The sequence below is a fragment of the Cervus canadensis genome, chromosome 14 (assembly GCF_019320065.1).
Source record: "Cervus canadensis isolate Bull #8, Minnesota chromosome 14, ASM1932006v1, whole genome shotgun sequence".
In the NCBI taxonomy this organism is placed as follows: domain Eukaryota; kingdom Metazoa; phylum Chordata; class Mammalia; order Artiodactyla; family Cervidae; genus Cervus; species Cervus canadensis.
This window is the reverse complement of record NC_057399.1, coordinates 7,457,655-7,601,833: the sequence shown is the minus strand read 5'-3', so window position 1 is coordinate 7,601,833 and position 144,179 is coordinate 7,457,655.

Here is a 144,179-nt window from a genome sequence, read left to right as displayed (position 1 = left end):
GAAGGAGAACTCTAAAAGCACCTTATGGCTTAGGGAGAGGACCCAAATTGGAAAGGGAATTTGAACCTTGTTGAATAAGATGTGGTTACAGATCACCACTGGAGAGGGGTTTACTGAGCCAGGTGGCTTGAAGATGTCCTAAGATGCAATAATCAACCATTATTGCAGGTTAGATACTTTGAAAGTATATGCTGAGGATGGGGTTTTGTGAGTGGAATATTTATTAAAATGTAACACCTAATGAAAGAAAAAAAAAATAAGGATTGCCTCAGGAATAAAAAAGATAAAACATTTAGAAGCTATTAGTGTAAGCCACTGTTAGTACATTAAAAGACAGGATGCTTTTAAGTATCTCAGTATTTACAGAAAATGGTGCATGACACAATTGAACATCCTTTCATAGGAACCAGAATAGCAAGATAAACCTCAGCAGACTAGAAATGAGAAGGTACTTATTTACCTTGATAAAGACAAAAAAAAAAAAAAAGATAAAAAAACAAAACAAAATGAACATCATACAGGAAGGTGAAATGTTTAAACCATTTCTTTTAAAACAGGGAGCATAGAAAGATGCCCATTGTCACTGCTCCAGTCAGCACTGTGCAAGGAAATCTAGCTGAAGTAGTAAGACAAGGGATGAAACTATCACGTTTAAGAAATAAAGAGGAAACAAAATCTTAATGAGCAGTAGACAAAATAGCTGTCAACATAGAAACTAAAAACTTCAAACAAATTTTTGAATTTCAAAGAGAGTTTGGCCAAGTTTGCAAGATACAAGAAAAATATCTTAAAAACAAACTACAGTTAGGTATCCCAGAAACATATTATTAGGAAATGTGAAAACATCATTTATAGAAATATGTACTGCCAAAGAATAAATCTAAATGAATATGTCTTTATGTCCTTTATGGAAAAACATTATCAAATTTTATTGAAAAATGTTGGATGAGTCCTAAGACACATTAATACAAGAATATCAATTTTTCTCAAGTGTGTCTACGAACAATACAATTCTAATAAAAACCCCAATGGTTGCTCTCACTTAACTGGCAAGTGTATTCCAAAATGCATTCGGCAGAAATAGGGCCAAAATAGGCAAGAAAATGTTTTTAAGCTATTAGCTCAAAATAGCTGTGATAAATAAGAACAAAGTTGGGAAAGTTGCCCTAACTGATTTTAAGATCTATTATAATCAAGTCAGTATGAGACACGTAAAGATGGGTTTGTAAATCACTGAAGGAGAACATAGTTCAGGATTGAACTCACACATAAAGCAATGGTCTGCTGATTTTCAACAAATGTGCCACGGTGATTCAAATGGGAAAGACATATTTTCAATAAATGGTGCTAGAGCCATTAGATATGCACATGTAATAAAATAAACTTTGACTCTTACCTCAAAGCATGTAAGAAGATTAACTCAGAATGGCTCACAGATCTAAACAGAAGAGCTAAAACTATAAAACTTGTAGAAAAAAACACAATGAGATATTTGTAGCTCCGAGTTTTTATATAAACATTTATGAAAGCTTTCATATAGGACACAACCTATTAATAAATTAGATTTTGTTAAATTTAAAAGCTTTAGCTCTTCAAAATACACTGTTAAGTAATTAAAAAGTCAAGTCAAAGGCTGAAAGAAGATACTTGTAAAACATACATTAGACATAGGATTTATATTCAGAATATGTAATGATTTGGAGCTTAGCAATAGAAGAAAAAATTTCAGTTAAGGAAATTAGAAAATATTTTAATATATTGACAATATATAGTGGAGTATAGAAACTCCACTATAGAGAAAATATAGATGGTAAAATAAGCCTGGTTTTTGAGCCTGTGAAATACCAATGGTAATTTTTTTAATGTCCTGTTTTTAGTTTTTGAAGTGTGAGTGTCATGGGGAAGGTGTGTCTGGGTGTGAATCTGTACTTATGCCTGGAAGCATTAAATGCGAGGAGAGACATGGAAATGGAGAATGAAACCCAGGGACTAAGGTTCATTAAAAAGACAGCAGCCTGATAGAGGCTGTGCAATTTAAGATAAACAATATGGTAGGGGAACAGTTGATTATGGAAATAAGGAGGGAGTGGGGAAAATATGAGAATTTGTATAACCTGATCACTCAATCAGAAATAGCAGCTACAGAATGTTGGTTATGCAAGAAGAGAAACTCTGAATTACCAACTTCAGACTTGACTGAGGTCTTTTTCCTCCTCCCAGAATTAAAATACAGATTTTCTTTCCTTTAGAGATACCTGAGTAAGGGCGGAGAAGGGATTGTCAATATGTTAAAATATTTCCTAACTTCCCCAAAGTCATTGACAAACTATAGTGACTTCAGTAAAAACTCAGTATATCTAAAATAAAAATAATATAGAAAACAGTATTTTGCTTCAAAAATTATACTGTATTCTTATTTTTATCATGCTTAGTTCTCCTTACAAAATCATTTTATACTTAAAATTTTCTGTTATGCATATATGTATGTATTTTGAATGACATTCTGTGCTTAATTTATTTACATAAATCATGAAAAATTATTTTTAGTGTGCATAACAGTATAACTTAATATCTACTGGGAAGACTAGATACATAGTTGAAGCTCTTTCTTGTGGGTTACATCATGTATGGTCTCTGGATATGAATGTTATTACCAGAACTTTTTCTACATGAGATGAATACACTTAAGGACTTCCTTGGGTACCTTACATACATGAGTAGTGATAGATACTAAATGCTTTTCATTTGAATCAGGATAAATAGAACTGAATTTGTTTTAGGTTGTCTAATTTCTCTACCATTGCAGGGGGCTAAACACATTGAAATCACTTGTGTTACAACTTGGACATACATGCCTAGGCAGAACTATCTATGTATTTCATTGCTTCTAATAACAGGGGTCCCCAACCACCAGGCCATGGACTGGTATTTGTCCATGGCCTGTTAGGAACCTGGCTGCACAGCAGGAGGTGAGTGGTGAGCCACTAAACTTCATCTGTATTTACAGCTGCTCCCCATCACTCAGATTACTGTCTGAGCTCCACTTCCTATCAGATCAGTGGCAGCATTAGATTCCCATATGAGCAGGAACACTACTGCACTTGAATCATCTCGAAATCATCCTCACACTCCTCCCAGCCCATGGAAAAACTGTTCCCTATGAAATCGGTCTCTGGTGCCAAAAATGATGAGGACTGAAGATCAATACTTAATCTTCTCTCTAAACATCTGATTAATTTATATTGAAATAATTATAAAAAGAACAAAGAAAGTAATATTTATGAATAGAAAATCTTAATGGGGGCATGATTTTTTTACCAAAGAGACTAAAACATGTGTTGTCAGTTTAATATAATACTCAGTAGGGATGCTGTACAATAATCCCACCTATTCTTCCTCTGGCTACTTTCGGATAATTTTATTCACTTGTTCTTCGGATGTAGCAAGCTTCTACCTCTTGAAAACTTGCTTCATATTCTTCCAGTCTGGTGATGCACAGTGATGAAGAAACTGGTAAGTACTGCTTTATCTGGCTTTGTCCAGGACTGCACAGATTGTGTAATGAAAGGCATGCATAGCAAATACACTTATTCAGTTCAGTTCAGTTGCTCAGTCGTGTCCAACTCTTTGCAACCCCATGAACTACAGCACGCCAGGCTTCTGTATCCATCACCAACTGCCAGAGCCTGCTCAAACTCATGTCCATCGAATTGGTGATGCCATCCAACCATCTTGTCCTCTGTCATCCCTTCTTCTCCCACCTTCAATCTTTTCCAGCATCAGGGTCTTTTCCAATGAGTCAGCTCTTCGCATCAGGTGGCCAAAGTATTGGAGTTTCAGCTTCAGCATCAGTCCTTCCAATGAACACCCAGGACTGATCTCCTTTAGGACGGACTGGTTGGGTCTCCTTGAGGTCCAAGGGACTCTCAACAGTCTTCTCCAACAGCACAGTTCAAAAGCATCAATTCTTCAGGACTCAGCTTTCTTTATAGTCCAACTCTCACACCCATCCATGACTACTGGAAAAACCATAAACTTGACTAGATGGACCTTTGTTGGCAAAATAATGTCTCTGCTTTTTAATATGCTGTCTAGGTTGGTCATAACTTTTCATCCAAGGAGCAAGCATCTTTTTTTTTTTTTTCATTTATTTTTATTAGTTGGAGGCTAATTACTTTACAATATTGTAGTGGTTTTTGTCATACATTGACATGAATCAGCCATGGATTTACATGTATTCCCCATCCCGATACCCCCTCCCACCTCCCTCTCTACCCGATCCCTCTGGGTCATCCCAGTGCACCAGGCCCAAGCACTTGTCTCATGCATCCAACCTGGGCTGGTGATCTGTTTCACCCTTGATAATATACATGTTTCGATGCTGTTCTCTCGAAACATCCCACCCTCGCCTTCTCCCACAGAGTTCAAAAGTCTGTTCTGTACGTCTGTGTCTCTTTTTCTGCTTTGCATATAGGGTTATCATTACCATCTTTCTAAATTCCATATATATGTGTTAGTATACTGCAGTGGTCTTTATCTTTCTGGCTTACTTCACTCTGTATAAGGGGCTCCAGTTCATCCATCTCATTAGAACTGATTCAAATGAATTCTTTAATGGCTGAGTAATATTCCATGGTGTATATGTACCACAGCTTCCTTATCCATTTGTCTGCTGATGGGCATCTAGGTTGCTTCCATGTCCTGGCTATTATAAACAGTGCTGCGATGAACATTGGGGTGCACGTGTCTCTTTCAGATCTGGTTTCCTCAGTGTGTATGCCCAGAAGTGGGATTGCTGGGTCATATGGCAGTTCTATTTCCAGTTTTTTAAGAAATCTCCACACTGTTCTCCATAGCAGCTGTACTAGTTTGCATTCCCACCAACAGTGTAAGAGGGTTCCCTTTTCTCCACACCCTCTCCAGCATTTATTGCTTGTAAACTTTTGCATAGCAGCCATCCTGACTGGCGTGTAATGGTACATCATTGTGGTTTTGATTTGCATTTCTCTGATAATGAGTGATGTTGAGCATCTTTTCATGTGTTTGTTAGCCATCTGTATGTCTTCTTTGGAAAATGTCTGTTTAGTTCTTTGGCCCATTTTTTGATTGGGTCATTTATTTTTCTGGAATTGAGCTGCAGGAGTTGCTTGTATATTTTTGAGATTAATCCTTTGTCTGTTTCTTCATTTGCTATTTATTTCTCCCAATCTGAGGGCTGTCTTTTCACCTTACTTATAGTTTCCTTTGTAGTGCAAAAGCTTTTAAGTTTCATTAGGTCCCATTTGTTTAGTTTTGCTTTTATTTCCAATATTCTGGGAGGTGGGTCATAGAGGATCTTGCTGTGATTTATGTCGGAGAGTGTTTTGCCTATGTTCTCCTCTAGGAGTTTTATAGTTTCTGGTCTTACATTTAGATCTTTAATCCATTTTGAGTTTATTTTTGTGTATGGTGTTAGAAAGTGTTCTAGTTTCATTCTTTTACAAGTGGTTGACCAGTTTTCCCAGCACCACTTGTTAAAGAGGTTGTCTTTTTTCCATTGTATATCCTTGCCTCCTTTGTCGAAGATAAGGTGTCCATAGGTTCGTGGTTTATCTCTGGGCTTTCTCTTCTGTTCCATTGATCTATATTTCTGTCTTTGTGCCAGAACCATACTGTCTTGATGACTGTGGCTTTGTAGTAGAGTCTGAAGTCAGGCAGGTTGATTCCTCCAGTTCCATTCTTCTTTCTCAAGATTACTTTGGCTATTCAAGGTTTTTTGTATTTCCATACAAATTGTGAAATGATTTGTTCTAGTTGTGTGAAAAATACCATTGGTAGCTTGACAGGGATTGCATTGAATCTATAATTGCTTTGGGTAGTTTGGCCATTTTGACAATATTGATTCTTCCAATCCTTGAACACGGTATATGTGTCCATCTGTTTGTGTCCTCTTTGATTTCTTTCATCAGTGTTTTATAGTTTTCTATGTATAGGTCTTTTGTTTCTTTAGGTAGATATACTCCTAAGTATTTTATTCTTTTTGTTGCAATGGTGAATGGTATTGTTTCCTTAATTTCTCTTTCTGTTTTTTCATTGTTAGTATATAGGAATGCAAGGGATTTCTGTGTGTTTATTTTATATCCTGCAACTTTACTATATTCATTGATTAGCTCTAGTAATTTTCTGGTAGAGTCTTTAGGGTTTTCTATGTAGAGGATCATGTCATCTGCAAACAGTGAGAGTTCCACTTCTTTTCCTATCTGGATTCCTTTTACTTCTTTTTCTGCTCTGATTGCTGTGGCCAAAACTTCCAAAACTATGTTGAATAGTAGTGGTGAGAGTGGGCACCTTTGTGTTGTCCCTGATTTTAGGGGAAATGCTTTCAATTTTTCACCATTGAGGGTAATGCTGGAGCAAGCGTCTTTAATAGCCATTTGTATATCTTCTTTGAGCAATGTCTATTCAAGTCTTTTGCCCATTTTTGAACTGGATTACTTGGTTTGTGGAGTTGTGGGAATTTTTTATATATTCTGGATATTAATCCCCTATCAGATGATACTTGCAAGTATTTTACTCCATTCTATGTTATTAAGTAATTTTGATATTTTGATAGCATCCTTTGGTGCACAAAATTTAATTTTTATCAGATCTAATTTATCATGTTTTCTTCAGTTGCCTGTGCTTTGGTGTCATAGTTCATTAAGTCATCACTAAATCCAATATAATGAAGATTTTAAAAAAAAATTTTCCCCTGTGTTTTGTGTAGCTTGAGTTCTTAAATTTAGATCTAAAATTTAGTTCTTTGATCAATTTTGAATTGACTTTTTCACTGAATATAAAGTAAGGGTCCAACTTCTTTTGTGTACAGATATCCAGTTTTCTTAGCACTGCTGGCTGAAAAGACTTCTTACCATTGAATGGTCTTGGCACTTTTGTCAAAAATCAATTTACGACACGTGAGGGTTTAGTTCTGAGCTCTCTGTCCTGTGCCATTGGTCTACATGTCTGTCTTCAGGCAAATACCACACTGTTTTAGCTACTACAGCTTTGTAGCAAGCTTCAAAGTCAGTAAGTATGAAACTTCCAGTTTTTTCTCCTTTTTGGACTTTTTAAACCCCTCTAAAATCATATTTTTGTGAAAAGGACTATTTGTATTTTGATAGAGATTACACTGAATCTGTATCTTGCTTTGGGTAGTATTAACATCATAACAATTAAGTCTTCCTAGCCATGGATATAAATATCTTTCCATTTATTTGTGTCTTATTTAGTTCTTTCAGCAACATTTTGTTGTTTCCAATGTAAGACTCTTTCATCTGCTTGGTTAGACTTTATTACAAAGTATTAAATACAAAATATTAAAATCTTTTTACAAAGAAAATAGGGCTTCCCAGGTGGCACTAATGGTAAAGAATGCATCTGCCAATGCAGGAGCTGTGAGAGATGTGGATTTGATTCCTGGATTGGGGAGATCCCCTGCAGGAGGACATGGCAAATCACTCCAGCATTCTTGCCTGGAGAATCCCATGGACAGAGGAGCCTGGCAGGCTAAAATCCATAGAGTAGCAAAGAGTTGGGCATGACTGAAGTGACTTAGCATGCACAACAAAAATATAAATCTTTACTTTCAGTTTTTATGTTTCTTTTTTTTTTCACTTTACTAACTTTGCTCTGAGAGAGGAAGTCTAGACTTTTTAACAAATGATACTGCAGAGAACGGTATCCACAGACTAAATAAATTCAATCCATACTTCACCCTTCTCAAACTAATTAACTCTAAAAGAAGCACACAATTAAATATAAAAGATAGTACTAGAAACCTTTTAGAAAAAAAATTCCTGGGAGAAAAGCCTCTTGGATCTAGGGCTAGGCAAATAGCTTTTATTTTAAAGCATATTTTAATGAAATTTTATTTCAGTAATAGATTGATGTGTACCTTCACTGATTCAGAAAGAAAATTAAAAGCTATTCAATTTGCCCTTCAAGTTTGATAGACAAATCACATGAATTGATCATTTATTTCAAACCCATAGTTACAGTAGAGCCACCCAGTATTTTCTTGAGGAGAAAACTTTCTTTATCTTCATGAAAGTTTGGAAGATTATGGCTGGAACTAGAGGGTCAGAGGTGAGCTGGGGATGCTGCCAGAGGAGGTGCAAAGTAGACAGGGAATCCCCGAAACCCAAGGACAGGCAGACCTGTCAGAAACTGCTGGAGAGAGAGGACAGTTACTTGGGCTTCAAATCTGATGATCAACTTTGGTGGGCCATGTTTTGTAGAAAAATAAGAATAGTATTTTCCAATAATAACTGGAATAGGTGATGCAAATTTAAAATCACTGAAACACATATGTATGTGTATGTGTGTGTGTGTGCATGCTCAGTTGTGTCCTACTCTTTCGTGACCCTGTGGTCTGTAGCCCACCAGGCTTGCTGCCCATGGGATTCTCCAGGTAAGAATACTGGAGTGGGTTGCCATTTCCTTCTGCAGGAGATCTTCCTGACCCAGGGATCGAACCCGAGTCTCCTGAGTCTCCTGCATTAGCAGGCGAATTCCCTACAATGAGCCACCTGGGAAGCATACACAAAACAGATACATGTGTGTGTGTGTGTGTGTGTGTGTGTAGACAACTGAGTGACTTAGCGCACACACACTGGCAATGTGATCAGACATGCTTCACGCCTCCCTCTTGCCTGCAAACAGCTTTCAGTGAAATTATAGAAACACTTCAGGATATGCAGAGTTGTCACAGAGGAAAACTGAAAAGGGGTCTAGAAACACAGCATGGGGGACCAGCCCTCGTTGAGGGAGTAGAGGAGGCCTTCTGGGGTGAGCAGTGTTTAGGAAAAGGGCTGAAGAATGGGGGTGCTCTCCATGAGATGCCAGAGTCAACTGGTTAGGGTGAAATCATTCCAATATCCATGTTCTCCAGCAAAAACCATCAGGAACACACCTGTGGACAAGTCTAACCTAGAACAAGTTGGGTTTATTACTCATGGCAGTGAGGGAAGACACACACCATGGGGAACCCTGGGGTGTCTCAGTAAGGGGGTGTTAGAGACTAAAGCCCTATAAGATTTGGGCTTTAGCTGGTAAATTGAGGGAGGGTCTAAAAGTGATGGGTCACTTTAGATTAGATGCTGAAAGCCAAGGCAATTCTATGATTCATCTCTCAATAAATCTTACCTTTGTTAGGAAGATTATAGGCAGAAACTGAAAGTATGAGTCACTCAGTTGTGTCTGACTCCAAGGACTGTAGCCCTCCAGACTCTTCTGTCCATAAAATTTTCCAGGCAAGAGTACTGGTGTGGGTTGCCATTCCCTTCTCCAGGGGATCTTCCCAACCCAGGAATCGAACCCACACCTCCTACATTGCAGGAAGATTCTTTACCGCCCAAGCCACCAGGGAAGCTGGAATAAAGCCATTACTGGGAACAAACTAGATGTCACTCATTTTAACCGAGAATAGAATTCTTGATATTTTGGGAAGTGGCACAATGACATTTTTCTGTACTTTGAGAACAACTGTGAATAATCTTCACTTTATTTCACTTTATCATGATCTCAGAGTTATCTCACTTTGTGTTGGTATTCTGTGATACCTTTTGGTAATATTTATTTCCAGGCTTACTTCTAGACATTAGCAGGGCTGTTGTTATTTTTGCCTTTTTTTTTCCCCCACAAGAAAAATGAAGCATGGGGGAAGTTTTAACTTCAATTAGAAGACATCATTCTAGAATTTTAGAAGTCAATGGATATGTATAAGTCTTCTATCCAAATCCACTCAATGCATGAAGGACAAACATTAACAGAGGAAGTGCACTGCTAGCTTAAATGTATTTTTTAAAATTTGCTTAACTCCCCTATTCCCATGCTTTATATTTGTTATATTTTATATAGTAAAAACTCATAAGTGTTAAAATCATCAGTAAGATTTCAGCCCATCTATCCTCCCGTAAATACTGGGCTTCTCAGGTGGTGTTAGTGGTAAAAAACCCACCTGCCAGTGCAGGAGATGTAAGAGACAGAAGTTCGATCCCTGGGTCAGGAAGATCCCCTGGAGGAGGACATGGAAACTCACTCCAGTATTCTTGTCTGGAGAGTCCAATGGACAGAGAAGCCTGGCAGGTTGCAGTCCATAGGGTTGCAAAGAGTTGGACATGACTGATGTGACTTAGTACACAATCCATCCCTAAATCCTGTCTCATCCTGGTCATGTCAATTCCCTTTGCTTAGGGTTTAAACATCTATCAGTACACCTCTTCAGCTCTATTCAGTAGGAAGCTAGTGCAATGATATCAAGAGTCAGATGACATAAAACAAAGAAGACATCTACAAAAAAGTCTGCTCATAATTTGAATACAAAGTGTTTTAATAAATAAGAATTTAATCACTGCTAAATTATCCACGTGCTGAGTAAAAGCAAAAATGTTACCCTAATTAAAAGAATGTAGACATGACAGTCAATGAAGCCAAGTGGGATGAAACTAAATAGGGCACATTTCCAGAGACTATCAAGTAATACTTTTTTCAAGTTTGTAATGTACGATTTTTTTTTACCGTTCCTTTTTGTGTTGATACATCAATCATGTCACATCATGTCACAGATATTATACATCATTCCCTTGCATATTGATACATCATTATGTCATATCATATATTGCATATCATATATGTATGAATGTTTGGTGAAACTGATATTCTATTATATATCAGTATTTTGCCATCCTTTGTTTGTTGATATAGTAATCATGTCATGTCATATTATATATCATTTATTATATATCATATCATGAAATGTTTCATTTAATGGTCATCTACCTGAGAGCAAATTGCAAGAATTCCATACTTTCACTGAGTCTTTCACTGACATCCAATCTGACCTTGACAAGTATATCTGAGCTCTCCACTGTGATAGAGACCACAGAGGGTGTGAAATAAGGACAATCCTACTGAAGATTACTGGATAAGGTAAACAATGTGCAGTGGATTGACCAGTGTAGACTCTTAATTCAGTCCAATTTCTACATCTAATATGTGTTCAAGTGGTTGATTTTGACATCAAAACTAAAATAGTTCTCTTTTTCAACTTGCCATTCACACGTCACCTTCCAATGACAAGTGCTGACAATTACCAGATGCTACTTTCACCAAAACTTGAATATTGACTAAACTCCCCTCATCTTAGGTTACAACCCCTGCATTGGGAGAAAGTGTTCCAGATCTGTCACTGCTCAAACTGGATCACAGCATTTGCTTGGCCTGAAAGCTGGGGCCCTTTCTCAGTATGCCAGCTTGTGAATGTGATCAATGGTTGTGCACCCTCTGTATATTGATCTGATGTTTAATTTTGTCCAATATTTTTACTCTCTTGCTTCCTAGTCAACTCATTATATCCATAAATTTGACTTAATGAGTTCAATTTTCTTCTCTCTCTCAACTGCTTACCTGAACCAAAACACCTTCCATATATAAAACCTGTTTTGTAAATGAGTAAATAAACTATTGCCTTCAGAATTTTGCCTCGAAAACAACAGGATACTTCCAAACAATCTAATGTAAGTATAAACCACTGCATTCTTAACTGGGAAAGCCATTCTCCTGGGTACAGTGCATACAGCTGTTCATCAATGTCTGCTAGATGCTGCTCAAGGTCCCCCTCGCTTCTACACTCGCACACACACTCCCCCTGCAGATCTGATGGTGCTGTAAGATCCAAGAGTCCATGCACTCTCTTCTAACTTGATCTGTGCTTTCAGTATGGCTTGGAGTCCCTACCTGTTCACATCTGCATGTTGCTTGCAAGCGAACTGAGAAGAGAATGGTTCACTTCCATCTGTGCTACCTGTCCTCAGCCTCCAAGGTGGCACTCAGGGCTGGATGTGTCCCTCTGAGTTTCAGAGTTTGGTGAAACTGATACTCTAGAGTTTATTCACAGTTCTCTTTCTCTTTGGACAGTCCACACACATGATTTGCCTGACATGATTTTCTCTGACATTGCCAGAGCCCATGATGCTTTGGAAAAGACCAGGAATCTGGTTCATGTCAGTGTCCTCCAAGGTTTCTACCCTTCTCCTACTCAGTAAAAAGTTTTTTGAGCATGAAGATCCAGAGTATATATTTATGTATATGTAAATTAAATGTATGTACTAAGATTGAAGGCAAAAGGATGAGGGGGCAGCAGAAGATGAGAAGATTGGTGAGCATCACTGATTCAGTGGACATGAAATTGAGCAGACTCTGGGAGTTAGTGGAGGACAGGGGAGCCTGGTGTGCTGCAGTCCATGGGGTCACAAAGAGTCAGACATGACTTAGTGACTGAACAGCAACGTGATTCTATGACAAAGCTTATATGAATATAGGAATTTTAAAAGAAAGAGATAAAATGAATGCAAATGGAGGTTCTAATATTTTCTTCCTGCATCTTTAACTGGTGGGCTTCCCCATTGGGAAGTCTTATTGCTAGTGAACCTCCATGCCTCTCTTGTCAGGGTGTGTGTGGGGAGGTGGGAGGAAAACAGGGGTGGTATCTCCAGGACCTAGATGTTGTGTACTTTTGCCTTCAGCCTTCAAAATCTGCATGGACAACCTTGAATTCCAGGTAGATTCAAGATTCGGAGAAAGGCACAGTTCTCATGATGGGGTTCCATCTGGAGAGGGAAGTGGCTTATGCTACATTGCCTTGTTTTTTTAAGTCAGTTTCCTTCTCTTGTTGTTCTTTTCCTTCGAGAACATTATAGCAATGAAGAGTAACAGACTGCTATCAAAGAAGTGTTCAGTTCAGTCGCTCAGTCATGTCCGACTCTGTGTGACCCCACAAATCTCACGCAACACTCCAGGCCTCCCTGTCCATCACCAGCTGCCAGAGTCTACCCATGTCCATTGAGTTGGTGATGCCATCCAACCATCTCATCCTCTGTTGTCCCCTTCTCCTCCTGCCCTTAATCTTCCCCAGCATCAGGTTCTTTTCAAATGAGTCAGCTCTTCGCATCACGTGGCCAAAGTATTGGAGTTTCAGCTTCAGCATCAGTCCTTTCAATTAATACCCAGGACTGATCTCCTTTAGAATGGACTGGTTGGATCTCCTTGCTGTCCAAGGGACTCTCAAGAGTCTTCTCCAACACCACAGTTCAAAAGCATCAATTCTTTGGTGCTCACTTCCTTTATAGTCCAACTCTCACATCCATACATGTACCATAGTCTAAATACTTTAAGTGGAAAAAATGACCTTTTTTTTTTTTTTTTCTTTTGCTGAAACAGTAATATGTGCCATAACCTGGTGGTGGTGGAAATAATTTATACTGGGACATCATTTGGATGACCAATGAAAAAGATTCTTTCACACAGGTTATATGATATAACATAACAGAGGAAGCATTTAGCCTGCATTGATTGTGGAGAGCAAGTATCTGTTTGGTTTGAGAAATACTTCTCTGCCCCCAGGTCCTCATTTGCTAATTAGGTGACCAGTCTACAGAAGAGGCCACAGTCAGTTTTTAGTAATGGCTCTTCTTTATTATCCTCCTTCTCCTGTTCCCTCCCCACTCCTACTTCTTTCTCCTTCTCCTCTTTTCTTCCCCCTGTCATCATCTATTTCATGTAAAGTCCCCAGTTAATCCTTAGAAAATGAGGGTGGGCTATTGGGTGTGGGGATGGTGAAGAGCAATTTCGTCTCTGATTAAATGGAGTGAGGGAGCAGCGCCCATTGCTTTGGCCAAGTTGTGGCTCCTCCTTCAACGGTGCACAAATCTTTTAGATGATGTCCTGGCTGTGGGTGACAGACTATAGACCTGCCTGTGCTTCGTGATCTGCTCCCTGAAAATCCTTTCATCCAAACATCTTGGGAGAACCCTTCCAGTTTCAATAGACTAAAACTTAACGGAATTATCTGTGGGATAAGCATATCTCAGCTGCTAACCTGAAGGGTCCACCTTTCTTTTCTCTCTACTTGGAATATTCAAGAAAATGTAAATTATTCTTCCAGGAAATGTGTGTGCTGGTTATTCTGTTTGCCCTCTTGTTCCATTCCAAGAGGGATAAGAATGACTATAGCAACTAACTCCTAAACCACATATCCTATGTATCACTTATGTAAAAATATTCTGACCCACAAATCTTAAAAGAATAATATTTATACAGCCAATCCACAGGATCAGCTAAAGCACACATACAAATATTTAGACCAAAGAGCTGTGTCACCCACATTTCTTGTTATCAGGATGAGACGAAGCGATCATGTTTTCTTAAGAAAGATACCAGTATTTCCTAAATCCTCATCTATTTTCTTGGGAATTACATATTTTATAGTGCCTCTTACTAGAATTTAGTTTTATGTCAAACACAGAGTTTAGAAATACTGGCTTAAACTCCAAAAAAGAAAGTATCATTTTTGTGATTGTGAGATGTTATAGGTGTGGGTATCTATAGGAAAATAAGCAACTCTAGTTAGTAAATACTATTCATTGGCTATTAGAGGACATCTGTGGCCATTTTGCATTGTTCTGTGATTCAGTGACATAACATATCACAAAGGGAGCAAATCTCAAAAAATCAATAGCTATGATTTTGCAAAATATTTTACAACCTGAATTTTTTTCTTGCTTAAAAATATACCCCCGCAGAGGCCTCACATTAACTCATTCCTCTCTTTTGAGAGAAAGGACAATGACATTATCACCACAAAGTATGACCTAAGAGACTTAAGCAGATATATACTTGACATCTGTTCATTATCTAGATTTTACCATGTCAAGGGCAACATAATTTTATGACCAATGAGAAATATGTAGTCTTAACTGAGTGCACAATTTGGAAAGTATTGCATAATACTTACAGTGAGACCTCTATTATTCTCGTTATAATAGAAATGTTTATTAAAGACATGCTTTCTTTAACAGTTGTCAAAATGCCAAATCTTAAGTAATTTGATGTAATATATATTTCAAACACCAATTAAGTGACATATTTCCTAAGATTTCAAGATTCTTTTAAGCAATACATCCTTTTGTTAGCCCTATATCAAATATAAATTTCCTGATTCTTGGAAAATTCACATCTCTTACAATTATGGAAAGTGTGAATCCTTCTAAATGGTTTAGAGGTTTAAGTCATCACAGATAAACACTAGGATTTTTTTCATATTCTAGAGGCATGCATACCATACAACTACCTGACTGTACTCCTATATTTTAAGAGGAGTAAGATAAACAGCATCATTTAATATTAAGCAGTAAGTACAAATATGCCAGAGGATATAACAGAGATATTGCCAAAAATGTCTCATTTGTGAATAACCTTCATGTGTTTGATAAGACGGCTTGTTTCATTGAAAACTACAGCAAACCTCACAAGCCTAACACAGCTATTGCGTGTGAAATCACATGCCATCTGCATAGCTAGCAAACAGGTGTCAGGTTATCTCTTGGCTGGTTCATTTCATCCTGGATCCCACTTGCTGTAGGCCTCTCTACATCGTGCGTCCAAAGGAAAGAAGTCACTTTGAGTGCAGGAAGTTGTCCCCAACACAACAAAGTATGTGACCCCCTGATGCCATTTGACTGAACAGTAACTAAAATTGGACATAGATTCACCCTCATTAGATGCTGGAAGAGTTTTCCTTCTTTTTGAAGTTTGTCATTCTCTCAACTGTGAGTCAGTGCTCAAGTCACTGAAAATCTGTGAAGGAAAGGATTTTGCACATTTTCACAGGGAAACTGTAACTCTTTTTTCCAGTAGTAATTAAAAAATATCCAAGAAGAAAACAAATACAGAAGAATTTTCTCTGGGGGACACTGGTACTGATCTCCTCCTGCACCTTCAGTTTGCTTCGTGGCTTAGGGTCCACTTGGAGGGCCTGTCCCTGGCTAGCTGTTCGGGCTCCTGTGAGTGGGTGTGGGGCCACTGTAGGGGCCCCGTGGTCTCGATGGGACACTGGGCCCCTTTGTGGGGACCTGAGTGAGGGTCTCCATGTGGGGTCAGTGTGGGTCTGTGGGAGGCCCCTGTGTGGGGTCAGTGTGGGAACACTAAGTGGGGGCCCTCGATTTCTGTCTGTTCTGCACTTCAGGGCAGGAGAAGGGCTCAGGGGCCTGCTCCTGCTCATTTCTTGCTGCTCTGCCAGAGTTCTTCCATGTCACTTCTCCCCCCAGGGGCTGGGTTTCAGCTGCCCTCACCCCCAGCGCTCACTTCTCAGTGCCTCTAAGAGAACCGGGCAGCAGCCAGGCTCAGGGTCCATGCTCTGTGTCCTCTCCTGACCTCTGGAGGTCACTCTGTGGCCTGGGTCCCAGCCCCTCCTTCAGGCCCTGGCTGAGCTCCCACTGCTGTGCCCACCCTGGAGGATGGGGCCCAGGCAGACCCTGGCTCCAGAAAGAACCCACAGCACAAGCAGACCTGTGCCCTCTGCCCCACACCACCCCGGTCCTGGTCTCACATTCTGGGGTCCTTACAGGCACGAGGCAGCCCCATTCCTGCTGTCTCCTGGATCAGAGACCCCTCCTGGAGCAGGTCTCTCTACTGCAGTAGTGACTATGCACAGAGCCCTGAATCACTCTAGAGAATCGCTCCTGTCTCTGCTTTCTTGAGTGGATGGGCCCGGGGAGGAAAGCTGACAGCGCCCTTCTCCGCAGGTCACTCTCCACCCGCTGCGTGACACATCCTGTCTACTGGTCTCTTCCCTCTCCGGGCTCTGGGGTGAGCGAGGCTGAGAGCAGGTGAGACTTGCTATGACCCCTGCACAGTCCCTGGACTTGTTAAGTTCCACCTGTCCCCTGGGAGCCTCCTTGGCCCACACATGTAGGTAGAGGTCACAGACCACAAGTCTGCCCCAAGCTCCTGGTCCTGTGAAATCTGATTGTTTACATTGTGGAGAAGTGAAGCTTCCCTTCTCAGAGGCTCCACTGCCTCTGGGAGCCTGGCCCTGGTGAGTGCACACACAGTCACTCCCCTGCTGGTTTACCCGAGGAAGGTGGGTGCTATGATCAGGGCTGTTCTCTCCTCCGGGGAAGGAGCTGAGCGTGTGGTCCTCATCCTCGCTTCTGTCCTAGAGCACGAGAAGGACAGAGGAAGGGTGACGGACCTGGCCCATCTCAACCCCAGCTCCATCAGGGAGATAAGGGGCTTCTAAGACAGGTGTCATCTAACCCCATCAAGATGTGGGGATGAGGTTTCACCCACCCTGGACTCGGGGCCAGCATTGCCCCCAAACTCCCCTCCTTATTGTGACATGTGAGTCTATGTCTGACACTCTCTGAGCTGGAGGGGAATTTCAGCCTCCCCTACAGCCCCACAAGTTTGAGGTAGAGAGAGAGGTGAAGAGGACTGAGTTGGATCCTGAGAAGGGAGAGGTCTTTAGGTTTAGTTCACCTTGACATGTCCTGAATGCTGTTGCTCGTTTCTGTAATGCTGTGCTTGTGGAAACATTCAAGTGCACTGAGGGAATTGGGGTGCACACTGGGGTCACCCTCCCTCCATGGCCCCCTCCCATCTGGAAGTCAGAGCAGGCAGCTGGCAAGAGTGGACCCTGAGTCCTTTCCTTCCCGCCAGGAGGGCACAGATGGAGGCCACCACCTTTCATGAGAAAAACGTTTATTTGGGGGAAATGTTAAAAAAAGTTGTGGTAGGAAGGAGACTTTAGCACATAGACGATGTGCTAACATGAGGAAAAACAGGTTTTCTCTGAAGGTACTGAACTTTCTCTTGTGCAAACATTTTCCTACCAGGGGAGGCATGAGGAGCATGCCCTTGTTGGCCAGAGGGACACACTTTTGAGGCCAGCATGTTAGGCAGTGGTGCAGGTCCCCTGAGTCCCTTGCCACCCTGGGGCCACGCTGGCAGGGTCTGACTGGGGACTCTGGATCCCTGGGTGGGAAGGCCTGCCTGTCGCCCCTGTCTCTGGTATGCCTGCTCTTGCTAAGATGGCTGTGGTCCTTGGGATTGGCTTGGTGACTGTGCGCTGTATCTTTCAACATTTTTCTCTGTTCTGAGGAAGAGAGTGTCCTGTGCTGGTGGGAATGCTCACCCACTAGGGCCTGAAGCTGTTCTCTGTGGTGATTTACTTCTGAGGCTTGGGGTCCTTGGTGAAGCCCCAGTTTCTCTACCAGGACCTGTCCAACAGCTATTCCAATCACCTCAGGATCAATAGTCCTGCCATCTACAATGAATTTGTCTTTGATTTTTTCCTGGCACTGAGCAGCCACTGATGCAGGCCTGCCTTTTTGAAAGGTTTCTTCTATTTGTTTCTCTTTTTTATTGGGGCCAAGACACTGCAGAAAGTGCCTCATCCTTTTTTTCAAGTAGCTTTCTGGTAAAAGTTGTTCCTTTTCTGGTGAGAACTGGAGGTATTTGCCCCCAAGAGACTCTGTTTCTCTCACCTGAGGAGACTGGCTCATCACTCTGATATGAGAAACCCTTAGTCCTGAAATTCTTCATACTTTCCCAATTTGGGCCTCCAATTACCCTTCCTCTCATCAGTTGGGGCCAACATCCTGCTTTGGCTATGCATTTCTTCATCTTCTTCTGGTTCGGGCCTCTCACAGATCTCCCCCTATTGACTGAGGCAAATGGGCCCTTACAATGGTCCCGAACTTTTGGTTTCCTGGGTTTCTGCTGTTGTTGACTACTCCCCGTATCTTGTTCTCCTGCTTGGAGCTTCCTAATACTCCTCAACCCTTCAGTTGAGGTGAGCATCTGGCTCTGACTTTTTGTTTTTTCATGATCTTCTGGTGGGGGCCACTTAAAAGCCTTCTACTCTTCAGCTGGGATGAGCATCTTGTTCTGACTATTGGTTTCTTCATACCCTCTGGGTAGGGGCCTCTTAAAAGCCCTGCTGTCCTCAGGTGAGGTGAGCACCTCACTCCTGCCGTTGGTTTCTTCATGTCCTCTTGGTGGGGGCTTCTTAAAACCCCTCCATTCCTCAGCTGGGGGACACATCTGTTTGGCTGTTTATCTCTTCATCCTCTTCTGATTCGAGTTTCTCACAGATCCCCTCCTCCTCGATTGAGGCAAACGGGCCCTTACAAGGATCCCTAACTTTTGGTTTCCTGGTTTTCTGCTGTCGTCTTGATTGGAGCCTCCTAGCCTTCCTCTACTCATCAACTAGGACAAGCATCTCCCTCTTGCTCTTCATGTCTTCATCCTCTTCTTGTTGGAGTCTCTTAAAACCCCTCCTCTCCTCAATTGAAGCAAACGTCTTGCGTTGGCTGATGGGTTCTCTTTCTTCTTCTGGCTTGAGATTCTCACAAATCTCCCCTTCATCAGCCGAGGCAAACTGGCCCTTACACGTACACGGGTCCCTCACTTTTGGTTTCTTGTGTTTCTGTTATCTCTGGATACTCCTCATTTCTTCATGTTCTCCTGGTTGGAAACTCTGAAAGTCCCTCCACTCTTCAGTTGGGGCAAACATCTATCTCTGGCTCTTAAATGGGTCCTTCAGTTTTGGTTTTTGGAATTTCTGCTGCTCCTGGGTGCTATGTGCACTTGCTTTGAGATCATATGGCACCTGTGAAGCTTGTGTATCCCCACTAGCATATTCCATCTGGGAACTTGACAGTGACCTATGAGAAGCCAAGATGCCTGCAGCAAGGAGCACATCAGTGTGAGGGTCTTGAAGGAACAGGTTGGTGGCAAAGTCCTGGAGGAGCATGCCAGTGGTATAGTCTTGAAGGAGGACATCAGTGTGAGACTGTTGCAGGTCACCAGTGGCACAGCCTTGAAGCTGGTTCTCTGATTCTAACTTGCTTCTGAACTCAATTTTACTAGCCACCTGTGTTTTAAAATGTGGCTCCTCTGAATATTGGCCAACTGAGTTTGTGGGTGGTGGCAGGGTTTTCTTGGCGACTGGAACATCTGATCTCCTCAGATCCATGTTGCTGGTTTGGGAGTTGACTGGCACACTCACCTGAGGACAGCAAGGCTTTTAAGAGGTCCCTGTCCAGAGGGTATGAAGAAACCAATAGTCAGAACAAGATGCTCATCCAGCTGATGAGTGGAAGGCTTTTAAGTGGCCCCCACCAGAAGATCATGAAAAAACAAAAAGCACAGACTTCCCAGGCAGGGTCTTCCTTGGCCTTCTGTTTGGCCTTTGAAGATTGGGACTTTAAGCCCATGTCCAGCATTATGGCAGGGATATTTTGAGAGCCAACCCCAACTCTCTTCCCTTTTGAGACTGGGGTTTAGGCTGCTTTTCCTGGCCCTCAGGACAGTCCCACTCTGCCAGGTTCTACCCTTGAGGTTGGGTGCGGGCATCTGATGAGGTGGCCTGCCCTTCTGTCCAGTCAGAGGGGCCTCTGAGGGCCAACTGTCACCAGGTGAAGTCTTTCCCAAGGCCCTCTGGATATCCCACCTTGCAGGTATGGGAGCTGGGAGGGGACTCCCCAGGGAGGGAACTGATGCTTTTGTTATCATTTGCTTTCCCTGACGGGGCTGAGGTTTTCCTAAGAACTTAGAAACGTTGGTTTTTGGCTGTGGCCCAGGTTGCCAGATGGCTGAGAGGAAAAATGTGGACGTTGGAAGGGGCGAGGGTTGAGCCTCAGATGGTTTGAGATTAACAGGCCCAGAGCCCTGTTTGGATGTGCCCCACCTGTGCCTTACCCGAAACCTTATGATATGTGCTTCCAGCATTTGTTGAATGCTTGGACTGAGGAAAGAAGCTCATGGAAGATGTTTGTACGGGGTTTCCAATGCTTCAGGGATGCTAGATTTCTGATATCCTTGTGAAGGTGGGTCTTAGTTGAAAAGTTAATACAAAACAAAGTAGTTGAACCATATGCAAAAATAGACAAACAAGAACCAACTATATAGCACAGGGAACTATACCTAAAATCTGGTAATAACCCATACTTAAAAATAATCCAAAAGAGAATACATATATATGAAAATATATGAAATATATGAAAATGTATGAAAATATGAAAATATATGAAATATATGAAAACATGTGAATTATATGAAATATTTGGAAAAAATGAAAAATATATGAAATATATGAAAAATATGAAATAGGTGAAATATATGAAATATATGAAAATATATGAACAATGTGAAATATATGAAAATATATGAAATATATGAAAAATATGAAAATATATGAAATATATAAAATGTATGAAAATAATGAAAAATATGAAATATATGAAAATATATGAAAAATATGAAATATGTGAAATATATGAAAACATATGAAATATATGAATAATTGGAAAATATGAAACATATATGAAATATATGAAAATATATGAAAAGATATGAAAAATATGAAAATATGAAATATAAGAAAACAATGAAATATATGAAAAGTATGAATATATGAAAATACATGAAATAAATGAAATATATGAAAACATATGAAATATATGAAAAATATGAAATGTATGAAAATATATGAAAAATATGAAATATATGAAAACATATGAAATATATCAAAACATATGAAATATATGAAATGTATGAAAACTATGAAATATATGAAAAGTATCAAATATATGAAAATATATGAAATATATGAAATATATGAAAACATGAAATATATGAAAACATATGAAATATATGAAAAGTATGAAATATATGAAATATATGAAATATTTGGAAAATATGTGAAATATATGAAATATACGAAAACATGAAAATTATGAAATATATGAAAATATATGAAATATATGAAAAGTATGAAATATATGAAATATATGAAAATATATGAAAAATATGAGATATATGAAAATATATGAAAATATGAAATATATGAAAACATGAAATATATGAAAAGTATGAAATATATGAACATATATGAAATATATGAAAAATATGAAATAGGTGAAATATATGAAATATATGAAAATATATGAAAAATATGAAATATATGAAAATATATGAAATATATGAAAAATTGAAATATATGAAAATATATGAAATATATGAAATATTAAAAAATTATGAAATATATGAAAAGTATGAAAGGCTTCTAGGAACCTATACAGAAAATGACTCTTTGAAAATGAAAATATATCACTCTGTGTTTGTTATAAATATGTTATCAAAATATAAGAAAATGTGTTAGTACAGAAAGACAAGTAGAAGAATGCCAAACAGTTGTGTAGCAAGAGACCATGTCTAGCACTTTGCTGTGTCATCCACTCTGCATTTTAAGAGAAACATTGAATATTTCTAGAATAAAGTGATCTACATGGTAGACTCTATAGAAACAAAGTCAAGTGATTATTAATTTAAGGAACTGCCTTTGTTTAAGATACAGAAGAATATAAAACAAAATTAGGGCCAATTTTGAAAACGACATTATTTTTAGTAGCAAATTTCATCACAATAGACCTTATTTGGTAACACAGCAGCAGCAGCAGATCAGTCCAAAAGGGAGATAGTGTATTTCTTAGTGTATGATTTTAAGTAAAGGATTTTTTCTCCTCTCCAGGAATCACTGATGTCATATTGTGTATCAGCTTCAGATGGAACCTCAAATCAATGCCTTTCAAGTTTCCTTTCAATGTTGGTGTTCTGTATTTTTTAATAGAGATCAATATAGAGCCTCACTTGTGGTAGATCTACAGTATTTGTTTAATTCTGCTGTGAATTGATGTCACTTAAGTTTATTGATGGTCCTCGATTCATGGGATGCTTATTATTTTCATGTAATAGAAAATAGAGTAGAAAATTTATTTTCCATATGGGGAATTCCCGTTGCACTATCACCAATGCAGTTGTCACTTCACTGAGATACCTTCTCCAGATCCCTCATTCAGAGGAACTGGATGACATTTCTGTCGCCTTTAGAACTTTGGAAAATTTGTACATGCACAGAGATCTAATATGCACATATACATATAAACATGCACATACCTGGATATATATCCACCCATGTAAATATTTTACTCATTCATTCTTTCAATAAGTGTTTTTTCCCCACAATTTTGACTTTTCTTATAACTAATCACTCATGTGATTTTTAACAACAATGATAGAACCCTAAGCATACCATAGGCAGACTTTAAAGCAGAATGTATCTTAAAATTAACATATTATAAAGATGGAAAATATATTTACAAAACTTGAACAAAGCAACTTGATAATTCCAGAATTAGTGCTTAGGAATTATGTGACTTCCATAAGACAACTAAATAACCCTTTAATATATGTACAGTAAAGTTTTTATTTCTTTGAAAGAAAACCAGACTTACATGACTTTGGATAAATGTGCCTTTGGCTTTTAATTACGCATGCTCTGAATCACATGACTGGATGATGCACACCACAGCCTTTTTCAAGCTATCTAATCCATATTAGGGCTTTGCTTGGTTCTTTCTGGCTATTTCAGTGTTCTTACCAATTGGTTGTATTGCACTTACATTTCTTTAAGACTTTAGAATAGTATTAGTTTATCATCAACAATAACTGGTGGCTCTAGTCTCTAAAACATGACAGCAAATTTATGGATATTAATGTTTTATTTGATTTTTATTACTTCATAAATCTAACACATATAACAACAAAATACCTTGGGAACAGAGTGGAAAGTAATGCAGTAAGGAAGTTTAGGGAAACTAAAAAGAAATTTTGTGGAAAATGTGATGTCTAACCTGGATATATCTATGTTGTTTTTGTTGTTTAGTCAGTAAGTCACGCCCAACTCTTTTGTAACCCCATGAACTATAGCCCACTAGTTTCCTCTGTCCATGGGATTTCTCAGACAAGAAAACTGGAGTGAGTTGCCATTTCCTTCTCCAGGATATACCTATAGTTAAGATTACAAGGTGGCAGGCGAGGGAGTGTCAGGCAAGAAGTTTGGAAGCCATCAAGACTGGACTATTTAAAGATGTCATAGCCAGGTGGCTTGAAGATGTCCTAAGATGCAATAATCAACCATTATTGCAGGTTAGATTCTCTGAAACATATGAAGAATATGAAAATGTCTGAAAAATATGAAGAATATGAAAATGTGTGAAAATATGAAGAATATGAAAATATTCTAAAAATATGAAGATATGAAAATATGTGAAAAATATGAAGAATATGAAAATGTGTGAAAAATATGCAGAATATGAAAATGTGTGAAAAATATGAAGAATAGAAGAATATGAAAATATATGAAGAATATGAAAAATATGAAGAATATAAAAAATATGAAAATACATGAAAAATATGAAGAATATGAAAAATATGACAAATATGAAGAATATGAAAAATATGAAAGAATATTAAATAATATGAAGAATATGAAAAATATGAAGAATATGAAAAATATGAAACTATGTGAAGAATATGAAAAATATGAAGACATAAAGTTACAAAATGGATGATCCAGTTTGTACATTTAACTGACTATAATCTATTTGTTGACAGTTAAATTAAATATCTTTTTTTTCTTGTTTTTATATCAGCTAAGTTTTCACAAGGGTAATTTTTTATTCTAAAAACATACTAACTTGAACAGTGTTACAGTTATCGAGTTTTGGAAAGTATGATATATCTCCATACCTATGATCATTATTAGCATGAAAGTATGAAAACTATGAAATATATGAAAAGTATGAAATATATGAAAATATATGAAATATATGAAAAGTATGAAAACTATGAAATATATGAAAGGTATGAAATATAGGAAAATATATGAAATATATGAAAACATGAAATATATGAAAAGTATGAAATATATGAAAATATATGAAAACTATGAAATATATGAAAGGTATGAAATATAGGAAAATATATGAAATATATGAAAACATGAAATATATGAAAAGTATGAAATATATGAAAACATATGAAATATTGAAAAGTATGAAATATATGAAAACCTATCAAATATATGAAAAGTATGAAATATATGAAAATATATGAAATATAGAAAATATATGAAATATATGAAAAATATGAAGAATATGAAAATATATGGAGAATATGAAAATATTTGAAATATATGAAATATATGAAAACATGAAAAACATATAAAATATATGAAAAATATGAAATATATAATATATGAAAATATATGAAAAATATGAAATATATGAAAACCTATCAAATATATGAAAAGTATGAAATATATGAAATATATGAAAATATATGAAATATATGAAGAATATGAAAACATATGAAATATATGAAAAGTATGAAATATATGAAAATATATGAAATATATAAAATATATGAAATATATGCAAATATATGAAAAATATGAAGAATGTGAAAATATATGAAATATATGAAAATATGAAAAACATATGAAATATATGAAAAATATAAAATATATGAAATGTATGAAAATATATGAAAAATATTAAATATATGAAAATATATGAAAAATATGAAATATATTAAAACCTATCAAATATATGAAAAGTATGAAATATATGAAATATATGAAAATATATGAAATATATGAAGAATATGAAAACATATGAAATATATGAAAAGTATGAAATATATGAAAATATATGAAATGTATAAAATATATGAAATATATGCAAATATATGAAAAATATGAAGAATATGAAAATATATGGAGAATATGGAAATATATGAAAATATGAAAAACATGAAATGTATGAAAATATATGAAAAATATTAAATATATGAAATATATGACCATATATGAAAAATATGAAATATATTAAAACATATGAAATATATGAAAAGCATGAAATATAAGAAATATATGAAAATATATGAAAAATATGAAGAATATGAAAATATATGAAATATATGAAAAGTATGAAATGTATGAAAATATGTGAAATATATGAAAATATGTGAAATATATGAAATAATTAAAAACATGAAATATATGAAAAGTATGAAATGTATTTCAAATATATGAAATATTTTAAATATATGAAAACATATGAAATATATGAAAAGTATGAAATATATGAACATATATGAAATATATGAAGAATATGAAAATATAAGAAAAATATGAAAAATATATATATTTATCTGAAAAAGAATAATTATATATGTACGTATATATAAATCACTTTTCTCTACATCCACATCTAATGCAACATTGTAGGTCAACTCTAATTCAATAATTCACACAGATACACACACACACCTCCAACAACAACATTGTTGACTAAAGGAGAAAACAGGTCTTATTGACCCTTATGTTAGTATTCTAAAGTAAATGAAAATTTTAATGAGGGAGTCATATTCCAACACCACTGAGATCCCGATTAATGTACATAAATGTGCCTATATATATTTGTGCAGACATATTTCCAGGTTTCCTCTTTGATTATTGGGAGAGCTAATTCCTAGAAAACATTTCCTAGATGTGAGAAGGATTTTCTATGTGAGACCCACCCTGGATTTCGTTCATCACTGTTCCCCTGCTGAAGGAACATGCATGTTCTCAGACCTATTGGAGAATCTTAGCTCCATCAGGTAGGTCTTGGCTTCCTGAAGCCAGGGCCCCACTCTAACCCCTGCTCTAAGGCTCTCAGGTCCTCAGCACTGTCCTCAGATCAGCCCTTGTCTGAATGGTTGTGTTCTGGGGCTTCTCCTGGCTGAGAATGAACTCAGTGTCCAGTTCTTGGCTCCTGGTCACTGTATCAGGGATTTGTCCTGGAGACCCATCCACACCTGAACTACTGATCTGAGATCTTGGGATAGAAATCCTAGTGTTCACTCTAGGATTCACAATTAGTTTTCACTGATCCCCTGTCCAGCCTAGTTTGTCCCTAGAGGGATAATGATCTATTCTTTCTTGAGAATAGATGTCCTGTTCTTTCCCATCTCAGGAGTCTCTTGAGTTGGTTCAGAAAAGTAGACATAATAATAGAAAAGAGAATCATGTGCTTGTGGGTCTGGGCCAAGGGTTCCTTACCTTCCTGCTGTTTCCACGTTTCCGAGGAGGAGGAAAAGACAGATTATTCTGGTGGTAGGGAAGGAACAGGAAAAAGAGACCCAGTCCACACAGAAAGGCAAGGATGATTTCAATTGTCCAGGCAGTGTAACTGGAGTTCAGCCAAGTGTCAAAAGTGCTTTTTGGAGAAAAGAGAAGATTCTCCATTGTCTGAACCCCACTGCTGCCTTCAGGTAGCTGAGCACAGGGCTTGTGCTTCGGGACTAAAGCCCCAGGCCTGGCATCACAGAGCCTGCAGCCTGGTCACAAAGGGCTCCTGCGGGTGGGGGAGGGGACAGGAGAGGAGAGGCCTAGGCCACAGCCCCTCCCCCGCCATCCAGCCCCACAGCTCTACCCCTCCACCCTCAAGGGCCTTCTGGTCATTAGTCAGTTTTCTATTCATTCCACCAGGAGACCAGATATTTCCTGGTTCCTAACATCTCTTGGAGATCTTGACTTGAACCAACCAATTTCATAGCTTTTGAAACTCTGAAAGTCTCCCAGTATTTTGGGGTTTTTTCCAAGGATTTACACTCTTAGAGTCTCCTCTGTCCACAATCTCATCATTTTTTTCCATCTCATATATTTATGTTGAAGTTGTACTTCCTCAGCAAATTTCAGTTACACAATATAGTGCTATCAACTCTAATCACCATTAGATCCTGAGACCTTTGTCTCATAGCAAAAGGTCAAAACCCTGTTACCCGCCTCTCCCTATTTCCCCCAACCCCAGCCCCTGCCAACCACTTCTCTGTTTTTAGAAGTTTGGCTTCTTTTTTTGTAGGTTCTGCACATAATTGATAAGAAGAAATATATGCCTTTCTCTGTCTGGCTTTCACTTAACATGATGTCCACTAGATTCATTCCCATTGTTGCACATTACCACTATTTTCCCCATATGATAGGTCTTTTACTTTCATTAACCCAGATATAGAAATTTATTTTATATTTAATTTTGCATAAATAATTTGTTAATAGTTTCCATCTACCTTTGCCAGCTTCACTCAGAGTAATTGATATGAAAATTCAAATTAGAGATTATTTAAAATTTATAAAACTTAAGTATAATAAAAAGGTAAGTAATTGAACCTCTAAACGATATGTTTTATGCTAGTAGCATTTATAGTAATGAAGTTGAAAAAACTTCACAAAAACTTATGGGCCATGCTGTATATACACACACACACACATTTTCACAGATCAATGCAATATTTCCAAATCCAAACCATGTCCTTATTTTCTTTAAATTTTTTGTATAATATCTTGCCCACATTGCTTCTTACTCTGCCCAAAGTAGACAGTCTCCATTTTTCAGAGTTTAGAAACATGTGTGGAACAACCTAAAGCCAGGAATGAGTTGGGTGAGCTTAAGCCGTAATCTTTAGAGTGAACATTGGGACTGGGGAGCCAAGGCCTGAGTTAAAGTCATCTTAAGTAGCTTATTATCATATTCCTGTGTGTTCTACACATATTATCTTTTTCAGTGTACACTTGTTTGCCCCCTCCTACCCCTTCCAGATCCCTGGAGCTTCGAGTCTTGCCTGTACCTTATAGAGGGGACCCTTTTGAGCATTATAGTAAATTCCCTTGTGACATCATTGGACATCCTTTTTGGTAGATGGAATTGGATATTCACTTAGGGAATTAAATTTTTTAATCACTACCTGGTTACTTCTTCTTAATATGTGAAATATGTATTTGGTTATACTGTCATGAATGTACATGTTCAAGAACATATCTTTGGCAGCTGTTGTTGCTTTCATTACAGCCTCTTCACCCTTTATGATATTGTCACTGGGGTATGACAGTCCACAGTGTGAACAATTAGGGTACCTGAGAAGCATGGATGGTCCTAACTTGGAATCAATGGAAATCATGGTGGGTCCTGGTTTCTGCTTCTTTGCAGCAGGACTTTTGACTGAGACGTAAGTTTCATTGTGTCCTGGAAAATCAGGCTTGGGCACCTTCCAATATGATTCTATGAGATAGTGAAAAATATATATTGGTCTCTGCCACCAGTGCCTGACAATCAGCTCCTGAAACCTTGTAATTTCCTCCTGATAATTTCCTTGTAATTACCACTCTGGGTGTCAGGAGTGTCTTTTGTTCTCATAATATGCCTTTGGGTGGGCCCCTGGGTGAGGGCTGGCTCCCAGAAAGACCAAGCCATGATGAAGGCTTGATGATTTTAGCCCCACTCCTCCATTCTCTTGAGAAGGGAGAAGAGCTGAAAGTGGAGTTAATGACTGATCATGCCTACATGAGGAAGTCTCCATAAAAATCCCCAAAGTATAGATTTCAGAGAGCTTCCAGGTGTCTAAGGGGACAGAATTCCCTGAACTTGAGACCGTATCAGATATCAGCCTATGTATCTCTTCATCAGGATGTTCATATATATATATATATATACCTTTTACCATACTGCTATTGCTAGTGCTAAGTCTCTTTAGTTGTGTCAGACTATATTAAAAGGCTCCTCTGTCCATGGGGATTCTCCAAGCAAGAATACTGGAGGGGGTTGCTGTGCCCACCTTCAGGAGATCTTCCTGACCCAGGGATTGAACCCGTATCTCTTATGTCTCCAGCACTGGAAGGCAGGTCCTTTGAAGCCCATCTTTTATCATATTCTTCAATAAAGTGGTGGAAATAAGTATTTTCCTGAGTTCTGTGAGCCTCTTTAGCAAGTAAATGAAACCTGAAGAGGGGGTCTTAAGCATCATTTCTTGAGTACAAATTATTAATTCTGTGAACCCTTTGGTACACACAAAGAAAGTGAAGTTGCTCGGTTGTGTCCAACTCTTTACAACCCCATGGACTGTAGCCTACCAGCATCCTCTGTCTATGGGATTCTCCAGGCAAGAATACTGGAATGGGTTGCCATCTCCTTCTCCAGGAGATCTTCCGGACCCAGGGACCGAACCCGCGTCTCCCATATTGTAGACGCTTTACCGTCTAAGCCACCAGGGAAGTTATGGTACACATGAGTGCTTAGATATTCAACTTTGTAGTTACTGGGCAATTTTACATACTACACATATAGATTATGGAAAGATAATCTTCTACTTGATTAAAAGATGATCTTAGTTATACCAAAAGAAGTCATTTGTAAGTTGCTCTTATTACCTCAAGCTGGCATAGGAAGCTGGCATGTTGCAGTCCAGGGGGTTGCAAAGACATGCCTGAGTGACTGGACAGCAACAGCATATTTATTTCCAATTTATGCATATTTGATCACAGAATAACTTGCTGCATAGTTAACTCTCTTCATAGTCACCAAAGTCATGTTTAATATCTTCCTCAACAGATAAAACTACTTTATACTTAACAGGTCAAACACAGGTCTTTTTATGGGGCCGGGACTCAAATTCGAATCTACTACTTTATTGCCTAATATCATCAAATGATGTAGGGACAAATTAAGAAATATATGGAAGAATATCAAATAAGGTGGTGGACATACTGTGAAGTTATTTTATTTACTTTCAATTTAAAAACAGTTATGCAACATAAAGTGTCAAGCATGATTTGATTTAAAAGACTGACCATTTAATAGTTTAATAGCTCATATGTGCCATAAATATCTGAGGGCTCTGACACACACACGAAAAGAGCATCATAAGCAGGTCTGAAAATAGAGTTACTCTTAGCAGTGAGTCAAACCATAACTCTGCACTTTGTCAATGTGTTCTTACTAGCAAATTCCCAGCATATCACCTCTCACCTAAACATTTTGCAGGTTCACCACTTCTGATGTTCTGCATTTCAAGAGTGCTTTGCTATTTTGATGAAGGGTTTCCTTCTCTCTGCACTTTTCTAACAGTACTGTAACATCTTAAATATGATTCAAAGTACAGTTCTATGAAAACCTCCTTTAAGAGAATTTTAGATTCCTTCCATCACACATTCACACTGACTCCTTGACCTTCATATCTGCTAAAAAATCAATGGTTCTGGACCTCCTTCCACTACAAGTAAAGAGACTTGTGCTTGTATCTCCACCCTGACCCTGGAATACTGTTTTCAGCTGAATGTGTGTGTTAGTCATTCAGTCATATCCTGCTCTTTGTGACTCTTTGTAGCCCACCAGGCTCCTCTGTCTGAATACTGGAGTGAGTTGCCATTCCTTTCTCCAGGGGGTCTTCCCAACCCAGGAATCAAACCCAGGTCTCCTGCCCTGCAGGCAGATTCTTTCCTGTCTGCATCACTAGGAAAGTCCCTGTCAGCTGAATAGTGGCCCCTCAAATATGTCCTAATCCCCAGCACCTGTGTTACATTATATGGCAGAAGGAACATTATTGACATGATTAAACTAAGGTTCTAGAAATGGGGAGATAATCCTGCATCATCCAGATGGGCTCGATGTAATTGTAAAGGTCCTGATTAGAGAGAGGCAGGAGGGTCATAGTCAAGGGAGAAAGCAGTGAAAGCAGACTGGAGTGATGAGGCCAGGAGCCAAGGAAAGTGAGCAGCCTCTAGAAGCTGAAAACAGCAAGGAAATGGATTATCCACTCAGAGACTCCAGAAAAAAGTCTGCCCTTCTGACACTTTGACTTCATCCCACTGAACTTGATTTCAGACTTCTGATCCCCAGAACTGTAAAGGAATATAGTTTAGAGCCTCTTAAAAAAAGAGACAGAATTTTCAAGAATCCTGCAGATTTTCAATTTCTCCACATGCATCATTCTACTTCTTTCAAACCAGTTAGTATTTGCTTGATAGCAGAATTATCTATGGATGTGTTTGACTTTTCTCCTAGATAGCAAATTTCTAGATAGCAGGAAACATTTTGGGCAGATTCAAGGTCATATGTCTAGGTTGTGGCAGAGATAGGTCTATCACGCAGTCCCTTGACCCAGTCCTTCATCTTTATATCACACAGCTTAAGCCAATTGTGACCTGATTGTCCTTGCATAATGAGGGTGGCCTTCCAATAAACCAATAAGGAGATATTGGGCATTAAAATATGCCTAGCATAACAGCTTGGGACTAAAGAGAAAATAAGAGACAACTAATAAGAACCATCATGTACTTATCATTATGCCACCAAATAGAATTTTTTAGCTTCATCCTTATAATAAAGTACCAGTTTGGGGATACCCCACTACCTTTGCTCATTTATGTGCTACAATGATATGGATGATGTCACTGGATTGGAAGAGAGGGTATATGCTTACATTAGTATCATAAATCTTTTCATCTTCACTGTGCTATATTTTGCTTATGATTTGTTTATCAATTATGCATCTATGATTATGAGGGAGATTATGGTTTTTCCTGAAATGCAAGGTTTTTGGTCTTGTCAACAGCTATGTCATGACATCCACCATAGTCTTCCAGTTTGCCCGTTTCTTTGATCTCAGCATTCTATCAGACAATGCTGATGTCTGGATTGCAACGCATGTGAATTCCAGCAAAGTAGTGGGCATAATGTGAAGTTATTTACTTTGTATTTAAAAACAGCTACATAACACTTTTAAAGGGTCAGATATGATTCCATCTAAAATACTGAAGAATTTGGCATAATCCAATATCTTTTTCAAAAACATTTTATTTTATATTGGAGTATAGATGATTAACAATGTTCTAACAGTTTCAGGTGGATAGCAAAGGGACTCAGCCACACATATACGTGTATCCATTCTCTGCCAAATTCCCCTCCTATCCAGGCTGCTATATAACATTGAGCAGAGTCCCCTGTGCTGTATAGTCAGACTTTGTTGGTTATCTATTTTAAATATAGCGGTGTTTACCTGTCCATCCCATATTCTGTTACTGTTCCTTCCCCTCATCCTTCGGCAATAATAAATTTACTCTCTTAAGTCTGTGAATCTGTTTTTGTTTCATAAATAAATTCATTTGCATAATTTATTTTGAGATTCCACATATAAGCAAGGTCATATGATATTTTTCCTTTTCTGTCTGATATAATCCAGTATCTTAAAGGACTTGTTTTTCTATTGCATCACTTTCTTGACAACCCTAATTTTGTTTCTTGTATTTAACAAACTCTAAAACCTAATCCTGCTCAGTACTTGTTTTAGGCTGATAATGTCCATTTCTTATGAAATCCTTAGGGCACATATTTTAATGTAAATCAATAAGAAAACTCTTTCAGAAAACCTAATCTGACTAGAATAGTGTGCACAAAGGAGAGGAACCCGAGTATTAAATACAGACCCTCCCTATAAAAATTAATCAGTATTACATTGGATTATTTCCTTGACATGTATCATGATCTCTGTCTCTGTAATGAAAGAAGGCGTAAGTATGGGAAGTGCCTGCTGCTGAGTCATTAAGGCAAAGTTCAGAAAGATTCCCTTTCTTTCCTATTGAGTCATTATTTATTTCAGTAGAATCTGGAGAAGTATTAATAATAGGAAGGCCACTAATATACATCACATTTGTAGCTTCCCTTACCAATTCTAGTGATTCTGAACTCATTCTTTAATGTTGTGCTAATATTCAATTGAGAAACTTAAGTTTTGTTTTTTGACAAATAATTTGAGTCCTCAGCAACCAAAAGTTTTAAGTAATTCAAGTGGTCTACAGATTCTCTCATTCATTTAGATAAGACCCTCTGTAGGCATGTATCTCTTTCTAATTAATGTTTTCTAGAGAGGAAGATGAAAACAGCTTTTTACAATTTAAATGTCATTGGTCTCCCATCAGAATACATTTTTATAATGTTTTATCATAGATGGTACATTTATATATGACTTCCTCAGCATCTGTCAGGTATATTAAAGTAGTGGATTTTTCCTCAAGTAATTGCTCAAATCTATAATACAGTATTAGATCTACTCTCTGTGATCTGTTTTGACCTTTAAACCTCTTTGAGTCCTAAATGCATGTTGCATTTCTTTCTTAGATACTGGGAGTTGTGGCCATTTGAAAAGCATTTTTATCACCACTGATATTTGGTGTTGTACCTCTCTGTGAGGGCTGATTGATGGGGGTGTTACATGAACATTCACCCTGCTTGTTTTCTTTGCTTTATGGGAGTAATGTGAGCTTTCTGTTTTAGATAATTTATTGTGTTCTCCACTGTGGACAAAGCAGAGAGTGAGCATATTGCTGTAAGGCAAGAAAGCATGATTGATAAGGTGGGTGTAAAACAAGCCAAGAGTCATGGTCCTCATGGTGTAATAGGTATGTCAAGTGAGGTCCAAAAGGAAGTGATGCAAAGAGAGAGAATGGAAATGAAAACTAAGAAATAATCTCTCTATTTTTATTTTCTTTAATGTCACCAACCTGGATCAAAAGACTTCAAAGCACATAGAACCAAAGAGTCAAAAATTATATTGTAATTATACACCCATTCTTTTCTTTTTAAAAAAATTTTTTTTATTTATTTTTATTAGTTGAAGGCTAACTACTTTACAATATTGTAGTGGTTTTTGTCATACATTGACATGAATCAGCCATGGATTTATATGTGTTCCCCATCCTAATCCCCCCTCCCACCTCCCTCCCCATCTGATCCCTCTGGGTCTTCCCAGTGCACCAGCCCTGAGCATTTGTCTCATACATTCAACCTGGGCTGGTGATCTGTTTCACCCTTGATAGTATACTTGTTTCAATGCTATTCTCTCAGAACATCCCACCCTTGCCTTCACCCACAGATTCTCAAAGTCTGTTCTGTACATCTGTGTCTCTTTTTCTGTTTTGCATATAGGGTTATTGTTACCATCTTTTTAAATTCCATATATATGTGTTAGTATACTGTATTGGTCTTTATCTTTCTGGCTTACTTCACTCTGTATAATGGGTTCCAGTTTCATCCATCTCATTAGAACTGCTTCAAATGAATTCTTTTTAATGGCTGAGTAATATTCCATTGTGTATATGTACCATAGCTTCCTTATTCATTCATCTGCTCATGGGCATCTAGGTTGCTTCCATGTCCTGGCAATAATAAACAGTGCTGCAATGAACATTGGGGTGCACGTGTCTCTTTCAGATCTAGTTTCCCTGTACACCCATTATTTTCATGTGAGTTTTTGGATCACGTTTTACAGGACATTTTCCTAAGACGTTTTTATGAATACACAGAAAGGTGTTTCTGACAGATATGAACATTTTACAATTGACTTCAGTGATACAGAGAGCTGTAAAGTATGTTGCTGCAAATTAATGACTTTTTTCAAACCTTTTTGAACGATGACGTTACAGGACAACCAACCAACGGGAATTCCAGCAAGTGACAGGCACCTGCAGGGAGAACAGCAACTTGACGTTCATTTCCTTAAAATAGACAGACTGAATACATTATAAGCCCAAACAAGGATTAAGCTAGACACTTTTAACAAATTGACAAGACAAACAATCAAAGACAAACAAGACAAACAGTCGAATACCGGATTATAAACCAAAGTATAAAATAAATGTCCATGAGTCCATATGAATATAAAGAACCTATTGACCATAAAAATAAACTTCAGAAAAATTACAAATAATATATGAAGAAATAGATAAATTCCTGCCTGCAAGAGGTGGAGTTTGATTTCCTTGAGCATACACTGGATTTAGTGATTGATTTCTAGCTAACAGATACTTGAGAGAGAAAAGGAGTAACTTTACAGTGGAGAAAACTGGCAGGTACTGCCCATCTTTGTAAGTTATATTGATATCATGTATCCTCTGATATAGTTCATAAAAAAACACTCGCCTCTGTACTATATTTGCCCCAAACCCATAGTAGCGAAGTCGCTCAGTCGTGTCCGAATCTTTGCAAGCCCATGCAAGCCCTACGAGGCTCCTCTGTCCATGGGATTTTCCAGGCAAGAGTACTGGAGTGGGTTGCCATTTCCTTCTCCAGGGGATCTTCCCAACCCAGGGATTGAACCCAGGTCTCCCACATTGCAGGCAGATGCTTTACCATCTGAGCCACCAGGGAAGTATTCCTCTTTGCATCACATTTATTCGGAAGGTAGATATAACCAAGATTTCTGGATGTCAATGCCAAAAAGTCTGGGGTGGGGCCAAGAAATTGCATTTCTAAGCATTCCCAACTGCTGCTGATGCTGCTAGTACAGACACCATACTGAATCCTGGGACCCAAGTCTAATCATGAGAAAACATCCTAGAAAAACTAAGTGAGAGATCTTCAAATCTGAAAAAATCATGAAAAATAAGAAAAGTCTGAGAAGTTATCACAGATTGTGGACGACTAAGCTGATATATGGGCTTTTCTGGTGACTCAGACAGTAAAGAACCTGCCTGAAATGCAGGAGACCTGGATTTGATCCCTGGGTTAGGAGGATCCCCTGGAGGAGGGCATAGCAACCCCACTCCAGTATTCTTGCCTGGAGAATCCCCATGGACAGATGAGTCTGGTGGGCTACGGTCAGTGAGGTCACAAAGAGTCGGACACAGCTGAGTAAGCACAAGGTTGATATATGACTAAATGCGGTATTTTATTCTCTTCTGGATCTGGAACAGACAAAGGACATTAATGGAAAGGCTGGTGAAATTAGAATGAATTCTGAAGTTAACAGTGTATTGGTGCTCAGTCACTCAGTCGTGTCCGGCTCTCTGCAATCCCATGGATTGGATTTCCCAGACAAAAGTACTGGAGTGGGTTGCCATTTTCTCCTCCAGGAGATCTTCCCGACCCAGGAATCAAATTCATGTCTCCTGTGTCTCCTATGTTGGCAGGCAGATTCTTTGCCACTGCTCCACCTAGGAAGCCCTAATAGTGTAGGACCAATATTAATTACTTAGTATTAACAGCTGTACTATGATTATATAAGATGCTAACATTAAGAGAAGCAATTTCCAGAAGTCATCACGTCTATCCTCAAAAAAATAAAAATTTGGAAACACTGGAAATAAACTTTTCTTAGACTCAACAAAGACCTAAAGTTGCAAGACTAGTTGTCACCCCAAAATTTGGAGAGACAGGCATATCCAGAGAGTTACAGTAGCCAAGATACACTTACTTGCAGCAGGAGCCCTAGACTAGCAGGATGATTTAAATGGTAATTTTCACAAATTGCTAGAAGCCAAGCATGACTAGTTGAAAGGGGGAAAAATCCCAGGAGCCACAGTCTTCGGGGCTTCCCCCCCCCAGGTTCTCAGACTAAGGAGGAGAAAGATATCCTGGGGGCTCTTCAAGGGGTGGTGAGAGGAGGTGGCAGTGGGTGGGTGGGTGGGGGGGGGAGATATAAACTGTTTTGAAATGTGTCCAGAGCTTTTTATGTAGCAGAATCTTACCCTTTAGAGAAAGAACTTGGCCAGAGTGTGATTCTGAAATCCCATTCCAACTGGAGGAAATAAATTCCCCCCGATCCAGTTTTCTGCATCCTTCCTTTCTCATGTGATGGGATGAGTAGGTAGGGGGACATATCAACAGGGGATGGACTTCAAGGATACAGACTGGAAATGCTGCAGCCAAGGAAAGAAATGGAGGCAGGGGAAAGAGTTATATCACAGGGATGAGTCAGAAACACCTGTGAAGTTCACACCCTCAAACAGAGGCCCAGTAGGGACTGGGATTTACTGAAAGATCATAGAATGCTTTTCTGCCCGCACAGTTCACCATCACAGTCATGTATGTGAGTGCTAAGTTGCTTCAGTCATGTCTGACTCTTTGAGACCCGATGGACTGTAGCCAACCAAGCTCTTCTGTTCATGGGATTTTCCAGGCAAGAATACTGGAGTGGGCTGCCATGCCCTCCTCCAGAGAATCTTCTCGAGCCAGAGATCCAACCTGCATCTCTTATGTCTCTTGCATTGACAGGTGGGTTCTTTACCACTAGCACCACCTGGGAAGCAGGTTTCCAGTATAGTAAAAGGAGATCACAGGGCAAACAACTGCAAGATACAGGCTCTCTCTGAGGAACAGTATGTAGAGAAGCCCCGAAGTCAAGAGGAGAGGCAGAAACAAGAACATTAGAAGAATTTGAACCGTTTGGTACTTACATCACCATGAACAATAAACACAGAACAACTGACAGAGATCAGAAAGTTTGATCTACATAATGGAGGAGACTCCTAGCAGGAATGAATGAAGATAAAATGAAATCCTTTGGTTTTCTTATTCTTAAGTAATCTAAAAAGAACTCTTTGATGTGATAATAGTAACATGTTAAGGAGTTATGGCACATGGATAAGTGAATTATCGACAGTCGTATCACAAGGGTGGGAGAAAGGAATTGGGGATACTTCTTCTTTTTAAAGGTCCTGCAACCTGTCTTCCCTGGTGGTCCAGTGGCCAAGACTCTGTGCTCCCAATGCAGGAAGACTGGGTTCGATCCTTGGTAGGGGAACTAGACCCCACATGCCACAACTAAGAGTTTGCATGGACATGCTTAGAGACTCAATAACAATAACTAATTTTTAGTATTTTATCTTATTTTAAAATGACACAGGTAGCTAAAGAAAGCTATTATTTAACTTAATTTAGCATACGTCCAAGATTTTAAGTTACCTAAAGAGGGAACTGTATTCATACTAAAAATCATAAGAATTGTTGTGGTAAGATTGACTTGACAATGGTTCATTTTGATTAAACACAAAGTTTATATTTTTCATAATCTGAAACACCTGGTATATACAATGCTACTTTATTCAATTGGAAAACCTATATAAGTTGAGGAAGAGTATATCTGAGTAGAATAGTAGTGTATATTGAAAATATAGTATATCTAGTATATCTAGTAGTATAGTGTTATAAAAAATAGTATATCTAGTAGTATAGTGTTGAAAATATAACTGTCTTTATTAGACCAATACTATTACTGGTTTTCTGACAAACTCTTGTCTTAATTATGTAAACTTGATTTTGAAAACTTTTGAGTTAATTTCTATAAGAACAGGCTTCCCTGGTAGCTCAGCTGGTAAAGAATCTGCCTACAATGTAGGAGACCCCGTTTGATTCCTGGGTGGGGAATATCCTCTGGAGAAAGGATAGGCTACTCACTCTAGTATTCTTGGGCTTCTGTGGTGGCTCAGCTGGTACAAAATCCATCTGCAATGTGAAAGACCTGGGTCTGATCCCTGGATTGGGATGATCTGTAGGAGGGCATTGCAACCCACTCCAGTGTTCTTGCCTGGGGAATGACCATGGACGGAGGAGCCTGCTGGCTACAGTCAATGGGGGTGCAAATACTTTTTTAAAGCATATAAAAACATCATAAATTCAATTTTCTTAATTTCTGGGTATTTTAGAACTATTCAAATTGTATATATTTATATTTTTTTCTCTTTTTTATCTTACTTTTTTTTTCATTTATTTATATTTGTTGGAGGCTAACTACTTTACAATATTGTAGTGGTTTTTTCCATACATTGAAATGAATCAAGCTAATCAAAATAGAGGTCCCTTTAAGAAATTCCATAGTGTAATTTTGTAACACTGTCCCAAGGTAGAAAATTATTACATATTCATAGACAGAAAAAAACATACATACAGACACAAATAGAGAGTTTTAATTTAAACTTTATCCATTTATCTTTATCCACAGAAATACAAATACAGGATCTCTGGGCCATATAATAATAGAGCTAACACTCATTGTCCTGTCTCTCCAATACCTGTAAAAAGAGATTTTCAAGATTTCTTTTGCCCCGGTCTGTAATTTTATGGAGACTGTGGATTAGATTTTGGGCAAGAGACCAAGAGATCAAGTGGCTGTCAGAGTATCTCCAAAATCCATCTGAGTGGCAAAACATCCAGATTGTTTCCAATGAGATCTTTTCACCCTCAGGTGTTAGCAGGCTATGGTGCCTAAGGTTCTGCAAGTAGAGGTTTCCATCTCTTAAGAAGATTAACCAAGGGGAAGTATGTGGGTTGTCAAATTTTCTTGGGAAGCAGTTAACATATTTGTCAGTCAGGGGATTTCCTTGGCTTTGGGTGGTCTGGCTTCCAGTATGAACACTGACTTGCAGAATACGTAATTATTTGGTTTGCAGTAAGTCTTCTAATAAGGAAGGCTTTCCTGGTGGCTCAGTGGTAAAGAATCTGCCTGCCAGTGCCAGAGACATAGGTTTGATCCCTGGTTTGGGAAGATCCTCCAGAGAAGGAAAATGATACCTACTCCAGTATTCTTGTCTGGAGGATCCCAAGGATGGAGGAGACTAGTGGGCTACAGTTCAGTTCAGTCACTCAGTTGTGTCTGACTCTTTGTGACCCCATGAACCATGGCACTCCAGGCCTCCCTGTCCATTGCCAACTTGCAGAATTTACTCAAATTAATGTCCATTGAGTCGGTGATGCCATCTCATCCTCTGTCATTCCCTTCTCCTCCTGCCTTCAATCTTTCCTAACATCAAGGTCTTCTCCAGTGAGTCAGCTCTTTGCATCAGGTGGCCAAAGTATTGGAGTTTCAGCTTCAGCATCAGTCCTTTCAATGAATATTCAGGACTGATTTCCTTTAGGATGGACTGGTTGGATCTCCTTGCAGTCCAAGGGACTCTCAAGAGTCTTCTACAACACCACAGTTCAAAAGCATCAGTTCTTTGGCACTCAGCTTTCTTTATAGTCCAACTCTCACATCCACACATGACTACTGGAAAAACCATAGCCTTGACTAGATGGACATTTGTTGGCAAAGCAGTGTCTCTGCTTTGTAATATGCTGTCTAGGTTGGTCATAACTTTTCTTCCAAGGAGTAGGCGCCTTTTAATTTCATGACTGCAATCACCATCTACAGTGATTTTGGAACCCAAGAAAATAAAGTCGGTCACTGTTTCCACTGTTTCCCCATCTATTTGAAATGAAGTGATGAGGCCAGATGCCATGATCTTAGTCTTCTGAATGTTGAGCTTTAAGCCAACTTTTTCACTCTCCTCTTTCACTTTCATCAAGAGGCTCTTTAGTTTTTCTTCACTTTCTGCCATAAGGGTGGTGTCATCTGCATATCTGAGGTTACTGATATTTCTCCCAGCAATCTTGGTTCCAACTTGTGCTTCATCCAGCCCAGCACTTCTCATAATGTACTCTGCACATAAGTTAAATAAGAAGGGTGACAATATACAACCTTGACATACTCCTTTCCCGATTTGAAGCCAGTCTGTTGTTACATGTCCAGTTCTAACTGTTACTTCCTGACCTGCATATAGATTTCTCAGGAGGCAGGTCAGATGGTCTGGTATTCCCATCTCTTTAAGAATTTTCCAGAGTTTGTTGTGTTTCACAGAGTCAAAGGCTTTGGCGTAGTCAATGAAGCTAAAGTAGATGTTTTTCTGGAACTCTCTTGCTTTTTCAATGGTCCAACGGATGTTGGCAATTTGATCTCTGGTTCCTCTGCCTTTTCTAAATCCAGCTTGAACATCTGGAAGTTCACGGTTATACTGTTGAAGCCTCTCTTGGAGAATTTTGAGCAATACTTTACTAGCCTGTGAGATGAGTGCAATTATATGGTAGTTTGAGCATTCTTTGGCATTACTTTTCTTTGGGATTGGAACGAAAACTAATTTTTTCCAGTCCTGTGGCCACTGCTGAGTTTTCCAAATTTGCTGGCATATTGAGTGCAGCATTTTCACAGCATCATCTTTTAGGATTTGAAATAGCTCAACTGGAATTCCATCACTTCCTCTAGCTTTGTTCATAGTGATGCTTTCTAAGGCCCACTTGACTTCACATTCCAGGATGTCTAGCTCTAGGTTGGTGATCACACCATCATGATTATCTGGGTCATGAAGATCTTTTTTGTATAGTTCTCCTATGTATTCTTGCCACCTCTTCTTAATATCTTCTGCTTCTCTTAGGTCCATATCATTTCTGTCCTTAATGGTGCCCATCTTTGCATGAAATGTTCCCTTGGTGTCTCTAATTTTCTTGAAGAGATCTCTAGACTTTCCCATTCTGTGGTTTTCCTCTATTTCTTTGCGTTGATTGTTAAGGAAGGCTTTCTTATCTCTCCTTGCTATTCTTTGGAATTCTGCATTCAAATGGGTATATATTTTCCTTTCTCCTTTGTTTTTTGCTTATGTTCTTTTCACAGCCATTTGTGAGGCCTCCTCAAACAGCCATTTTGCCTTTTGCTTTCCTCCTCTTTGGGGATGGTCTTGATCCCTGTGTCCTGTCCGGTGTCACGAATCTCCACCCATCACTTCCACTGTATAATCATAAGGGATTTGATTTAGGTCATCCCTGAATGGTCTAGTGGTTTTCCCTATTTTCTTCAATTTAATTCTGAATTTGGCAATAAGGAGTTCATGGTCTGTGCCACAGTCAGCTCCTGGTCTTGTTTTTGATGACTGTATAGAACTTCTTCATCTTTGGCTGCAGAGAATATAAACAATCTGATTTCAGTATTGACCACCTGGTGCTGTCCATGTGTAGAGTCTTCTCTTGTGTTTTTGGAAGAGGAAGTTTGCTATAACCAATGTGTTCTCTTGGCTAAACTCTATTAGCCTTTGTGCTGTTTCATTCTGTACTCCAAGGCCAAATTTGCCTGTTATTTCAGGTATTTCTTGACTCCCTACTTTTGCATTCCAGTCCCCCATAATGAAAAGGACATCTTTTTTGGATGTTAGTTCTAGAAGGTCTTGTAGGTTTTCATGGACTCGTTCAACTTCAGCTTCTTCAGCGCTACTGGTTGGGGCATAGACTTGGATTACTGTGATATTGAATGGCTTGCCTTGGAAATGAATAAGATCATTCTGTTGTTTTTGAGATTGCATCCAAAACGGACTCTTTTGTTGACTCCTGCATTTCAGGCTCTTTTGTTGACTATGATGGGTATTCCATTTCTTCCAAAGGATTCTTGCCCACAAGAATGGGGTAGTAGATGTAATGGTCATCTGATTTAAATTCACCCATTCCAGTACATTTTAGTTCGCTGATTCCTAAAATGTTGATGTTCACTCTTGGCATCTCCTGTTTGAACATTGACATTTACAGGATCTCCAGGCAGCCCAGAGTCACTCCTGAAACTATGAGCCATGCTGTGTAGGGCCACCCAAGATGGATGGGTCATGGTGGAGTGTTCTGACAAAATGTGGCCCACTGGAGAAGGGAATGGCAAACCACTTCAGTATTCTTGCCTTGAGAACCCCATGAACAGTATGAAAAGGTAAAAAGATAGGACACTGAAAGATGAACTCCCTAGGTCAGTAGGTTCCCCGTATGCTACTGGAGATCAGTGAAAAAAACAACTCTAGAAAGAATGAAGAGATGGAGCCAAAGCAAAAACAACACCCAGTTGTGGATGTGGCTGTTGATGGAAGTAAAGTCTGATGATGTAAAGAGCAATATTGCATAGGAAACTGGAATGTTAGGTCCATGAATCAAGGGCTACAGTTCACAGGGTCACAAAAAATTGGACACTTAATGACTAAACAACAACAACAACAACAAAGTCCTCTAATAGTTTAGTGACTTGTGTTCTATTTTTGATGGGTATTCCCACAGCAGCTGTCATTGAACATTTTTTGTTTCCATTAAAGAGAGCTTAGGAGTCTCGATGGAAGCAAGGAAAATTAGGTGATCAGTAAGAGCAATTCAAGGGCAAAAATGCCTAGGTGGAGTCAGGGTCCCAGAAGGTGAGGCCATTGGGAAAGCAAAAAATACTGATTTTCAACTGGAAAGTTACTCTCTTCCCAGATTTACTGCAATTGTGGGGCTAATGCTGCATAAATCGTGCCAGCTAGTAAGAGGTTCTACTGAGACAGAAAGAGCTACAAACACAGGCAGGTCACATGATGGACAGCACAAGTGTATGCCAACTTCCAGAGTTCTCAGCACCTTCCTGGGTCGCGTGGCCTCATTTAGAGAGACCTGCAGAAGTGCAGCTTTCTCGTCTCCCACACAGATGGCCAAGCTGATACTGCATGCTGTACCCTTGCTCTAATTGACTAATTCATTTTATTCTCCACTTCTGCTTTTAGTAAGTGAGCCTATTCACCCCTTCTCCTATTGTAAATTTGATAAGCCGAACATTAGAAACAAAGAGATGGATGAAGAAAAAGTTTCTTCGTTAAGCTTGGCCTCTTTTATGTGTATCTGGTGGTTGTGTTTTTCCGCTTTAATGGGATGTGGTATTAATAGGAATAAAGTCAATGAGGCAAACAAGTCTGAGAGTTCTGAACATCATGTAATAAACACTGAAGGAGAGCTGGTTTCCATAGTCAGATGTCAGAATCTCTAGCCACAGAATATTCTAGAGAGACATGAGTGGTTTGGGAACACTGAGTCAGGGATAGTAATTACTGTGTATGAAATCCCAAATAAATAATTAATATGGGTTTATGCAGTATAAACCATATTCACAGTAAGCCAGTTAAGGGTGCCTGAGGATAGGAACACAAAAGAGAACCCCTGAAAAAGGAAACTACAGAATATGCCTCTGCTGCTGCTGCTAAGTCACTTCAGTTGTGCCTGACTCTGTGTGACCCCATAGAGGCAGTCCACCAGGCTCCCCACCCCTGGGATTCTCCAGGCAAGATCACTGGAGTGGGGTGCCATTGCCTTCTCTGGAATATGCCTCTATGTTGGTCTAATTTGTAAGTTGAAAAAAAAAATATTGTGAGGTTTTAATTTGTTTGTAAACAAAGCAAAGTCCTGTAAAATGATTCCTTGAACCAAACAATTTTTGTTTCTTTTCAATACCATTAGGAAAACATGGAGATTTATTTTTTAAATATTTATATATTTATTTGGCTGTGTCACTTCTCAGTGGTGGTGCCGGGTTTAGTTGTCCTGCTGCATGTGGGATCTTAGTTCCCCAACCAGGGACTAAACCTGTGTCCCCTTCACTGCAAGACTGATTCTTAACCACTGAACCACCAGGGAAGTCCCAAGTGAGATATTCTTACACATTATAACTGATAGGTCAGCATATTGACTAGAAGCCCAGATGTATTTACCATATTTCATTGTTCTGCAGATATCAAAGACTGTAAGCATCTTGATATACCAAAGTTTATAGATTTTATTTCTAAGTGAGGTAGCTAAGGAGGGAAACTTTTCAATTCTCCCTTCAAAAAACCTATTGTGAGGAGTGTGAGAAAGTGACAGCGTCCAGCTGCTGTGCCTCCAGCTCTTTGGTACCACCACACAACCTTTATACTGAGGCCATGCGCTCCCCAGTATGCTCCCAGCCAATGTTTAGATAATGAATCAGGGCCTCTCTGCCCTGTGTGGGATTCCCATAGCTGGCAGCCTTTGCCCCTGGGCTCCCTGTACACCTAGCTGAGACTTCTCAGAGCTGCACTGAAATCTGAGGCTCTTCCTCCCAACACTCCCTATATCCTCGTCTCCCCTTGCAGGCGTCAGATCTGCAAAGCAGTGTGAATGTTTTTCCCTCCTCTTCCTGCTCCATCACTTCTTTATCCTCCATAGGTGTTTCCCTGGCAAATAACTTACATGTCTGATTTCACCTTGGCATCTGCTTTCAAGAGCACCCCAAGTGATCCACTAAGGAAAACAAGAAAAGTTTCTTTTAGAAAGGAAAATGCCTCCAGACTTCATTGATCAATAACAAATTAATCATTTTCCTGTGCTGAATGACAACACTCAACTCAGTTTAACATTCAAGACAGCTTAACATTCATTTATTTTTCAGTCCAGAAAATAAATGATTCAATGGGATGACAGATAATAAAACTTGGGGAATAAGAGGCATCTCCAAAGGACAGGAAATGCTTCATTCAGATTTAACACAACCAAGGCATTGTCCTACAAAACCACATGCCTTAAATTTAATAGATCAAAATTTGTTTCAATTCCATACATCTAGAAAGGTCTTAATTGTTTTTTTAAGCTTAAAATATTTGCATAATTCATGAAAGGTTAATTCTTCTTAAGGATTTTTAAAATTTTTTTTTCACATGTGATTTTATTATAATGCAAAGTACTTCAGACCCTAATTAAGAGAATAAATAGGCACCATGTATGGCTCCTACCATCTTCCTTTTCATACCCAAAGCTCTGTTTCCTCTTCAACACCATCTGTTTAAATCTCACAATCTAGCTGAGATCCTTCTGGCTTGTTCACTAACTCATCAACTAAAAGTATTTAGTTTCAGTATTTGAAAGAATATTTTGCCTCTGCTTAGAGCCAGAAACCCTCAATCTGCCCTGCAGACCCCTGTCCCTACCCTACTTATCTGACTCACCCCATCTTATCACTTATTTCTTTTATTTTTATTTTTTTATTGAAAGATAATAGCTTTACAGAATTTTGTTGTTTTCTGTCAAACCTCAACATGAATCAGCCATAGGTATACATATATCCCCTCCCTATTGACCCTCCCTTCCATCTCCTTCCCCATCCCCCTCTCACTTATTTCTGACACTGACAATCCTCCATGGGGAGACCTCTCCCCCAGCCCTTCTTCTGAAGTAGCCCTTCCCATCTTTTTCTTCTTGGCTTGTTCATTTTTCATGGTATTTATTACTAACCAAAATTATTTCTCTTTCTGTGCTGCCTCAGTAATTAAGACAATGTAGATTAAATACAATGAGAAACCATTTCCCAAACACCAACTTGAACACATTCAAAAAGGGTGACTTTGTCTTTAAACTGCTTGTGGGATGTAAATTGTTATAACCACCTTGGAAAACAGTGTTTCATAATTTAGTAGATATGAATGTGTAAACCTTTTGACACAGCAATTACACTGTATATAACCTAGAGAAATTCCAACTCCCTTATGGAGAGACCTCATCTGATAATATTCATAGCTGTTTCTATTGTAATATTGAAAATGGAGGAAAAACAATCAATTAGAATGGATGCTTTTGCTTAAAATAACTTTATAAGGAATGCTATAAAGCAATGACAATAGACTGTAGCAAAATTTTCATGAGAATGAATATTATAACATTGAGCAAAGAAGCAGGTTGTGGAACATATACAGTTTGATTCCATTTATTTAAAATTCAAAAACATGCAAGTCAAAACAACATCTTATTTAGCAGTATATTGAAATTGTAAAGAAAAGCAGTAGAAATAACAAACAAGTTAGGATTTAAAAAGGACCAACAGAGGCCTTCAAAGACATGGGTAAGTATTTTTTTTAGAAAGAGTAGTTACACTTATTTTTATTCTTTATATCTTCCACAAACTTTTGAAACAGTGATTCTCTGTTCCCTCCCTGCTACTTTGTTTACAAAGTGAACTCAAGTGAAATACTTCTGACAACTTTTAAGTATAAGATGTAACATAAATTCTATTTCTTCTTTGATGCAAAATGGAATTCTGTTTCTTCTTTGACACAGGCCACTTACCTCTTTCTTCCAAGTTGGACTGTAGTTGTTTCATAGATGTGGGTTCTTATGCCATGGTGTGAGCACACCAGGTGTCTCCTGTGTACTGCAATGCCCCTTCAGATTCGGAGACCCTCACAAATGGAAAAACTGAAATCACTTTAGCCAAAAGACAGTGGGATGTCAGATCAAATATGTAAGCCATCATGCTAGTGACTTTCTGGTTTAGCAGACCCAGGGGTTGGTATATACACAGTATCTATAAAAGGTACTTTTAAGGAGATGAAATATACACTACTGAAAACGATAAAAATTAAAAAATATGACTGTCTTCATAGAAATTTGGATACAATTTTTACACATGAATTGCTTTGTATAGTTGTAGAAGAATTGATGCTTTTGAACTGTGGTGTTGGAGAAGACTGTTGAGGGTCCCTTGGACTGCAAGGAGATCCAACCAGCTAAAGGAAATCAGTCCTAAATATTCATTGGAAGGATTGATGCTGAAGTTGAAACTCCAATACTTCGACCACCCGATGTGAAAAACTGGCTCATTTGAAAAGACTGATGCTGGGAAAGTGAAGGAAGGAGGAGAAGGGCATGACAGAGGGTGACATGGTTGGATGGTATCACTGACTCAATGGACATGAGTTTGAGTAAGCTCTGGGAGTTGGTGATGGACAGGGAGGCCTGGCTTGTTGCAGTCTATTGGATCACAAAGAGTCAGATATGACTGAGCGACTGAACTGACTGAACTGAACTGAACAAAATAATCTTGAATATTCATATAAATAACATGTTCTGTTTTGTAAGACACCTGTGAAGCTTGTAAGTATTTATATTGAGTAGTCAGAATGATAGCATTTTACAACTTGCTTTGAAACCCCTCACCTTACACACTGGTTGAAAAAACTGATGATCAGAGAGAGTAAGTAATTTTTTTTCAGTCAGGCCCTGAGCTTGCAACAGAAACTGAATTCTTCTGTCTTGGGGATGGTTCCTCCTTTTTACCAGAGAGCCTTGTCTGAAAAGTCTTAGGGTCCATGGCAATATCATGTAGTGTATCTCTCACTATCTTGTTCTCTGTGATTAACATTATTATTTATGGAGTTTATTCAAAGGCCCAGGATTTTTAAATGGGAGAGATACAGCTTCCCATAATCTATAAGTGCTTCTATATCATGTACCCATCATCCACAAGGTGAGAAACTAAGGACCTTCCCCAAGCTCTGGACCATAGTAGTAGATATCCCAGGCAGTAAAACATGTTTTGGAATAAAGAAATGATAATTTATACCAGACTTCTGTAGCCCTTTGGATTCCCTATAACTTTATGTTTCATATTCTTTTTTGGCCTATATTCTCAAGTATTTTGTTTCATTATTGTTATGTTCCCATTTTAAAAAAGCTTAACAATGCATTTTTAACATTTATTTTATATTAGAGTGTAGTTGGTTTACAATGTTGTGTTAGTTTCAGGTGTACAACAAAGTAACTCAGTTATAGGAGTTTGGGATGAACATAAACACACTGCTGTATACAAAGCCAATAATCAATAAATTTCATATTCTTAATGCAAGACTCTGCAAAACAGTTTAGAAACCAATGCAAAGATTTTGTAAATTAAGAGAGCACTTTTGTTTTCTCCCATTTCCTACTTATTGAATATTCCTTCTGCAAATACATCAGACCTCTTTATCTCCCTATGATATATCAGTGCTATGTAAGAATGTTGGAATCAGATGGTTCGAACGTGGCTGACATCTTGTTGTTGGTGTCCATTGAATGTCTTTTCTCATATATGCTGTGATTGTCTTGGTTCATAGTGATGAGTGATTTTCAGTAAAAACCTAGTTGTTTTGAGTATTATATTTTGAGATTCTGGAGCTTTTATAAATCTTCTGTTCGACCTGAAACCACTCTCACAGAGAAAGACAAGTCACGTCATTACTGGCTGGTAAAAGTGGGGATCCAGGTTGTGGTCTCCAGGTCTTGGATTTGTCTTTGTTCACACCCAGGGGGTAAGAGTCTCCTTGTTATTGCTCAGTGCATTGAGAGTTCTGGATCCCACTGGACCTTCACTGATACCTCCTGCTGGGAGGGGCATGGGTGCCTTGTTCCTGCTTCTCCTTTTCCTAACCTGACGCCATGGGGGAGACCCATTACTTTTGAATGGTGGTGAGCATCCTGACTCTGAAACCACCTCAGCAGGGAGGAGTCAGAGTGCCTTGCTCTTGTGGGGTGGCGGTGGAAGTACAGGGTCTCTGTGGTCTTCAGGGACACTGCTGAGACTGACACTCAATATCACCAGCACTCATAACACCTGCTGAGGATGAATATTCTGGCTCCTTATATTATTGAATTAATTCATATGGATCTTGTTCAGGCCGAGCTCAGTGGAGGCTCTCTGCTTCAGCAGGGGAGGGTTCTTTTTTGAGTAGGCAAATAATGAAAACCGACACTGAGATCAACACAGCACAAGCTTTGGTTGGCTGGCTAAGGAATGGAGAAGCTGGAACTAACTTCACAGATCAATTTCTTGCCCACCTGGTGAGACGGATTTAATTGTAAAGAATAAAGGCAAAGAGGAAGAGTGAGGTGGATGATGTGGAGTCACATGCGCTAATCCACAAGCGAAGGGAAGGGCTTTTTCCAAGGCAGTGTGCCACCACATTTTTATCCTTTTTTGGTCCTTAATTTCTGGCCCTGACCACCTGTAGTTGTGTCATTTAATAGCTAATGTGGTGAAATCAACATATAATGAGACTCAAGGTCTATTGGAAGCTAGATTTGCCATCGTGGTCTCAGCTTGCTGCATCTGTGTGTGTGTGTGTGTCTGTATGTGTATGTGTGCATGTATGTGTGTGTGCATGTGTATGTGTGTGTGTGTATGTGTGTGTGTGTATAGCCTCCTTTCTTAACTCTGAACCCTTTACCTTAAGATTTATTTTCTCTCCCACTAAAGGGCTTCCCTTGTAGCTCAGTCAGTAAACAATCTGCCTGAAATGCAGAAGACCTGGGTTTGATCCCTGGGTCAGGGAGATCCCCTGGAGAAGGGAATGGCAACCCACTTCAGTATTCTTGCTTGGAGAATCCCATGGACAGAGAAGCCTGGCGGGCTACAGTGTATGGGGTTGCAGAGTTGGACATGACTCAGTGACTAAACTGCCACCACCACTAAAGGTGGCAGAGGTGGAGGGATGTTAGAAGTTGTAAGCAAAAACTTGGAGCAGCTCCAGCAATACTTTCTCAAGCCTTCTCTGACCCCCAGAGATTGGAGGAGTTGGCTGCATGCCTCGTTACATCTGGCAAGTATGAAAATCTGCACTCCCAACTTTTCCTTTGCTGGTGGGGTTGGGGAAGAGGCTGAGATTTCTCTGTGGTGTTTGGCTAGAGTAGGGCAGTTATTAATGGTATGCAGCAGAGCCCAGTGGGGTTCTCAGCCACAAAGCCTTTCTGTGTCCCTCATTTCTTTGACTATAAGCAGTAAGCTTCATTCAGCCTCCCTGACCTTTCCTGAGTTCCAGCTGACAGATTCCAGTAGTTATTAATTAGGGAAGGGAGGGGATGTGAGACCAGGGAGAAACAAACAGTCAACACGAACAGTAATGCATCCTTGGGTCAAGGTCCTGGTTCCCTTTACACAAATATATCTTTGAGCTTTTTTATAGACATTTAAACTCCCTCCAAGTGAAAGAAATTTACATGGTACGCTGCCCACAAGAATGTAGAATAAAGGGAACAAGTATGAAGAAAGAGCCAGATGTCTTATCCTAGAAATCCATGAGAAAGGGATCATCTCTGACCGTAACACAAGAAGGATCGAAATTTGGGGAGAAGAGAGGGGTTGGATTAAAGGTGTCTTGAGTTGAAGGGGAGAGAAAAATTCCCACGTCAGGGTATATGGAACATCCACTTCAGAGGCCATGGAAACCTTTTCCATGACTGAACTGAAAGATATTAAACAGTGCAGGTATTAATAGACATGATGATGTCCGGCCGATTCTGGGAAGAGCACTCTGTGCATATTCCCTTCCCATTTACTCTCTTCTACTTTGATTTTCATGTTTCCATTTCACAGTTGCTAGAAAAAGTTACTCTTGCTGCATAGATTTAAAAAAAGACAAAACCAAAATGCTTTCAGAAATGCAAAGAACTTTTCAGAGAGATTCACAGCCTCATAAGAGAAGAAGGGAAAATTTGTTTCAGTCCTTCTTTTCCTTCCAGAAACTCCTCACATAGTCTTCTCTGAGTCCTGAACCATCAGACTTGCTCCTCCTCTGAATTCCCTGCTCCATCCCCACACAAGGCACTGCCCTCCACATCCTGAAACTCAAGGTGGTGATGTATGAATACCCATCCTTATTCCCTCTGACCTCAAATCCTCCAAAACCTGGGGACCAGGAAAGGTCCCAAACAGTATCACTTCTTTCAATGGAGCACAGAAATGTTAACAGAAAGAAAGGGAGGAAGGAAAGAAGGAAGGAAGAAACCAAAAAAAAGAAAAAAGAAAAAAGAAAGAAAGAAGTCTGTTCTGTACATCTGTGTCTCTTTTTCTGTTTTGCATATAGGGTTATCGTTACCATATTTCTAAATTCCATATATATGTGTTAGTATACTGTATTGGTCTTTATCTTTCTGGGTTACTTCACTCTGTATAATGGGTTCCAGTTTCATCCATCTCATTAGAACTGGATGGGGAATACATGTAAATCCATGGCTGATTCATGTCAATGTATGACAAAAACCACTACAATATTGTAAAGTAATTAGCCTCCAACTAATAAAAATAAATGGAAAAAAAATAAATAAAATAAAATCTCCATAAATTTTCCTCAAAAAAAGAAAGAAAAATACATGAGTTTTGAGTCTCCCATCCAAACTACTACAGTCTCTTCTTTCAGAAAATCTTTTTGTAAAAAGAAAATATTTTAAAAGCCTGACATTGCCTTTTCTATTAGATGCATTATATCACTGTTTAATTATGTCTAATAAGGCCAGTACTACTTTCCAAATCTGGTTTCTCAGTCAGCAACACATTTCACTAGTCTAATGGTATATCCTGATGATGCATTGATAACCAAATGTCATTCTTGAAAAAACGTGGAATTTTTTACTATTTTCTAATGCAAGAGTTTTGCAATCAGATATCTAAAATACATAGTGAAATTGATTTCATCATTAAACTTGAGCAACTGATCTTAAGTTATGAACATAAATTATGAATAGTCATTAATTAGTCCAGCTTAGTTTATTAATATGCAATCCTCAACACAATGTAAAAAAAAAAAAATGTAGAATTGCATATTACATTAGCTAGTCTTGGAGACTCTCTGGTTTCAGGACAAAGCCACACTTGGAAAACAATTTCTTTATTATTTCTCAAACTTTATTTCAGCTTAGTAACTCAGTCATGTCTGACTCTTTGTGACCCCATGGACAGCAGGATTCCAGGCCTCCCTATCCATCACCAGCTCCCGGAGTTTACCAAAACTCATGTCCTTTGAGTCAGTGATGCCATCCAACCATCTCATCCTCTGCCGTCCCCTTCTTCTCCCACCTTCAATCTTTCTCAGCATCAGGGTCTTTTCAAATGAGTCAGTTCTTTGCATCAGGTGGCCAAAGTATTGGAGTTTCAGCTTCAGCATCAGTCCTTCCAATGAATATTCAGGACTGATTTCCTTCAGGATGGACTGGTTGGATCTCCTTGCAGTCCGAGGGACTCTCAAGAGCCTGCTCCAACACCACAGTTCAAAAGCATCGATTCTTTGGCACTCAGCTTTCTTTATAGTCCAACTCTCACATCCATACATGACCACTGGAAAAACCATAGCTTTGACTAGACAGACCTTTGTTGGCAAAGTAATGTCTCTGCTTTTTAATATGCTGTCTCAGTTGATCATAACTTTTCTTCCAAGAAGCAAGCGTCTTTTAATTTCATGGCTGAAGTCACCATCTGCTGTGATTTTGGAGCCCTCCAAAATAAAGTCTTTCACTGTTTCCCCATCTATTTGCCGTGAAGTGATGAGACCAGATGCCATGATCTTAGTTTTCTGAATGTTGAGTTTTAAGTCAGAGGACATAGTAGTTACTGGGAGGACCCCCAGCCTCAGAGAATCTGATCCAGTAGTTTGAGGCCAGCATAGCGAATCTGCTTTTCTAATGAAAGATGCTACTGATACCGCAGGTCATCTGTACACTTTGAGTAGCACTGTCTTAAAGTGTGTCCTGTTTATTTTCATTTTCATTGTTGCTATGTTCTCCATATCTAGTTATTAGAATGATTCACTATATTAGAATCATTCACTATAACTAAAGAGAAGTAAGAAATTTTGCTCCCTTTAATTGCTTGATCTTGAATTATGTCCTTTGCTAAGCTACCACTGAACACAGGAATGTAAAATAAATCCCTTGCTTTTAATAGTTAGAATATCAAGCAGTAAGAATGTGCAGTTTCACTTAGTAGTGCTTTTTACTTAAAATAATGTTTTTCTCATGTTTATCTTTCCTGGTGGACACAGACAGGGCCTGTGACATAGCAGTTTCTGGCACATGATGGACACATCACAAATATCTGCCAGAGGGACACACTCTTGTCTTCCCAGACCTTCTGAGAATGAGCAGGCTTTGCCAGTTAAGTAAGGATTACACTTATTATGATAAACAGACTCCAAGCTCCACTGAGGGGAGTGACAATATCTAATTTTTTTTATTGCTATATTCTCAGTTTAAAGCATGCTGTAGTCATTTAATAAATGTTTGTTGAATAAATGAAAAAAAAAATAATGTACAGTTTGAATGAGCAAGATATCCTTGGTTCTTCAATGCAGCCCTCAAGGGAAAAAAAAAAAAAAAAAATGCCAGGAACCGTTTCGATTATGATATCATCATGTCAGTCAAGCTTACTCTTCCTACAAATATTAGTATGGTTATATTGGCTGCTGGTAGCATTTTTCTCATTAGTCCTTACTTGGAGCATTTTCCTCATTAGCTTGGAGCTCTTCCTTGGAGCATTTTTCTCATTAGCCCTTGCTTGGAGAATAGAAGGGTATTTAAATTGAACTCACCTTGTCTTGATTTGACCAGTGTCCATTTAATTGGAATAATTAGCTTTTCTAAAAGTTGTATTTATTTTAAGGATATTCTTACTTTTCTGAAGATTTGGAAACCTCATTGATGAGGGTCCCTTGAGAGACATGACCACTCCCCAGGGCCAGTGACTGATACTTCCCAGCAGCAAGGCTTTTCTGGCTGTTGGCCAGAGGCATGAGTGTCTGCCACGTGGACCTGTCCATAGTGCAGCTCACACCATGAACATGGCTTATTCCAGAGCAAGTGAGGTGTGAGGGGCAGAGCACGTGAGTGTGAGGGGCAGAGTGAGTGTGAGGGGCAGAGTGAGTGTGAGGGGCAGAGCACGTGAGTGTGAGGGGCAGAGTGAGTGTGAGGGGCAGAGCACGTGAGTGTGAGGGGCAGAGTGAGTGTGAGGGGCAGAGCGAGTGTGAGGGGCAGAGCACGTGAGTGTGAGAGGCAGAGCAAGTGAGTGTGAGGTCAGAGTAAGTGAGTGTGGGGGCAGAACAAGCCGTTTTGTCACTTCATCATGGAAGTGCATGTTTCCGTGTGCTTCTGCTATGTTCTATTTATTTAGAAGCAAGTCATAAGTCTAGTCCATATTTATGGGAAGGGAGATCATACAACAGTTGGAATGCAAGTGTATAGCAGTCTTTGGGGGTTATCTTAGAGGTTGCCTTCCATAAGAACATTTTTGAAATGTTTTCTAAATATATAAAATGAGCCAGGCTCCACAATTTATTTGTCATAAAATTTCTCTGGTCAGTTTTAACATCAAAACAGTATACACAGTGATTAGTCTTAATTATTGGCAAATCACAACAGGCAATTTTTCTAATTTGGTAATACAGTTGAAATTCCTGATCACTCCCAATTTAATAATTTGTCTCCTGTTTTTCAAATAAAATTTGTTCTTTAAAGTTTATTTTTCTCTTGAAGTATAACTGATTTACAAAGTTATATTATAAAATTTGTTTTAGATAGAAAATTTTTTTAAAAGTTCAGAGGCCAATTTCGAGCTTAAATAAATACTTTTACAGCTCTTAAAATCAAAGAAAATAATTTTCAATTTTAGCGTGATTAAATGATACTTAGAAAATTATACTATGTATTTGTTTACAGAACATTTCAAGTTTGAATACAACTTTCAAATAACAACAAATTCACATAAAATATCATCTCGTCAGTATCCAGCATGGACCTCACAGTTCACACACCAGAAGGCCCACCTGAGACCGGGAAGTTATGATACAACTGAAATCCTTGATCACTCCAAATTTAATAATGTGTCCCCCAGTTTTCATATAACATTTGCTTTTTTTCTGTTCCTCCCTCTTCAGTGAAGACCACAGCTCAGCCAGCTGCAGACAGAGAGGGCTGACTAATCAGTTCACACTCTAAAAGTAGAGTTGTATTACTTCATTCAAACTCCCTGGTAAAAAAAAAAATTATATTCTAGACATTTTTCTTACCTTCATCTCAAAGGTACACTGAAGAAACTAGAAGAGAATTTTCTCAGAAGACATCTGGTTCTTTCGTGGGAGCTTCAGTCACTCTAAATGTCTATGCTTTCTGTAAAACCTTTTCAGCTTGTAGAAGTCCTGGCCCAGTATCAGACTTCACTTGGATTCTACTCTGGTAGCAGTGGGTGGAGAGGGAGAGTCTTGTAAGGACAATATCCTACGCAGGAACACAGTCTTGCACTTAAGTGTCTCCTTGATCTCATCAAGCCTCAGTTTCCTCTTTGGTAACAATAATGTGAAAGAGGTGACCTTGGGTTAGGCAAAGTCTTAGATATAACATCAAAAGCACAAGTGATTAAATAAAGATAGGTTGGTCTTCAAACATTTTGAACTTCAAAAGATACCATTAATAAATGAAAAAAAAAGCCACAGATTGATGAAAAAAAATTCAAAGCGTATATGTGATAAAGGACTTCTGTGTAAAATATACTTTAAAATCATATTCAATTATCAGAAGATAAAAATGTAATTTTTGAATAGAAATTTCATCAGAGACAACATAAATAGGACTGGCCAATAAGTACTTCCTTGCATGATTCTCAATATTATTAACCATCAGAGAAACACAAATAAAAAGCACAGTGAGATGCTAAGTCACAGTCACTAGGATGACTACAATAAAAACTCTGGACAATAATAAGTGCTGGAGATGATATGAAGAAACTTGAACCCTCATTCATTCCTCATGGAAATAGAAAAAGATGCTATTTTCATGAATTTAAAAATTAACACATAAATTTGTTATATGATCCAGCAATTACTTTGTTGAGTATCTATTCAAGAGAGATGAAAATATGTGTCTATACAAAGATTTATATATAAATATACAAGCAGTATCATAACTAAAAGTGTAAAAAGTACAAATGCCTGTCCATGCTACAACATAGACAAATCTCAAATATGTTATAAGTACATATTAAAAAGCATAGATTATAAAATTCCACTTAAATGAAATGTCCACAAAAGACTAACCTATAGAGACAGAAAGTGAGTTAGTGATCATTCACAGTTTGAATGGGAATGACGAGTGACTACAGATAAACACAAGAGATCTTTTTGTGGCGATGGAAACTACAAATTTACTAGAAAGTGTTGAATTTTACACCTAAATATAGCTATATATATATATATATGGAGTATGTATGTGATACAGTGGAGAAGGAAATGGCAAACCACTCCAGTATTCTTACCTGAGAAATCCCATGGACAGAGGAACCTGGGGGGCTACAATCCATGGGGTCACAGAAGAGTCAGACACAACTTAGAGACTAAAACAAGCAACTAACAAAGCAAATGATATATATGATACACACACACACACACACACATACATATATATACACCAAAGAAATTCGTAAAAATAAAGTAAAGTAATAACTTTCAGAGTTGCAGAAAAAAGTGGGTGATACAGGGGATAGTTGATGAATGACAGCTATTAATATCACAAGAAGATTCTGACTCTTCTTTATAAACATTTCAACTGCTATGTAAGAGTACTATCCAAGGAGATCAAATTTGTATGTATGCTTTAAAAGTAGAGTGATAACTCCACATTCTTGTGCCATTTAGCTAAAAACAGAAAATGAAGAATATGTGAATATCACCTACAGATGGAATTATGCCCAGAATTTAATTAGGCTTGATCAGCATTTGAAATTGTTTTCCTTAAATTCTAATCCTTGAAATAAAAACACAATCATTTCTTTTAGAAATCTTCACTTCAAAGTGAAACCAAATTATTTAATTGTATTTGCATCAGTTGAATCTTAGGAAGCTGTTTTTATTTTTAAACATTTTGTTATTTTCTTTTATAGCTCTTAAAAAGTAGGAAAAATCCTTTTAGCTTATAGTCTATAATTAGAGATACAGAGAAGAAAAGAGAATGAAAACGAAATCCTGGTAATAGAATGAATTTTATAGGACACTAGAAACTGTGAGAGCCACAAATTTTAATTAACACTTTATGTTTGCAAGCTGTAAGAGCCATTGCATTTTGCTGCTCTTCTATCTGAGAGAAGCATATTTTAAATAGTGAATGTATGAGGTGAACATTTTTATAAATGACAAATCAGGAGAAACAGGCAGAAAGGGTGGTGGTGGTGGTAGTTTCTCAGTGGCTAAGTTGTGTTTGACTCTTTGCCACCCCATGGACTGCACCTGCCAGGATTCTCTGTCCTCCACCATCTCCTGGAGTTTGCACAAATTCATGAAGGGTGGGGAATCCATTTTAGTGAGGGATCCAGTCATACCAGCACCACATAACTAAGAAAAATAGTGCACAACCATCCTATAATTCACCAATAGAGACCAATAGAGGGAGAAACTCATTTCACATGCTAGCAAGGTCATGCTCAAAATCCTCCAAGCTAGGTTTCAATAGTACGTGAACTGAGATCTTCCAGATGTACAAGCTGGATTTAGAAAAGGCAGAGGAACCAGAGATCAATTGCCAACATCCATTGGATCATACAAAAAGCAAGAGAATTCCAGAAAAACGACTACTTCTGCTTCATTGACAACACTAAAGCCTTTGACTATGTGGAACACAACAGACTGTGGAAAATTCTTAAAGAGATGGGATTTGTGTTTATACAACCTTTTTGTGTTTCCTGTCTAGAGAAGATCCTTTAGCATTTGTTGAAGAGCTGGTTTGGTGGTGCTGAATTCTCTCAGCTTTTGCTTGTCTGTAAAACTTTTGAATTCTCCTTCATATCTGAATGAGATCCTTGCTGGGTACAGTAATCTAGGTTGTAGGTTATTCTCTTTCATTACTTTAAGTATGTACCAGACCACATTAATAGCTCAGTTGGTAAATAATCCACCTGCAGTGTAGGAGACTGCTTGCTATTCAATTCCTGGGTCAGGAAGATCTGCTGGAGAAGAGATAGTCTACCCACTTCATTATTCTTGGGCTTCCTTTGTGGCTCAGCTGGTAAAGAATCCACCTGCAATGGGGGAGACCTGGGTTTGATCCCTGGGTTGGGAAGATCCCCTGGAGAAAGGAAAAGTTACCCACTCCAGTATTTTGGCCTGGAGAATTCCATGGACTCTATAGACCATGGGGTCCCAAAAAGTCAGACACAACTGAGCAACTTTCACTTTAACTTTTACCTGCCTCTTGAGAAGCCTGTATGCAGGTCAAGAAGCAACAGTTAGAACTGAACATGGAACAACAGACTGGTTCCAAATTGGGAAAGAAGTACATCAGACTGTATATTGCCATCCTGCTTATTTAACTTCTATGCAGAGTACATAATGTGAAATGCTGAGCTAGATGAAACACAAGCTAGAATCAAGATTGCCAAGAGAAATATCAATAACCTCAGATATGCAGATGACACTACCCTTATGGCAGAAAGCAAAGAAGAACTAAAAAGCCTCTTGATGAAAGTGAAAGAGAAGAGTGAAAAAGCTGGTTTAAAATTCAGTATTCAAAAAACTAAAATCACAGCATCCAGTCCCATCACTTCATGGCATACAGATGGGGAAATAGTGGAAACAATGACAGACTTTTTATTTTCTTGGGCTCCAAAATCACTGTGGATCGTGACTGCAGTCATGAAATGAAAGACGCTTGCTCCTTAGAAGAAAAACTATGACCAACCTAGACAGCGTATTAAAAAGCAGAAGCATTACTTTGCTGACAAAGGCCCATCTAGTCAAAGCTATGGTTTTTCCAGTAGTCATGTATGGATGTGAAAGTTGGACTATAAAGTAAGCTGAGAACCAAAGAATTGACGCTTTTGAACTGTGGTGTTGGAGAAGACTCTTGAGAGTTCCTTGGACTGCAAGGGGATCCAACCGGTCCATCCTAAAGGAAATCATTCCTTAATATTCATTGGAAGGACTGATGCTAAAGCTGAAATACCAAAACATTGGTCACCTGATGCAAAGAGCCAATTCATTAGAAAAAATCCTGATTCTGGGAAAGATAGAAGGCAAGAGAAAAAGGGGATGCCAGAGGACCAGATGGTTGGATGGCATCACTGACTCAATGGACATGAGTTTGAGCAAACTCCAGGAGATGGTGAAGGACAGGGAAGCTGGTCATGCTGCGCTCCATGGAGTCACAAAGAGTCAGATGCGACTGAACAACTGCAAGAAGAAACAGAGTTTACCCATCAATGGAAATGCAACAAATTGGTAGAATAAACCAGAGTCCGCAAAATAATAGTTAATATGGTGTGAAAATATGAATGAAACTTACTGCTAAGATTCCTTGGAAAATCACAGAAACCCCTTAGGGAGCCTTAAGCACTGATGTATTAAACAGCATCTATCTGCTCAAATTACCAAAACAAATTGTGAACTTATCACTTCAGAAGTCAGTCAGATCAAAAAGAAAATTCAATCCCGGGAGCATAATGAGACAGAAAGTCTAATTTACTCGACAGAAAAGGAAGATCAGTTTAAAACATCATGTGGGTAGCAGGACTTTAAAATGAGCCAAACAGGCTCTAGTATCTCCCAGAGCTTGCTCAAATTCATGTCCATTGAGTCGGTAATGCTTATCTAACCGTCTCAGAAGCGATCTAACCTGCTGCACTTCTTTTGCCTTCAATCTTTTTCAGCAACAGGGTCTTTTCCAATGAGTCAGCTCTTCACATCAGGTGGCCACACTATTGGAGCTTCAGCATCAGCTACAGTCCTTCCCGTGAATATTCAGGACTGATTTCCTTCAGGATTGACTGGTTGGATCTCCTCTTTCCTAGTTTCTGATGGTTACTGGCAGTCCTTGGCATTTGCTGGGTTGATCCTGCCAATCTCCGACTCCATTCCTTTGTGTCTCTGTGTGTGTTCTTTTCTGTATCTTATAAGGGCAACCTCTTTTGATTTGAGCCCACACTAATTTAATAGAATCTCATCATAATCCTTATCTTCATTACATTTGCAAATTCCCTATTGCCAAGTAAGGTCACATTCTGAAGTTCTGAAAACACATGAATTTTGAGGGGACACTATTCAGCACACTAAAGTTAGTTATACTTCAAGAAAAAGTATTATTTTTAAAAAGTGTTCAGAACTTGCCCATAAAAGGTGGATAAGATAGTGTATTAGCACATTTTTCTTCTGTTGAAATGTTCTTGTCCAGATACTAGAAGACAGAGGAACCTAATGGGCTATAGTCCATGGGGTCACAAAGATCAGACATGATTTAGTAACTAAATAATAACAATAAATGGAACAGATAGTCCCTCAGAACTTCCAGAAGGAACTAACCGTGCCCATACCTTGATCTTTGGACATCCGACTTCCAAAACTGTAGGGAGAAAATATTTCTGTTGTTTTAAGCTACCAGGTTTCTGAAAATCTGTTTTAGCAGCCCTAGGAAACTAACACAGATTCTGGTACTAGAATCAGAGTGCAGTAGGAATAAATACCTGAAGATGCGGACATCACTTTGAACTTGGGTAATGAGTAAAGGCTAGAAGAATTTGAGGGTGATGATAGAACATCTCAGATTGTCTTGATGCTAAGATAGAAATAGGACGTTAAAGATGATTCTGGTGAAACTCAGAGAGGAGTCAAAAGTATTGTAAATAGTGCCTAATCATTGATATCCTGCAGTTTATGGACAGAATCGAGAGAAATATTAATTGTTAAGGTCTCTCTGTGCATGCTTGCTCAGCTGTATCCGACCCCATGGACTGTAGCCTGCCAGGCTCCACTGTCCATGGGATTCTCCAGGCAAGAATACTGGATTGGGTTGCCATTTCCTCTTTCAGAGGATCTTCCAAACCCAGGGATTGAACCCCCATCTCTTGCATTTCCTGCATTGGCAGGTGGATTCTTTACCACTGTGCTCAGAAAGGTCTTTGGTGAAAGCTTAAAAGAAAATGAGGAACATACTGGAAATTAGAGAAAAGGTAATTTTTTTGTTATAAAGGAGCAGAAAACTTGGCTGAATTGTGTTCTTTCACTCTGGTGGAAAACAGAACATACAGGCAATAAACTTGGATGTGGAACTGATATTTCCAAGCAAAACTTCTTGCCCCAACAGTAATATGTCTGAGGAAAAAGATAAATTGAAGAAGGAACTACTAGACAAAAGGAACCAGCACTTCCTATTTGGAAGGTTCCAAGCCAATCCATGGGGTCACAAAGAGTCGAACACAATTTAGTGGCTGAAGAGCTACATCCTACACCTGTGCAACAACTCTGTCCTGGAGGGGTAATAGTTATTGAGTCTAAGCTCATACTGCTTACTGAGCTGACAGGCCAATAATCAAGAAGTGAGCTGTTGGGACAAGGAATAATGACTTTATTTGGAAAGCCAGCAAACTGAGAAGATGGTGGGTTGTGCCCCTAAGAACCAGGCTTCTTTTATACTAAAAGAGGAAAAAGTGAAATCAAACTCTTCCTGGTTTCCATCAACCTCTGGAGGAGATGTGTTGATTTCTTCCTCTCACGGTCATTCACAGATAGCTGGTCAGGATGTGAACTAAAGAAAGGCATTTTAGCTTGCTCATTACCTATGAAGCAGGGTTCCCAGAGATGGGCCATTATTTACAATCTAAGCTTAGAGGCAACATCCCTTTAGTGATTAACTTGTGTAATAGAATACAAAAGATTCTTCCTTATTTCAAAAGGTTGTTTTCTAGTTTCATAGGTCCACAGATGGGGAGACAGTTTTCCCATGCATAGATCATACACAGAGTCTCATTGCTGCCTGATTTAGATGATGAGATTTGGGAATTTTTGTGTTGATGATATTTAGGTGAGTTTGGACTTAGAATTGATGCTGGAAAGGGTTAAAGTTTTGAGATTTTGATGGGACGAATGTATTGGGCACTGAGAGGAACAAGCTCCAGCAGGAGCTGTTACTCTTCATTGCTCTTTTATTCAGAGTTTTACAAATAAATTTCTTTTATTTTTCGTGTGAATTTTAGAATTGGCTTGACTAAAGCACCTCACCACTCACCAAAACTAAATGAAAACCAAAACTGTTGTTATAATTAGGATCACACTAAATGTATAAATTAACTTAGGTAAGCTAATGTCCTAAGGATACTATCTGTCTAGTTAAAACCCATTGTTTGAGACATAGTTACCTGGCTAATTTATTACTGATTCCCTCTTCCCTTCCACCCATATTTCTTGAAATCCTTCTCTATTTATATGTCAAGTCTGTTCACTTATTATCTCAGTCCTAGATATTCTAAAAGATACAAAGTAGAGTCATATTCTGCTTTCAAGCTGTCTGTAATTTCATAATGAAGATATGATATTTGTATTTATTGAGAGTTAAAAATAGTAAGTATCTCACAAAACAGAAAACCTCTTTTAGTAGAAAGCGTATATCTCAACTTCACTTTCTTATTTACTGAGCACTGTACCAAAGGCTAGTAGAAAATGGATATGATGAACGTTGAAACAGGCACACCTGAATTAATTGCCTAGGGGAACAGCCTAGGTAAGGAAACCTGAATCAAACTTTGAGACCAGTTTTCTTGCTTTGATATTGACATATATCTTCTTTTTAGAGCTGTTATGAAAATGAAAAGAAATATTTTGTAAAATATCTAGTAAATAATGTATGCCCATTAAATCATATTGTTCCTTCTGATACATTTCTTGTCTAAAGTTCAATGAGCCCATTCAATGGATACAATCTATCAAGAAAACACATTTAATTGAGAACTGTATATCTTATGTGTCACTTGTATATCCTTCTTTAAAGTTATTTTGAAAAATCGGTTGAATTTTAAAGCACTGAATATCATGATTAAAAAGAAATCAAATAAATAGAACAAAAAAGACTATCTTCTATCAAATGTATATTTTCTTCATGTAGGTTTTGTACAGTAAACATTCATCATACTTTTGATATTTGTTATTGTTTCTTTTTTTCCCAATTATTTTTATTAGTTGGAGGCTAATTACTTTACAATATTGTAGTTGTTTTTGCCATACATTGACATGAATCAGCCATGGAGTTACATGTGTTCCCCATCCTGGACCCCCCCTCCCACCTCCCCCCCCCCATCCCATCCCTCTGGGTCATCCCAGTGCAACAGCCCCGAACACTTGTCTCATGCATCCAACCTGGACTGGTGATCTGTTTCACACTTGATAATATACATGTTTCAATGCTGTTCTCTCAGATCATCCCACCCTCGCCTTCTCCCATAGAGTCCAAAAGTCTGTTCTATACATCTGTGTCTTTTTCTGTCTTGCATACAGGGTTATTGTTACCATCTGTCTAAATTCCATATATATGCATTAGTATACTATATTGGTGTTTATTTTTCTGGCTTACTTCACTTTGTATAATGGGCTCCAGTTTTATCCATCTTTTTAGAATTGATTCAAATGTATTCTGTTTAATGGCTGAATAATATTCCATTGTGTATATGTACCACAGCTTTCTTATCCACTTGCCTGCTGATGGACATCTAGGTTGTTTCCATGTCCTGACTATTATAAACAGTGCTGTGATGAACGTTGGGGTACACGTGTCACTTTCAGTTCTGGTTTCCTCAGTGTGTATGCCCAGAAGTGGGATTGCTGGGTCATATGGCAGTTCTATTTCCAGTTTTTTAAGAAATCTCCACACTGTTCTCCATAGTGGCTGTACTAGTTTGCATTCCCACCGACAGTGTAACAGGGTTCCCTTTTTTCCACACCCTCAGCATTTATTGCTTGTAGACTTTTGGATAGCAGCCATCCTGACTGGTGTGTAATGGTACCTCATTGAGGTTTTGATTTGCATTTCTCTGATAATGAGTGATGACGAGCCTCTTTTCATGTGTTTGTTAGCCATCTGTATGTCTTCTTTGGAGAGATGTCTGTTTAGATCTTTGGCCCATTTTTTGATTGGGTCATTTATTTTTCTGGAATTGAGCTTCAAGAGTTGCTTGTATATTTTTGAGATTAATCCTTTGTCTGTTTCTTCATTTGCTATTATTTTCTGCCATTCTAAGAACTGTATTTTCACCTTGCTTATAGTTTCCTTTGTTGTGCAAAAGCTTTTAAGTTTAATTAGGTCCCATTTGTTTATTTTTGCTTTTATTTCCAATATTCTGGCAGGTTTGTCTTACAGGATCTTGCTGTGATTTATGTCGGTTTTCTTTTTGTTTTTGTCTTTATTTGTTTTGTCTTTATTCTTTTTGTTGCCATGGTGAATGATGTTGTTTCCTTAATTTCTCTTTCTGTTTTCTCATTCTTAGTGTATAGGAATGCAAGGGATTTCTCTGTGTTAATTTTATATCCTGCAACTTTATTATATTCGTTGATTAGCTCTAGTAATTTTCTGTTGGAGTCTTTAGGGTTTTCTATGCAGAGGATCATGTCATCTGGAAACAATGAGAGTTTCACTTCTTCTTTTCCTATCTGGATTCCTTTCATTTCTTTTTTGGCTCTGATTGCTGTGGCCAAAACTTCCAAAACTATGTTGCATAGCAGTGGTGAGAGTGGGCACCCTTGTCTTTTTCCTGATTTTAGGGGAAATACTTTCAATTTTTCACCATTGGGGATCATGTTTGCTGTGGGTTTGTCATATATAACTTTTATTATGTTGAGGTATGTTCCTTTTATGCCTGCTTTCTGGAGAGTTTTTATCATAAATGGATGTGTAATTTTGTCAAAGTCTTTTTCTGCATCTATTGAGATAATCATATGGTTTTTATCTTTCAATTTGTTAATGTGGTGTATTACATTGATTGATTTGTGGATATTAAAGAATCCTTGCATTCCTGGGATAAAGCCCACTTGGTCATGGTGTATGATTTTTTTAATATGTTGTTGGATTCTGTTTGCTAGAATTTTGTTAAGGATTTTTTGCATCTATGTTCATTAGTGATATTGGCCTGTAGTTTTCTTTTTTTGTGGCATCTTTGTCTGGTTTTGGAAGTAGGGTGATGGTGGACTCATAGAATGAGTTTGGAAGTTTACCTTCTTCTGCAAATTTCTGGAAGAGTTAGCTCTTCTGTAAATTTTTGGTAGAATTCAGCTGTGAAGCCATCTGGTCCTGGGCTTTTGTTGGCTGGAAGATTTCTGATTACAGTTTTGATTTCCGTGCTTGTGATGGGTTTGTTAAGATCTTCTATTTCTTCCTGGTTCAGTTTTGGAAAGTTATACTTTTCTAAGAATTTGTCCATTTCTTCCAAGTTGTCCATTTTATTGGCATAAAGCTGCTGGTAATAGTCTCTTATGATCCTTTGTATTTCAGTGTTGCCTGTTGTGATCTCTCCATTTTCATTTCTAATTTTGTTGATTTGATTCTTCTCCCTTTGTTTCTTAATGAGTCTTGCTAATGGTTTTTCAATTTTGTTTATCTTTTCAAAAAGCCAGCTTTTAGCTTTGTTGATTTTTGCTATGGTCTCATTTGTTTCTTTTGCATTTATGTCTGCCCTGTTTTTGTTTTTTTTTTTTTTTTCCCATTTATTTTTTTATTAGTTGGAGGCTAATTACTTTACAATATTGTAGTGGTTTTTATCATACATTGAAATGAATCAGCCATGGATTTACATGTATTCCCCATCCCAATCCCCCCTCCTACCGCCCTCTCTACCCAATCCCTCTGGGTCTTCCCAGTGCACCAGGCCCGAGCACTTGTCTCATACATCCAACCTGAGCTGGTGACCTGTTTCACCCTAGATAATATACATGTTTCGATGCTGTTCTCTCAGAAATCCCTTGCATTCCTATACACTAACAATGAGAAAACAGAAAGAGAAATTAAGGAAACAATACCATTCACCACTGCAACAAAAAGAATAAAATACTTAGGAGTATATCTACCTAAAGAAACAAAAGACCTGTACATAGAAAACTATAAAACACTGATGAAAGAAATCAAAGAGGACACAAACAGATATACCATGTTCATGGATTGGAAGAATCAATATTGTCAAAATGGCTACTACCCAAAGCAATCTATAGATGGAATGCAATCCCTATCAACCTACCAATGGTATTTTTCACAGAACTAGAACAAAAAATTTCACAATTTCTATGGAAATACAAAAAACCTCAAATAGCCAAAGTAATCTTGAGAAAGAAGAATGGAACTGGAGGAATCAACCTGCCTGACTTCAGGCTATACTACAAAGCCACAGTCATCAAGACAGTATGGTACTGGCACAAAGACAGAAATACATATCAATGGAAGAGAATAGAAAGCCCAGAGATAAATCCACGAACCTATGGACACCTTATCTTTGACAAAGGAGGCAAGGATATACAATGGAAAAAAGACAACCTCTTTAACAAGTAGTGCTGGGAAAACTGGTTACCCACTTGTAAAAGAATGAAACTATTTTTTTAAATTAAAATTGTTTTTCCTTTTTTTTTTTAATTTTTCTCTTTTATTTTCTTTTAAAATTCCCTATTACTCCTCTGTTACTCCCTAATCTTCATTTTCTTTTAAAGTCCTCTATTACTCCTTAATTTTCATTTTCATTTTCATTTATTTTTACTATTATTTTAAATTTTTAATTTTTTTAAAAATTTTTAAATTTTATTTTCTTTTAATGTCCTCTATTACTCCTCTACTCGTCCTTAATTTTCATTTTCATATATTTTTATTATTTCTTTTAATTAATTTTTTTTCATTTTTTCTCTTATTTTCTTTTAAAGTCCTCTATTACTCCTTTATTTCTCCTTAAATTTCATTTTCATTTCACTATAACCTTGCAAAAAGAAAAAAAAGACCCTATTTTTAAAGCAACCTTCATATATATTTCTTAAATTTTTTGTGTTTTTGTTTTTATTATTGTATTTTTAAGATTCTAACCTCTATTCTAGATTTTCAATCTTTGTTTTTCAGTATTTGATATCAATTTTGGACATTTAAGAATCCAATATTCAGTACCCATTTTTATTCAGGAGTGTGATGATTACTCTCTCCCCCTTTTGACTCTCCTTTTTCTCCCCCAGATCACCTCTATTTCCTCCCTCCCCCTTTTCTTCTCAATCCAATTCTGTGAATCTCTGTGGGTGTTCTGGGCTAAGGAGAACTCTTAGGGAACAGAGTACTGTGTAGATCTGTCTCTCTCCTCTTGAGTCCTCCTTTTTCTCCTCCTGCTCATCTCTATCTCCCTCCTCCCTCTCTTCATCTTCATGTAACTCTGTGAACGTCTCTGGGTGTCCCTCACTGTGGAGAATCTTTTCACCATTAACCTAGAACTTTTATTATCAGTGTTGTATAGTTGGAGAAGTCTTGAGGTTACTGGAAGAATAAGACTGAAATCTAGAGGCAACAGACTTAAGCCCAAAAACCTGAGAACACCAGAAAACTCCTGACTACAGGGAACATTAAGTAATAAGAGATCATCCAAAAGCCTCCATACCTACACTGAAACCAACCACCACCCAAGAGCCAATAAGTTCCAGAGCAAGACATACCACGCAAATTCTCCAGCAATGCAGGAACATAGCCCAGAGCGTCAACATACAGGCTGCCCAAAGTCACACCACACAGATCCATCTCAAAACCCACTACTGGACACTGCATTGCACTCCAGAGAGAAGAAATCCAGTTCCACGCTCCAGAACACCAATGCAAGCTTCCCTAACCAGGAAACCTTGACAAGCCAATCGTCCAACCCCACCCACTGGGAGAAACCCCCACAATAAAAAGGAACCACAGACCACCAGAATACAGAAAGGCCACTCCAAACACAGCAATCTAAACAAGATGAAAAGGCAGAGAAATACCCAACAGGTAAAGGAACATGAAAAATTCCCACCAAGCCAAACAAAAGAGGAGGAGATAGGGAATCTACCTGAAAAAGAATTTAGAATAATGATAATAAAAATGATCCAAAATCTTGAAAACAAAATGGAGTTACAGATAAATAGCCTGGAGACAAGGATTGAGAAGATGCAACACATGTTTAACAAGGACCTAGAAGAAATAAAACATAGTCAATTAAAAATGAATAATGCTATAAATGAGATCAAAAACACTCTGGAGGGAACCAACAGTAGAATAACAGAGGCAGAAGATAGGATAAGTGAGGCAGAAGATAAAATGGTGGAAATAAATGAAGCAGAGAGGAAAAAAGAATCAAAAGAAATGAGGACAACCTCAGGGACCTCTGGGACAATGTGAAACGCCCCATCATTCGAATCATAGGAGTCCCAGAAGAAGAAGACAAAAAGAAAGGCCATGAGAAAATACTCGAGGAGATAATAGCTGAAAACTTCCCTAAAATGGGGAAGGAAATAGTTACATAAGTCCAAGAAACCCAGAGAGTCCCAAACAGGATAAACCCAAGGCAAAACACCCCAAGACACATTTTAATCAAATTAACAAAGATCAAACACAAAGAACAAATATTAAAAGCGGCAAGGGAGAAACAACAAATAACACACAAGGGGATTCCCATAAGGATAACAGCTGATCTTTCAATAGAAACTCTTCAGGCCAGAAGGGAATGGCAGGACATACTTAAAGTAATGAAAGAGAATAACTTACAACCCAGATTACTGTACCCAGCAAGGATCTCATTCAGATATGAAGGAGAATTCAAAAGCTTTACACGCAAGCAAAAGCTGAGAGAACTCAGCACCACCAAACCAGCTCTTCAACAAATGCTAAAGGATCTTCTCTAGACAGGAAACACAGAAAAAGTGATTAAACGCGAACCCAAAACAACAAAGTAAATGGCAACAGGATCATACCTATCAATAATCACCTTAAATGTAAATGGATTGAATGCCCCAACCAAAAGACAAAGACTGGATGAATGGATACAAAAACAAGACCCCTATATATGCTGTCTTCAAGAGACCCACCTCAAAACAAGGGACACATACAGACTGAAAGTGAAGGGCTGGAAAAAGATATTTCACACAAACGGAGACCAAAAGAAAGCAGGAGTCACAATATTCATATCAGATAAAATAGACTTTAAAATAAAGGCTGTGAAAAGAGACAAAGAAAGACACTACATAATGATCAAAGGATCAATCCAAGAAGAAGATATAACAATTATAAATATATATGCACCCAACATAGGAGCACGGCAATATGTAAGGAAAATGTTAAAGAGTATGAAAGAGGAAATCAACAATAACACAATAATAGTGGGAGACTTTAATACCCCATTCACACCTAAGGATAGATGATACAATGGACCAGCTAAACCTAATTGATATCTATAGGACATTTCACAATCAATTTCACCTTTTTCTCAAGTGCACACAGAACCTTCTCCAGAATAGATCACATCCTGGGCCATAAATCTAGCCTTGGTAAATTCAAAAAAATTGAGATCATTCCAGTCGTCTTTTCTGACCACAATGCAGTAAGATTAGATCTCAATTACAGGAACAAAACTATTAAAAATTCAAACATATGGAGGCTAAATGACACGCTTCTGAATAACCAACAAATCATAGAATAAGTCAAAAAAAGAAATCAAAATATGCATAGAAACGAATGAAAATGAAAACACAACAATGCAAAACCTATGGAACATTGCAAAGCAGTGCTAAGGGGAAGGTTCATAGCATTACAGGCTTACCTCAAGAAACAAGAAAAAAGTCAAATAAATAACCTAACTCTACACCTAAAGCAACTAGAGAAGGAAGAAATGAAGAACCCCAGGGTTAGTAGAAGGAAAGAAATCTTAAAAATTAGGGCAGATTAATCCTTTGTCTATTGCTTCGTTTGCTATTATTTTCTCCCAATCTGAGGACTGTCTTTTCACCTTGCTTATAGTTTCTTTTGTTGTGCAAAAGCTTTTAAGTTTCATTAGGTCCCATTTGTTTATTTTTGCTTTTATTTCCAATATTCTGGGAGGTGGGTCATAGAGGATCCTGCTGAGATTTATGTTGGAGAGGGTTTTGCCTATGTTCTCCTCTAGGAGTTTTATAGTTTCTGGTCTTACATTTAGATCTTTAATCCATTTTGAGTTTATTCTTGTGTATGGTGTTAGAAAGTGTTCTAGTTTCATTCTTTTACAAGTGGTTGACCAGTTTTCCCAGCACCACTTGTTAAAGAGGTTGTCTTTTTTCCATTGTATATTTTTGCCTCCTTTGTCGAAGATAAGGTGTCCGTAGGTTTGTGGATTTATCTCTGGGCTTTCTATTCTGTTCCATTGATATATATATATATATATCTGTCTTTGTGCCAGTACCATACTGTCTTGATGACTGTGGCTTTGTAAATCCATGGCTGATTCATGTCAATGTATGACAAAAATCACTACAATATTGTAAAGTAATTAGCCTCCAAGTAATAAAAATAAATGGAAAAAAATAGTAAAAATATATCTAGGAATTTCTCTGGAGCTGTTGTGGGCAGTGTGGGTTCGGTTCAGTTTCAGATAGCCCCTTGTTCCAGCTTACACTACTCGATATCTATAGGCCCCTTCCAGTGTAGTCGGTGTTAACTCCAGGGATTTTAATCTGTTGCAGCAGTCACTTCTGAAGCGGTTCCCTTTGTTTATTTGGCTTCTGTTTGCAGGTCTCTTCAGTGTCTAATTTCCGCCCTGACACAGGCGGGCTGAGGTGGTCTCTTGTTTAGGTTTGCCTGTTCAGTCATGCTGTGGGGAGGGAGGGGCACTGCAGACAAATCTCACTGGCATGTGGGGGCACTCGCAGTGTTCTGGCCACACTGGGTTTGCCCTTGCTTACGGAGCCTGTGCTTTCCCCGTCTACACTGCTCAGGCTCCAGGCTGCTCTATAGGGAGCGGACCCTGAGTTGTGTGCAGTTTCTGTTTTCAGGTACTCCACAAAAGCCCAGACTCAGTTGGGCCTGCGTTTGGTGCCTTCCCCGGCCCGAGCAGCTCAGGCAGCCAGGAGCTTGACGAGCGCACTCTCACCAGATGCAGTGCGCTTTATCCCCTCCGCGTTCCCAGCCTCAGTTTCTGTGCACACTGGTTGGGTGCGCCTTGTATCTGTTCTGGGGAGCTGGGCTCTAGCTGTGACCCTCCCGGCAGATGTCGACCATCAAGAATCTCAGGAAGTCTTTGGTTAGAAACTGGCAGCCTGTTTGCAGTTTGGTAGGGGGTGCTGTCTCTGGGGCTGAGTTTGCCCCTTTCCCCTCCCCCCTGCCTCCTGCCTCCTGAGGGGGATGGGCCAGTCCGCAGCCAGCTAACTCTTCTCTGGAATTGCTCAGTCCTTCCTTTGTTCTACAAACGGGCTGGCAGTATGTTCAGTTAGCTTTTTTCACCAGTTAATTTTCTCTCTGTCTTGCTATCCCACAGTTTAAGTTGCTATCTCACGTTAGCTCCCTCCAATTGCCCTCAGGGCATTCAGGCCCAGTCCTTACACTGAGCAATGCTGCCCGCTCCTCTCCGCTCAGCCCCCACTTGCTGGTGGTGGATGCGAGCATCTGGGGTACATTTCTGCTGGGAGTTGCTTTTAGGCATGTAATCTGTGGGTTTTATTTATTTTTCCTCCCAGTTAGGTTGCCCTCCGAGATTCAAAAACTTCCCCCAGACTGGCCTACCAATGTGCATTTTAAACCCTTAAGTAATTATAATTTTTATTTAAACATTATCTTTTAAAATAATTATAGATTTCTATGCAGCTGAAAAAGTACTACAAATCTCTCATCTGCCCTTCAGCCAGATGCCCTCAATGCAGTAGCTGTATAACCAGTTCCCATCTCTTCGTATGCGTAAGCTTTGCGCCTTTGGCCTTGAAGTGACTGAGGGCGCACAGGAAGCCGCAGAGCCAGCGCAGACAGGCGCTGTGTGCCTTGTGCCGCGGCCTCCCCCTGCTTGCGCCCACAGTCACACTCTATGTGAGGAGGAGCTCAGCGCGTAGCGGCTGAGAGCGCTCGAGCAACACCAGAAAAAAGGAATTTATTCAGGGATCATGTTAATAAAGAATGAATGCCAAATCTACGGTTAAACAAAAAATATGTGAAAAAAGTGTTTTACAAACAAGCTTCCACAGCTCTGATCATAAATTTAAGGTGAGTGACACAGATGTTCACTTAAAGCTCCTCTTCTTAATTCAGAAAATACTAACACTACCAGAATATTCATGGTGATTAAAATTTTATTGTAAAAGTAGCATTCTTCATTCTAAGGGGGACATACATTAATATAGCTTTAGCAGAGCCAAGTAGACTCAAGCTTGTCAGGGTGCGATTGCGTGTGTGTGTGTGCATGTGCTCAGTCATGTCTGACTCTTTGCAACACCATGGATTGTAGCCCATCAGACTCTTGTATCCATGGAATGTTCCAGGCAAGGATACTGAAGTGGATTGACGTTTTGTCCTCCAGGGAATCTTCTTGACCCAGTGATCAATCTGCACGTCTTGTGTTTCCTGCATTGGCAGGCAGGTTCTTTACCTCTGAGCCACCTGGGAAGCCCTAGAGTGTGACTGACCGCTTGGCAATTTGAGGCATGGCCACCTGAGCCAATTAAGCTCATAGTTCTTGGTCTGGCTGATTCTGCCTTCAAGAGCACAGCACAGGAGAAGGTAATGTTCAGAAAAGACTTGATGAGACTAAATTTATACCTCAAGCTGATCCTCAGCACAGGTACAGACTGTAATCTAAACACACACACACACATACCAGCAAACTCTGGGGAAGGGGGAGAATCTAATTTCCAGAGTTAGCACATTATATGATTTTTTAAAACATTTATTACCTCACACAACTTCTGAGGGTCTGGAACCGGACAGCAGCTCAGTTGGGTTCTGGCTCAGGGTCTCAGGTGGCCAATGGCCTGGAAGCAGAGTTGTAGTCATCATCAGGCTCAACTGGAGCCAGAGACTGCACTTTTTTTTGCCACATTGTGCAGCATGGGAAATCTTCCCCAACCAGGGAAGGAACCTGCAGCCCCTGCGTTGGAAGTGCAGGGTCTTTACCACTGGACCACCATGGAAGTCTCACATTTGATTTAAATGTCCTCATTTCAACAAGGAAAACACAAGGCATACAAACAAATAGAAAAGTATGACCCATTCAAAAGAAAATAAATAAATAAATAAACCAAGAGAAGTTGTCCCTGAAAAAGACAATGACAGGTCTATTGGACCTGTCTTGGGAACAGCTATTTTAAAGGTCTATTGGACCTGTCTTGGAAACAGCTATTTTAAAGATTCTTAAAGAACTAAAAGAAGATACAGAGAAAGTCAAGGAAATAATGTACTACTACAATGTAAATATAAATAAATAGAGAGAAAACCTAAAAAGAAAGAAAAGTAAAATTATAGAACTGAAAAAAGTAATTGAAATATAAAATTCACTAGAAGGGTTCAAAAGCAAATTTGAGATGAAAGAATCAGTGAACTGAAAGACAGGAGCATGGAAATTATCTAGTCTGAGGAAGAGAATGAAATAAAAAGAACAGATTAAAAAGAAGTGAAGAGAGCCTAAGGAACCTGTGAGATATCATTAAACAGACCAATATACCCCTCGTGGGAGTCCCAGAAGAAGAAAGAAAGGAGCAAAGAATATTTGAAGAAGTAACAGCTGAGCACTTCCAAAATTTGACAATAGAAGTAATTGCAGACATCTGGAAAAACAATTAATTCCATGTAGAATGAACTCAAAGAGATCCACACTGAAGCACATCATGCTCAAGCTATCAAAAGGCAAAGACAAAATTAAGTATTTTGAAAGCATCAAGAGAGAAGGGACTCAGCACATACAAGGAGTCCTTAATAAGATTATCAGTGGATTTCTTATTGGAAACTTCAGAGGACAGAAGGAAGTGAGCTGAGGTAATCAAAGTGCTTAAAAAAGAAAAGAAAAGAACACTGTCAACCAAGAATACTTTATATTTTGTACTTATATTATCATTTCTAAAGAACAGGCAAAACTGTTCTTCAAAAATATGAAAGAAGTTAAGACTTTTCCAAATAAGCAAAATCTTAGGGAGCTCATTACTAGATTTGCCCTGCAAGAAACACTACAGGGAGTCATGTAGTTTGAAATGAAAGGACAACTTAAAACTATGTGTAAAAATAAAGACTTCAGCAGGGCTTCCCTGGTAGCTCAGTGGTCAAGAATCAGCCTGCCAATGCTGGAGACACGGGTTCAATCCCTGGTCTGGGAAGTACCCACATTCTGTGGAGCAGCTGAGCCCACGAGTCACAATTGCTGAGCCTGTGCTCTGAGCCTGGAACAGCAGCTGTGGAGCGCACGTGCAGCAGCTACTGGCGCTCCGGCCCTAGAGTCTGTGCTCCGCAGCAAGGGAAGCCGCCACAATGAGAAGCCCACCCACAGCAACAAAGAGCAGCCACAGCTAGCCACAACTCAAGAAAAGCCCACAAAGCAACCAAAGCACAGTCAAAAATAAATAAATAACTTTTTTTAAAGTTCTCAGTAAAGGTAAATAAATGAGCAATTATAAAAGCTAGTATCATTGTGGCAAAGGTGTGAAACTCCACTTTTCGTTTTCCACATGATTTAAGAGACTAGTATATTTTAAACAAACTATTAGTCTAAAAAAGAGTATAATTGTAACTTGGATTTGTGACTCCAAATTGTTTTCTACATAATTTGACTAATGCAGTTAAAAATATTTTTTTCTACCTTTCGGGCATACAATCTACCTAGATATAACTTTAACATCAACAACTAAAAGGAACAGGGACAGAAACCATTAAAGGAACAGAGGTTTTGTTTGTTGTTGAAGTTGAACTGGTATAAATTCAAATTAGAGTGTTAAAACTTCAGATTAAATATAATCCCTGTGGAAACCGTGAAGAAAATATCTAAAGAATATATACAAAATAAATGAGAAAATAACTTATATTTCAATGCAAAAAATTAACTAAACACAGAAGAAAACAATAATATGGAAAACTGAAAAAAAATATAAGGTATATGGTAAATAAACAGCAAAATGACAGAAGTAAATTCCTCCTAATTAGTAAATACTTTAAATATAAGTTAGTCAAACTTCTCAATCAAAAGTCAGGATTGGCAGAAGGATTAGAAGCATATAGATGATCCAACTATATACTGTCTACAAGAGACTCATTTAGATCTAAACACATATAGGTTGAAACTGAAGGATGGAAAAAAAAAAGAAAGATATGCCATGCAAATATAACCAAAAGAGAACAGAGGAGGCTATATTAAAATCAGACAAGGCAGACTTTAAAGATGACAAGAAACAAAGAATTATGTTATATATTAAAGATTCAATTCAGCAATAAGTTATAATGATCATAAACTTTGCACATCAAATAATGAATCCCCAAAACATAGGAGACAAAAATGGACAGAATGTAAAGAAGAAAGTTCTGCAATAATAGCTGGAGACTTCAGTACCCAACTCTTGAAAATAGATAGAACCACTAGACAGAGGTAAGTAAAGAAACAGAGCACTTAACACAATGCACCTACTACATCTAATAGACAAACATAGAACACTGTATCCAGCAGCAGATTATGCATGAGACATTTTTCAGAAATAGTTCATAGGCCACAAATTACATCTCAGCAAATTTTAAAAGACAGATAACATACAAAGTATGTTTTTTGACTATAGCATGATGAAATCCAAAATCAATGGCAGAAAGAAAATTGAAAAGTTCATGAATTTGTGGAAGTTAAACAACACACTCTTAAACAACCGGTGTGTCAAAAAGGAAATCACAAGGGAAATTTAAAAATACTTGGAGATAGAAGGAAATGGCAACCCACTCCAGTATTCTTGCCAAGAAATCCCAAGAGCCTGGCAGCCTACAGTCTGTGGAGTTGCAAAGAGTTGGACATGACTTACTGACTGTTTAGTTAGCATCAGTAGCAGATCTTATTTGGGGTCTGTTTTAACGTTTTGTTCTTTCTGCTTAAGGCTTTGTTCTGTATGCAAGTGCTTGTCTGACACTTTGGTCTGATTTTTCATATCAACAAATTCTACTTTCTCCTCCCCCATTAAATTGTACTTAAATATTATTTTCTATTTGCCTTCACTTTCATTAAATTTATTGTATTATCTCTAATATTGTGGAATAATTTTTGTTTTAGTCTTTCTTGAGCAGTAATGAAAGTATTTAAGACTATGACTTCTTCTAAGTATATTTCTGATGTTGCTCATGACTTCTATCATGAAATGAATTCCATATTGTTTTTAAAAAATATGTGAAAATGGATAAGAATGAAAACCCAGAATACCAAATCTCATGGGAAACATCAAGAACTATTATATGGAGAAATCTATAGCTATAAATCCTTACATTTAGAAAAAAAGGAACGTCTCAAATTAGCAACTCTATTTTACAACTTTAGGAACTAGAAAAATAAGAACAAAGTTAACCCAAAACTACCATGAAAAAGCAAGTAATAAAGATTGCAGCAAGGATTTTTAAAAAGTAGAGAATAGGAAATGAACAGAGAAAATCAATGAAAACAAAAGTTGCTTCTAAAAAAATTTAAAAACCTTTTAGCTATATTGATTAAGGAAAAAAAGAGAGAAGGTTCAAATTACTAAAATCAGAAATGAAAGTGGAACATTACTACTAATTCTACAAAAATAAAAAAGATTATAAAAGAGTATAATGGACAATATGGTCTCCTGCATTTCAGGCAGATTCTTTACCAACTGAAGAGCTATCAGGGAAACCCTGATATTAGAAAATTAGAAAAGCTCATCCTAAAGTTTACAAGACATTTCAAGAAACTCTGAATAGCTAAAATAATCTTGAAAAAAAGAATAAAGTTAAAGAAATTGCACTAATATTTCTTGACTTCAAAGTTTACTACAAAACTAGTGACAAAAGCAGTGTGGGTCTGGTCTAAAGACAGACATTTAGACCAATGGACCTGAATAGACAGTTCAGAAATAAACTTTGTCAAATGATTTTAAACAAAGATGCCATGAGTATTTAATAGGGAAAAGATAGTCTTTTCAATAAACGCTTCTGGAAAAACTTGAGATGCACATACAAAAATGAACTTGAGTCTTTACCTAATACCGTACATGAAAATTCATTCAAAATATATCCATTATCTAAATATAAGGCATAAAGTTATGCAAACTCTTGGAAGAAAACCCAGGGCAAAACATCATGATATTGGATTTGGCATAGATTTCTTGGATACGACACCACAGACACAGGCAACAAAATAAAAATTGAAAAATTAGATTTTGCAAACATTAAGACAATTTGTGAATCAGAGGCACTATCAGTAGAGTAAAAATACAACCCACAAAATTGGAGAAAATATTTGCAAATCATATGCCTGAAAAATAATTAATATCTAGAATATATAAAACTCCTAAAACTCAAAAGCAACAACCAGGCAAAAAAGGGCAAAGAATTTGAAATAAACATATCTCCAAAGGAGATATACAAATTGTCAATAATCACATGAAAAGATGATCAATGTGATTAATCACTTAAAAAAAAAAGTGAAAGCATTGGTGGCTCAGTTGTGTCTGACTCTTTTTGACCCCACAGACTGTAGCCTGCCAGGCTCCTCTGTCCGTGGGGTTTCCCAGGCAAGAATACTAAAGTGGGGAGCCATTCCCTTCTCCAGGGGATCTTCCTGACCCAGGGATTGAACTCGGATCTCCTGCACTGCAGGCAGATTCTTTACTGTCTGAGCCACCAGGGGAGTGCAAATCAAACTCATGATGAGATATAACCTCACACTCATTAGGAGTCAATTGAACATTAAAAAGCAAACTGATATATAAATACAAATCCATTCTCCTTCCTTCACATCCTAGGGAGTTTTGAATGGCTTGGCTCCCAAGTGGTCATAGGCAAATATAGCAGCCTTATTGACTTTCACATACTCCTAATTCCCCTGGAGTTAGGGAGAGGAGAAGGGAAAGGCTGGAGAAAGGAAGGCTACTGACTCCAGTATTCTGGCCTGGAGAATTCCATGGATTGTATGGTCCATGGGGTCACAAAGAGTCAGACATGACTGAGCGACTTCACTTTCACTTTTCACTTTCATGCACTGGAGAAGGAAATGGCAACCCACTCCAGTATTCTTGCCTGGAGAATTCCAGGGACGGGGGAGCCTGGTGGGCTGCTGTCTATGGGGTCGCAGAGTTGGACACGACTGAAACGACTTAGCAGCAGCAGCAGCAGCAGAGCGACTTTCACTTTCAACTCACCAAAACAAAACAAATAAAAATAACAACAAAAACAAAAGCAGAGATCTAGGAAGAACAAGCATAAGAAAGACCCAAATGTTATTAAAGTTGCCGAAATAATTCTGACTTGATTCACACTGTTTTTGAATATAAGTCAAAGTAATTAATACAATTAAAAATTTGGTAAGGAAAAAAATGTCTTGTCTTCAGTACGTCTTGACTTACTGAGCTCACTAAAGGACTCTGTGAATATTGCTAGAATAATTTAAGTTCCATCGATTTTTTTTTCCCTCTTTAATCACATTCTTTTCAGGCATTTTGTACTTTAAAATTTTCATGGGAAATTGCTAACAATGGACCTATCATTCCTTACACATTATCTACCCTATATTCTCACTATGAGTCTCTTCCATCAAATGATTCAAGTAAAAGGAGACTTTCAAGAAGTTAATCAATCTGGCACATTTTGGTCATTTTGTTCATGGGTTACAGCAGTGGGAGAAAATTGATATACCATATATTTCTTCTTGGCTAGGGGGTCAGTCACTGTGGTAGATTTTCTGTCACCCATAGTTAAAAAGTAATAACAGAAATCTCCCTCAAGTAAAAAGGAGGGAAGGGCTGAGTGAAACCATATCTATAAAACTGCCTTTCTGAAAAGTAGGCTAAAAAATCGACTATGAGGTATTTTTCTTTCCATTGAAATCATTGTCTCTTATCACATCATTATTGGAAACAGTCAAGTAAGGACAGAACCATGCTACAGTTCCCTGAGAGTTCACAACAGGCTCTTCTCAAAGTCTGTGAGAATATTGCCAAGACCCTGGAATATACTTTAGAGATCATTAATACAAACCTGATGCTGGGAGGGATTGGGGGCAGGAGGAGAAGGGGACGACAGAGGATGAGATGGCTGGATGGCATCACCAACTTGATGATCTTGAGTTTGAGTAGACTCCGGGAGTTGGTGATGGGCAGGGAGGCCTGGCGTGCTGCGATTCATGGGGTCGCAAAGAGTCAGACACGACTGAGTGACTGAACTGAACTGAATACAAACATATATATTATTATCTTATTGGTAAAGAGCTCTGTCCTCAAGTGACCTGCAGAATAAAATATATCATATTTGATATTCACGTGGTTTAAAATCATCAATTATGTGCAGGGAGATAAATTACAACAATGGTTAAGTTTAGAAAAGATTTCTATGATGCAGTTGAGTCAGACCACTTCAGAATTAATTTATTCTGACTCACTGGAACCTATATTATTAGCTCATTAGGAGGGTAATTATTAGTTGACCCTTGGTTGATGGTGGTTTAGTGGCTAACTTATGCCAGACTCTTGCAACCCCATGAACTGTAGTCTGCCAGGTTCCTCTGCCCATGGGATTTTCCAGGCAAGAACACTGGAGTGGGTTGACATTTCCTTCTCCATAGGTGACCCCTGTCTTCTCTCTAAAACTCAGTCAAATAAATGTAAAATTTAGTAAACTAAGTTAATTAACTATTATTTGATTGGCTTTAGAGAATGCAAATAATATTAATAAAATTTACTCTTAATATTCTAAAAATCCTTCCAGTTTTGTTTCATTTTGTGAAATTGTATATCCCTTGCAATTTTGCAACATTCTCTTACATTTAAAGAAATTGTTTCTTCAGTCCATAAGAGAGTCTTTTACAACCCATCTTTAATATGAAAGACAAAAAAAAAATGTTCTAATGGAAAAGAAAACAAACCTTGATTTTTCACATACTGTAAAACAAAACAAAAATCAGAAGCACATTTGTTGCACTCATTTCCATGGGCCCAAGAGGAAAATGAAAATAAAGACCATGTCAAGAAAACTGATGCCATTATAAGATCTTTCATTCATGATTTGGAAATTTATCTCCAACAAAGTGAGGGCAAAATCCCCTTTCTCTCAGCAGCTGATAAGTAATTCACATTTTTGTCAAGAGTCTCCTTTAAGAAATCTGGAAAATTGATTCTGTTGGTGACTGCAGCCATAAAGTTAAAAGATGCTTGCCCCTTGGAAGGAAAGCTATGACAAATTAGACAGTGTATTAAAAAGCAGAGACATCACAATGCTGACAAACGTCCATATAGTCAATGATTTATGATTTTTCTAGTAGTCATGTACAGATGTGAGAGTTAGACCTAAAAGAAGGCTGAGCACTGAAGAATTGATGCTTTCAAACTGTGGTGCTAAAGAAGACTCTTGGGAGTCCCTTGGACAGCAAGGAGATCAAACCAGTTAATCCTAAAAGAAATCAACCCTGAATATTCATTGGAAGGACTGATGCTGAAGCTGAAGCTCCAGTACTTTGGCCATGTGATGCATACATCACACTCATTGGAGAAACCCTGATGCTGGGAAAGACTGAAGGTAGGAGGAGAAGGGGGTGACAGAGGATGAGATGGTTGGATGGCATCACCAACTCAATGGACATGAGTGTCTGAGAAAATTCCAGAAAATTCCAGGACAGAGAAGCCTGGAATGCTGCAGCCCATGGAGTTGCAAAGAGTCAGATATAACTTAGAGACTGCACAACAAAAACCTCTAGGCCCATCATGTTGCTGCAGATGGCAATATTTTTTTGTTCTTTTTAAGGCTGAGTAGTATTCCATACATGTGTATTCCATTCCACACACACACACACACACACACATATATATATATATATATACATATCTTTACCCATTCATCTGTTGATGGACATTTAGATTGTTTCCATGTCTTGGCTACTGTACATAGTGCTGTTATGAACATATGGGTGCATATATCTGTTTGAATTTTAGTTTTGTCTGGGTATGTACCCAGGAATGGGATTGCTGGATCATATGGCAACTCTCTAATGGTTTTTTCTTTAAACAGTTTTCTAGTTGTTGATTTTCTTCAATGCAAAGATCCTATAGAAAACTTGTTGTTTCAATCTTCAACTTTCTAATATGCAATCTAAAAGAAAATCTATGTCATTCACACTGCAAAGTTTTTCTCAGTATTGGTGACTTCATGCTTGCCAAAATCCCAGGGAAGAGTATCCATGTACAGTGACAATATCCTGAGATCTTGGATTTCGCTGTGTCACTTTCACTGGATCACTTCTAATAAAATTTCTTGACCACCTCAGAAAAGCTCAGACTGTCCATTGCCTAAGGAGAAGATTATAAGTAGTACTCTTCCTGATGATTTTTAAGCCATCACAAACTTTGACCGTAAATCTACCCATGAAAGTTTCTTTCCTTGGGGAAACTGCATTTCTATTTGGGCACCTAAAGTAGAGCTGATATAATGACTCCAACTACCCTAATGCCTACTGGGGACAGTTTCTTCTCAACTTGTCCTCAGGATTTAGCAAAATAAAAGAAAAATTAAATATTTGTACACTATCTGACCACTGCCACTGCTGAAGAAAATTATTGTTTCAAACCACCCACAAAACACAGAGACAGTTCTACTAAAGGACTGCTGTTTTATTTTGGGTGAGCCTATAATTATTCTAGGATTTCATAGTCATGGATCTGATCAAGAAAATACAGTGATTTTTTGGTTTCAGATTATTTTTTTCCTTGTTTACCCTTCAAAAATTTTTTTTTAATTTATTTTAATTGGAGGCTAATTACTTTACAACATAGTAGTGGTTTTTGCCATACATTGACATGAATCAGTCATGGGTGTACATGTGTTCCCCATCTTGGACCCCCCTCCCACCTCCCTCCCCATCCCACCCCTCTGGGTCATCCCAGTGCACCAGCCCTGAGCACCCTGTCTCATGCATCAAACCTGGACTGGCGATCTGTTTCACATATGATAATTTACATGTTTCAATGCCATTCTCTCAAATCATCCCACCCTCGCCTTCTCCCACAGAGTCCAAAAGACTGTTCTATGTATCTGTGTCTCTTTTCCTGTCTCGCAATTCCATATATTGTTTCAGATCATTAAAGACGTTTTATTAGATGCTCCACAAAGATGACAGTAGTAATGATTTGATTTTGGATTATTACCTTTGGACTGTGTTCTGAAGATAGCATATAACACTTCTACTTAAGAATTAAACATAGCTACAAAAATGCACATCAAACAAAGGGGCAAATAGCTAACTCTTCCACCTGGTTTATTATGATGTTGCATGTAAAAGAGAGGTATATGAATGTGAGTGAATGCTTGTTATCCTGCCTGTAATGTTGCAAGGCACAGGAAATGACCCCAAGAGACCACTTCCATCTGCCTGGAAGAAGAAAGCCCAAGAGGTTTCCTCTGTCCTGTGGGTTTCTTAGAGTCTCATAGAGATCTGCAAAAGAACACAGTTTATTATAAATAGAATGGAGCAGAATAAATCCTTTAATATTTTTAATAAGGACCTCAACAGAGTCTCAGTTTTAAATCACTACTCTATGATAGATATGTAACATAATTTTCCATTAATATACATGAAACTAGATTTGAATAAGAGGAGGAAAAAAAAAGTATTTTTATTGAGAAAGTTATTTTACTACCAGAGTAATATGACATGGCTCATTCAAAATGCAAATTTGGTATATGTTCATGATATAAGGAAGAAGGAAACAGAGTTCAATGCTTAAATGTGAAGGAAGTCTGTGACAAACATACTGTAACCACTTGGCTTAGTGACCATCATTTTGCATTGTCCTTCTATCTTGTCCAGGTAACCATTCTTTCTTTTTTTTTTTTCCCCTATTCTTTCTTTTTTTTTTTTTTTTTTTTTTTGTCATACATTGATATGAATCAGCCATAGATTTACATGTATTCCCCATCCCGATCCCCCTCCCACCTCCCTCTCCACCCGATTCCTCTGGGTCTTTCCAGTGCACCAGGCCCGAGCACTTGTCTCATGCATCCCACCTGGGCTGGTGATCTGTTTCACCATAAATAGTATACATGCTGTTCTTTTGAAATATCCCACCCTCACATTCTCCCACAGAGTTCAAAAGTCTGTTCTGTATTTCTGTGTCTCTTTTTCTGTTTTGCATATAGGGTTATCATTACAATCTTTCTGCCATATGACCCAGCAATCCCACTTCTGGGCATACACACTGAGGAAACCAGATCTGAAAGAGACACGTGCACCCCAATGTTCATCGCAGCACTGTTTATAATAGCCAGGACATGGAAACAACCTAGATGCCCATCAGCAGATGAGTGGATAAGGAAGCTGTGGTACATATACACCATGGAATATTACTCAGCCGTTAAAAAGAATTCATTTGAATCAGTCCTAATGAGATGGATGAAGCTGGAGCCCCTTATACAGAGTGAAGTAAGCTAGAAAGATAAAGAACATTACAGCATACTAACCCATTCTTTCTTTCTTTAAACAGAGTACAAAGATTCTAAAGGTTAGAGTAAATCTCCAGAGATCTCTGGGAAACCTGTAGATTTGAATCTGATATGCTATAGATATATTAAGATTTTTTTCAAAGTCATGGTGTCTGGAGTTCAGAATTTAAGCTCAGTAATTAAATATAAAACTCTGATTCTAGTAATGCCTCATGGTAACTGAAAATCTGAAGTACATTAGTTCAATCTCCCTAAATGTTCTGTTACTATCCAAATAGTAGTGTTGCAATCAATTTTTAAATTATGCAATAATTATACCCTTTGCTTGCTGAAAATCATGTTTCAAATAATTTTTTTTAAAGAGATGGTTTTGAAAGCCAGAAGCTCCCCCTCATTAAAAAAAATTAAGTTGGCTTTAAAGTTGTTTTAGATAAGTGTTTTACAAATGAGAGTTCAATTTAATGGAATTACACATCAAAAAAAAAAAAGAAAGAAAATGCATATTTATATGAAAGAGCCCAAATGGCCAGAGCTACCCATCTCACTCTATTCTAGAATGCACACAAACAAGACTAGAGTAAAACTAGAATACCAATCACAGAGGGATGAGCGTATTCAGGAGAATCAAAGCCCACATCTTGGTAAGGAGGAGGGGAGAAATGTATTTATCATATTACAAAAATTCTATTTTTATACTGACTTAATCATCTATATTAGTTTACTTTTTAAAATATTCATTATGTTTTCCCAATATTTAAAGCAAAACCAGGGATGAGAAAGAAAATTTATTTATTTATTTTTTTAAGCTTCTTTCACATACTGGGTAATTTAAAGGAATGGTTCTTTGCACAAGGAAATTATGAAAGAAAGGAACTACTTGGTAAATATGGCCAAATGTCGACAGGGAGTTGTTTCACAGTAAATTGCCCACATTGAGTATGTTGCTATTATTAATTTGGTAGGAGGATGTCTGAACAATGTGGATTGGTTATCTAATGAGTTTTAACACCATTCAGGTATATATTTCTGCTTCCCACGTGGCTCAGTGGTAAAGAATTCACCTGCCAATGCAGGTGGGTTTGATGCTTGGGTTGTGAAGATCCTCTGGAGAAGGAAATGGCACCACACTCCAGTATTCTTGCCTGGGAAATCCCATGGACAGAGGAGCTTGGCAGGCTATACATACATATCATGCTCATCAAAACATATAAAATGTCTGGATATTGGTAACAGCCATTGCATTTAGGACTTAGGACGGGGCCTGGGATTGAGTAGGAATAAGGATTGAAGTTCAGGCTTTGCTTTCATGTATTGTTTTCATTTTTACATAACAATGGACAAACATTTGTATAAATGTCTAAAACAACAGCCTATTGTCCCTAGGTCTGCCAGCCTTCTCTGCTTTGCAATTAGTTACTGTTGCTTGGCAAAGCATCACATCTATTTAATTTGTGGCCCACAGTTGAAATCACTTTTTTTAATCTTCTCATTTTTTTCAGTTACCATTTTATTTTAATGACAGCTAGTTATCATGTGTTGGCATGAATAATTTATCAGTGATGATGCTTAATACACTAAGCTGGGCTAATGAAGAAAACAAAAGAGGAAGAGCTGCTGTCTCCACAACACCTCTGAGTGGTGCAAGTCACCAGGACTCTGGTTTCGGATGCTACAAGGTTCCTGAAAAAGCCATAGAAATAGAAACCTTTCTGCACAAAATCTACTGGCATTTCCATAGTTTAGGCAGGTTCCATGCCATCACTCTGGGGGAGTGGGTTGGGGGGTCCTGACTCTTTCCCTCTGCCCAGCCAATGGGTTACATGGCCTCCCTGAGATCTAGCCAACACACATGTAAAGGAGGATTATAACAATCTGCACCTTGCCTTCTTTCCATTGCTTCTATGAAAATCTAACAAAGCAATTCACATGGATGACTTCTGAAAAGTACTAAGTGTAGCACCACATGAGGGGTGATGGTGATGGGACTGCTGACTTTAAAGAACATCATTTTCCCTAAGGACCCAAGGTCCTGGGAGAAAGCTATGGAGAGGGGTCATTCAAAAGCATCTGTGATAACATGAAAAAAGTGTAGACCATCATGTAAACAAAAAGCAATCAGAAAAACCATGCAGATCTCAGGGGTTCTGCCATGTTCTCCTAATATTTAGTGGATTGTGTTAGTCGCTCAATTGTGTCTGACTCTTTGAGACCCCCTGGACTATATAGTCCACCAGATTCCTCTGTTCATGGAATTCTCCAGGCAAGAATACTGGAGTGGGTTGCCATTTCTATCTCCAGGGGATCTTCCTGACCCAGGGATCAAAGCCGATGTCCTGCATTGATGGCAGATTCTTTACTATCTGAGCCACCGGGGAAGCATCAAGCATTTTAAAAGATAAGAATTACTCCTCAGAAAAGTTATGTGATATGTGATGCTGAAGAGGTATGTTTGTGGCCTGTATCAGAATCTCCTGGGGAGGCTTTGCCTGCTAGCTTCTTTTTGAATCTTCTTTGACACTATGCATTTGACACTGTGAGCTACTTCAACACTGTTAAGAAATAAGGTGATTAAAAGTACATAAAGACTATCTGTCTACTACAATACAGTTGACACTCATTATTTACAGATTTCATATTAGTATTTGTGAATCACCCTACATGCAAAAGTTTATTTGTAATGCTTGCATCATTTTTGTGGTCATTTGCAGATGTGCTTGAACAGTGAAGACATTGAGTCCTCTGATGCGTCCATTTCCAGCTGCAACTGAACAAGACAACGCTCTGTCTGGTCTCGGCTCTCACTCAGAGATGACCAGAGGATGGAGACAGAAGTGGACAGTACAGTGAGAGCAGAAATTCTGGCTCAGTAGCCAGCTTGCCAGTGGAGTGGCCTCAGGCAAGTCACTTAACATCTCTGAACCAGCTTTCTCTGTTGCAAAATAAAGAAAATAGAATCCACTATGATGAACTCGTTTTTAGAATTTGAAATGATAATCTATGTAAGATATGTGTACATATATCCCCCAGGAGCAATGGTTCAGTTTTTATGAACTTACCATTGGAAGAGATTTTATAGAATATATGTCAGAAAAACACGAATCAACTGTACTTAACATTTTCTCCCATGGTTACCGAGATACAGATGTGTAAATACAAGGTGGTGCAGTAGAAAAGACTCCACCTGCCACTGCAGGAGACATAAGAGACAGGGTTCAGTCTGGGTGAGGAAGATCCCCTGGAGTAGTAAATGGCAACCCCCTCCAGTATTCTTGTCTGGAAAATTCCGTGGACAGGGAAGCCTTGTGAGTTACAGTCCATGGGGGTCACAGAGTTGGACACGACTGAGTCTGAATATGCATACATGGCTTAAAATATTCAACTAAACTCGCTAAAACTGGAACAAGGAAGCAATCAGAATATTAATAGGAAGAACTGCAGCGTGTTACACTTACCAGAACAGCAGGATGCTGCTTGTGACTAGTGCTGGCATAGATCTGATGGGCAGGGGCTGTTTTCAAAGGCTGGTGACCCATGCAGTTGTGCAGGGCCCCTGTGCTGAGAAGGGTCCTACAGTTGGGGGTTAATACAGGGACCCCCAACCCCTGGGCCACAGACCAGTGCCAGTGCATGGCTTGTGAGGAACCAGGCCACACAGCGGGGGTGAGCAGTGAGGAACCAAAGCTTCATCTGTATTTACAGATGCCCCCCATCACTGGCATTGTCACCTGAGCTTTACCTCTTGTCAGCCCAGCAGCAGCATTAGTTTCTCACAGAATCACAAGCCCTCCTGTGAGCTGCACATGTGAGGGAATCTAGGTTATATACTCCTCTTGAGAATCTAATGCCTGATGATCTGATTCTGCATTATGATGAACTGTATAATTATTTAACTATATATCACAATGTAATAATAATAAAAATAAAGCACACAGTAAATGTAATGCATTTGAATCAGCCCCAAACCATCCCCCCTCCCCCAAGTCTGTGGAAAAATTGTCTTGAAACTTGTCCCTGTTGCTGAAAGGATTGGGGACTTCCAAGTTAATTCTCTGTGGTCACTGTCTTGAAATGCTTGATAATTTTGTCTTTGAATTTGTGTTGTATATGTGACAGCTGATGGGAAAAGGGAACACGAAGCCTTTAAAGGCTTGGGGCCTCAGCTCACTCACAGGACATCCCACTTCCCCTGTCTCCTGGATGCAGATTCTTCGCCACTTGCCTCTCGGCCTCTTAGACTGACTCCCCCTCACCACCCCCACCCAAAGACCCCTGGGGCCCTGCCCCAGGCACAGGGGGGGCCAGGATTGGGAGCACCCCATGCGGTAGCAGTTTAGGGTGGGTCACATGTGCACTCCACCTGAGATGACCCCCCCCCCCGACCTGTTACCCAGCCCCTCTCAGCTCAAAGATGCGATGGCCTTGCAAGTCGCCTGTTAGATTTGGTTTAGGCAGTAGGTGACGGGAAGGGGAGATGCCCGGTTCGGCTTTCCCACCCTGGGTTAGTTTGGAAACGCAGGAAGGACATCGGGCAGCCATCACACCCAAGTGCTGGCACTGAGCCGCGGTGAGGCCCTGGCACACAGGAGCCCAGGGGTCTGCACTTGGTGCTGGGCTCCCTGAGTCTAAGGGGGCCCCCTTCAGCCCCGCCCCACACCGCGCTTCCTCCCTCTAACCGTTCTGGGTCTGACTTGTGTTCTTCATTCTGGCCAGCTCAAGGCATCTTCTGAGGCAAGTCACAAAATGCAAATTGTGTGGCTTGGCTGATTCAGCATAAATATTAAATGTTTTTATATTTGCTTTTAATAGTGGTGTTACACAACATTAAGATAGACAATAAAATTAATACTAAAATTTTGAATTTTAGAGGAACCGCTTTACTGTTTTCCATAGTGGCTGCACCAATTTATATTCCCACCAACAGGGCACAAGTGTTCCTTTTCTCCACATCCTCTCAAATACTATTTATCTTTTTTCAAATTTTTTTAATAATAGTCATCCTAACAGTGTGACATAATATCTCATTGTGGCTTTGATTTACATTTTTCTGATAATTAGTGATGCTGAGCATCTTTTCAAGTACCTATTGGAAATCTGCATATTTTATTTGGAGAAATTTCTATTAAAAATAGAACTACTATATTATCCAGCAATCCCACTTTTGGGTGTGTATTTAAAGGAATTGAGATCAGAATTTTAAAGAGATATTTGCACTGTCACATTACTTGCAGCATTATTCATAAGAACCAAGATATGGAACAATCTAAGTATCTATTAAGAAATGAATGGATAAAGAAAATTTTACTCCCCTGGTGACTCAGTTGGTAAAGAATCTGCCTGCAATGTGCAAGACCTGGGTTTGATCCCTCGGTTGGGAAGATCTTCTGAAGGAGAGCATGGCAACCCACTCCAGTATTCTTGCCTGGAGAATCTCCATGGACAGAGGAGCCTGGCGGGCAATAGTTCATGGGGTCGCAAAGAGTCAGACATGACTGAGCGACTAAGCACAGCACAGCACATATTCACGTATATGATATAAAGTAATATTCCATTTTATATGCTGGAATACTGTTTAGCCGTATTAGGAAGGAACTTCTGCCATTTGTGACAACACGAAGGAAAGTGGAAGACAGGATGCTAAGTGAAACAATTCAGGCACAGGATACATACAGCAGGTTAGTTACCACTTATACATGGTAACTAAAGTAGTCTAACTCTTACCCAAGCAGAGACTAATACAGTAGTTGCCAGGAGCTGAGAAGAGAGGGAAATGGGGGAGTGTTAGTCAAAGGGTGTGAAGTTTCATTTATACAAGGCGAGTAAGCAGAGAGTTCTGTTTATAACATAGTGCCTATAATTAACAATATCATACTGTATATTTAAAATTTGCTAAATGGGTAGATCTCATGTTAAGTGTTCTTGTCACCAAAATAGCAATAATAATAAATAAAGGGAGCACGAGGAAGCTTGTAGACAGAATGGATATGTTCATGGCATAGAATGTGGTGATGGTTTCACAGCTGTATACTTATTTCCAAAGTCATCAAAGTTGCATACTTTAAATATGTACAGTGTTTTGAACAATATTGCATAGCAAACAATAAACACCATGAGAAGGCGAGAGAGAACCTACAGAAGGAGCGAAAGCCTTTACCTTTTTTTTAAATGCCCCAGACAGAGGTCACTTGGTGGGCAGCATGATGCCCAGCAGGAGCTTCATCCCACTGCGGTAGATGCAAGGTGCCGATGTGCCTGACTCGGCATCCAGACCACACTCTGCCGCGGTCCCACTGGAAAACCTTGACCTTTAATGACTACTTTTTCCTGCTTTTTGAACAAGGTGCTATGTTTGTGTTTTGTCCTAGGCCCTGTGCATTATGGGGCTGGTCCTAGCAGGAGAGTTGTTTATAATCAGGAGCAGTCACCTCATGTTTAGAACAGTTTCGCCCATTCTAATTGACCAAAACCAGATTAATGTGAAATACACCTGGCAACTGCAATGTGAATAGGAAAGTTCAACTTTATGAGAGATATTGCAGGTGTCCTCAAAGTTTCCTAATCCTGGGACTAAATATAGATTAACAAATTCAATAAAATATAACCATTTCATAAGCATATAATTATAAAAGTTGCATTTTCAATCCATATTGTTGTTTTTGAAAAGAAGAAAATATGAAACTTTCTAAATATGTATACTGTTATTCTCTTCTTTGCACAAGTCATATCCTGCTGAGTCAAATTCTCTTCATCATTCCCTCTCTAGCTCCCAAGGCACAGCATTACTTTCATTACAGGTGAATTTGTGCAAACAGACTCTTATCCACAAAACTGAAGGGACTTCATAAGATTATTGTTCACATTTACTCTCTTTATTTCCCAATTTATCCTTCAAAAGACTTTCATGTAAAACTGTATAAAGCTCCACTAAAATTTGGAAATAAACCAAAATTCATCATATCACTATTCTTAAATATGAGAAAAGTAATGAATCATGTAAGGCCAGACATTTGAATTATTTTCTTGTAAAAACATGCTCAAGAAGTAAAGAAAAGTGGATGTTAACTGTAAAGAAAAAGACACAAAGGTAACCTACATGTGTGCTCAGTCGTGTCTGATTCTGCAGCCCCGGCTCCTCTGTCCATAGGATTTTCCAGGCAAGACATGGGTTTCCCAGGCAACTGGAGTGGGTTGCCATTTCCTTCTCCATGGTATCTTCCCAACCCAGGGATCAAACCTACATTTCCTTTGTCTCCTGCACTACAGGTGTATTCTTCACTACTGAGCCATCAGGGCAGCCCTGAAACTGAGCCCCAGACTGAGAACTCTTTGCTGTTAGTAGTTGTGTGAGTCCTGAAGAACGCAGACAGAAGTGGGGCCTCACTCAAGGGAAAGCTGGTGCCGTGGACTCATGAAGAAGAAAAACACAAGCATCTCTTCCCTTATTCGTATCATCCACTCCATAGGGGCTGAATTCTAAACGGAAAAAGTAGAACAAAGAATACAGAAAGTGATCATTCCCTTAATATGTACCTTAAGTATCTAGAGCCAGTACCCTGCTTTTCTGCATCCTCAATCCCCATGGGGTGCATGGTGGGGTGTCTGCGGTGGCTGAATGCCACATTTTTTTTTTTTTTACCAATATAGCAGGAAACATTCTTCATCCATAAAAGAAAAGTGCTTTCTCCAGGATTCTACTGTTCCTCCATACACTTGAAGTGACCACGGTCACTTGCCTGCTTCCCAGGACGACTGGGAGGACATGGGAAGGGGCCTGCTGTGAACATGGGCGTGCGCACAGCAGTGGGGGCAGGGGGTGCTCCACCCCGGAAGAGTGGTGACTTCCCTCAAGTCTGGCACTAACACGCCTGCCCTCACCTCATCAAGTGGGGTCAGGACCTCTGCCCTGTCTTACCCTTATTTCCACCCACCGAGGGGAATATGGTTGGGGAGTAGAAGGAAATGGAGGCTGAAATGGTCACTCTGAGAAGCCAGGGATGGAAAGAAGAGACTGTGGGGCAGGTGTAGGAGAGAAACCAGGAGGTTTCTGAGATCAATACCTAGGAAGGAGCTGGCGAGATGGAGGCTGATGGAAAGCCTTAAGAACTATTCTTGCCCATATAGGGCTCCCTTGAGGGGAGTTGAGAGTCCATAGCTTTCCCTGGCCTGCCCAGATCTCAACACCCTCCTGTCATCAAGCTCTGAGTGAATCACAGCTAAAAGTCTTGCATCCATACTTAAAGGTGATATGAGCTTGGTCCACACTCAGAGAGCACAGTCTCCTTGTCAAGAGGTTGTGGTCTCATGCAAACAATTCAAGAGTTGCTTCTGCACTTAAGGAAAACTTTAATCAAAGGGATTGAGTGATAGGACAGCAGTAGAGGTGTTGACACATATTTGAATCAACAGGAAGGGAAGTAGCAGCACCCAACATCACAACTGTTTGAATACGTGAAAGACAGAGGTGTGGTAAGATGTGCATGGTCTGGCTTATGGGTAGAGGGACCCCAAGGCCAATTTCTTATGTATCTTTAACTTCATCTTAAAATTCTGTCTAGAACATAAGCAGTGTAATATTCTTTTTATCCAAATGAATAAAGGTGAAGTAAATAAATATTTTAAAATTAAGTGTTACAACAACAAGCAGGCAGATGGGGTAGGCAAGGCCACAGGGAGGTTCCAGCTGCTAGTCTTTTTTTTTTTTTTGACAAAAGGAACAGTTCTTTTTACATAATTGAAAATTTTAAGATCATTCTTGATCACACATATTTTTAAAAGATATAAAGTCATGGTTATATGATAACAAGGGGGAGGTATATATAATTGTATATATTAACCTAAAAATGGCTTGGGAAAGTATTTTTAGGAAATTATAGAGTATTTATGATTAATTCTTATCTATATATATGCATGTATATACACATATATATGTATGCCACTCCACCGTGCACCCCAAAGGGATTGAGGATGGTAAAAAACAGGATACTGGCCCTAGATGGTAAAGGTACATATTCAGTTCCGTTCAGTTGCTCAGTCGTGTCTGACTCTATGTGACCCCATGAACCGCAGCATGCCAGGCCTCCCCTGTCCATCACCAACACCCAAACTGATGTCCATTGAGTTGGTGATGCCATCCAACCATCTCATCCTCTGTCATCCCCTTCTTCTCCTGCCCCCAATCTTTCTCATCATCAGAGTCTTTTCAAATGAGTTAGCTCTTTGCACCAGGTGGCCAAAGTATTGGAGTTTCAGCTTCAACATCAGTCCTTCCAATGAACACCCAGGACTGATCTCCTTTAGGATGGATGGTTGGATCTCCTTGCAGTCCAAGGGACTCTCAAGAGGCTTCTCCAACACCACAGTTCTAAAGCATCAATTCTTTGGCACTCAGCTTTCTTCACAGTCCAACTCTCACATCCATACATGACCACTGGAAAAATCATAGCCTTGACTAGATGGACATTTGTTGGCAAAGTTATATCTCTGCTTTTTAATATGCTGTCTAGGTTGGTCATAACTTTCCTTCCAAGGAGTAAGCGTCTTTTAATTTCATGGCTGCAATCACCATCTGCAGTGATTTTGGAACCCTCCAAAATAAAGTCAGCCACTCTTTCCATTGTTTCCACATCTATTTGAAACGAAGTGATGGGACCAGATGCCATGACCTTTGTTTTCTGAATGTTGAGCTTTAAGCCAACTTTTTCACTCTCCTCTTTCACTTTCATCAAGAGGCTCTTTAGTTCCTCTTCACTTTCTGCCATAAGAGTGGTGTTATCTGCATATCTGAGGTTATCGATATTTCTTGATTCCAGCTTGTGATTCATCGAGCCCAGCATTTCTCATGATGTACTCTGCATAGAAATTAAATAAGCAGGGTGACAATATAAAGCCTTGACATACTCCTTTTCCAATTTGGAACCAGTCTGTTGTTCCATGTCCAGTTCTAACTGTTGCTTCCTGACCTGCATATAGGTTTCTCAAGAGGCAGGTCAGGTGGTCTGGTATTCATATCCCTTTCAGAATTTTCCACAGCTTATTGTGATCCACACAGTCAAAGGTTTTGGCGTAGTCAATAAAGCAGAAATAGATGTTTTTCTGGAACTTTCTTGCTATTTCAATGATCCAGTGAAAGTTGGCAATCTGATCTCTGGTTCCTCTGCATTTTCTAAGACCAGCTTGAATATCTGGAAGTTCATAGTTCACATATTGCTAAAGCCTGGCTTGGAGAATTTTGAGCATTACCTTACTAGCGTGTAAGATGAGTGCAATTGTGCGGTAGTTTGAGCATTCTTTGGGATTGCCTTTCTTTGTGATTGGAATGAAAACTGACCTTTTCCAGTCCTGTGGCCACTGCTGAGTTTTCCAAATTTGCTGACATATTGAGTGCAGCACTTTCACAACATCATCTTTTAGGATTTGAAGTAGCTGAATTGGAATTACATCACCTCCACTAGCTTTGTTTGTAATGATGCTTCCTAAGGCCCACTTGACTTCACATTCCAGGATGGCTGGCTCTAGGTAAGTGATCACACCATTGTGGTTACCTCGGTCGTGAAGATCTTTTCTGTACAGTTCTTCTGTGTATTCCTGCCACCTCTTCTTAACATCTTCTGCTTCTGTTAGGTGTATATCATTTCTGTCCTTTATTGAGCCCATTTGCATGAAATGTTCCATTGGTATCTCTAATTTTCTTGAAGAGATCTCTAGTCTTTCCCATTCTATTGTTTTCCTCTATTTCTTTGCATTGATCGCTGAGGAAGGCTTTCTTACCTCTCCTGGCTATTCTTTGGAACTCTGCATTCAAATGGGAATATCTTTCCTTTTCTCCTTTTCTTTTCGCTTCTCTTCTTTTCACAGCTATTTGTAAGGCCTCCTCAGACAACCATTTTGCCTTTTTGCATTTCTTTTTCTTGGGGATGGTCTTGATCCCTGTCTCTTGTACAATGTCATGAACCTCTGTCCATAGTTCATCAGGCACTCTGTCTATCAGATCTAGCCCCTTAAATCTATTTCTCACTTCCACCGTATAGTCATAAGGGATTTGATTTAGGTCATACCTGAATGGTCTAGTGGTTTTCCCCACTTTCTTCAATTTAAGTCTGAATTTGGCAATAAGGAGTTCATGATCTGAGTCATAGTCAGCTCCTGGTCTTGTTTTTACTGACTCTATAGAGCTTCTCCATCTTTGGCTGCAAAGAATATAATCAATCTGATTTCAGTGTTGACCATCTGGTGATGTCCATGTGTAGTCTTCTCTTGTGTTGTTGGAAGAGGGTTTGTGCTATGACCAGTGCGTTCTCTTGGCAAAACTCTATTAGCCTTTGCCCTGCTTAATTCTGTACTCCAAGGCCAAATGTGCCTGCTACTCCAGGTGTTACTCCAGGAGTTCCTACTTTTGCATTCCAGTCCCCTATAATGAAAAGCACATCTTTTTTGGGTGTTAGTTCTAAAAGGTCTTGTAGGTCTTCATAAAACCATTCAACTTCAGAAATGATTTCAGTGAGCCCAAACTCTTGCATCTTTCTCTACATAGAAACACACTAATTCATTAACTTGAGATATTTGTTTTTTCTCTTATTAGCAGAAATCTTTGGGATCAACTATCTGATTTGTTTTTGCAGAAACCCTATATGTCTTATATATCTTATATATATGAACCTAAAAGTGTTTTGGGAGAGTATTTTTAGGAACTTATGGAGAATTTATGATTAATCATTATCATGTAGATATACTATCAAGTATTTTTTAAAAAAATCTTAAATATAGCACTAGATGTTTTCAAGGTCATTGGAGATCAGTGCCAGGAAAGGAGTGAGGGATGTGAAGGTGAGGAATGTGGCCACTCAGCATGGCCCATGTGTGAGTGTGGCCCAAGCAATCCCTTCTTGCTCAGGGATTCTCCAGATGGTGTTCTTGTTTGTCCAAGAGCTCATGTAAACCTCAGATAAATTTCAGTTATTTAAAATTTAAAACCTAGAGTCTGAAACACAGTAGATTTTCTGTTGTCCTCTTCAAAGCTTCATCCCAAAGGAGACAGCTGTTTTCTGATAAAGCATCTGTTGTAGCTACTGGAAAAGGGGCATATTTTTCGGATGAATTACTGTGGTTCAGATTTGTGATTCTTGTTATAATTTCAAACATATTTCTAAAATTGCTGTGCACTTTACAAAACTATTTATAGTATAATTTAAACCATTAAAACCCTCTTATATTTTATGTATAACTTCTCTACAGAGTATTTAGATAGATAGATAGATAGATAGATAGATAGATAGATAGATAGATAGATATAAACCACTCACATTTCAATCATAGATGTTTCCCTTATCAGCACTGTTGGTCTTGCTATTAGGAGACCTGCAGAGGGGGCAGCAGCCACAGGGGTTAGAGCAGGGGCTCTGGAAGCAGGGCCTGACTTTGAGGCCTCCCTCTTCCTTTCCTTGGGCTTCCCTGGTGGCTCAGATGGTAAAGAATTTGCCTGCAACATGGCAGACCCAGATTTGATCCCTGGATCTGGAAGATGCCCTGGAGAAAGGAATGACAATCCACCCCAGTATTCTTTTTTTTTTGAGAAGTACTTTTTATTTTTATTTTTTATTTTTTATTTTTTTTAAATTTATTTTTATTAGTTGGAGGCTAATTACTTTACAATATTGTAGTGGGTTTTGTCATACATTGACCCCAGTATTCTTGCCTGGAGAAGTCCATGGACAGAGGAGCCTGATGGGCTACAAGTCCATGAGATCACAAAGAGTCAGACATGACTGAGTGACTAACACACTTCTGCCTCTCCTTAATGCAGAAGTGAAGTGAAGTGAAGTGAAGTGAAAGTCGCTCAGTGGTTTCTGACTCTTTGCAACCCCATGGGCTATACAGTCCATGGAATTCTCCAGGCCAGAATACTGGAGTGGGCAGCCTTTCCCTTCTCCAGGGATCTCCCCGACTCATGGGTGGAACCCAGGTCTCCCATACTGCAGGTGGACTCCTTACCAGCTGAGCCACAGGGAAGCTCCCTTAGTGTGGAGACCCCAGGTAACTTGCTGGACCTTACTGTGTTGTGTCTCTGCTTTTAGAAGATTGAATTTCTAAATTCTGCTTTGAGCTTTCTTTCTTTCTTTCTTTCTTTTTAACTGTGAGGGTTTTATCCTAATGATTCATATGCTTCTCATTTTTTAAATGTGTTGTTTTATTTTTATTTAAATACTCTTTTTTTTTTTTTGCATTTAATTTTTGGGCCACACTTTGTGGCTTGTGGGACCTTGGTTCCCTGACCAGGCATCGAACTTGCATCCCTGCATTGGAATCATAGAGCCTTAACCACTGGACTGCCAGGGAAGTTCCCCAAATGTTGTTCTTGGAAGATGTATCTCAGAGCTTAGTGAGGATTAACTGAAATAATGATTTCCCTCTCTTTTTCTTCCTTCCTAAAGCAATTCCATTTAATGGTACATTGGAAGTCATGTCTGTAGATATGGCATAAAAGGCAAAGAAAAAATCTTTCTCAAGAGTAATAAAATAAGGTAAGAGGTGATTCCAGAAGTTAAACCAATTCAGGTATAAAAGTCATTTTTTTTTTCCCAATCTGTCTGCCATCTAAAGGACTCATACCTCTTTTCCATTAACTGAATTTTTTGTTCAGAAAATACTAATAATAACCTAATACCCAGGTCTATCTTTAAATTGGCAAATATCTACAAAAATTCATTTTAGAGTTCTTACTTACATAGTTCTATTTTTTTAACTTCTAATCTTTTTTCTTACTATAAAAGCTATATGAACAAAGCAGCCAATATGAATTTCTTATGTAAAAAGTACAATTTATAGTTTAGATTGATAAAAATATTGTGAATAAATCATATTTTATGAGTGAATTGACAACAAATAAATACAAAATCAAAGTAATACAGTACAAGCAAGTAAATTTACAATTGGATTACAGCTGCATAGCAGTTCTCCTTACTCATTGTGTGGGTAGACCAGACACCTCCTCCTGGTCCCTGAACAGCTGAGTCGGGCTGCCCTTGACCCTGAGCAAGTTTCCCGGAGAGCTTCTGGGAGCCTTTCTAATGGTTTCCCCATCACTGAAGGAGGTTTGGGGTTCTGCAGTTGATGTGGAGATGACTAGCAGATGTGGACTGGGTTTATGCCAGGAAGTCAAGAAGGGGGGTTAATGGGTGAATTATCACTTTACACATCCCTCCTCTTTCTATTAATATTTTAATACAAATCAAAAGACTGTGCTCATGAGAAAATTACTCTGCTAAACAAATAAAGTTTATGCAAATAAATGTTTTTCTTGGTGGAAATCATGTTTTTTTTAAAAAATACATCTATCACAAACTGTAATTAATTGAGCTAGACATGATAATTTTTCCATAAATATTAAAAATTAACATTTCTCAATCGGTAGAAATCTTCTGAGATCTGTGAAGAAAATAAAACATTTATCCCATTTGGCTTTGAATATGTTCAAACACTTGAATGTCCATGTACCTCAGCCTAAACAAATGTTCATTTGTTCCTCAATGATATAGAAATTAAATAAAATTAGTTTGGGCAAGGAGGATTTCGGCTAACATAATATTTGGGACTTATGACTGAAATGGTCTTGTAATTTACACTAAAATATTATTTTGCTTTGCAAACAGAAATTTTCCTCAGCCTCTCACCTCACATCCACTCTCACTAGAATGTGTGTGGACAGAGCTTAAGTAGACACCAGGCCCCCATCTGACACGTACAGAGTATGAGTGTCAGGTGTCTCAAATCCTCACCTGTCAAATGGGTCGTCTTCACAGGTCCACTGCTATCCGCATCCGCCATGCTGAGCACAACCAGCCATCACCATATTTCTGTCTTCCACCTGAGGAAGAGTGAGGGAGACAGGGAGGTGCTGAGGGGTGAAAACTGTGATGGCTCCATGAAATCCAGAAAGTATAGGGCATTATGCACAGAGCAAAACTCAGATTTTAGGATAGCAAGCAAGGCATGGGCTGATACCTTCTGGGTGCAATTCCATCTTCTCCATTCCATTCATTAGCCAGGCATAATATGAGAGGACTTGGCCGAGTCCCTGTTTTCCACATCTACTGATCAGGATAATCTTATTGGTTCCTTAGAGCAGGGATCCCCAAACCCCTGGCCACAGACAGGTGTCAGTATTGGTGCAGATACCTCCACACAGCAGGAGGTGAGCAGCAGGTGAGCAGGCAAAGCTTCATCTGTGTTTGCAGCCACTCCCCAGCACTGGCATTATGATCTAAGCTTTTCCTAGATTCTCATAGGAGCACAAAATTTACTGTGAATCACACACATGATGAGTTTAGGTTGCATGTTCCTTATTAGAATCTAATGCCTGATGATTTATTCTGCGTTATGGTGAGTTGCATAATGATTTCATTTATGTATCACAATGTAATAATAGTAGAAAAATGCACAATAAATGTAACCTGCTTGGAGCATCCTGAAAGCATACCTCCACCTTGGGTCTATGGAAAAATTGTCTTCCAAGAAACCTGTCCCTGATGCCAGAAGGCTTGGGGATTGCTGCCTTAGAGCATTTGAGAAGATTATATGTGATAAAGGGTCTTCCCAGGTGGTACTAGTGGTAAAGAAGCCACCTGCCAATTCAGGACTCACAAGAGACATGGCTTTGATCCCTGGGTTGGGAAGATTCCCCTGGAGAAGGAAATGGTGACCCACTTCAGTATTCTTACCTGGAGAATCCTATGGAGGGAGGATACTGATGAGCTACAGTCCATGGGGGTCACAAAGAGTCAGGCACAACTGACTGACTAAACAGACACACACACATACATGTGATAAATGTGCATAACCCTGATCAAGACCTGGGGCATAAGTGCCCCTGTTCTACCTGTCACTTCTTCCATTCCTTACCTAAGTGCCTTCCCTTTCTCCTCCTTTTCAGGCTTAATGACATTCACTTCCTGAAAGCAAAACAGGGGCCTGTATTGTGTGTATATCTCCAACTTCACTAGTAGAGATCTTTCCTCTAATATTTATGCAAAGCAGTGCAATCAAAGCTGACAGTGACTCTGAGACATATCCCAGAGCAAGGCAGCAGCAGGCCTTTCTGCACCTCCATTGTTTGTGCATAGCTCCCTTTATCTGATCACAGATAACTGAGCTCATTCTCACATCATAGGTTTCTTTCTGCTATTCAATTGTTAAAAAAACCCTCTGTGTTTAATTATTTTCCCAAAACATAAGGTGTTCATTCATAGACTAAAGCTTTGCTTTTTACTGGTCTTACTTGAAACCCATTCCCAGCCCTGACACTTCAAAAGATAAATGACTTCATTCAGGTCTGTCTTCAGAAAGAGAATAATATGACATTGTGATAGAGGTTGGGACACAAAAAGTACTACTCTTTAAAAATAAAGGGTTTCAGTCATGTAACTACTAGACAATATAAAGCATCAATGTGAATTAGTAGAGAAAACAAGTTCTACCAGTAGAAAATCAAGTTTTTCTAGGAAAGAATTTTTTGTCTACATCTGGATGACTCACACAAAGAACTCAAGCTTCTGCAACTGTTTATTTTGAAGTTACATGTTCATAATTATTAATCATCAACATTAGACAAGAGAGGGACCTTAGAAATAAATGCACATGTAGGAAATGTCCAGAAAAGCGCTGTCCAATAGAACTTTCTCTGGTGGTAGAAAAGTGTTCTCTCCCTGTGTCCAACACAGCAGCCCCCAGCCATATGTGGTTCAGGGGGCCACTGAAATGTGCCTAAAGAACTAAAGAACTGAACTTCTAACTTCATCCAGTTGTAAGCAGCTTTGGGCAGGAAAGAACTCTCTGCAGGAGGTTCATTTTGTCTTGGCACTTTAAGGCTTCCTTGGTGACTAAGTGGTTAAGAATTCGCCTGCCAAAGCAGGGGACTTAAGAGATGTGGGTTTGATCCCTGGGTTGGGAAGATCTCCTGGAGAAGGAAATGACAACCTGTTCCAGTGTTCTTGCCTGGGAAACCCCAGGGACAGGGAAGCCTGTCAGGCTACAGCCCAGGGGGGGGGGGGTCACAAAAGAGTCAGACTTGACTTAGCAAATAAACAACAACCTTAAACCCAGCACCCCCAAGTTCTACTTATCTCCAGCCCAAGCACATCTTTCATATCTTTTGATCATAATAATTTGCCTAACTTGTCGGTTTTTCCATTGATCAAAGAAGTAGAAATAAAGATAAGTAATTAACAAATGGCCAGATCTCTTCACTAGCTTCCCCTTCAGTAACCTCAGTGAACAAACCACGTTATCAAACTGTATGAGCAATATAGCATCTGGGGGAAGATCACAAGGAGTCGACAAGCCTGCACACAGTGGGGGATGGCAATGACTCTGACCCCCCGTCTCATTGATCAACTGAGATTATTTCCCTTTTTCCCATTAAAAACTTTCATGGCCAAGCAGAATCTTCAGAGATGGATTCTGGGGGACACTGAGTCCACCATCACCCCAGATTTCCAAAAAGCAACTTTACTTTCTACCAACATTTGCCTCTATTTCAGGTATTGATTTTTAAGCAACAAGCAACCAGACCTGAGTTTAGTAACATAGTTATGACCCATGGCTACAATATTAGATGCTTTGTTGAGTGAAGAATATTTGGAAATTTTTCTTTTGTTTTTATTTTTAAGGAAGACAGTAACAACAAAATTGGGGGATAGAAAAGAACCAATTTTCCCATAAGGAAAAGCCTGGTTCTACTGTTAATTTTTTTTTTTTTAAACTGAATTTTCCAGTTTGTTTTAGTGAAGACAATTTTAAAAGAATGTCTTATTCATCTACACTTAAGAATTAATTAGGGACTTCCCTGGTGGTCCAATGGTTAAGAATCTGCCTGCCAATGCAGGAGATAAAGGTTCGATCCCTGTTCTGGGAAGTTTCCACATGCCACAGGACAACTAAGCCCCAAGCACCCCAACTGATGAACCCCGTGCCTAGAGCCCACGCTCTGCGACAAGAGAAGCAACCACCATGAGAAGCCTTCACACTGCAGCTGGAGAGCAGCCCCCGCTGGCCTCAACTAAAGAAAGCCCAGGTGCAGCAACAAAGACCCAATACAGCCAAAACTAAGTAAATATAATTTTTTAAAAAATAAGTAATATATATTATGAAGTTTGAATTAATTTATTTATGCTTAGAGGTAGTATTAATTGTTTTACACTGACCAGACACTTATTGAATACCAGAAAACTAAGGTCTTGCTTTTTTTTTTTTCACATCTCTACATTTTCACTGCAAGCATGGATTTCAAGGAGGCTAATTTTGACTAAGTATACTTTCTTTTAAACTGTGAATTCTGTGGAACTCTTAATAAATTCTAAACAAACTCCAAAATTCCTATTCCTTCTAGAATATTTTACTTTGCAGTAGGTATTGTTTTCCCTAATATCAGAATTTTTATCAGTCAAGTAACAGCCTCAAAACTTGTGGTCTACCATATTTTGAACCTCCATGTAGGATAAGTTTCTGATTTATTTTTTAAAAAAGATACATTTCACTATGCATACATATGGACTGTCTGGGTCTAATCCACAGCTTCAGTTTCCTTGATGAACAGAACATGTCTGAAGAGCAAGGAGGCTTCCCATGAAGCAGTATGAGTTCCTGGGCAATTCTTCTATCAGGGTTACTCCACTTGCATCTGGTAACTGCCTAACCCATCAGTCCTCAGGCATCACCCTCCATCACCATGATGATGAGACTTACCAGGCTGGACCACTCTCTTGCCAGTGCTGTTCCCATGATCTCACTCGTTTACTCATCTCCACCTGAGATAACCTTTCTTCTTCACCTTAATAACTTTGTGCTTCTTCCTAACTCCTGGCATTTAGACTTACTCTTCATTCTAGAATGAATTCTCAAAATTCTTCCCTCGTGGTACCCAGTCTGGCTCCTTTAACTATTCAGGTTTTAAATCAAACAGCACTTCCTCTGTATGGCATGCCTGATCTCCTAACACTCTCCCCCCATTTCCAATAGTCATGTTGCATCATCACTCCCCCTTGTGGAAGTTGTGTCTTTCCTTCTCAAGAATGATCATATTAGTAGATTTATCATCATGTTTACTGACCCATCTTTCCCCAGTTCTGTTTGCCAAGTTGACCACTGGTTATGAAACCTAGCACAATAGCTACTATGTAGTGGGTGCCCGGGAGATAGTTGATTAAATTAAGATGTATTAAATTGTAACTGCTAATTAAGACTCATCAATTACAAGTGATATTTTTCAAATTAATTTCTCAAGTATATTCTGCTTGTCACATGAAACCTCTCACTGGGATTCTAAGTGGTGTAATGGAGGGAGATGGGTGGAAGGAATCATGGTACACCCACCCTTCTTGGAGGAGGAAAAAAGAGGCCAATATAACTGCAGTCTCCCCACTGTAGATGACCAAGTGCCATATCTAAGTACTTATGATCTGGAGGTTCAAACATTGTTCAGGATCATGGAATTTCTTACTAAAAATGCAAAACCCCTTTAATGGTGATTCTTCTCCAGCACTATATTAAGCCCTGAAAGCTAGAAAATGAAGAAGAGAAGATAACAGTTCCTGTCCTTGGGAAGGCTACATTTTAGCCTCATTTGCTCCTAATTGAAAATAATATATATAAATAATTTTTTTTTAATGTGGGGAAAGGGGGGAAGAAGGTGAGAGAGAAATTGCAAAAGACTAATTTTACCCACATCACTATTTTGTCTCAAATTGGCCCTGTAGAACATAAAATATGTGTAAAGACTCTGCCAAAGTAAATGGCTCATAGAGTGAGCATTTCTAAGAAAGTATTATGGCTCACTCTATCAATTTTATTGTAAATGTGTCTGCTTCCAGTACATTTCAGAGACAAATCTTGAATAAGCCGTGTGATCAGAAGGGCATTTTGATCTATAAGATCTTATCATTCTATAGATCTGTAAGATCTATAATTACACTCCTGAGGTTTCAGCCATTTCACACTTTTCATGCTGAGACTGTTGGGAGTCATATTGATTCAAAAGGGTATATAATTTCTCTTCTCAGTGTTTCTACATGAGACTTACATTTTTCTTAAAAATTGTATAACTGTGTAAGCTGCATTTTTCAATGAAAACACTGAAATAGCTTTCATTACTTTTTAACATTAAATATTCTATGAAGTATGGACAAATAATCCCTCTGTTTTTCCCTTGCCACCTAAGAAGCCTTTTCTTTTGCAGATTTTTATTTTTGCATTTAAAAGTCTTAATTATATTTAAATAGAGATCTCTTATGCACAACCCAAAATGTCCTAAAACTAGGAGGACATTTCCAGCTCCACACTGTACCTCATATATTCCATTAAACACGGAATGGTAGCCAACACCCTCAGCTGCTTAGGTGCAGGGTCTGGTCTCCCGCAGAACCCCGCCTCACAGTGCCAGCACACAGGTTACAGGATGCTAGTGAACTGGTTTTTTGTGGTGAAAGTGAAAATGTTAGTCACTCAGTTGTGCCTGAGTCTTGCAATTCCTGCCAAGCTCTTCTGTACATGGAATTTCCCAGGCAAGAATGTTGGAATGGGTTGCCATTCCCTTCTCCAGGGGATCTTCCTGACCCAGGGATTGAACCCCTGTCTCCTGCATTGCAGGCAGATTCTTTACCATCTGAGCCACTAGGGAAGCCATAGCTGGCCTCTAAGTTGGACCCATTAGGGGAACCCTGGTAGCTATGGGTGTTCCCTTAGGGGATTTATCACTCCCTGCAGAGTCAAATGGAAAGTCAAGGGTGATGAGAATTCTCAGTCCCTTTTACCGCCCATACAGCTCACTGCCCTGTGCTCCCTTTCCACGCCTGCTCTCTGGGTTCTTTCTGTTAACTCAGGTGTGTCTTGGCCAGGGCTGATTCTGGAGTGATGCAATCTTCAGAGATGGTGAGTTTTTAGGACCCTTCTGCCTCATTTTGATCTACTCAAAATCAGGAAGCAGCACTAGATTCTGCAGGGGATAAAAATTAACAGAGTTTAAGATTAGACAGTGTAAGGACTTCCCTGATGATCCAGTGGTTAAGAATCTGTCTTTGAATGCAGGAAGGTGTAGGTTTGATGACCCCTGGTCAGGAACTAAGATCCCATATGCCACAATCAACTAAACCCACGCTGCAACCTCTGAAGCCTGATGCTCTAGAACTCGAGTGATACAACTAGAGAGCCCACTTGGTGCAACTAAGACCCAACACAGTCAAACAAATAAGGTAAATAATTTTTTTTTAATTAAAAGAAAAAGTTTAGATGATCTAGATCAGAATTCCTGTCCTCTCTCTTTTATATCTACCAGGTTTAAGTCACTTAATCTTTTTGAACTTCTATTTCATTGATAATGTAAAATTGAGGATTGTTCCAAATCCTTAATCTAAGAGACTATACCTAAGTATTCTGTAAACACAGGCTTTCCTTGTGGCTCAGCTGGTAAAGAATCTACCTGCAATGTAGGAGACCTGGGTCCAATCCCTGAGTTGGGAAGATTCTCCTGGAGAAGGGAAAGGCTACCCACTCGGTATTCTGGTCTGGAGAATTCCATAGACTGTATAGTCCATGGGGTCGCAAAGAGTCAAACACGATTGAGCAGCTTTCACTTTCACTTTCATCCTGTAAACACCACATCATAAGACCATAAGTGATTCCTGCCTCAAATCTATTTAGAATGAGGCAAGGTGGAAAGAAAGAAGAAAGGAAGGAAGGAAAAAAATAGCTTGCACTACTATTGTTTGCAGAAGGGCACTATTGTTTGAGAAAGGCATGACAACCCACGCCGGTATTCTTGTCTGAGGAATCCCATGGACAGAGGAGCCTGAAGGGCTACAGATCTTGTGGCCGCACAGAGTCAGACATGACTGAAGTGACTTAGAATGCACCTATTGTTTTCACTCTGATAAATGCATCTGGGCACTTTCCTGGTGGCTCAGTGTTAGAAGAATCCTCCTGCTAATGTAGGAGATATGGATTCAATCCCCGGATTGGTAATATCCCATGGAGAAGAAAATGGCAACCCATTCCATTATTCTTGCCTGGAAAATCCCATGGACAGAGGAGCCTACCAGGCAACAGTCCAACGGGGTTGCAAAGAGTCAGACACGACTTAGCAACTAAACAACAACAAATATACCTGGGAGTGTGAAAGGTGAAAGCCACTGGATGCTTTGTGGACAAACCTCCCACATGTCCGTGGACATATAGGAAACCTCATATCGGATCCTCATATGGGTCCCTTTTAAAAGACCATGGAAACCTCAGCAAAATGCCCCATTTTGAAAATGTTCTGTAAGCATTAATACCAAGAACAGAACACACTATTTTTCTGTCTTTAACTTTCCGTGAACTAAAAGATTATGTACAGTATTACAAAATTATATTGGGTATGATCAAAATGAAATCTTATTTTTCTCACTCTGAAGAAGGGAAATAAGGATGTAGTGATATTGGCAGAAAATTGATTAATTTTGGTTCCAAATACAACCAATTTAAGAAAGCACGATGTTTCCTTAGTGTTTCTTTCCAGGCAATTTCTCTCAGTCCTCAAAAGTCAATACAGAGCCCTGAGCTGAGCTCCCTGTGATATACAGCATCCTCCCACTAGCTGTGTATTTCACAGACGGTAATGTATATGTTTCAATGCTACTGCTCTCTCAATCCGTCCCACGCTCTTCTTCCCCGTGTCTGCAAATCTGTTCTCTACATCTGCATTTCTATTCCTGCCCTGCAAATAGGTTCATTAGTACCTGTTTTTCTAGATTCCATATATATGCATTAATAATAGAAGGGAGGGATGGAGTAGGGGGTGGGTTGGAGGCTCAAGAGGGAGGGGACATATGTATATTTATGGTTGATTCAAGTTGTATGGCAGGAAAAAAAACACAACATTGTAAAGCAATTATCCTCCAATTAAAAATAAATTTAAAACAATACAAAAAAAGAGTTACCACAGGATCTGATTCCTGGTCATTTGCTCAGTGACTCCATTCCCAAGGGAGAGGCAGTGAGTAGTCTTACCTCCTTGCCTGGAAGCAGCTCACCAAGGGTCTCAGGGAAGTGAGAGAACACCCTACAGTCTTCCACAGTCCTGAGCCCTTCACCTTCTCCAGCCTGAGGTCAGAGAGGTGAGCTGTCCCTCCTTCCTCGGCCCTGCTTCTCCTCAGGAGCCTCTCCTGAAAAGCGCCCTGGGCATGGGCCCCTGAAAGGCTCCTGGGGCAGCTCCTGGTGACACTGAGGGCTCCTTCCAGTGTTTCCCCGAGCCTCCACGCTGGGGCTTCTTAGGGCTGCTCGGCTGGTAGGACGTGACCCACAGAAATGTCACACTTAATCCATCACCTCATGAGAAATAGATGGGGAGACAGTGGAAACAGTGTCAGACTTTATTTTTGGGGGCTCCAAAATCACTGCAGGTGGTGACTGCAGCCATGAAATTAAAAGACGTTTACTCCTTGGAAAGAAAGTTATGACCAACCTAGGTGGCATTTTAAAAAGCAGAGACATTACTTTGCCAACAAAGGTCCATTTGCTCAAGGCTATGGTTTTTCCAGTGGTCATGTTTGAATGTGAGAGTTGGACTGTGAAGATAGCTGAGCACTGAAAAATTGATGCTTCTGAACTGTGGTGTTGGAGCAGACTCTTGAGAGTCCCTTGGACTGCAAGGAGATCCAACCAGTCCATCCTGAAGGAGATAAGTCCTGGGTGTTCATTGGAAGGACTGATGCTGAAGCTGAAACTCCAATACTTTGGCCACCTCATGCAAAGAGTTGACTCACTGGAAAAGACCCTGATGCTGGGAGGGATTGGGAGCAGGAGGCGAAGGGGATGACAGAGGATGAGATGGCTGGATGGCATCACAGACTCGATGGGCATGAGTTTGAGTAGACTCTGGGGGTTTGTGATGGACAGGGAGGCCTGGTGTGCTGTGATTCATGGGGTCGGGGTCGCAAAGAGTCAGACACGACTGAGCGACTGAACTGAACTGAACTGAGTGAATCTGCAAAGTTGCATCACTCAGCCCAGGTTGTTAGCATCACATCCAGATGCCCCTTAGGAAGCATATGATAGAAATTGGTAAGTGTAGGTCACCTGGAAGGAGCAGGTACTGGAGCAAGGAAGGGTTTAGGGAAATTGCAGAGCCAATGACAACCAGACCCAGGATTTGACAAGGCCTTAAGGGTTAATGGGGTGACATTAGATGGGGTCATCAAAGAAGCATGGGGTCAGTGCTGGATCTGAACACTTCCTGGCCTCATACTTCTCGTGCGGAGTGAAGCATGCTGTAGAAACCAGCATGTTTTTATATCTACAGTACTTCTGTCATTTCCTAAAGAAGTACTGACCTGGGAGCACCATCAGTGTCCTCTCTTTTGGTGGCATGTCCAGGCATGCAGCGTTGCACCTCCAACAGCACCTGAAGAGATGAACACCACCCTTAGCACAGGGAGCAGAGCTGTGTTTGAGTGGAAGCATCTCCAGTTACACAGGGCCAGCTGGTTCTCTGGAAAAATTGGGTGTCCGTGTGCATTCTAAAGGCTCTTTTATCCATCATACATGACAGGCTGGTAGAGGAAAGATCCTACTCTTCCAGCAGTGACTGAAATCTATTCACACTTTCTTGTTTTAATTTTTAAAAATATACAAAAGACAGGACAATTGCAGAATAGTAAAAGACACCCATCGGCACATTTTGAAATGAGTTTATTTTCCAAAACTGACTTTAAAAATGATTTTTTGAAATGAAAAAAATTTTCATTAATGTGAAAGTTGCCGTTAAGGTGCACACTAATTTGTGATACAGGGAGGAACAGAGTGTTTCCTGCATACCCAATATTCCCTGTGCAATAGGGAGTCTCACCCACCCCGGTCACGGGCGCAGACTTCCCAGACACTACAGCAAGTGAACAGTGGACCCCATGCGCACATTCACTTAATCTGACCCTGAGGCCACATTCTGATCTGCCTTACGAAAATGAAACCTTGCCCTGATTTTGAAAACCATGCACTCAGATTGGATCCTGAATGCACAAGTCATGATCCAAACCCAGCCAAAACCCAGTTTTGGAGCTGAACTCATGGTCCTCTAATTGACATCACATACCTGGTCTCAGGATTTAATGAAGTTCAGATTCTTGTCTCATTGCAGAAAGCATTCAGTGAGAGACAAAGCACTGAGTAAGTAGTGGATTTATTTAGAGAGAAACACTCTGTAGACAGAGTGTGGGCCAGCTCAGACAATGAGGGTGGCACCAGGGTAGGGGTGGACAATTTTTGTTTTTGTTGTTGTTCAGTCACTAAGTCATGTCCAACTTTTTGTGATCCCTTGGACTGTAGAACACCATGATTTCCTGTCCTTCACTATCTCCCAGAGTTTGCTCAAACTCATGTCCATTGAGTCAGTGATGCCATCCAACCATCTCATCCTCTGCCACTCCTTTTTCCTTTTGCCTTCAATCTTTCCCAGCATCAGGGTATTTTCCAATGAGTTGGCTCTTTACATCAGGTGGACAAGGTATTGGAGTTTTGGCTTTAGCATGAGTCATTTCAATGAATATTCAAGGTTGATTTCCTTTAAGATTGACTGGTTTGACTTCCTTGCAATCCAAGCGACTCTCAAGAGTTTTCTTCAGCACCACAAGTTGAAAGCATCAGTGCTTTGGTGCTCAGCCTTTGTTACAGTCCATCTCTCACATCCATACATGGCTATTGGAAAAACCACAGCTTTGGCTATATGGACCTTTGTTGGCAAAATGATGCCTCTGCTTTTTAATATGCTGTCTAGGTTTGTCATAGCTTTCCTTCCAAGGAGCAAACATCTTTGAATTTCACCATCCACAGTGATTTTGGGGCCCGAGAAAATAAAATCTGTCACTGTTTCCATTTTTTCCCTATCTATTTGCCATGAAATGATGGGACTGGATGGCATTATTGCAGTTTTTTCATGTTCGGTTTCAAGCCAGCTTTTTCACTCTCCCTTTCACACTCATCAAGAGGCTCTTTAGTTCCTCTTCACTCTCTGCCATTAAAATGGTATCATCTAAATATCTGAGATTGTTGATATTTTACTTGGCAATCTTGACTCCAGCTTGTGATTCATCCAGCCTGGCATTTCACACGATGTACTCTGCATAGAAGTTAAATAAGCAGGGTGACAATACACAGTCTTTTTCATACTCCTTTCCAATTTTGGAACCAGTCAGCTTGTTCCATGTCCAGTTCTAACTGTTGCTTCTTGACCCACGTAGAGGTTTCTCACAAGACAGATAAGATGGTCTGGTATTCCAAAATCTCTTTAAGAGTTTTCCACAATTGGTTATGATCCACACAAAGACTTCAGTGTAGTCAATGAAACAGAAGTAGACATTTTTCTGGAACTCCCCTGTTTTCTCCACAATCCAACTAATGTTGGCAATTTGATCTCTGGTTCCTCTGCCACTTTGAAACACAGATTGGAAGTTGGATGTTCTCAGTTCACATACTGCTGAAGCCTAGCTTGAAGGATTTTGAGCATAACCTTACTAGCATGCAAAATGAGCCCAAATTGTATGACAGTTTGAACATTGTTTGGAATTGCCCTTCTTTGGGATTGGAATGAAAACTGACCTTTTCCAGTCTTGTGGCCACTGCTGAGTTTTCCAAATTTGCTGACATACTGAGTGCAGCACTTTTATAGCATCATCTTTTAGGATTTGAAATAGCTCAGCTGGAATTCCATCACCTCCACTAGCTTTCTTTGTAGTAATGCTTCCTAAGGCCCTCTTGACTTCACACTCCAGGATATCTGGCTCTAGGTGAGTAACCACACCATCATGGTTATCCAGGTCATCATTTTGCATAGTTCTTCCGTGTATTCTTGCCACCTCTTCTTAAACTCTTCTGTTAAGTCCTTACTGTTTTTGTTTTTTATCATGCCCATCCTTGCATGAAATTTTCCCTTGGATATCTCCAATTTTCTTGAAGAGATCACTAGTCTTTTCCATTCTAATGTTTCCCACTATTTCTTTGCATTATTCATTAGATAAACTTAATATGTGTGTATCAAAGATTTTATTATAGGAAATCAATTCCTTTCAGTTCAGAGATGTACTCATGTCTTTAATAGGTAGGCTTTTCAGGAGAGCCTGGATATGAGCTTCCTTATCTATTAGTAAGTATATTTTTTAAATTTAACAATCAAATGAATATTGACAATGTGATTCACTGACCATTTTACTTGTTATTTTTATGGGATGCAAGAATAGAAAAAAGATTGCCATAGGAATTTTGCTTTGAGTTTGTAGGCTATTTGGGGGTAATTCCTTATAATAAATATGTCTTTTCTTGTATGTGACTATTCCCTTCCTAGGAATTTTAGTAACAGAACTATTGCTGGAGAGCAATCATGAGAGCCTGAGGCTCCCTTTCTACTGCTCAAGCAATTTATTTTTCTCACTATTTAAAGAAAAACGATACTGAGTTTGAAGTACTGAAAAGAAGATAAGCTATGCAGTTCAGATGATTAAGGATATTAAAGAACAAAAGATAGAAGACAGAAGTTAAAATACAAACAAAAATTTTATTTACACAACACAGATCAAATGAGTTTCCTCTAAACTTCTCTTTCTATTTTATAGACACAGCACTGGGATTTTGTTCTGACATTTTCACTGTCAATTTTTCTCCTTTCAAGGCAAAAAAACACCTACTTCTGGGCAACTGCCCTGACCCTTAAATTTTTGTTCAAATTTATCTCTTCCATAGTATCCAAAGTTTTCCTTGCATCTGTGTATTAATGTTCCAAGGATTTATTAAAGAGGCCTTAACCCACTCTGCAGCTTCTTTTTGGGTTTCCCTCCTTCAGTTCAGTTCAAGTTCAGTTCAGTCGCTCAGTCGTGTCTGACTCTTTGCGACCCATGAACCGCAACACACCAGGCCTCCCTGTCCATCACCAACTCCCGGAGTTTACCCCAACTCATGTCCATTGAGTCAGTGATGCCATCCAACCATCTCATCCTCTGTCATCCCCCTCTCTTCCTGCCCTCAGTCTTTCCCAGTATCAGGGTCTTTTCAAATGAGTCAGCTGTTTGCATCAGGTGGCCAAAGTATTTGAGTTTCAGCTTCAGCATCAGTCCTTCCAATGGACACTCAGGATTGATCTCCTTTAGGATGAACTGGTTGGATCTCCTTGCAGTCCAAGGGATTCTCAAGAGTCTTCTCCAACACCACAGTTCAAAAGCATCAATTCTTCGATGCTCAGCTTTCTTTATAGCCCAACTCTCACATTCATGCATACTACGGGAAAAAACATAGCCTTGACTAGACGGACCTTTGTTGACAAAGTAATGTCTCTGCTTTTTAATATGCTGTCTAGGTTGGCCATAACTTTCCTTCCAAGGAGTAAGTGTCTTTTAATTTCATGGCTGCAGTCACCATCTGCAGTGATTTTGGAGCCCAGAAAAATAAAGTCAGCCACTGTTTCCACTGTTTCCCCATCTATTTGCCATGAAGTGATGGGACCAGATGCCATGATCTTAGTTTTCTGAATGTTGAGCTTTAAGGCAACTTTTTCACTCTCCTCTTTCACTTTCATCAAGAGGCTCTTTAGTTCTTCTTCACTTTCTGCCATAACAGTGGTGTCATCTGCATATCTGAGGTTATTGATATTTCTCCTGGCAATCTTGATTCCAGCTTGTGCTTCTTCCAGCCCAACGTTTCTCATGATGTACTCTGAAATATAAATTAAATAAGCAGGGTGACAATATACAGCCTTGACATACTCCTTTCCCTATTTGAAAGCAGTCTGTTATTCCATGTCCAGTTCTAACTGTTGCTTCCTGACCTGCTTACAGATTTCTCAAGAGGCAGATCAGGTGGTTTGGTATTCCCATCTCTTTCAGGATTCTCCACAGTTTATTGTTATCCACACAGTCAAAGGATATTGTAAATAACTTTTTTTTTTTTTGCTAGTTTTGTCTTCTCATGGAATATTAGCATGAGGCAATGGTCTTAATGTGCTATATTTTTAAAATGAAAATTTATATGCATTTACTGATAATGAAATTTAAGATGCATTAGGGAATTGGGCATCATTTATTAAGTTGAATGATTTTAAATTATCACTGTGCAAGTCAAGTTGGTTGGCTATCAGTGATTTCATGTGGTTCAGCCTACAGACAACACTGGATTCCATTTCCACCCTTCCATTTGTAATCAAAGAAAAGGAGTAACTTGCTTGTGATCACATGGCTTACTGGGCATCAACCTGGGAACAAGGTCCAGTTTAGCCAGTGGCTCGTCCACCACACCACAAGATGGTCAGAGATAAGGACACGTATCAGGAATGATTGAACAAGTAGAAGAAACAGTTATTCATTCTTAAATTAGCACCATACTGAATACTGAAAATATTATTTGATATCTCCTATTGATATTTATAAAACTTGGCTTATACCCCTAATAACTATTAAAAACTTAAAATAACCTATAACCTGCAGGAGATGCCTGTTATCTACTTATGATAAAAACTGAATGACTAGATCACGTCCCATCCGTTCAGCTCTAGCAAGCTACCCTACCCTCTTCTCCCTCCCCAGTTTTCCCACTCTTCTTGAAACCCCATGAAATTATCTTCTTCAACAGAAATTCACTGATGTCTCACCCATTATCCCTTACTTTCTCCCTTCCTCTTGAGGACCATACTCTCCTTACCTCAAAGGGTGGTCCATGTTCATTACTGTTGAGTTTACCAACTGGCCTGCATCTGACCAGAAACAGTGCAGGGTGTCTTAAGGATCCAAAATTTTGTCCTATTTACAAATTAGCAAACTACCCTACTACTGTTTATAGATGCTGTTAGAAGACATGGGACTTCTAGTCAGAGACTATAACAGAGACATTATATCATCTCCAAATAATGAACTTCATCAAGGTCTTTGATTTGTGTTTATTGATCAGAGTGTACCAAACACAATCTTATGTTTGCTTTGACTTTTTTGTCTGCAAATTCTTTTTAATTTGCTTTCTGAAGACTAAAAGATTTGAAGAAAATAAGGCAAGGTCAACCATTTTCATTACACTAGGGTCAGGGGAGTTTGTAATTTCCTGGTTCTGTCTCATCACAACAGAAATTTGAAGTGACTGGCAGACCAGTGATACAGCTCTCTGATGGACCAGTGTTACAGCTCCGTGTTACAGCTCAGTTTTATTTAGAAAGTAAAGGAAAATACATCCTCGAGGCATGAGGGCATGCCGACCCAAAAGATTGAAGAGAGGCCCCCAGGTCCAATTTTGTCTCCTCTTTTTATATGTTTTTTTTCTCCTCCCCCTGGGCCTGCCCTATGTAAATTGGGCTAGCCAGGAGTGCTGTTTGTTTTACCTGAGGTCCTCACTCTGGTCCTCAGATCTCCCTTTATTCTATTTTAGTGGGCTTTTCCCTTCTTTGTCTTTTAGCCACCGCCATTTTGGACTCCTTTTTCCTATTCTAACTACCTAACAATTAGTTTCATCACATGGTGTATGTATTTATGCTATGACATTTTGTATATATTGTTATTCAGTCACCAAGTCGTGTCCGACTCTGTGACCCCGTGAATTGCAGCAAGCCAGGCTTCCCTGTCCTTTACTATCTCTCAGAGTTTGCTCAAATTCATGTCCACTGAGTCAGTGATGCCATCCAACCATCTCATCCTCTGTTGTGCCTTTTTCCTCCTGCTTTCTATCTTTTCCAGCATCAGGGTGTTTCCCAGTGAATCGGTTCTTTACATCAGGTGACCAAAGTATTGGACCTTCAGCATCAGTCCTTCCAGTGAATATTCAGGGTGGATATCCTTCAAAATTGACTGGTTTGATCTCCTTGCTGTCCAAGGGATTCTTAAGAGTCTGCTCCAGCACCACAATTTGAAAGCATCAAATCTTCAACACCTAGCCTTCTTTATGGTACAACTCTCACATTCATATATGACTACTGGAAAGACCATAGCTTTGACTATATGGACTTTTGTCAATAAGGGATTTCTCTGCATTTTAATATGCTGTATAGGTTTGTCATAGCTTTTCTTCCAAGGAGCAAGCATCTTTTAATTTCATGGCTGTAGTCACTGTCTGCAGTGATTTTGTATATATTAATATGAGCAAAACTGGATAGAAGTAATTTAAACCAACTGCTTGATAAGAAAACCTGCCCTAGACCCAGGGTCTCCAACTTTTGGACCACAGATCCATACATACCTCCTGTTAGATCACTGGCAACATTAAGTTAGAAATAAAGTGTGCAATAAATGTAATTGTGAATCATCCTGAAACCATCCCTTCCACCCTCAGTCTGTAGAAAAATTGTCTTCCACAAAATTGGTCCCCAATGCCAAAAAGGTTGGGGACCACTGCCCTAAACAACAAAGACCTACCATATAGCATGGAGAACTATAGTCAACAACTTGTAATAACCTATAATGGAAAATAATCTGAAAAATATTACATATATATATATATGTATATCTGAATCACTTTGCTGTATACTTGAAACTAGCATAACATTGTAAATTAACTACACTTCCATTTTTTAAAAGATATTAAAAAAGAAAAACTGCTCATTTTTCAATAGTATTAAAATGTGAACAACGAAGGAAACAGATAATAGTAATACTACTAATTATAACAATATAATGCTAAAAAGAAAGCATGATGACAGCATTGAACGCTTGCTATATGCCAAAAACTGAACACAGCTATTTGATAGGTTTTCTTTTTTAATCCCCACAAAATTATGCCCATTTTATTGATGATGAAATCAGAGTTTTCAGAAGCTGAATTGCCCAAATCCACAGTTTATAACCAGTTTTTATTTTCAAAGCCTGTTCTGTATGACTCTAAAAATCCCAACTCAGGCATTAATGTAGTCTGAAAACTGCTTTTAGTTTTTTGTGATACTTAAGAAGTCATAAATATTGATCCCAAACCAAAGTAATATTTTTAATACATCAATAAAAGCAAACTTCTAAAAGATTAACTTAAATAAAATACCTAGTAACAGTTTTAAAATAACATAGTCAAATCAAATTACATGTTTAGTGCCCAAAGGGGCATTTTATACCAATATACACATAGTGTTTCTATCTGAAAAAGGAAACTACACATCTGGGAGCCTGCTCTGAGAAGCCTGGGCATCTACTGCCTTTCACATAGAATGTTCACCAATGAAATGTTTTAGATAAAAGCTGACATTCAAAATTTATGAGCTCTTTGCCTGAAGGCAATGCACATGGCTGGCTTCTGGCAGCTGGTTTCTTCCTAAGGTCAGGTCCTTCCTGAAGTCTGTCTGTGCCAGGGGCCTTGTGAAAGGTCAAAATGACATTGTTAATGGACTCCAGATCTGGTTGTACGTCTGCTGGACTCTGTAAAAACTTAGACAGGTATGAATCTGAAAGACAAATGGAAAGACTCACGTATCTAGAGGAGAAATAGTCACTGTTGAAAAGATTTCTTTCCACTGGAGAGAAAGGGGACATTTTTTAAAAGTGGTGGCAGGGAGAGAGATGAGGGAGACATTATCAGGTGACTAATATGGTCCAGAAAGGCTCAGAATCACTGCCATTAAAAGTGAGACTCACTTAGGAGGTCACATGCAACTCCACAGTGCCCATGTGGTTGCTCAGAACAGGAACAATTAACAGTCACACTTAATGTAATGGAGACCTTCTTTGCTCTCCAGTCAACATTCCCCATTCCTTTCACCATCTAGTTAGACTAAGAAGCCAGGTCATGCATAGTTTTATACATTGTACTAGTCAGAGTTTTCCAGAGAAACAGAAATACACACACACACACACACATATACACACACATATATGCATATATGTTGTTGTTTAGTCACTCAGTCACACCCAACTCTTGTGACCGCATGGACTGTAGCTTGCCAGTCTCATCTGTCCATGGGATTTCCCAGGCAGGAATACTGGAGTGGGTTGCCATTTCCTCCTCCAGGGACTCTTCCTGACCCAGGGATTAAACTTTCATCTCCTGCACTGCAGGTGGATACTTTACCTGCTGAGCCATCCAGAAGCTCAATAAATATCCAGATATACATGTATATGGGGCTTCCCAGGTGGCTCAGTGGTAAAGAAGCTGCCTGCCAATCTGGAGACACAGGTTTGATCCCTGGGTCAGGAAGATCCCCTGGAAAAGGTAAAGGAATTGCCTGAAAACTGCCATGAACAGAGGAGTGCGGTGGGCTACTGTACACAGGGTGGCAGAGTCACAACCCAGTGTCTACGCACACAGCACACACATGGATATTTATTAGGAGGAACTGGCTCACATGATTACGGATTCTGAGAATTCCCACAGTCTGCAGTCTGCAAGCTGGAGATCCAGGAGAGCTAGTGGTGTAATTCTATTCTGAGTCCAAACACCTGTGAACCTGGGGAACCAATGGTATGCTTCAATCTGAAAATGGGAGATTGATGCCCCAACTCAGCAGGCAGGCAGAGAGAGAATTCAACCTTCTTCTATCTTTCTGTTCTATTCAAGACCTCAGTGGATTAAATGATGCCCACTTATGCTAGGGAGGGCTGTCTGCTTTGCTGAGCACACTGATATAAATGCTAATGTCATCTGAAAACACTCTCACAAACTAACCCAGAATAAGATTGAATTGGTGCCCAGTCAAGTTGACACATAAAATTAACCATCACAGTTATATAATTAGCTTTTTTAAATGCAAAATAATGGCCAGAATTGTTTAAATGCAATTGAACTCTGACTTCATTTACTTATCTATTATTGTCAGTAAATGATGATAAGGAGTGCTCAGGGGACTTCCTAATGTCACATAGTGTATGTTTAAAACAAGATTTAATCAACTTACCTAAAACTATTTCTCATAGGTATATCTAAAAATAAATTATTGATGAAAAAAGTATAAAAAATTTCCTACAAGGTAACCACTATTATTTTTATATTTTTAAACATATTCTTTTCCACTATGGAAGCCATAATGGAACAGAGTCACCACTTTTTAAGGTAGGGATAGTGACAGTTCAAAAGACAACATTCTAAGTTTATAAGAGAAATATAGATTTGATTCATCTCATCTTAAAGCTACTAAATATCTATTTTTTTTTTTTTCACTCAGAGCTGTCAAGGAGGATTTTGACTACAAAGAGTCTAAGCCTTGTAAAAATAATTTCCATGGCTAATCTAAAGAAAATTGCCAAGAATAAAAGGAGTAGGTCCATTTTGCCCCCAGGACTACAGTGAGGGGAATGGTGGTGGCAAGGCTGGGTGATGTGTAAGGAGCTTCCCTGATGGAAGTGGGTTAATCCTTGCTTGCCCCCTACTTTTATTTACTTCAGAAAAGTAGGGAAGAGAGTAGTTTCAATGAAATGTGTGGAGGAAATTTTAAGAAAGCTCATGAAAAAAGTCTAGTTTATTCCTTTTCTCTTATATTGGAAAAGTAGGTCCAGAGTTACTTGCGGTAGACCCTACCTGGGGGAGGCAGCACAGATTACAATTCCCTTAGTGATACCTTCTTACCCTGCTGTTATCTGAAAAAAGTGAAGTGAAGTGAAAGTTACTTTGTTGTGTCCAACTCTTTGCAACCCCATGGTCTGTAGCCCACCAGGCTCCAACTGTCCATGGAGTTCTCCAGGCAAGAAAACTGAAGTGGATAGCTGTTTCCTTCTCCAGGGGATCTTCCCAACCCAGGGGCTGAACTGAAGTCTCCCATATTGTGGGCTTCCCTTGTAGCTCAGTCGGTAAGGAATCTGCCTGCAGTTCAGGAGACCTGGGTTCAATTCCTGGGCCAGGAAGGTATCCTGGAGAAGGAAACGGCAACCCACTCCAGTATTCTTGCCTGGAGAATTCCATGGACAGAGGAGCCTGGCAGGCTACACAGTCCATGGGGTTGCAAGAGTTGGACACGAATTAGCAATTAAACACCACCACCACCTCCTACATTGCAGGTAGATTCTTTACTACCTCAGAAAAGGAGAATATCAAATCCAAGCTGGTCAGCTCCCACCGTCTTTCCCAGAATTTGTCCCCTGAAAGCAGTGAAGCAGCAGCTCAGTGGATTGAATGTCAGTGAAATTTCTCCAGGTGCAGAGAGGCAAGCACCTTGCTTCCCAACTCCCTAAACTCAGTGTTCATAGCATCCTCTGGATGACAAGCTATTTTAATGTCCTTTAAAAAAGAATTATTGACAACCTTAGTTTCTGTTACTTACATCAAAAGAACATGAACTACTATTCTCCATAAGTGAATAATATGCTATCTTTCTTTTTTCATAACGTTTTGTTCTAGTTCTGAAAAATGCCATTGGTAATTTGATAGAGGTTGGGTTGAATCTCTAGATTGCCTTGGGTAGTAGAGTCATTTTAACAGTATTGATTCTTTCAATCTAGGAACACAGTATATCTTTCCATCTGTGTCTTCTTCAACTTTTTCATCAGTTTTCAGAGTACAGGTTTTTGCCCCCTTAGCTAGGTTTATTCCTAGATATTTTATTCTTTTTGATATGATAATAAATGTTATTGTTTCCCTAATTTATCTTTCTGTATTTTGAAGCTGTGTCTTGCAGGGCCCTGCCATATTGTGTTCCAGTTTTGTCAGAGACATCTTTTTCATAAAGCAGATCTTGATCATTCAGGGTCTCTAGTTATACCACTTCAGTGACAACTCATTAGGTAAGAAATTAAAGTTATACTTCTGATGAACATGACTTGAGATTGCTACATTCCTTCTATTACATATTTAAATATCTACCTCCTGCTTTGTTTATCCCACCCCCACGAATATATGTAACAATTCAATTTACTTGACTTTTGTTAACCTTGCAAAGAAAGTGATTAGGAACTAGAACTAGAGAAATAAATAAGTATGTTCCTTGGTTCAACAGAGCTTAAAGTTTAAATGAGAGAATTTACATGATCCATATATGAGATAGCTAAATGTGGTAAAAGAGGGAAAAAATGTAAGAAGTAAAAACAAAATACTAAAGTGTAGGAAAAGAAAACAATGTGTAAGACAGGGACTTCCCTAGTGGTCCAGTAGCTACAATTTCATGCTCCCAATGCAGATGGCCTGGGTTCAATCCCTGGTTAGGGAACTAGATCCTGCATGGTGCAACTAAAAATCCTGCATACCGCAGTGAAAATCAAAGATCCCACATGCCACAACTAAGACCACGCACAGTCAAATAAATAAAAACAAAATACTTTAAAAAAAAAAGAAAGAAGAATGTGTAAGACAGTTGTCTGGAAGAGTGGGGCCATCAATGGAGGGACATTATATAAAGAAATCCCACAGGGAGGGGCATGAGGACAGTAGCTACCTGATACAGATCTGTGATGATTTTACTTTCAGCTGTCCTTCTATCTCTCTTCTCCAACAGGTAAGTGATTCTCCCACAAGCTGCTGCCTAGGGGTTTCTATCAAGTCATGGCCAGAAATTATGCCAATGGCCCTAATGACCTGCTGTTGGTAGCTAACTGTTGCCTCTCCTCTCTTATGTTTCCATGACCTCACCCTTTTACATCATCTTTTTTTATTTTTCTCTCTTGTACCAGGAGTTAAGGCTCCAACACACATGCAACTTGTTCTGTTGGCCTGAAAGTAGAGTCTGGAGCTGGTGATTTCGGCTGTGACACACAAGCCAGACCTTGAAGACAAACTGGTTTGGGGAGCTTCTGAGAACTTCCCCTTTCTGAACTTCCTCCTAGGATGTGAGATTTGGAGCTCTTTGTTCTGTGTCTGAGTCATCAACTCATTATCCACAAAAGAAATGTCACTAAAAAACTCCAGTAGGCAGAAATGGACAAGAACCCTGTTAGAGTAATTAAATATCCTTAACCTGAAATGTGCATGCATGCTAAATTGGTTCAGTCAAGTCAGACTCTTTGCATTGACTGTAAACATAAGAAGAGGAAATTTGTCACTGGTTCCACCTTTTCCCCTTCTATTTGCCCTGAAGTAATGGGGCCAGATGCCATGATCTTTGTTTGTTGTTGTTGTTTTAATATTTAGTTTTAAGCCAGCTTTTTCACTCTCACCCCTTCACCCTCATCAAAATGTTGTTTAGTTCCTCTTTAATTTCTGCCAATAGAGTGGTATCATCTGCATATCTGAGGTTCCTGATGTCTGTCCCACCTATCTTGATTCCAGCTTATAACTCATCCAGCCCAACATTTCTCATTATGTGTTCAGCATATAAGTTAAATAAACAGGGTGACCATAGAAAGCCCTGTGGTACTCCTTTCCCAATCCTGAACCAGTCAGTTGTCCTATACATAGTTCTAACTGTTGATTCTTGACCTGCATACAGGTTTCTCAGGAGACAGGTAAGATGGTCTGGTATTCCACTCTCTTTAAGAGCCTTCCATAGTTATGATATACACAATCAAATGTGAGCTGCCTATTCACATGAAGTAAACTTAGTTCCTTAAATTTGCATTCAATGTATCTCTTATTATTTTAAATTGATTTCCCTGGTGGTCCAGTGGTTAAGGGTCTTCCCAGGTGGCACTAGTGGTAAAGAACTTGCCTACCAATGCAGAAGACATAAGAAAGGCAGTATCAATCCCTGGGTTGAGAAGACCCCCGGAGGAGGGCATGGCAGCCCACTCCAGTATTCTTTCCTGGAGAATCCCAGGGACAGAGTTACCTGATGGGCTACAGACCATAGGGTTGCAAAAAGTCAGATATGACTTAGCACGCATTCACCAGTGGTTAAGACTCCAAGCTTCCACTGCAGGGGATGTAGGTTTGAACCCTGGTTGGGGAACTAAGATCCCACATGCTACATGGCCTGAAAAAGTTTTTTTCAAAACTATGAGATGTTTTAAACCCACCCCCAAATAGAGTGCTAGCATGTTTTAAAATTTTGTATCTTTAAAAAAAACAAAGCATTGCAGATATAGCTAAAAACTTCTTCCCATCTCCTGTTTTCAGTTTTTCTTGGATAAGTTGGTAACCCAAATCTTTATAACCACTTTTATAGCCTTCTTAGACACTGAAACTTTCTGTGTCTCTTTCAATGTATTAACTAGGTTCATTCTAGTAATAATCTTCACTTTCTATTATTTTCGTTTTTAATTGACATATAGCTGACCTACAATGTTGTGGTTTCTGGTGCATAGAAAAGTGATTCAGACACACATATATGTGTGTGTGTGTACATATATGTGTGTATGTGTGTTAAGTCACTTCAGTAGTGTCTAACTCTTTGTGACCTTATGGACTGTAGCCTGCCAGACTCCTCTGTCCATGGGATTCTCCAGGCAAGAATACTAGAGTGACATTCTCCAGGGGATCTTCCCGACTTAGGAATCAAACCCACTTCTCTTATGCCTCCTGCACTGGCAGGCAGTTTCTTTACCAGTAGCATTACCTGGGACTCTTATATATATATATATACATATAACTATATATATATGTACATATATATATACACACACACACAGACATACATATATATTCTTTTTCATATTCTTTTCCATCACAGTTTACTATAGGATATTTAATGTATTCCCTGTGCTATACAGTAGGGATGTTTCTATTAATTTCTTGTTTCTAAGTCATTTACCAGAAATGTTGCAAATGATTTACTAATACTATTAATTTTGCTCCATCAACTTATTAGTTTATATTTCTTCAAGGCTAAATAAAAATAATGAAACAAAATTTCAAATGAAACACTTTTTGAATTAAAACATATAGATTTAAAGTAATTACTTACCTCAAGTGTATTTTTCTAACCTGTTCTTAGAAAAGAAATCTTTTTCTTACACATAGAAAGTACATGATAAGAGATTCTACTTAAATTTTAAGGGGTCAATGCATTCAGAATAATAACTCCCATCTCGAATTCATAACAACAATAATAATCTTTTAAATTAGAGTTCTGATGAGTTTTTAATGAAAACAAAAAAAACCATAATTACTGTAGCAAGTACAGAGAAAAGACTAAATGATGGTTTTGTAAACTCTTCAACATCTGACTGTTATTTATTGATTTCTTGTGCCCTGTGTTCCAGGCTGATACCTACCAGGAGGGCACACAAGGAGGACACAGGAGGCTTCAGACTGCCAACACCCCATCATAGGAGTAGGAAGTTTCTTTAGGTCAGCTACAGCAAGAGTCATCTGCCTGGGCTGACCTGTGGACAGAAGGAAACTACTTCCTAGAGTAGGCATAACAATTATTATTATTCCAGGCCACTAAATGAGAAATTATAGGAACAGAATTAGTGAAGATGTCCTTGGTAGTCTAGATCTGATTTATTGAACAAGAAAAAGGAACAGGGAATAAAATAAAAATAGTCTATTTGAAGAAGGAAAACATAAAAGTCCACAGCAGAAAGGGCAAGATGAGAGAGAAAGAAAAAAACATGTGAGGATGTTACTCCTCAGCATACGGTTAAAGGCTGACATTAATCAGCCTTTATGGTTAAAACTGCTACCCCTGCCCCTATGCATAGGGCTACCATGTTCCTAGATGGATTCCCAATAGCCACATGCGCCTAAACCAAGGTGGGGCCAGACCAGAGCTTGTCAGTCTAACTACCCCTTTCTTAGAGGTGTGCTTTACACAAAGGCTAAATATATCAGACTGCTCTTCCAAGATATTTCCAAATCAGAGTAGAGCAAGATGTCTTTCTGGTTGTGGAAACTGGAAGATGTTAAACTCAAAGCTCACAAGAGGCAAGGCTCCCACCGCAGGGCAGAGACTGATATGCGGGAGGGACTGAAAGACTGTGTGGTGTGGCTTGTCTCCTTGGTTCCTGCTGCTCCTGAAGCTTGGCTGGGTCTTCCCATTCACAGCAGGATTTCCCATTTTCTTGTACTAACTTGAGTTGGTTTAACTTTGGGAATCATAAATGCCACAGCATGAAAGTAAAAATGAAAGAGAAAGAAAGGTTAGGACAAAACATATAATGGAGGAATGGAAATAATAATAATAATAATAAAAACATCCACTACAAGTTGTTTTCGTGAAGCATGTGATCATTTTAGGAAGATCCCATGACAAGGAGTTGAGAGCAGCCTGCATCTAACAGCCAGGAAGAAGCTGAGGCCCTCAGCCTCACAAGCACAAGGAAATAAACTCTACCAGTAGCCTGATAGAATTTAGCAACAGATCCTTCCCCATTTGGTCTACCAGATGAGACCCCAGGCTTCCCAGGAGGTGTTTCTGTTAAAGAATCCACCTGCCAATTCAGGAGGCTCAAGAGACTCAGGTTTGATCCTGAGTCAGGAAGATCCCCTGGAGGAGGAAATGGCAACCCACTCCAGTACCCCTGCCTGGAGAACCCCATGGACAGTTAAAGCCTGCCAGGCTCCTCTATCCATGGGGTTGCAAAGAATCAGACATGACCGAACAGCTGAGCACACACACAGATAAGAATCCAGACCTGGCTGACATGTCCATTGAAACTGTGCATAGGACAAAGCTAAGCCTATATATATATATAATTAAGAGGCTTCCCAGGTGGTGCTCGTGGTAAAGAACCCTCCTGCCAATGCAGGAGATGTAAGAGATGTGGGTTTGATCCCTGGGTCAGGAAAATCCCCTGGAAGAGGGCATGGTAACCCACTCCAACATTCTTGCCTAGAGAATCCCATGGACAGAGGAGCCTGGCGGGCTACAGTCTATGGGTCAGAAAGAGTCAGACAGGACAAAAGTGACTTAGGATGCATGCACACATATATTATTAAGTAGCAATAGATAATACAAATTTGGTACCTGGACAGATTATCTTGCTATAACAACTACATGAAAATGTGATTATGACTGTGGATGAAGGCAGAAGGAGGAGGATGAAAGAATTTTAAGGAGCATGAGAGAACAACTAAATTACCTGGAATAGACTGTTAGTAGAAATTTGAGAATTGAGGATGATATTGGTGAGGGCTCAGAAGGAAGTGAAGAGCATGTTATTGGAACTGAAAGAAGTGTGATCATTGTTATATAGTTTCAAGAGCTTGCAGAAATTGTCACTTGCAGTTATTTCAGAAAAGGAACTTATAAATGATGAACTTGGTTCCATAGCTAAGGAGGAAAGATGTAGGTATCTTCTGGTTTGTTCTTGCTACTTACAATACAATGTGAGAGGAGAGAGATAAATTAATTGGGAGAAGAACTTTTAAACAAAAAGGAGCCAGTTTTTGATGATTTTAAAATTCTGCAGACATCACAGAAAAAAAAAAAAAACCAAGGGTGTGACTATAAGAATTTTGTTAAACCTCGGAAAAATCAAATGGTCAGAGTATTCAAAAGGCCTTTCAGGTGATCAAGGGTATCATTTCAGTCACACCAGAGGTCCCTAAAATCCTAGAGAACATTGTCCTTCAGGATTCATGGCAAAAACACAGATAGAGAAGGGCTTATCTAAAAAGAACATGAAGGAAATCCATGAGAGACTCACAGACTCTTTTTTTTTTCCTTGTTGATCAATTTTTTTAGTTTTTTTAATTAAAATATAGTTGATTTACTACAGTAAGCATGTATATTTACTAAGTTATCATCGCGTTAATTTCTGTGTACAGCAAAGTGATTCAGTTATACACATTTTTTTAACATTCTTTTCCATTATGATTTATCACAGGACATGGAATAGATTTCCCTGTGATATACAGTAGGAACATATTGTTAATCCATTCTCCATACAATGCTTCCAGTCTGCTAACCCCTGGCTTCCATTCTATCTGTCTCCCACACTTCCTCCCCCTTGGCAACCACAAGCTTGTCTCCTGTACTGTAAGTCTGCTTCTGTTTCATAGGTAAGTTAATTTGTGTCATATTTTAGATCACATATGAGTGCTATCATATTCTATTTATCTTTCTCTGTCTTACTTCACTTAGCATGATAATTTCTAGGTCCATTCATGTAGCTGCAAATGGCATTGTTTCATTCTTTTTCAGTTCAATCAGTTCAGTCACTCAGTAGTGTCTGACTCTTTGCAACCCCCATGGTCTGCAGCTCTCCAGGCCTCCCTGTCCATCACCAACTCCCGGAACCTGCTCAAATTCATGTCCATCAAGTTGGTGATGCCATCCAACCATCTCATTCTCTGTCCTCCCGCCTTCAATCTTTCCCAGCATCAGGGTCTTTTCAAATGAGTCCGTTCTTCGCATCAGGTGGCCAAAGTATTGGAGTTTCAGCTTCAGCATCAGTTCTTCCAATGAATATTCAGGACTGATTTCCTTTAGGATTGACTGGTTTGATCTCCTTGCAGTCCAAGGGACTCTCAAGAGTCTTCTACAACACCACTGTTTGAAAGTATCATTTCTTTGGGACTCAGATTTCTTTATAGTCCAACTCTCACATCCATACATGACCACTGGAAAAACCATAGCTTTGACTAGATGGACCTTTGTTGGCAAAGCAATGTCTCTGCTTTTTAATATGCTGTCTAGGTTTGATAGCTTTTCCTCCAAGCAGCAAGCATCTTTTAATTTCATGGCTGCAGTCACCATCTTCAGTGATTTGGGAGCCCAAGAAAATAAAGTCTGTCACTGTTTCCATTGTTTCCCCATCTATTTGCCATGAAGTGATGGGACCGGATGCCATGATTTGTTTTTCGAGTGTTGAGTTTTAAGCCAGCTTTTTCACTCTCCTCTTTCACTTTCATCAAAAGGCTCTTCAGTTCCTCTTCACTTTCTGCCATAAGAGTGGTATCATCTGCTATTTGAGGTTATTGATATTTCTCGTGGCAATATTGATTCCAGCTTGTGCTTCATCCAGCCTGGCATTTCACATGATGTACTCTGCATGTAAGTTAAATAAGCAGGGTGACAATATATAGCCTTGACTTACACCTTTCCCAGTTTGGGACCAATCTGTTGTTTCACGTCCAGTTGTAACTGTTGCTTCTTGACCTGCATACAGATTTCTCAGGAGGCAGGTAAGGTGTTCTGGTGTTCCCACCTCTTTAAGAATTTTCCACAGTTTGTTGTGACTCACACACACTATTTTTAATGACTAAGTAATAACCAGTTGTATAGATACAGCACATCTTCTTTATCCATTCATCTGTAGATGGATATCTAGGTTGTTTCCATGTCTTGGTTATCACAAATACTGCTGATATGAACATAGAGGTGCACATACCTTTTAAATTTAGTTTTGCCTGGATATATGCCTAGGAGTGGGGTTGCTATAATATGGTAATATTACTCTAATTTTAGTTTTTTGAGGAACCTCAATACTCTTTTCCATTGTGGCTGCACCAACTTACATTCCTACCAATAGCATAGAAGTGTTCCCCTTTGTCCATACTCTCTCCAGGATTTGTTATTTGTAGACATTTTACTGATGGTCACTCTTTATAGTTTTGGCTTGCATTTCTCTAGTAATCAGAAATGTAAAACATCTTTTCACGTGACTGCTGATCATCCATATGTCTACTTTGGAGAAATGAGACCCACAAATTATTGATAAAATTATATCAGTACAAATCTTGCCAGTTTAAAAAAATTCTTAATTTAAAAAAACAAAGTTTATAAAAACCATAAAATTCTACTGGCAGGAAGCAAGTTGCTAAAATCATTCAACTGCAAGTACATACAACCCTCATGGAAAAGAGAAGATGACTCAAATGGCTGAACCAGGAATTCAGAGGGTAGAGCCAATAGCCATGGGAAATTATTTCCGTTCTTTGAAATCTAATCAGGAAACTCCTAACATTTTGCCAACTGTTTCACTGTTAGAGACCAGTGACTATTCTGTACTCTGCTTTTTCTCCTTCATAGAATATTTGTCATCGTCGTCATTGTTGATACTTAGTCACTAAGTCATGTCGAGCTCTTTGCAAATCCATGGACTGTAGTCTGCCAGTCTCCTCTGTCTGTGGGATTTCCCAGGCAAAAATGCTGGAGTGGGTTGCCATTTCCTTCTCCAAGGGATCTTCAAACCCAGGGATTGAACCACATCTCCTGCCTTAGCAGGCAGATACTTTACCCCTGAGACATCTGGGAAGCCCAAGAATGTCTATAGCTGTTATCAATGACGATCTCATCACTGAATGCTGGGTACATGAGGAAGGGACAGGTAACTTGAGTTTAAACTGGCTGCTGACTCTAGATTTACAGATTAACTGATCAAGAAGAACTTCCCATAGAGAGTCTCATCCACACCTGGAACTGATTTACATGATGAGATTATGAACTCAGAATCAGATGCTGATGCTCTCATAGGATGAGGCTCTTGGAGACCTCAGGATGGGATGTTTTACACTTGGGAGTCTCCCATAGGGGAGACTGTGGCAGACAGGCTTGTGGGGGTGGTCCCCATGTCCTAGTGCTGCTGGTGTCCTTGAACAGCTCCCTTCCCTTGAGTGAGGACAGGACATATGACTCACTCCTAACCTATAGAATACAGCAATGGTGACAGACATATGCAATCATGCACAAAGGATTAAGCTGCATGAATGATGACCTGTCTTGCTGGAGACTCTCTTGCAGAGTGCAATGAAGCATGCAATTATTTTGGAAAGGCTTACATGGTGAAGAACTGTAGACAACCTCTAGTTGCTTAGGGCAGCCTCTGGCTGACAAACAGCAAAAAGCTGAAGCCCTCAGTATTATAGCTGCAAGAAAACGAATTCAGCCAACAAAATGAACCAGCCTATAAGTGGACCCTCCCCCAGTTCAATCTCCATATGAGAACTGATATCTTGAATATGGCCTCACATAGAATCCAACTAAGCCTCATCTGTACTCCTGACTCACAGAAACAATGAGATATAAATGTGTGTTAACTTATGCTGCTAAATGTGGGCTAATATTGAGGCAGGAGATGCAGGTTTGATGCCTGGGTTGGAAAGACTCTCTGGAGAAGGAAATGGTTACCCACTCCATTATTCTTGCTGGAAAATCCAACGGACAGAGGAGCCTGGTGGGCCATACTCCATGGAGTTACAAAGAGTCAGACACAACTGAGTATGCACATACTATTGTTATGAAGCAATATATGTCCAACAGAAAGTAAGAAAAAGAGAAAAAAATATTGAAGAAGAGAACAAGTGTAAGTTAGAAGAGAGGAATAAGGCCCTACTATACAACATAGGGAACAATGCTCAATATACTGTTTTAAACCATAATGGAAAAGAATATGAAAAAGAATATATATGTATATATATAATAACTGAGTCACTTTACTGTGCAGCAGAAATTAACAGAATATTGTAAATTAACTATACCTCAATAAAAGTTTTTTAAAAAGAGAGAGGGGAAGAAAAGATAACCAAGGCTTGTTAGAGAACAGTCCCCATGGTAGAGTGGGCACTAAAGTTTCCCTGGGCCAGATGGGTCTTGCTGATGCAGCCTCAGGGCAGTGGACACCATCAAGCATAGTCCTCCTGAAGACTGGCCTTTGGAGTATCAGCTCACTGATTCTTGGGAGAAAGAAGGCAATTCAGAGTGTGTGGGCCCTAACTAGTAACACCAGGGCAGCACCATGAGAAAAAAGAGCAACAGCCCTAAGGGGACAGAAGGAGGTGCTGAGGAGGACAGACATGGAGGAGTTGGAGGAGACTGCCCACTTTAGAACACTCTCGAAGCCTGTTCCAACAGATACCCCCTGTAGCAGCTGAAAGCTGAAGCTTTCTGCCAACTTGTTCTGGCAGCTATCAGTTGCCTTATCAGGAGCAGATATACGATCCAATGACAGTTCCAAGGCTTTGCTGGAGGAGCTCAAACTCTAGCTCACAACAGTCTCCTTTGAAATGGAGTAATGAGCTTTGCTATAAGCCTGCTGCTTTACAGCACAGCCTCAAGAAGTTTTCACAATAAATCAGAGTCTTATATCTCTTTTGAGATGCTGATTCTTAATTCTCACAGAAGTGAGAGGAAACGAGACATCCAAGAAAGTGACTTGTCAGGAATCATCAATCTGCTCCTTTGGTCAGTAAAGCTGTCATCACATAATTCCTTAGATTATGACTTCAGGAGTTTTATCCAGCATGGCTAGGCTGGATTTCTGAGTAATCTTTTATCCTATTGCTGCTTCTGAACATTTGGCCTTATAGCAGAATCACAATTGCCCACACCTCCCACACACCTGCCATTTCTGTTAGTGAAACAGTAGTTCTATCGTGTTTGAACAATGGCATGAATGATGCTTAATGGAGGTTATTTACCATGGACTTCACAACAGTACGTGTCAGAGGTAATGGTGTTGTCTGAAATGCTTCTTGAGTGATTAAGAAAGAGTTACACACTCTTGTTTAATAACAGGGTCTTTTATGAATATAGCATTGGTAAGTGGAGATTTCATACATGCCTTAGATTAATTGCTTTAATGGCAGTTGATGTAAAACATTTATTAGTAAGGAATGGAGGCTAAAATATAATCCACTTGGACAACCGACTTTCAGTGATTGGTAGGTTAGGTCCACAACCCCTGATCTGAAGTCCTTGGTGCCAAATGTGATTCATAATTCAGGGTTTCTCATGTGTGAGAAAGGTTACCTCATGTATATGCATATACTGTACTGATTATGATTTCTGCAAAAACTTATGAGTATTTACATTAAACAGGATAAAAACTTTATAAATACCATCAAACAATTTAGCCTTTATTGTTTATTGAGCTCAGGTTCAGCCAGATTTTGACGTCTTGACAGTCCTTGTTTGTTTTAGAATGTTCTGTAATTTGGAATTACAGTTAATGGATGTGGACCTTTAATAACAATCATCATTAACATGGATAGTGGATGAACCCAGACAAACAAATACTGAAGTTATTTACAAAAATAGAATAAGGAGAGCATTGGGGAAACATGTAAAGCTGGAGAATGAGTTTTTAATGTGTTCTTATTATAAAAGTAAAAAAAAAAACAACTAGGTCTCCTGCGATGGTACTCTGTTCTCCTGGGGGAAGGAGATTAATGCAATGAAGCTAAAAGCAGGTGGCTCCATTACAATTTAAATCTGTGGTGAAGGAGGAGAATCTCATTTTGGTCTCTATAGTGAAAACATAATACAACTACAAGACAGAATGCTCACTTAAGGCAATGACCTTCTATGTCCTAAAACAATATTTTTAGATACAGTGATATGTGTTTGAAAAGGGAAAATATATAAGAAACATGTAAATATGATATTATAGGTTGAATTGTGTCCCTCCCAAAATATATATTGAAGTCTTAACCCCAGAAATCTCAGAATGTGACCTTATTTAGAAATAGGGTCATTGCAAATGCAGTTAGTTAAGACGAGGTCATAACAGAATACAATGCACCCTTAATCCTATATGACTTGTGTCTTTTTTTTTTTTTTTCAGTGACATGCAATATCTTACTTCCTCAACCAAAGTTTGATCCCATGCCCCTTGCAGTGGAAGCCCAGAATGTTAACCACTGAATTTCCAGGGAAGTCTTTAACTATGTCTTTAAAAATAAGAAGAGAAGACACACTGGCAGAGTTACACAGAGAAGACCACACAAAGAGAGAGGCAGTAGCTGGAGTGAAGCCTCTACAAGCTGAGGAATGCCCAAGATTGCTGGCAGTCAGAAAAACTAGGAGGAAACAGGAAGAAGTACCTTGCCGCCCCCCGCCCCTCACCACCACCTACAGACTTCAGAGAAAGCATGGCCCTGCCAACACCTTGATTTTAGAGTGCTGCCTCCAGAACTATACAAGAATAAATTTCTGTTCTTTCAATTTGCCCAAGTTTGTGGTAACTTGTTTCAGCAACCCTAGGGAATAAATGCATGCTTTGATGAGGCTTATAAACATATTTTTCACTATTTAAGAATACTAATATTTTCAGCATTGAAAATAAATATCTTAACTCATGTTAAATTTTATCACTTTTGTTTAACATTAATGCTCCAGGAAAAGGCAGAGTTTATAAGTAAGTTAGTTGGATAGCATCACCAATTCAATGGACATGAAACTGGGCAAACTCCTGGAGAAGGTGATGGACAGGGAGGCCTAGCATGCTGCAGTCCATGGGGTTGCAAAGAGTTGGACACAACTTTGTGACTGAACACCAGCAACAGCATAAATAGTTTATTCAGTAAACTACTTATGATGTAGGGGATAACAACTATTTTACCCTCCTTTAGAAAGAAATAGTATTAGCATTCATCCACTAAAGAGATTTACTTCAGTAAAATGCAAATGGCTGTGATGAGAAAAAGTTAACAAAGAAAGCTACCTAGACAAGAATCTGATGGCAAACCTGGTCCAGGTCACATTTGTAAGGTTATGTTCCTCAAGTTTAACTGCAAACCTACTAACAAAATAGAGTGATGCTTTCAAGAAGGGCTTGAAATGAAATGCTGGTGTAGCTTTCTAAGAAATTGTCTCAAATATTTTCACAAAAACATGGTGACACAAACATGAAAGCCTTGAACCCTACAATTTATAACTTTGGCTGTATTTCTTTTCATCATCTTGTATTTCTACTTTAGTAGACTATTCCACTACAGTCTCCAAGATCATCTTACTGTTTTCTGTGTTCTCATTATTCATGCTTTCCTTCATCTTATATCTGCTTCCAGGAAACATCCTCCTTACCTCTTCAACCTGTCAATACCATAAGCTTTCTTCACAGCCCATCTCAGGCCTACATCATGACTATCTCAGCCTGCAGTACTCTCTCTATTTTATGGATTCCTAAATTTCTATGACTCCTACTTGAACAATAACCAGGGTGAATTTCTGACTTTTTTTCTGGTGGGTTATGTATCCCTAGCATGCAGTAGCATTAACTTCTTAACAAAATTTTCTCCAGTGGCTATTTGCCAGTGATGGATGCAGGAGACATGAAAATAGAACTATTCACTTGTGTTTGAGTTGCTAAGTCATGTCTGACTCCTTTGTGATCCCTGGACTGTAGCCCGCCAGGCTCCTCTGTGCATGGGATTTCCCAGGCAAGAATACTGGAGTGGGTTGCCATTTCCTTCTCCAGGGGATCTTCCCAACACAGGGACTGAACCTGCATCTCCTGCACTGCAAGCAGATTCTTTACCTCTGAACCACTGGGGAAGCCCCTACACAAGCTCAAAATGAGGGAAACAACCATTGTTTCTTCTTCAAGTACCACTGGCCACATGCATACCATGGACTCTGGAAATGCAAATTGGGAGGGATGACTTTCAGTCTGGGTGATCAAAAATGCATCCTGGTAGAGTACACTTCACTCACTCATTTATTACACAAATACTTACAGGTGTTCAGTCTGCTCCAGGCATGTTCAGCTCAGGAGGTACATGGGGAAAGGCCACAGTCTAATAGGGGGAGTGACTAAATGAGAGTGAAAATAATTTTATAATCAGCAACTCCTCTCATTATATTGTTTGGGAGGAATAAAAATTCTATTTGTAGTGTCTTTTTTTTTTTTTTCACTGTGGTCCACTCAGAGTAAGCAAAGGGGCAGATGACAACATGTGAATTTCTGCTTTCTTAAACCTGTGTAACCAGAAAATAGGAATTTCATGATCTCTTTCATTTATAATTTGAGGAGAGCAGGAGTAATGTTGGAATGTCTGTAACAATCATTTTTTCAAGTATCTTTTCTGATAGGAGCTCTGACTGCACATTTTTAATATGGTTAATAAGATCAGAGCAAGATATTTAATTATGTACTTATTAAATATGTAATAAATGTATAACATCCAAGAAAGTTATTATCCCCAAAAGCTATTCTCCCTGAAGTGGCGTGATTCACTTTCTCTTTTGGCAACTGTCAGTTTGTTTCCTGGGTCTATGGGCCTCTTTCTATTTTTTTGTATAAGGTCATTTATATCATTTTTATTTTAGATTCCACATATAAATTGTATAATATTTTTCTTTCTCTAACTTACTTTGCTTATCATCCCTAGGTCCATCTGTGTTGCTGCAAGTGGCATTGTTTCACTCCTTCTTATGGCTGATTAATATCCCACTGTTTATATGTACCATATCTTCTTTATCCATTCACCTGTTGATGGACACTTAGGTTGCTTCTATGTCTTGGCTATTGTAGTTGGTGCTGCAATGTGTGTTTTTCAATAGAGGAACATACCCAGATGCTGTATTCTCATCAGCTAGTTCCTCTAGCTGTTGCTGAATGCTAGGAGCTGGATGGTCATCCTGAACTGGGAAGAAGGTGGGAACTATTCAAAATGCTCTTGCTAAGTTTTTGTGGTTGTTGTTGTTCAGTCACTAGATTGTGTTGACTCTTTGCAAACTCATGAACTGCAGGATATCAGGCTTCCCTGTCCTTCACTATCTCCCTGAATTTGCTCCAACTCATGTCCATTGAGTCAGTGATGCCATCCAACCATCTCATCCTCTGACACACCTTCTTCTCTTGCCTTCACTCTTTCCTAGCTTCAGGGTCTTTTCCAGTGAGTCATCTCTTTGCATCAGGTGGCCAAAGTTTTGGACCTTCAGCTTCAGAACCAGTCCTTCCAGTGAATATTCAGGGTTGATTTCCTTTAGGATTGTCTGTTTTGAACTCCTTGCTATCTAAGGGACTCTCAAGAGTTTTCTCCAGCACCACAGTTCAAAAGGATCAATTCTTTGGTGCGTAGCCTTCTTTATGGTCCAACTCTTACATCCATACATGACTTCTAGAAAAACCATAGCTTTGACTAGACGGACAAAGAAAGGAAACACTTTAATTCTCAATGTTTCTAATGCTGTGAATTGCATTATGGTAAGTAAATATAGTTTTCATCTGGCATAACTGTGTACACAGCCCATTTGACTATATGACAGCTGGGCATAAAGAACCCCACTGGAATTTTTGTTTGAACTTTCTCAAGTCCAAGATTCACTGCACAGATGTGGTGGTTTAATCCGGAGACAAATGTGTCTGTATGCACATAAGAACCCTGAGGAGCGTGTGCCTGGGCACGTTTCACCCGCAGCGCTGTCCTTCACTATCTTTCTCTCGCTGCCCTGTATTCTTTTGCTTCAGATGAGAAATGGACGTGAGTATGTTCAATGCAGTCCTGAGTGTCCTTTCAAATATATGAAGTGGTGAGGTCATTACAATAACCAAATACATGGACCACATTGCAAGAAATGCTATTGCGACTCCCATATATATCTCTTTCTTAAATGTTTATTTTTGGGCAGAGTCAGGTGTTCGTTGCGGAGCATAGGATCTTCACTGCAGTGTGCAGGCTCTTCATCACTGCATGCGGAATCTTAGGCCTCCCCACCACCAGGGATCGAATCTGCGTCCCCTGCATTGGAAGGCAGATTCTTAACCACCAAGAAATCCCATGACTTCAATATTTAGATTGTGACTTGAGATAGCTTTCTTAAAGTAAATTTCTTCAGATGTAATTATGCTTATGTTTGTTGCCACATATTCAACAATATGAAAGTACAGCTACTGAAAAGAAGCACAATAAAAAGAAAAAAGAGAAAGCCCTCATCTCTCCATAAAAACACTTCTTACACTAATATTGCTCACTAAATCTGTTGAATTAGAAGACAGCAAAATTTCCTGATGTAATATCTTTTTCTTTCAGACATACTAAAATATATGACTGGAATGGCTCCAGTCATATAATTTCAGAATACATTCCAAATTATTTTAAAATGCATTGAAGTCTAATAGATTCAGTAAGTATTTATGGAATACCTATTATTAAGGAATAAAGTCATATCCTGCCTTTCTCATCAAACATCACCATAAAAAGATGCTTTGTATTTAATGCAGCTGCCAGAGAATAGAAGTGTGAATAAAATGCTTACTATATTTTTAAGAAGGGACTCCAGTAAGAGACAGAGATGCATAGGGGCTTGAAATTTAGCCCTTATCTGATGTCACAACAGAGAATTGGGATTGACGACCATTGTTCATCTTGATCTGCATTACCTTGGGCAAGTTGATGATTCCCTCTGTTATTCAGAGGTCTCAGAATATGCATGGACCGCAAATCTCTAAACTCTATTCTTCCTCTCCAAAATGCTATTCAGTCCCTCCCTCCCTTGGCTCAGCAAAGCTCCCCTGCTCTTCACTGAATCTCTTGACTTCTTAGATGTGGATCTTCCTTTGTCATCAGAGCTCTAATGAAGTATATTAGTTAGTGAAAGTTTTAAGAAAAGATGATAACAAGTATTTTAGTCAGAAATTCTTGGATTTTATGTTCTGAAAGGATGATTTATCAACTAATCCAGAAAATTGGAATCTTCTCTTCCTTTGCCATCATTTGCAATTAGCTTTAATAGAAATCAGTGAATTTTCTGGTGGAAGAATGGGCCATTGTTTTATTCTTATTGTGCATTCAGTTTTGAAGACTTTGCATCTCCTCCAAGATAGGACTTGTAGGGCTGTGCTTGAATTCACAGAACGAATGAGAACTATTATCAGTTCCCTAGAAATAATCAACTGAGAAGATACATACATTCAGACTATAGTGATTACACTTTTTTGTAATTTTAAAAATGCTTTCCACACAAAATTAAGTTGAATTGAAGTATATTACAATTCACCTTTGCTTAGATTTTTATGAAAATCCTTTCAAAGAGACAATTTTCAAGGATACAGTATTAAAATATATAAGCACTTTATAATAATTAAGCATTTGAAAATTGTTTAGTAATAGATGCTAATTTATTGTAAGCATTTAGGATCATTATATTTGCATTAAAAGTCTTCCAAATCAATCACTGAATTAAATAGAAAAAATGATACAAAATAAATAATCTGTAGGGTTTGTTTAGAGACTCTCTAAAGCTATCACCCTGTTTTCTATTATTTGTCAGGGTGTGCTTGTAGGCACTGTTCCTTGTGTTCACAGCCCCTGAGAAGGTTTTGTGAAATTGATCCGAATCTCAAGTCCGTTCCAGACAAGTTTAAGCTGCTTGTCGCCACCACTGCGCAGTGATTCAGTCGTGAATAGGTGTGTAGCCTAAATAGGTGTAATCAGAGTAATGACTGGAGTTTGTTTACTGTTTGAGTGAAACCATGCTCTTTTCTCCTTGTTTGGTTCAGCGTATGGCTGGGGGGAGCTGCTGTGACCCTTCTCTGCCAGGAGAGGCATCTGGAAGAAGAACCCACTACACACAGAACAGAAGACAAGAAAGGGCCGAGAGACGGAGCAGGGGAAGCTCATGCCTGAAATCTGAGGAAGCCCTTGACTGTAGATCTGCCCTAGTTTATGATTTCTCTCTATTTTTTAACCACTTTTGTACTTTATAAATTTGATAAGTTTTTGACCACTAAACTGAAATATCAACCAATTTTTAGAATATTGTTCTTAATGGCAAAAAAGGATTGTTAGTTTAGAAACCATTAATTTAAGAATTTTGAGTAACCAGCCATTTCAAAATTTTATATGTAGACTTTGAAACAGTAACTAATGTGTGTGAAGAAGTATCTGCTTTCTTTTTTCACTCCAAAACTGATTCCCCACTCCCCTTTTAAAAAAATCTTTTATGTTGTACCGTTGGCTGTCAACTAAATGCTCAAAAAAAGACACTTCAAAGAAATATTCAAGTGTAGTTTCATCTTTATTCTGATATCATAATATATATACATGAAATCCATTAGAACAAAGACTTTGGCTTTTTTATCTTTGCATTTCTGGTGTCCGATAAAATTAATATTGCAGGCGCTAAATGAATAAATAAAGGAAGGACAAAATGCCTAAATATTCATTGCTTTGTTTTGTAAAAAGACAATAGAGCACAGTGGTTAAAAATGTGGGCTTTATGGTTAGGTGGACTTGAATTCAAGTCAGGTTGTGCCAATTTCTATGTGAGTCATTTAAAGATGTTACATGTATTTAATCTCTATAAGGAGAATAGTTACAGGTCCTTCCTTAGAAAGCCCTTCTGACACTTCGTACTGATTCTCTGTATTTCCTCTGGACAGTTGCTTTTGGGGCTTAAGAGCAACATGGCGTAGTATTTTCCTTAAGTTTGCCAATTAGAGATCACATTTTCAGGTTAGAATATATCTAAAAAATAAAGACCAAACAAAAATAATAAAAATCTGTAAGTATCAAGAGTTTTGCCACCATAAATTTAAAAATCTACCAAAGGAATTGGCATTTGGTGATTATCTGGTCTTCTTTATATTTAAATCAGTAAAAAGATGAGATGAAATCAATGATGTTATATACCCAAGAATGTAGTGAAGCTTGGAAATATTAAAGCAATTAATCTACTTTCAGGACAAAATTAACCTGTTTCCTAAATATATGGATCTTATGTAATACAAATTTTATATAAACTGTCATACAACTGAATTCAATAAGTGACCTTGAAGGTTGCTGATCTAATATTTAATTCTGGCAGAGCTATTATCAGGAAGATCTCTCAGATCATAAAACTGGTTTTACAAGTTTATAAACTCTATGCCTACCAAGTATGAGGATAAGGATGGTAGAAAAAATAGATTCTGAACAATACATGACATTTTCTTTATTTTTCCTTTTCTAATAGTCTAAAGATATTCATTGAGCACACAACAAAAATCATTTTCACATTTCCTGGTGATCGAGTTCTGTTAAATGCAGCCAGTGTGGGCTATCCATCTACCCCAGTCACATAATTTCTTCATATGAATCACCTTTCCTGGTATATCTATAAAGTTAACATTTCCCACTATTTCCCCCCAAAAAGATACATGGTTAAATTTTAAAACAGGTATAGAAAAGTAGATTTTCTTTTGAAAAATCAGCATTTATTTTTGTACACTGATGTTCTGATATTTCAGCTGGTCTCATCCTCACCTCATATTCTACTCCCTTTCAAGTTTCACATGGATCCCAGAGCTTTCGTCCTGAACCACAGATCTGATGCCCCTGTTCTGACGCTCAGATACCTCCCTAGTTCATTCCCTTCCTGGCCAAGGTCTGGCCCTACTTATCAATGATGTCTCATTATGTCTAGTCTTAACTCCTCGCGTCTTCCTCATCCCTCCGTTCCCTGATATTCTGCCTATTACCAATACTCTACTTTCCTCTTCCAAGATCAAATTTCTCCTGTGATCTTGGGTAAATGGAAGCTTCTTTCCCATCAGAGTCTTTATTCACTTGTATTGTGGGTGTTTTTATTGCTCACTCTCAGCACTCTCTTTGGTATCTTTTCATTTTACTTTGCAACCAGGAAATCCAGGACTATTGCTTCCTCAGACCAGGGTGGCTATAGCACTTTTCAACCCCATTCTTCAATTCCTCTTCAAAAGCACCACCAACATAAAGATGAATGATGGTAACGTATGTCATTGATGGCGTGGGGTTGGGTATATAGGGGAAATTATGATGCAACAAACAAAGCTTGAAACTGGATATAAACATGAAAAATTCAATATTTCACACAGGGAAAAATGATCAAGAGCTTTCCATGGTGTACCCTATTGCCAGCTTTGCTCTTCAGCTGAGAGTTGCTGACTTCCTGCCCCTGAGAGTCAAACTGTCACAGTCCACCTCTTCATTCATCTTTAGGAAATCTCAGATGTCTTATACAGATGTTGGTCTTGACCTGGAATATGCCTCTTTCCTCCTACCATGGTAGTTTACTGAACACATTAATTCTCTAGCTGTGTCCTTATGCAGTCTGAACTTTGTGCTCTAAAACTATCACAGAGCTGTCCTTGCCCAGAACATCCTAAGTGTAACAGGGAAGTCTAGGAGGGCTCTGACACTCTGTGCTGGGTCCCCCTTGAGTTCTTTATTACAATGGATGTGCCCTTTCATTCTTCCCATAGCATTCTAGTCTCCTGGGGATCACTCTGGAAAGAACATGCACACATACACACACAGACACACACACACAGAGCCATGCACACTGCACACGTACAAACATATACCTTATAACCTTATATACACCTAGACATGAACATTACACATGTATACTTAGACACGCAGATCACACACACGCCAACACACACATCACGTACATTCACTCTTTTAGCAAATTGTTACTGAACCAGGTATGATGGAGTCTTCCCAGGTGTGTTATGGTAAAGAACTAATCTGCCAATGCAGGAGACATAAGAGATGCAGGTTTGATCCCTGGGTCATGAAGATCCCCTGGAGCAGGGAACAGTAGCCCATTCCAGTATTCTTGCCTGGAGAATCCAATGGACAGAGTATCCTTGTGGACTACAGTCCATGTAGTCACAAAGAGTCAGACATGACTGAGGCAACGGAGCACACGTGCAGATATGACAAACACACTAACAAGCAAAAAGTGCTCATTTTCCTAGTGGAGCTTAGGATCCAGTGAGACAGACAGCAGATTATCAAGAAATAAAACCTCTGATGACACTTTGTGAACAAGGCCTACAGCTCAGAAAATGTCCAATAGGGGCACTTGCCAGGGCGAAGATGAAAAAACTGTAGAACTGCTTCTGCAAGGGTGAGAAGAGCTGAACAGTGAAAAGGGGGAGGGAAGGGGTGTTTCAGGAAGAAGAAACAGCGCACACAAAGACCCAGTGATATGAGGACACATTTCTTAAGCTCTGAGAATTGGTTCTGAAGGAAAGACCACAAGACAAACCAAGATTCCATCCCCTGCAAAAAAAAAAAAAGTAATATAAAATATATATACCAGTGATGATAAGACAAGAAAATCACATTCACATATAAAATCCTGCCTATTTTTTATCTTGAATTTACTAGACTTGAAAAACTGCACATTTTTGTTGCATTTGAAAAACTCTCATTCAATGTTTAAGTAACTCTGGCCAGGCCAGAGTTATCACTCTGCTGTTTTTCTTTGATCACATGAACTTTATTGCATTTGGCTTTCTGGCAGACACATAACAGATTGACGGAATGCTTTAGCTTTAACCTTCTCAAATTCTGAAAAAGCATTTCCTAAAATATGTGTTGATAGCTGATGAACTGAAATGTCACTTCCAGACTCACTTCAATGAACAGCCTTTAGAAACAAGTAAATGAACAAATGAAATTGCTCTGTGTTTTATGGCTTCCAAAGGTTCTCTCTTTTATCCAATGTGATTTCTGGATGGGTCCATCAGAAAAAGTGTTAGACATTTGCAATAGTTTTTTCCTCTGAACAAACAAGTTGCTGGTGTTATATTATTTTTAAACTATAAATTTAGTAATTCTTTTAAAAAAAGATTGTAAAAATGATGAATGCCCAAGATAAATAATTTTAATAAAAGAGATTATGTGGGTTTGAAAGAAGTTGGCCAAAATGTTTATTTGGTTTTTCTACAGTATCGTATGGAAAAATCCAAATGAACTTTTGGGCCAGTACAAGAGAACTTTGATTTGGGAGATACTGAGGGTTCAGAGCCCTAGAACTTGCTAATCAATTAGATGTGAATATGGAGGAAGAGAGAAGAGCTTTTTTTTTTTTTTCTCTCTTTCCTTTTCTAATTTTCCCAACCCGAAATCTAGCATCTGGTTAAAAGAATCAGACTTGGTTCCTGGTATGTCTTGATTCCTGGTTATGTACTTGATTCATAAATCTAAGAATGGTTGTAAATGTCAATCAGTCACTTGGTCCAGCTCTCCCTCCTACCCCACCCCCCAGTCCCCTTTACCCACTTGACCTTCCCATGACCTTGTAGGGTTGCACCAGGCTGAAGGAGACCCCCTACTCCCTACATGCCATCTTGGCAGTTGTCCAGAGTCCATTCCTCTGACCTTGACCTCCAGCTTCATATTACTTATCTAGACCCTTAATCCTTATACACACTTCATCTTCTAAATATACAGTCTTCACTTCCTGCCTGGACCATCTCCCTTTCTGCTCTTCTTCAGAGTCTACAAGTCACTAAGTCTACTTTCCTTCCTACTTTATCAGGCCTTTTGTCTCAAAAATTGTTCATTCCAGCGAGATGACTTCAGTTCATCTACTCTGACCTGGCATCTTGTCCATTTCCTTGGTTTCTGAGGACATCCCAGAACTTGATGGTAGCCTCATTCTCTAAATGGTGCTGTTTTTCTCTCTCTAAAGTACATTCTCTTTGGCTTGTACCCTCTTTTGTTTACTTGGCTCTCTCAGAACTCACAGGCTCAACCCGCTTTCCCGTCTGGCATATTTGCCTGGCCCATTGACAAGCAGCCTGGCACCTGCTCCACTCTCGGAAGAGTTGCACTACATGACACCAGAACACACACCTGTTAACTGTTTTCTGCGCTTAAGCCCGGCACGAGTGCACAGGCGTCTAGTAACACACCACACTGACAAGCACTGCGTGGTGCCTTGTACATGTTTAACAGACTACTCTTACCAAGGGCCTCCTTATCAGATTTGAAGAGCAGGTTCCAGCAGGTGCCCAGGTCCCCTTGTTGTCAGGATGGACAGGTCGGGCTGCGATGCCCTAGTGATTTCCAGGAGCCCAGCCCAAGTGGAGTTGCTACACCAGCTGCTGTCTGAGCCACGGAGATGGGAGACGACAGAGGCAGTGTCAGAGGCAGGTGCTGCAGATCAAAATTCAGTCAGACTGTCCTCCTGAGACATCCCATAAAGGAGGTTAGGGTGAAATAAGGGGCAATAGAAGGGCTTCCCAGGTGGCTTAGCGGTAAAGAATCTGCCTGCAGTGATGGAAACATGGGAGACATGGGTTCAATCCCTGGGTTGGAAAGATCTCCTGGAGGAGGCCATGTCAACTCACTCCAGTATTCTTGCCTGGAGAATCCCACGGACAGAGGAGCTTGGTGAGCTACAGTCAGTGGAGTTGCAAAGAGTCGGACATGACTGAAGTGACTGAGCATGCACACATGCCCTCAATGCAAGGAGCAAGGGAAGAGAAATAAAGCAAATCACAAGCAAGCAAGAAGGCTCAGAGCTGGGGCCGGGAAACCAAATCCTGAGACAAATTCTCCGAGTTACAGAAATAAATATTTAGAATTTCTGACACTGAGGCATTTCTGGGGAATTTGTGATAGGAAGGGAACAGTACAAGAATCCAACAGACCCTCCCCAAATCCCATTCCCACAATATGAAACTGCGAGGTTTTCAAAGTGACTTAAGTGCCGGAGTGCAGATGACCACACTGTCTCCCCCATCCCCAACTGGATCCACAAGGTCTATCCCCTATGGACTGCCATAGGACTGTGCAGGAATCCCCTTTTGTTTTAGTTAGTTCATTTGTTTTTAAGATTGCTTTTGATGTGGATCATTTTTAAAGTCTTTTATTTAATTTGTTACAGTATTGCATGTTTTGGTTTTTAGGCTGCAAGGCATGTAAGATCTTAGCTTCCCAAACAGGAATCGAAAACTCATCCCCTGTACTGGAAGGCAAAGTCTTAACCACTGGACCTCCAGGGAAGTCCCTCTCCTTCTGTTTTGTTTTTCTTTAATATCCCCAACTTCCAGGCTACTCACTTCAGTTTTAACTATCTTTTAAAATGTAGATTCTTCCAACTCACCTTCCACACACATACATACTTCCTTAGTACTTAAAGTTGTATGTATGCTTTAGTGTGCAAGATATTGCATTTTGCTATAATTTTATTATTTCATACTTTTTCATTGACATTATGATTTTTCATCTTATTCATGCTACTGTATTATTTCTGATTGCTTTATGGTATTACAGAACATTCATGAATCACATTTAAAAGTTCAGGTCCCTTCTTGATGCTGATGCTCTAATTCTTTTCTGTCACTGATGACACAAGTCAATGTCATGGGTATTTTTTTTCCTCCAGAGGGGGAATAATACTTCTTTTATTATTAATGTTCTTTTAAATTTTTGGCCATACCACATGAAATGTGGGGTCTTAGTTCCCTGACCAGGGATCAAACCTGTGCCCTCTGCATTAAAAGGCAAAGTCTTAACCACTGGGCTGCCAGTGAGGTCCTAAATTATGGAATTGCTGAAGAACATTTTAATATGAAGAAGACATATTTTTAACCAAGAATAAAGAATAATGTAAATAATCAATCTAGTCATTTTGAATCTATTGCATTGGATTTTACAAGTAGAATTGAGCTATTCTGACAGTGTATTGCCTCTTTCATAGTAAACACTCACTTTTTTTGTCACTTAGTTTTTTGTAATCATATTCACGTACATTTTGCTGTGCTAGTTCTTCGTTGCTATGCGGGCTTTTCTCTAGCTGTGGTGAGCAGATGCTCTGGCTTCTCATCTCAGTGGCTTCTCTTGCTGTGGAACATGGGCTCCAGGGCATGTGGGCTCAGTGTTGCAGCTCCCGGGCTCTAGAGCGCAGGCTCAGTAGCTGTGGCGCGCAGGCTTAGTTGCTTTGCAGCACGTGGGATCTTACTGGGCCAGGGATTGAATCCATGTCTCCTGCATTGGCAGGCAGATTCTTTACTACTGATGCGCCACCAGGGAAGCCCTCACTGAGTGTTAAAGTGACGTGATTTACATACATAAGGTCCCAAATCAAGATTCAAAATTCATCTCACTTTTATCCATGAGACATTATAATGTGAT